The sequence below is a fragment of the Poecilia reticulata genome, chromosome 16, assembly GCF_904066995.2.
Source record: "Poecilia reticulata chromosome 16, P_reticulata-male-v2, whole genome shotgun sequence".
NCBI classification, from domain to species: Eukaryota; Metazoa; Chordata; class Actinopteri; order Cyprinodontiformes; family Poeciliidae; genus Poecilia; species Poecilia reticulata.
In genome coordinates, this window is record NC_088845.1 from 8,882,108 (window position 1) to 9,026,286 (window position 144,179).

Genomic DNA, 144,179 nt, shown 5'->3' on the forward strand with positions numbered 1-144,179 from the left:
ATAGAAAAAGATGAGGCGCACATGAAAGAGGGATAATCAAAGCCTTTTGAGGAGGATGAAAGGAAAACCCTTTCAAAAATTGTGGAGAATCACAAAGCGTGTTCCACGTGCTTCAAGAAGCACCTCAAACAGATGAAATCAATACATGGGCAAAAGTATTTTGCACCTTTCCACAATGCCTTATGTACCGATATCTAGTTAAACGGCCATAATCTCGCTTGATTTGCCCACAAAATGACTTTACCCAAAACCCACAGAGAATGAAGTATTCAACAGGAAGATGAGAGACAGCAGAGCCAACAATGCCGACGAACTGAAGGTCACCATTAAAAACCTCAGCACAGCCAGTTTGATGATTTACCACACTGTTGCGGTAATTCATGCAGACGAAGCCCAGACTTGGCATTGAGTGTGCAGTAACAACATCAACGTATTTTACAGTAGGCTGACAATTCTGTATTTAGAAAAATCATTTGCAACCTTATGTAATATTCTAACTGACCTTAGGGGTTTTAGTCGCCATAAACTGCAACGGAAACACTTGAAATGTATCACTCCATGTGTAATGTTTGACTTTTTGAATTAAATTACTGAAATAAATTGCCTCGCTGATGGTTTTTTTTTTTCCACATCCTCGTCTCTGAAGGTACGGTGATCATGGGGCCTTCTACAAGTTCACCTCCAGCACAGGGAAGAGTCTTCCTCTCTTCTACATCTATGACTCCTATCTGACTCCACCAGAGTCCTGGTCTGAATTTTTGACTCCCACCGGCTCCCACAGTGTGCGCGGCTCCCCGTACGACTCCATGTTCATCGCTCTGATTGTCGAGGAGCGTCACAAGCATGACATCCTGGCAGGTGGCTTCGACGGCATGTACACTTTCTTCGCCTCCAACGGCTTCTCCTTCGGCTCCTCCCACCAGAACTGGAAGGCCATTAAGGCCTTCTGTGACGGGAACAACCTCCTCTTCATCCCCAGCGTCGGACCCGGTTACATCGACACCAGCATTCGACCGTGGAACAACCACAACACTCGCAACAGGGTGAACGGCCGCTACTACGAGACGGCTCTGCAGGCGGCACTCAACGTGAGGCCGGAGATCGTCACCATCACGTCTTTTAACGAATGGCACGAAGGGACGCAGATAGAGAGGGCCATGCCTAAGAAAACCGTGACTCGTGTGTACTTGGACTATCAGCCGCACGGACCTGAACATTATCTGGAACTGACCCGCCGCTGGGCCGAGCAGTTCAATAAAGAGAAGCAGCAGTGGCTGATGTGAGCTTTAAACAGAATAATGCTCCACAGTATCAGAGTGATCAAAGTGGCAACAAGTGTTAATTTTTGCAACTAAAACACAGTGTTCCGGGTCTTTTGGGAAAACGCCGAGAGACATTTTTTGCTGAATACTCAATAGTCCAGGACTCTGAAATGGGCCTGTCTTATTTGTTCTCGTGCCTCTTAACCAAAAGCAAAATGTGAAGTCTATCTCTACGGTATACAGTTTTTCTCTCATCACTAAAAGGATTTTAAATGAGTTGACTGAGATTGTTTTTTTGTTTGTGCATGACTTGATTTGTATCAATTCTCTTAGACTAAGGTGTGGAGTTGAACATTTACTTGAAAATTATATAGAAAACAAATCACATTTATATAATAAGCTGGTAAAAAAATCTAAATTAAGAGCATTCTTAGCCTTTATGTGGAGTAACCATACAATATAAAACTTTAATAATAAAAAAAAAGACAAAAATCATATTCACAAGCTTTGGTTTATGTCAATCCACAAAGGATCAAATGCACCCTTACAGATATTGTCCCATAGCATCTCCATTATGTGCTTCGTGGAGTCTTCAGGAAGGTTACTTAACCTGTGGCAGAAATTATTTAAATTGGTTGGTTTCCTGACACTGATCTGGCTATTGAGCCTAGTCCAAGTGAGCAAAAATGTGGCCTGAAAAATTATGTGCTGCTCTGAACTGCAGCGACACAGCACAGTTGATTAAAGTGGATTGGCATTAAAAAAAAAAAAAAAAAGTTTTAGGAGCAGATTTTCACTGATAAATAGAAATCTTCTTTAAATTGAGAATGTTGAGTACAATACAAATTATTTATATTTGATCAAAAACTTGATAGTATTTCTCATTAGAAATATATAATTTATGGCTCACATGAGTCAATATGAGACTATGGCTAACATTTGAACACTGTACAGTGTTGAGGGGTGACATCATCATGGTGTGGGTTTTACTTCCAGACGCATAGAAAAGTGAAAAAGGACTTCTTTCAAATTCTTGAATTTCACCTCAGCTTAACAGATAGAAGACTGAAACTTGGACATAATGGGGTATCCCAACAGGGTAAATGATCCTGAACACATAAAAAACCTGTATTGGGAGGCACAAAGCAGATCAGGGAGTAGCCATTTCAACAAGGACCTCAGTATTGTTAAAAAAACGATGTGTTGACTTTGTGCCAGGAAACCAATCACATTAAATAAACCCTAATTCTGCCAAGAAAAGTGGTGAAACACTCCACTACAGTTATGCCAAGAGAATGTCGATGGCTACTAAACATAGCTGGACGGACAGTTTTTCTAATATTAGTGTGCATGTAAGAAAGAAATGTTTTAATTATTGGAGATCATCTCTGCCACCACTCATGTATGACGACTGAGAGGTAATTCACCTCGATTCCACATCACTTCTGGTTTTTCTTCATGTTAGCAGAGAGACCTGCTGCCCTGCATTTACCTGATGGTTTTCTTTTCCACCAAAACAGATAAATAGGTGAATTGATCAGCAGTTTCTGCTGAATGCAGACAGCGACACTAATCAACCTGGATTGGAGGTGACATAACACAAGAATATCATCATCAGTTCAATTCAAATTCAAAAACACTTCATTCATCACCGAGGGTAATTTAATTGTTCCTCGGGTAAGTAAAGCTCAGTTAAAGTGTGATTTCACCAAAACATCTATAAATATTTTTATCTTCTATTCAAGAAAAGAAAAAGATGCACAAGACTAACAGTGCCTTTTACTTAGCAAAAGGAAATTTAGTAGCTTATCAGTGTTAAAGGGTTTTTTGCAAAAGAAAAAAAAAATTGGCCAAGGACTTTGTTATCTGTTAAAGGGAATCTTTCTGAATCAGCTGTTTGGGCCAACTTTAGTTTGGCTCTTTAGTGTATTGTTGACTGATTTTCCACAAGGACATCATCATCTACACCTGATGTATGTAACACCTTCTTGTGAACTTTTAAAGTAATCATGAGTAATGTACCTCCAGATTGTCTAAAGGCCTTTCATACTTTTAGTTTACATGTTTTTAACTCATACACTCCAGAAGGTTTGGCTGTTTACGGTTGAAACACTAAACTCTGTCCTAAAAATCCCTCTGGAATAAAATTCCTCTTAACACATTAACCACATTACCGTCAATTTATGAAATGGTAAATTTTTAAATACCGGTTTTCAAGCAATTTATTAGTCATCAATAAAAAGATAATTGGCAAATACTTGGCATACAGCAAATTATTGGCTCTCAAACATTTTATAACAGGAAAAATATCATTAAATGCCAGGATGAACACGGATACTTTGAAACAATAGAACAACAGTAGCTGGATTTTTGTGTTATGTCACACACAAAGTATCCAAGGATACCAGGTGATTGCTTGAAGAACATGGTATAGGTATGTGTTCTGTTTTAACTCAAGCTTTAGGTTGGGTAAGCTGGTATGAACTAAGACTACATTCAAGCAAAATGCAACAAATTTTATGAAAAAATATATGCACAAAATATAATTAGATGGAAAATTCAGAACTGGAATATGAACAAATTTATAACAATTAAAAGTTAGAAAGACGATCATAGTCATCACTGTTCAAGTCAGGTTCACGTCAGGTTCACCGTCTGTCGTAGGAGTTTAACTTTGGCACAGAATACTTTAACCTTTCGGAAATCAAAATGAATAATCCTGCTTGTTTCTTTTGATGCTAAAAAAATGTAAACAACGCTGGAAAAAAATATATATATGTTTTTTGTGAAACCCTGCAGTGGAAATCCATGCGTCATAGGATTTTATTGTCCGTGAACATTGGTCGAGAAATATGTACTTGATCTTTAAAATGTTTGCAAAAATCATTTTAAAGGCTTATAAAGTTTGTAATACACAGTTGAAAGATAAATAAAGCTTTTATTATAGCAATATATTAAACAGATTATGAAATTATGATACAAAAAAAGCCCAGGTCCATTATAGGATGAAAGTAGATAAATGGAAAAAGAGAAATTGGAACAGCATCTAATAGATGATTAAAATTAATAACAATAGAGCAAATTTGAAACTGTCAGGTGTAAAATACCTGTGGCTGAGTTAAAATGAAACAGCTTATTAAAGTCTAATCCTTTCACTGTGCTACAAAGGATAATTTAGGCACACAGTAAAAACTTTCATAACATGAAGAGATTTAAAGAGAAAAACATTAAAGAAGATTCAGCTTACTTAATTTATTGAATTCCTGAATAAACTAAACGGAGACATGTTGAACCTCTACACCACATCATGATCAGTGGTTAAGCAAAAAACAAAAAAAAAATAAAATGCAAAAAGAAAAAGCAACTCTCAGTTTGAGAAGACAGCCACCATCCGCAATGACAGACTTGGGGTTTTCCTACATGTTTTGTTTTCCATGGGAATGTCCAGCTCTCATATTCTTACTTTCCTGAGTTTCTTCGGGTCAGAACCGGTTGTGCGTCTTAGCGTGCGTTTGGAGTGCGTAGGGTTTAAAGGTCATTCCTCCTTTGAGTTCTCTGACAGTCCGTATTTGTGCTCCAACACGTCAAGCGTGGCAGAAAGGGCACTGAAAACAGAATTAGGGTCATTTGTCATTTAACACACCAAGTCCACTTCAGAGGGAGCGTGGGAGGTTTTAGGAGAGGGGGACGGCGATGGAGCTCAGAGTCAGAGAGGCAAAAATAAACACAATGTGACGAGCTGACTCTGTGGTATTTAATCCAAGCTGGCAGGCATTTGTGGGGAGCCTGTAGTAAGCTGAGGTTGTGTTTTATCAGACTAATTAATGTCAAACAGCTGATTAAAGTATGTACTTAACTTTAATTGAAATTCATATTTGCAGCAGGTTTTTACCGAGTACATTATAACAATGTTGTAGTGAATTTTTATGAGAAAATGATATGAGCTCCTTTGTAAAATCCACTCATCTGAAGCCAGTTTGCTTAGTTTAAAACTTTTAGAGCATTGGACCACACTCCATCAATCTGAATTAATCTGCATAAATAAAAAAGGGTGATGTGTTTGGAAATCCAGAAATTATTACTGCAGCTATTACCTAAAATAATATCGCAGAATTCCCACTTATTTCTAGTACTACTAATTATTGCTCAAGACATTTATTGGTACCCCTAGGAAAAATGCATAGAGAGTCTTAAATTCAAGAGTAGCATCTTCTCACACTGGTGAAATGGTAAAATAATAATAATAATAATTTGAGTATATTCATTCACAGAAAATAAATAAATAAATAAATAAATTGTCATCAACAGTGACATTGTTATTAATATTATCCTTGCTGTCAATATTAAACTTTCAACATTGAAGTTGACCATTTCGCTTCATTCAATCTCTGCAGATCATCTCTTCTGCTTCCCTGACTTCTGACTGTATATGTGTTAGGTCTGCGATGGGCTAAATGTTAGCAGAGTGGGGAGCACTTGGTAAAAAGAAGCAAATATTAAGGGTGCTAATCAATGTGACAACCCTATCCCTCTACAGAAAAATCTAAACTTTGAGTAGAGAATGTGGTAGTAGTGAACAAAACTTCTAACATCAATACCTTATTAAAAAAAAAAAAAAAAAGTAAAAACAAAAACTTACCAGCCTGGTCTGATGACTCTGTATTTACCAAGTACCGACAGATCAATCACAGTTGACCCCTGCCGGGTCTCGTCTCCTATTGGTCCTCCATCCACCACCACAGCTAGTTTTGACCAGAGCTCCTGAAACTCCTTTAACAGGGAAACAGCCGTATTCAGCTTACCAAATGCTGCACATGCTTCAAAAAAAAAAAAAAAAAAGAAGGAAAAATAGTTTCTTAGACTTACATGTACTTCCACTGTGCTGGTCGTCGAGCTGATGTTGGCACTCGTCAGCGCCAGTGGTTCCCCACACATCTGGCAGAGGCGCCTCATGAAGGCATGATCAGGAATACGGACGCCTACAAGCTAAGGGACAAAACAATAACAGCTGACGGCCTACATGGACACATCACTTGGGATTCTGTTTAAATGCTTGTCCAACTAAAGAAGGAGACTTACTGAAGTAAAAGGATTGAGATTTGTATTCAGCCTTTCAGATCTTTCAAACACAAGAGTGACGGGACCAGGCAGTAAATCGCCTAGAAGACCCTCTTTCACCTTCACCTTACAGTACCTGCTCAGGAAACAAGATGTCAGTGGTCCCCTACTTCATTAATAACTAAACAGAACATGCAGTGATTTCATGAGTCCAAAAGAGAGAATCAAAGGACTCTCCTGAGTCAGAGTCCAATCAGAACTGAGATCAGCACACTCACTGATAGATATCCCGAATTTCTCCAACACAGATCGCCAGCGGCTTCTGTCCGTTCCGTTCTTTCACTTCGTAGATTTTTTTGACAGCCTCAGAGTTTTGGGCCAAACACGCCAGACCGTAGATGGTGTCTGTCGGCACGGCAACAATGTGACCGTCTTTCAGAGCCTTCACTGTGCAGCTCAGGACTTCGGAGTCATCTGAGGGGAAACAAAACCGTAAGCAGATCTAATCAATAGCCAGATCTACAGCTCTGGTGAAAAGTTTACTTTTGCTTGTCACTGGCATGAATAAATACATTTTTGGGCCTTTATGGGTGCATTGATTCATCTTTTCTTCAGCAAAAGATGGATCATTATATTAACTGTCATTGAAAAATATATACAGAACCACCCCATCGGTTTTTGATTAGTTATCCTATAGCAAGTTGCACCTACACTTTTTATAGCCATTCCCTACTGCTTTCAGTTTGGCCTGAATGGGAATCAGAACCAGTTTCAGACGCTCACAGCATACAGACATTAAAGATAAATATATAACATCAAGATGAAAACAAACAATTTCATACATATATGGGTATGTACACTGGACAACTGCTGGAGCCACGAGTTTCTTCAAATCAGAGTTGCCTTTGATTGTAGATTCATTTTAGTTTTTCTTACAATATTCTATGATGATGATTTTTTTTTATGTCAACATTTAAGAAAATGTAAAGTTTCTTGTTTTATGCTTTCATCCTGTAAAGCATCTTGAACTGCCTGTTACTGAAATGTACTAAAAGCAGATGGGTGACAGCAGTCGATCACATTGTGTAAAATTCACACAGACTCAACAAAATTAGACAAAAGCTGATTGGAAAAACATAGACTCCTCTGATGATCAAATAATAGTCAAAGTTTGCTGTAACAACAACATGAAACCCCAAATCCAGCCTGCCTTGTGTCCATGGTTCATGCTGGTGGTAGCATAATGCTGTGGGGGGGATTTTTCTTGGAACAATGGGTTTAAAGTAGGGCTGTTGTAAACGATTATTTTAGTAATCGAGTAATCTATAGATTTTTCTTACGATTAATCGAGTAATCGGATAAAAACAATTATGAAATAAAATATTGGTAAATCTTCCATAACACCAGTGTTACTATCGGATGTCAACATCAGTCTATTTTTTCCACATTTGAGCTTCCCTACCAGTTACTTTTTTGTAGACCGGGGGAGCAATACGGGATATTTACGGCTCCTCCGTTCAGAAACTCATCTACCAGCCATGTTCCGCCTCCCGTTTGTTCAGACCGGGATGATATAAGTTTATTGTGCGGTTCGTCCGTAAAGCTGCTCTTACCCTGTAAGCATCAACCCTCAGCCGCCCGCCGTGTTCAGTCTCTCCGCTCACCTGTATAAATCCTCCTCAGCTTCTTCCCGCCGTTCAACCAGCAGCTCCGGAGCAGAAAGGCTGCCGAACTCCCGGCATCGCGCCGGTGTTATGCCCAGAAAAGCCCCCCTGCCCAAATTTGCATCCCCTGTCGCGGGAGCGCGCATCGCTCTAAGCTCTCGCATATTGACGAGGAAACGGATAAAAATATGACCGAAGAGGAAATTTTTAAGATATTTGTAACATTATCACGTTTCCTAACCGTGTAATCCCTAATACGGTGGGTTTTATTTCGCAAATTATTTGAAATAAATACGGTTTTTACACTTTTATTGACACATATGAGTCGAACTTTTTTTCAGTCCGTGTCTGTTGTAAACGTTCTCCGCAAATGGTTTGAAATTCTCTGCTTTGTCTTTTGATACCATAACAGTTCAAAAGCATTACAACAGAGACCCATTATGTAGAACATTTTATATCATGCTTCACTTCTAGTCTGTTAATGTAGGAGGAAATGCAACTTAATTTATGAGCCTGAAAATATTGGCATCCGTCTTGTTGATATGAAACGTATAGCATTAGCTCAGAGAACAAGTGTAATTACGTAGAAGAGATTAAATCATTTCAACTCTTTATTTCCCCCAATTAGCACAGGGATGCATGTTTTGGCAATATAGATTTTGAGCCTGCCACAATATGCATCCCTTCTTTATTCCCCACAAATATTATCCTATCGATATAAAACATGTACCAGCAGTTCTTGGAACTACTCAGATTATGTAGAAAAAAATATTTCACTATTAACTCTTGAATTCTTTAAATTAGCACAGGGATGCATTTTTGGACAATATGGATTTCCAGCCTGCCAAAATATGCACCCCTCTCTATTCCCTTCAAATATTATCCTATTGATTTAAAACTTATACCAGCATTTCTTGGAGCTACTCTCATTATGTAGAAATAGTTATTTCATTCTTAACTCTTTATTTCTCAAAGTTAGCACAGGGATGCATTTTTGGGCAAATTTCCAGCCTGCCAAAATATGCACCCCTCTCTATTCCCTTCAAATATTATCCTATTGATTTAAAACTTATACCAGCATTTCTTGGAGCTACTCTCATTATGTAGAAATAGTTATTTCATTCTTAACTCTTTATTTCTCAAAGTTAGCACAGGGATGCATTTTTGGGCAATATGGATTTCCAGCCTGCCAAAATATGCACCCCTCTCTATTCCCTTCAAATATTATCCAATTGATTTAAAACTTATAACAGCATTTCTTGGAGCTACTCTCATTATGTAGAAATAGTTATTTTACTTTTAACTCTTTATTTCTCAAAGTTAGCACAGGGATGCATTTTTGGGCAATATGGATCCCAGTGCTAATTTGAAGAATTGAAGAGTTAAGAGTGAAATAACTTTCTACATAACGAGAGTAGCTCCAAGAACTGCTCTTATAAGTTTTAAATCAATTGGATAATATTTGAGGGGAATAGAGAGGGGTGCATATTTTGGCAGGCTGGAAATCCATATTGCCCAAAAATGCATCCCTGTGCTAACTTTGAGAAATAAAGAGTTAAGAATGAAATAACTATTTCTACATAATGAGAGTAGCTCCAAGAAATGCTGGTATAAGTTTTAAATCAATAGGATAATATTTGAAGGGAATAGAGAGGGGTGCATATTTTGGCAGGCTGGAAATCCATATTGTCCAAAAATGCATCCCTGTGCTAATTTAAAGAATTCAAGAGTTAATAGTGAAATATTTTTTTCTACATAATCTGAGTAGTTCCAAGAACTGCTGGTACGTGTTTTATATCGATAGGATAATATTTGAGGGGAATAGAGAAGGGATGCATATTGTGGCAGGCTCAAAATCTATATTGCCAAAACATGCATCCCTGTGCTAATTGGGGGAAATAAAGAGTTGAAATGATTTAATCTCTTCTACGTAATTACACTTGTTCTCTGAGCTAATGCTATACGTTTCATATCAACAAGACGGATGCCAATATTTTCAGGCTCATAAATTAAGTTGCATTTCCTCCTACATTAACAGACTAGAAGTGAAGCATGATATAAAATGTTCTACATAATGGGTCTCTGTTGTAATGCTTTTGAGCTGTTATGGTATCAAAAGACAAAGCAGAGAATTTCAAACCATTTGCGGAGAACGTTTACAACAGACACGGACTGAAAAAAAGTTCGACTCATTGTGTCAATAAAAGTGTAAAAACCGTATTTATTTCAAATAATTTGCGAAATAAAACCCACCGTATTAGGGATTACACGGTTAGGAAACGTGATAATGTTACAAATATCTTAAAAATTTCCTCTTCGGTCATATTTTTATCCGTTTCCTCGTCAATATGCGAGAGCTTAGAGCGATGCGCGCTCCCGCGACAGGGGATGCAAATTTGGGCAGGGGGGCTTTTCTGGGCATAACACCGGTCATTTTAAGGATGTTTATTGGTCCCACAAAAACGATGAAAACCCGGAATTATCACCAATCAGTAAAATCCCCGCGGGCCGAACTTGAAGATTGGACGTTATGCCGCTAACACGTAGCTTCCGTCAACAACTCAGAGGCGGAAGTCAGAGCTCCGCTCAACGCAAATAATGTTCCGGCTGAAACACGGTGCGCTAAATGATAAAACATAAATTAACGAAGCTTCGAGGCAGGTCAATTTTCCTCGAGGAATTTTAATAATCGAGGTACTCGAATCACTCGAGGAATCGTTTCAGCCCTAGTTTAAAGAACATTAATATCCTTTAAACTACATTATGTATTCTATTTGAGTATTTCTGCTCACCATCTCCATCCCTATATTAGTCACAAAGCTCAAATCATAGCAAACTGGTTTCTTGAACGTGACAATGGGCTCCCAGTGTTCTGTAATAGCTGTGCTGCATATATATGCACAACAGCAACAGAATGGTGATACCATACTAACATGTAACTAAGTAACCACTGAGTATGTATTTTTGTGAATATTCTGATGCCGTGAAACCGTAGCAATATGGTCATCGTGAGAATGGCATATTATTCAAACTAAACACGGAAACAACAGACTGCACGTAATAAAGAAGACAAAGTTATTTCTTAAAAAGTTTATTTCCATTATCCTGTATTATGGTAAGACAAAGGACTACAGTTCATCCTTCATTCATTTTGCCTTCGCAATGCTTGACTGAAAAGGGTACTTTAGGTAAAGAAAAAAACAACAACAAAAATCAAAGTTAGCAACTCTTTCAGAAAGCTAACGTGTTTTTTGGTCAAAAGTATGTGTGTTAGTTAAACTATTCCCCTTCTAGCTACATCTACAACTATCTGTTTATATGAACTGACTGGGATACACTTTTATTCTGAGTGACACGCTGACACAGGTACCTGTTTGGGTCTCTTGATGAACCGTCGGCCCGTTGGAGGTTGGCGGGTACAAGCGGAGCAGTTTAGTCTTCGGTTCTTTACACATTTCGGTTCCGAGTCGAACAGCGACCGCTGAACAGTGAGATCCTCTATATTTGATCAATCCAGCAGCGACAAATCCAAAGGAACGCATAAAATCAAGCTAAGCTGAAACACAAGCGTGATATTCCACTAACCAGGAGCATGTTGATGCCTGATGCAATGACAGAGATTTTCCGGGTTACTCCTCTAAATTATGACGTCACTTTTTTTAAAGGCACAACTGCCTATTTGACTAGAAACAAACTTGATAATTCAGACAAGTTATTTTATTACACTATTATTTTGTTCATATTTTTTAACAACACAAAAAGAACAAAATGAAAAAGAACATAGAAGTATTTTTCAAAGTCAGATAACTATTTAATTATTTATTACCCTAAAATTCACTTATTAAATCCAAGCCAAGATGTCTGCAGAACTGGAGAAGCAAAATTTGATAAGATTAAATTATTTATATCCAGGCCCAAATCTACATTTTTTTCTTCTCCTCCTTGTCCCCTTACGGGCTCCGAACAAAAGAGCTAGAACCCACAAAATAAATAATTCCCCCCCAAATATTTTACATATACGATTTTTCCAATATTGGAAATGAATAATAATAATAATAATAAATAATAATAATAATAATAATAATAATAATAATAAATTATATTATGAGTGTGTCGGTAAGTTACTAAAATAGTGAACTAAATGTGGAAACTTTACATGGAAAAAAAAACATTATAGTTGTAAAAATATAATAGCATTTATTTAAATATATTCCTCCGTTTTTCTTTCTTAAAACAGATCCTAACATTAACCTGCGCGTAGTAGATTGACTGATCATGTACTACTGATGAAATATAATTAATTAAAGTAATTACATTGAATTATATCTAATTTATTGGATTGTTGCATTTAGGCATTGCGTCATCACGCGGTAGACCAATTAGGAAAATGTAAAGCACCTGTAACTGCTTTAATAAATACTGACGGACTAGGCCAGTGAATTATATGTACGGCCATGGCTTCGGACGCAGGTAAAATCAGTTTTCTTCGATAACCAAAATTAAAAGCAGTAAGTGATTTGTCATCGTAATTACGTTTACTTTAGCAGGCGTCGTAGAGGATACTGCTGATATCCTGGACTTGGTGCACCAGGTCAGTTCCAACATTAAGAGATGTCTGTCCAAACTGTTTCAGCAGTACAGGTGAAGGTAAATAAATGGCTGTAATTTTAAAACGACCGTACTGGAGTCCAAGTGTTTAATTATGATTAAAGCTTGCAGGTACTTTAAAACCCAAAATGATGCTATTCATGCCCACAAACAAAATCTCAATGCTGCAGGAAGTCGGTGAAATTTCTACCAGGATGGCTGCCCTGACCGACAAAATAAATATGTGTACCGCTGTCTTGGATGACTTGAAAGCACTGAAGGTCTTAGTGGTGAGTATTTTTTTTCTTGCCCCCAATTCCTTTCTTGCATAACGTCTACTAATGCTGCTTTTTCTGCAGGACAAATCTCTACCGGATGTATACTTGAAGTCACAGCCAGAACCTGGAGAGCCACTCCCCAAAACGTCCCCATGAAATGTAACTGAATAAAAGCTGTCAATCCTGTTGAGTGGCACGCAAAAGTCAAAGCACACTGAATACTTGATGTGACATAAGGTTTTATTAGTACTATATTGCTCTCAAGTCATAGGTATTCATCACTTTGTACGAAACAAGCAAAAGCAAACATTTTCACATTATACATTCTTTAAAAAATACATATCCGTAAGTTCTCTCTTTGGGTGTACGACATTCCTTTGGAAGCATATGGTTTCCTATGTTAAACTGGTCATTTGTGGGGGAACGAAGTGAAACATTTTACATCATTATGCTTCCAAATGTCAACATATAAACTAATTTCTCATGTAGATGTTAAACAAACCTGGGCTGTGAAACTATCGCTAATGTAAATATTGGCAGCAGTAAGCTTCAGTTTTTAGGATAAAAGTTGACAAATTATGTAGTTGAAAGGATATGTTGACAAAATTCAACACCGAGGACCGAAGAAGAGAAAGCTGTGACTAATTCTTAAAACAGAATTCTTCTCTGAAGACCTCTTAAAATAAATCAATTTATTTAATAAATCAGACAGCTGCAAAATATATGGGCACCGTACCTGAAAGACACTCTAAAGTCCATATTCACACACTTCATTTCAATATGCACAAGTCTGCAGAAAACTCACTTTTTGCCTAAGAACTGTATATGCAAATCATGTAGAAGGCAAAAAGTAGTCTTGAGTCAGTATTTAAATTCCAAATGCCACCTTAAATTGCATAGTTTTGTACTGTAAATTGATTATATGTAAAAATGGAAAGTAATGGGTGCTTGGCTTTCTTGCAGTAGTTTTTAGTGTCCAACTCAGGTTTTTTATCAGACATTTTCCAATACAGGGAGTGATTTCAAGAACTATGTGAGTGGGATTCTGAACACTGCAGTACAATATTAAAAATTGTAAGCCACACATTTTTTGTATATTGCTTTAAAATGGTTTACTTCTGTTCAGGCTTTAAAGAAGTCTTTAAAATTCTGGGGAAAAATGTTGCTTTGGGTTTGAGCCAGCTACACTTAATATGCTTAAGGTAGAATACAAGTTGCAGATTCTTATTCAGCGCTCGACTAAAGTATAGTTTGTGAAAGTAGGCACCTTTTAATGAACCGATACAAGGGGACAAAGTTGCTTGAAAGCCAAAACATTTTCATTTTTAAAAATTACTTCCAAAGAGCTTTGAGCCAATACAGCTTCTTTACACACCTGTTATAATTTAACAATTTTGACAACTATGTTGGATCTGTGATTCAATTTTCAAGCAGTTCTGGTCACCAAAATAATTAGGCACTAGGACCAGCCTGAAAACAATGAAAAGGCAACTTTTGAAAAACCTTTGCTTGAGTCTTTAAGCATGGTTACAAGAATGTGTTCTGCTTTTATCAAAATACAAAGAAGGGGCGGCTTAACTTTCAGTACTACATTTAAATTTTAAGTGAGCCCAGCATGGAGTTTACAGACTCAAGACAACATGTCCTGATTATTGTGCCTCTCTCTCAAAGATGCTCTTAATTGATGTGAAAAGGCCAAAAACGGCCAGATTTTCAAATTTTAACTATGGCCATAAATTAAAAGTCAGCTTTCTGTTCCATCATATAGCAATTCATTACATTCTTCCAAACATCCGTTCTAGAAAACAAAAACTAGACGTTGTGAAGAAACGTTTACCGTTTTGGCCAAAGAGATCCATGTAAGAGATGAAAATCAATATCTTGACATGTGAAGGAGAGATGATCAAGGCAAAGAGGCTTGTAGAATGGTTTGTTAGGCCAAGGAGCTTCCATATCAAAACCTGCTAGAAATAATGCCTTAGTTCTGTCTTCATTGCATTGTGTCCCATGTGAAACAATACTTATTAAATTATACTCTTACCAACAGGCTATAAGTTACATTTTTTTTATACAAATGGTGACTGTACAGAAGCCCAGTTGGTCATAGAACAATTCAACTAAACACAGCAAAAACTCAAAACTGCTCTAAATAAATGTAATTGGGGTGGGGAATGTAAAGATGCAGGATAGATTAGGTTCAAACTCTGAGCTCAAAATTCTATACAAAAATACAAATCCTGAAATCTACAAGGTTCTCAAAGATGCTTACACTAAAATGTACTCTATCTACAGTCTCCAGACACCAGCTTTTAAATGCTACTTTACAGCAGTTGTATACAAAAAAAGTCTGTAGTGGTGTCGCCTCTCAGCTAGCAAGCTGTGAAATTATTCTTTTTACAAGAAAGTGTGCAAAAAACAGGGAAGAGTGCAGCAAAACATAGGGCTACTGCAAGTGTGAGTCTTCTGGGAAAAAGAAACACGCCTAACGAACTCAGGGAACAGGGATCAGTTATGACTTGATGCATCCCTGAGAGGGTCACGACCCTGAAAACATGGGATGGTGACAGTAGTTGCAAACTTAAGTGTGGTCATATCTTGGAGATCCTTGACAACAGTTTGCTTTACTGTGCATTAAACTAGAGGTTAATCTTTTCACAAACTTGCTTTCAGCAAAACTTGTTAAGCATGTCAGTAACCAAATAAGGAAAAAAATAAAATAAAATAAAATTCAACTTAAAAGCACACCTGATTGAAATAAATTAGATTAATTTTCTACTCTAATAAAGTAGAATTTTACCTGTATAATAAAAGAATCAAGCATTTAAATAAATTAACATAGAAAAAGTTAAGTTAGTTTAAGTTAGAGGCAACTTACCAATTGACTTAATGCCGTTTAAAGACGGGCAAAGCTAATCTTAGGTTCTTCTCAATTAGTAATCACATTTTTCTGATTACATAAATGTTCCAATAAGAATACTAAGGAAACCACTTCATACGAGCTAAATGATGCTTTAAATCAAACATGATTAAAGTAAGAGCAAATTCCTCCAATATACAGTGCATTCTGGTCAGTTGCATACCAGTTTGAAGCGTTTGATAGAGCCTACGGTACAGTACGAAGATATACAGATATTTCTTTTTTTCCTTTCTGCTCAGTTACGCAACCTTTTTATATTATCAGTGCTTTGACAACATTTCATCAGTTCATGAGTAGATATCAATAGGGTTAATATATACAGGCAATGTTTCCCACAAAGGATCAACTGCTTCTTGTCAGAATTGATTTGCCTAAAGGCTGCTAAATCTCTGTGAGCAAACTAACTGCAACTTCTGCAGAAATCGAAAACGTACTCCTAGTTTGTACAGGTTTGTATATATGCCACACAGTGCCATACAGAACAGAATGCACTGCACAGACAGAGGGGTTGTACATGCACAAACTATACAGGGCGAAAGATGAGGCATCTGTTTGAAGAATTATTGGAGCTGTGGGTGGAAAAGTAAAACACGGTGGAAATTCTCTTAGGGACCGCTGTCAGTGGTCATGCTGAAGTCATCCGCAACCAGCAGCAGAGCTTCGATGTTGGCGGCCGTCTCGGGACTCTGCATGGACAGGAAGTCTGAGACGTCCATATTGGCTAGCCCGTCTGATGTGGGTGGGTGGGTGGCAGTGTTGCTCGCTATCGGGGAGAAACTCTGAGCTGCAGTGGAGGAGGAGGAGGAAGAGGAAGAGGTGGGGGCTTCTGGTCTTGGCTCACCCACCTTGGAGGAAGACTTGGGGAGGCAGCAAGACGAAGATGAAGTGGTTGAGTGTGGTGGAGGCTCAGATGACAGCTGGGGAGTGGGCTCTACAGTTTGCTGCGGTGAAGGGGCTGAAATGATGGAGGAGGCACTCTTTGCAGTCTTGTCTTTCACAGAGTCCCTGCAGGCACACTGGCACTGGCAGGACTCCTCCTGTTTGATGATGATGACAGGCAGGCTGAGGCCAATCTGCTGGACAGAGTTACCTGAAAAAGAAACGGCTCCAACTCAGGCTGCTAATATAAGCAAACGATTTACAAACTCAGTACTTTAGAGTATCATTGAAAAGTCCATTTTGGTAACTCGATTAAAAAGTAAAACTCTAAATCAGCCTTTTTAATTTGCATCAAAAAATTGCTATCTTACTGTCACCAATGTATCCTAACTTTGTAAGATCAATACATAAATTTCAGATTCCCTCTTGAAATATTTTTACATTTGAATTGTAGTTTCTCAACTCTAACATAAAAAAGATTTTGGTTAAAATTTTTGCACTTCATTTAGAAAACAATGCATACAAATGTATTTTGTTTTTATATCTGTTTGTCATATACATATGTTATTAAAGTACTTTGTGGACACCTATAAACAGAAAATGCCTGAAGGTCAGAAGTTTGATATGTAAATAGTAAGTATCAATATTTGTATCAATAACAGCAATACTGACCCTGTTTTTACATTCGCTACTGGATCACAAAACACATTCTTGATTTACTATTATTTTTAGCAGATACGCAAAAATATAGAGAACACATAAAAAGGCTTACCAGCATTTCCTCCAACCGGTATGGCTGTAGTAAAGAAGACCTTTTCCACTTTTGGAGCTCCTTGGTGAGACTGTAAAACATCAAAACAGGGATTTGCTCCTTTGATTTAGACAATGTTTGTCCTGAACTAAAGGACTGTAGGAAGTATGGCTGATAAATAAATTGATTTTTATAGATACATAAATGTTTTGGTTTTTCAAGATTACATTTTTTGATTTTTTTTTTTTTTCCAACATGCACTATTTGTGTTTCTATTTGTGTTTCTAAGAGTGATGCCATCTTGCAGTAGGGCTGCCATCTGGTTTAAAAAGTGAGTTTTACAACTTCTATTTATTTGGGCTTTGAATTCAGGTAAACTCTACGACATATTATTAGGGCCAGGCTAAAAATGTATTCATTTATTTTTTAAATTATGAGAGTAAAGTCATATTACAACAACAGGCTCATGGGACATTGTCAAAATAATATGAGAATAAGGTTGTAATATTAGGAGAAAAAAATAGCAATTTTATGAAAACATTAAAATGAAGAATGTTGAGCATCTTGTAAAATTATAATTTGGCATTGGTTGTGAATATGTGTTATTTAAATGTTAACACATCAGCATCAAATTATTACCAGCAGCAGAACTTTGAAACAATTGTGCAAACTGAGTCTATTTTGAAGAAAAAAAAAACACATTATCTAGGCTAGATCTCAGTAACTATAAGCTTTATTCTGCTTTAAAATGACTTTTTTTGTAAGTTTAAGACTTCTGCTAAAAATTCACTTGTTCTGTTAATTGTATAACTATATCTTCATAATAAACACAAAAAAGCTGTATCCTGACCCAAATACTCTGTCGTACAACTTTCAGAGGCAATGATAAAAGCCACTTTTCAAAAATATTTTCTGTCATTTGTAATTTCTCTATATGATAAGAAAGCGATTAAAAAGAAAATTAAATAAAAAATCGGGTCCGGTATAAAAAAAAAAAAGAAAACTGATTTTATTTTTAATCCATATCACCCAGCCCTAGTAGGAGGTCATAATAAAAATCCCCAAAGACTTAGAGATGCTGAGCAGGCAACGTCTCTGTGGAGGCTAATCCTCAATGACTGCTACATTACTCTAAAAAAAAGTGACATTTGTTATGTTAACTCTGGGTGTGTGCAGCACTCACTGCTTGCTCAGGGTTCTGCTGGCTGTTTGCAGCGCTGCTCAGGATCCACTGGAAGTTCTGGTCGGACATGACGATGCTGGGCTGGAGCACGTTTGGCGTCGACGCTACGGTGATGGTGGCAGGAGTCGTAGCCTGGCCGGGGCCGGTGTTGGTGACAGCGCTGTTGGCCAAAGGCACAGGTTGAGGTGCAGCTGAAAGCCCATCAGCTGTGACAGCTGCAGAAGCTGGAGCTGCGGAGGTCAGAGCTGGAGCAGAGACGGGCTGCGGTAGAGGAGAAGTCTGAGTAGCACTTTCCGACTGGAGGAATGTAGGTGGCAGTGCCACATAGTGTTGAGAGGTGACATGGTTTGGCGCTTGGACAGGAGCCGGAGGCACATCTGAAATCTGCTGAGCCCCACTTAGCTGCATGAAAGGGGGGTTCTGTGTGGAGCTGACGCTGGCAGTCACAGGGACAGGAGTGTGTGCCTGAGGGGAGGAGTTTTGAATGTGTTGGGAAGAGGCCTCCAGGACAGCAGCGTTGTTGGAGCAGGATGATGAGGAGGTAGGATTGACAGAGAATGAGATTACAGACGAAACATCAGTCACGCCTGGTTGGGTAGAGGTCTCTATGCAGAAGGTTTCACCTAAATTCTCTAAGGAAGAAAAAAACAAAACAAAAAACAAAACAAAACTCAGCCATGACATCTATGTTTGTTACACTTTAAACACACATTTTTGATTCCGAGATCTTACTGGTGGGATGTGGGTCATCTTGGCTGATGCTATTTTCAGGACTCTGGAACATGAGTTCAAAGATTTTTATAGGAGTCACGTTGTTCAGGTCCAAGTTTTGAGCCTGTAAAACAGATCCAGAAGCATCTCAACAAATTAGAAGATCACTCAAAAGTGTTTTTTTCTCATAGTAGTCAAATAAAAAAAATAAAAAATCACTCTTATCACACAGAGTGATATATTAGAAGTCTTCATTCTTGCTCATTGTAATATTTATCATTTACAGCTAATGAAAACCCAATATTTGGCTTCTCAGAAAATTTGAAGATTTTAAGAGCAATAAACTCCATTGAAATAAAAATTAAATTTTCATCAAAGGTTCTGTACAGCGTATGATTTAAATATTTAGCATCAGACAGACCTTGATATCTAAATGAAACTAAATTTACTTTCATCTGAACAGATGACTTTGGACCACTCAGCATCAATAATTTGTCAGCATAAGATGCTGACGAGGTCTCTGGTTCAGGAGCAAGCAAACGTAGCTCTGAGAAGAGACAGCTTCTTTAGCAATGACCTTTTTATTGAATTGAATATTATAAGTAATATTCAAATTACTTAAACTGGATTTTTAGATTTCTTTACCTGTAAGCTAAATATTCAAAATAAAACTATAAAAGTTTATAATTCAGATAGTGAAATAAAACCATTGTAGTTCGAGATGCACCTACATGTACATATAATATCAATCGATAAATAAATCAGTAATTAATAAGAGAAAATCTAAGGTATCCAATTATTTGGCTCTGTAAAATAGCCACTAATCGTAGATTAATCCTCCACATTAATCCGAACTGCATTCAACAAAGATGAGACAACAGTTCCACTTACGTTATTGATGTTCTCTCGTAACTCTGAGTCAGTAGAGATGAGACTCAAGTCACTGAGGCACAGCGAGTGATTTGCATCCTATAATTAAGGGTCAATGAAAAGATAAAATCTGTTTTAAACCTTATACTCCATTACATGATAATGTCAAAATTTACATTTCACACCAGAAAACATTTTTGAGAGACAAAAACTCAATTAGAATGGTGTTGCAATAACAGTGGGACTTTTAAGTACGATGCATCATTCATAAATCTGGGTCTTCTTATTCACTTCTTTTCTTTTTTCAAAATCAGCCACCGCCTCGACAAGATTATTTTCCCCTTGCTATCAGACATATGAACAAACATTTCTTATAAAAAATATGAATCTTAATAAGCGCTGGGTGACTGAGGACTTTGAGGGGACTGCATTGTGTAAGTAACTTTATTATAAGTGTGGTGCACCAGCTGGAAGTAATAAATCAAATAAAAAGTGGTATAATGAAAACATTTATGATTCAAAAAAAGGTTTTATTTAACCCCTAAAATACATCCCATTAAGTAATAAACCTTCACTTGTGAAAATCCTAATATATGAAAATAAATTAACTCCATGTTCACAGCTCATAAACACACACACAATCATTTCAGACACAGCTAGATTCACACTTTCCCTGCACAACAAACTGCAAACGAGTGTTTCATATTCCAAGATGCTGCCGTGGAATGACTCACTTCAGAGTGTGGGCGTGTGAGGGTGACAGTGAACGGCTGTCCTTTGTCGTGGCCCCGGATGTGACTCTTCAGACTGTACTGAGTGCTAAACGTCTTTTCACAGCCGTCACTGGGACAGTTGAAAGGCTTCTCGCCTAAAAAGAAAAACGTTTGAACAAGACAAAGGGTCTAATTATGTGCTCAGTAGGTTGTGAAGAACACACAGTGCCTCACAAAATAATCCCTATGCTTTAAACCTTTTTTTCATTTATTCCATTGCAGATCTGACTGAATATTTAAGATTTCAGGTGAAACCTCTAACAGTTTCTTTTCTTTTTTCCAGGATTGTCCTTTATTTAGTTCCAGTTGTCTTGAACAACTTCCCTGTCTCTGCTATTTAAAACAATTTCCATAATATAATGTTGGTACCACCATGTTTCACTGTGGGGATGATGTGTTCAGGTTTATATATTCCACCACGGACTGTCTTGTCTTGTTACATTTACAATCACAGTTTACTCTTTCAGTTTCCACTTGATGGAGACATTGGAGCTTCCTGATACGTCCATAGTTTGGAAAAAATACATACCTGTGTGTGTTCGTACGTGTGTTTTGAGATGATGACTTGCAGCAAAGGCTTTCCCACATCCATCATGATCACACCTGTAAGGAATAACAGGAAATGACTCAGCACCTTACAATAAACTATTGATTACTCATCCAGAATGGACCCAAGCCCATGCTGCCCATGTGTCAACATCAAAAACATTAATTAAAAACAGTTTGTGAACACCAGCCAACAGTGATGCATCCCGTCTCCACTGTCTTTGGGAGTCTATTAAAGCTTCAGTTCCCAAAGTTGTAGAGAGAAAAGAAATAAAACTGTGGTTTTAATGGAAATTCTCACCGAAATGGCTTCTCCCCAGTGTGAGTGCGAATGTGCTTCCTCAGGTCACTGAGTGTGGTAAAGTACTTTGTGCATCCCTCCGATTCGCAGTTGAATGTCTTGCCTGTGTGAAGTCTCTGGTGAGCTTTTAGCCTGCGAAAACAATCAAGTTTGCTTTATTACCTCTTTAATGGCAGACCTAAAGAAAATAAACTAGGCACACAAAAAAAACATGAGTTTTATCCAGTATTTGTTTTTTTTTTTTACCCAAAAACAGTTATTTTGACATATTTAAAAACATTTTACAATAGTTCAAATTTGGCAAATAAGAAAAGCAACAGAGCAAAGTCCACACCCACTGACTGCAGTGATACAGCATCTGGGTGGCAATAAGACAAGACAGAGGAAATGAATGTGGTTAAGGAGAGAATCCATCCGAGTGTTGCATTCGATGGCTCCCCAGGGTAACAGCCTCTGACACATAAGAGATGCTGACGACACAGTGGCATCAAGAACAAGGCATTTATCCTACAGCATCTGGAGAAGCCAGGCGGCTGTGGTGTGGGCTGAGATGTACAACTATTGGAATACTGTGGAAAAATAGCTCTTTATTGTTTTCCAATCATTTCAGAAACTCACATCTTACATAGTCATTACACGGAGTGAAATATTTCAAGCCTATTTTTCTAATAACTTTGATGATTATGGCTTACAAATTACCTTACCTTACAAATTTATTTAATTAATTTGTAATGAATTAAAACACACGGGTGGCTGTTTATTAAATAGACAACTCCTGATGGCAGTAAGTAAGGCTGCGTATCAGAGTAAGGGGGGGGGGACAAATATGTTCTTTTCAGATTTTTACTTGGAAAAAAAAGAAACAAGTATAATGTTCCACTTCACAATTATCAGCCACTTTGTGCATTTATTCAAGAAAATTTCAATAAAAGTTATTAAAGTTTCTTATTGTTACATAAGAAAAACGTGGTAAAGTTCAAAGGGTGTGACCATTTTTTCAAGACACTGCAGACACATTTAACCTATGATACATTTATTAAATCTTGGATATCATATCATATTTCTCAAACCTTTACATTTATTTAAAAGGAAATTTTAAAAAATGTATGTAATTCTGGATTAGGGATGTATACAAAAACAGTGCAGTTATTCTTACACGATGACTGGTTCGGCCTTTAATGTGACTCAATGTAATTAGTTGCAAACAAAAAAGCCCTGAACAAACAGCAACAGGAAGAAGAACTAAACTTGGCACTATAAAGACGGGTGGAAGCTCACCTGTACAGCGTGTTGAAGGCCTTTTCACAGCCCTGCACGTCACACTCGAAAGGTTTCTCCTTCGTGTGAACGCGGACGTGGATTTTGAGACTGTAAGAGGTGAGAAAGGCCTTTCCGCAGCCCTGCTGATTGCACACAAACGTGTACTCGCCCCGGTGTGTTTTCTGGTGTGTCCGCAGGTTTCCTGCTGTGCTGTAGGTCCGAGTGCAGCCTTCAAATGTGCACTGATAGCGTTTTACCTGAAGCAAAAAATAGGAAAAAAAAAAAGGTGCAATATTCAAGTCTACTGAAATAATTGCCCAAAAAAAAAAGAGTCTGTAACTCATTTTTAAACTTCACTAAACAAAAAAAAAAAGAAAGAAAGAAAAAAACTGTAAACAGTTTGTTGACTCAGCTCAAAAATACCAGACCATGATATAGGAAGTGACAATCTGTGACAGTGCGACCTTTCAGAGGGGACTTGAGCTGAATGATTCAGCCACATGTCAGTGTTCAAAGTGGATGAGCGGAAAAGACAGCAAAGATGACTAGCCTCCCATGCAACGCATCCATTCAATATTGTTTCACAGCACCAATGTCCAGTGCAGCGCGGCAGCCTCATACAACTACCCCAGGGCTGCGTGAATAATAGCACTCTGTTCACCGTTCAGAAAAACAAAACTACCGTGTTGTGAACACAAAGCCAGGAGAAGAACGTTTACAGATGGCCTCCCTGACAGAAAACTGACATCATCTGGTTTCATGTTTGTTCTCAATCTTATTTAAAGAGACAAAACGTAACTGCAGAACAATTACCACAAAAGCAGGACAAGAGAGGTTACTAAATGTGTAATGTGTCAAGCGAGAAACTCAATGTCGGGGCAACTTGTCCAGAACACAGAGTTATAGTGAAAAGAAAGTACACCCTTTGTTAGTTCTCAGGTTATAAAGTTAAATAATCAGACAGATAAACTGATTTTATAATATTGTTTCAATCTAGCCTAAGGTGCACAAAACCACACATCACAGACTCCACCATATTAAGGCTTCAACTACAGATTATTTTACTAATTGATTATTCAGACGATTACTCAGAAAAAGAAAAAAAACAAAAATACAACTGGCACATTGTCCAGATTTTTCATGGAATCGTTTAAGCCTTTTTATACAATATTAGAAATACATTCAAAATACAAAAACAATTTCTTTTGTAATTAAGAAAATAAACATTTTGTTGCCTAAAATGCAATAACAGCATTCCTTGGACATTGTAGCAAAAGATCTGCATCTGCAGCTAAAAAAAATTATACATGTAGCATCAACATGTGAAAAGCTCAGCCTTTCTAGTCAACTTAACATCAACACATCATTACAGATCTGTTGATTATTTATTAAGCAATTAATAAATAGACAGCAAAAAGGTGATTTCTATTTAAGAGAATCTGAACAAGGTGAAGTGAAAACTAAGCCACTTGACTTCCTGGTTGCTCATTTACTCTGTAAATTTGGATATGGGTAAATACGGGGAGAACATATCTAGAAAGTTTTATTTTTTTACCTTAAATGTAAAATGTATATATTTTTTCTACAGTTTGGGTTTTTGAGCTAAACTCTTCATCTTTACATGATTCACTAAAAAGTTTTCTTGCTTCAAACTCCCCGATCTTTCTGCTGTGTTCCTTGGTTTTCACCACGCCGTTTGTTCGTGAATATTCTCTAACAAACTTCTTAACTTAACAGTACATAAAACACAGGTGCAATAATGATTAATTTAGGCGATAGCTGAAAAAAAATGGTCACAATAAGACTACAAATAACTGAGATTTCATATTCTACCTGCTTGGATGATTAATTGGTGAGACTACAATTAAGATCTCCTTAATTTTGCTTTCAACCAAATCCAGACCTAAAATGTATGAGGATCTTATCTGGACTTAATAAATACCTGAGAGGATGAGGACAGTGCATTGTTAGACAGAGAATTCCCACTACAAGCATTGCAGCTTGTAGTTTGTTAATTAGTCTTATATAATGTTTTTATGTCTCCGAGTCATTTCCTTTGAGATGCGTGCCAAAACCATGGGGAGATTTACAGAGTAAATGAGCAACCAGGTTAGTTTCTGTCTTCCTGTTTGCTTCAAACCCTTCTTCGAGAAATTTCATTACAAACTCCAGGAGAACAAAAACAGCCTCGTATGTACTCATCCCACCTGCTATGTCAGACATATAATAAAATTAAGCGGGAAACACTCCCAGTTCCCAACATGCATTTTTTTTGTTTGGAAGAGAATTAAACCTCTCAGAAAAATCTTTAAAGCTTCCTAGTTGAGCAATTAGCTGCAACTGCTGACAGATCTCATGCAAACAAAGAAAAACCATTACTTCAGCAAAAACCAACAAAAGCCACGTCCTACTTTAACAATAATCGATGAGAGGCCTTACCCTAGCAAACATATCACACACAGGTTTGTCTGGAAACAACAGCGATACGTCCTTTACATTACAGAACATACATGTGCTATCATCTTACCTCTCTCTGCTTGGTCTCTGGGCACTCGGAGTGCAAGGTGAGCGTAGCGCCCTCTATGTTGCGAGGCATCCGCGTGGAGCCTGGGTTTATGGTGAACTGGATCTGATCAGGAGAAATCGTGTGGTGCACGTAACCCTGAGACATCCCGTCGGGGTCGGCCATGAAGGCCAGAGATCCCTCCTCCTCGTCCGCATCGCCCTCCCCCTCAGTTAAAAAGGTGACTCCGTCTTCATCGCCTCCACAGTGCCCCTCCTCTTCGCCTTCCTCGTCGAGGCGGATGGGGTCTCGCTCGATGAGCACGGTGGTGCGGTCGTAGACGCGCCCAGACGAGGATGACGGCTCGGCGATCAGGTCGTCGTCTTTGTCATAGTGGATCTTGCCGTCCTCTTCTTCGTCTTCCCGCTCCAGCTGGTCCACCTCCACCTCGAAGTACATTGGCGCCTCTGTTCGAGGGCCATTCTCGCTCATGGTCCCTGTCGCCTTACCTTCCTTTGCAAGAAGGGCCGTACACTGGTTGAATGCGTTACCTGAAAAATGAGAGATAGTTACATCTGGCCTTGGTCTTGATAAGATGATAAAGTTGCTTTAAAGAAAGGCGAGAACTTAACATCAAGTCTGCAGGTGGCATTGACTGAGTATGCTACTTGTGTGCCAATGTCTAGAAAATACTCTATGTGTGCTATTTTAGGAGTTTTCAATGAAAATGCAATGATACCAAGAACACATACAACAACATAGTCAGAGATGACTGTTCGTTTCTGACAGGACTATCAAACAGTGTTTGATTTGCACAAAGATGAGTACAACTATTTAAAATCAGCCAAATAATCTGTTAATTGATGGTGTCGCCTATAGAGCAAACATCAAGGAAGTTGATACATAAACATGAGCTTAAGTTAGTCCACAAAAGATTTGGTTTCTTTAAAAAATTGCAAAGAAATAATAGTTTCATGACTTTCCTGTAACATTTTGTTTGGAATACAAATGCAAGCTGAAAATCTGTTAGCTTGACCACATAACATTCTCCATTCCATGTTAAAGAACCTTTAAAAGAAAATTACAAATATAATATTTATTCTGTCCAGGAAAAGTGTTTGATCATTTATTTAATGCTGCTAACCATTTCATTGCAATATATTAAAAAGATTTAGATGTTTTTTGTGATTGTGCAGCCCAATAATTGATAGGTTTCAAGTTAAAATGAGGAACAGAAATTACACAATATTTTTGCCACTTGGTAAAGTTTTGTATTTTTTTTACCCATCTTAACCTCAACCAAGAAACCTGAGCTCAGCATTTTTAAGATATCCTTTAAAAGTTCTTTCAGATGGAATCTTTGTTTTTAAAAATACAATATCTGAAACATATCTAATAAAACATAGTTCAACTCATTAAAAAAAAAAAAAAATTGGGTGGACCTCATGTTTCAGGAAGATAATTCTGGTACTGAGAACATCCTTTGATACAAAATCTGTTCATCACATCCAGATTTGCAGATACAATTCTTGCCAAGTCAACCTGCCAAAGTAAAGTCTCAGCCTGAACAGATGAAGCATTTTTCACATCCAAGTTCACAGAAAGCGCTGTTGTCATCTTACTGAACAAAGCTCCACAATATGTGTTCTGTCTAAGAAAGAGGATGCAACTTTAAGGATGCTATCTAGTGTTCTGTTCTTCCTGTAGTCCTGTTCTGAAATTTTGTTATAATATTTTGCACCACTTGTACAAAATACAATTAGATCCTATTGAAGGAGGAACTTGATCAAAATCTGGCAAAGAAAGATGGGAAAAAAAAAAAAAAACATATTCAAAATTTATATGAAAAAATTACATTTTATGAAAGAAAAAAAATCCTGAAGAGCATTAACAGAACTTGAAATAACACCAGAATCATTAAAACCTGACATTTTCATTACTAAAAACAGTGACAGAGAACATTTGGCCTTGAAACAAAAATACATTTTCATCTTTACCATTGGAAATACTTGAAACCTGAAACAGTAAACATAAAAGCTGTTTTGGAGGAGACAGAGGAGCAGATAAAATAATTGCAATTCAAGTAGCAGCAGGCAGAAGTTCGCTGGTGGAAACACTGGGCTGTGAAAAAGTTTGTGTCCTTGTAGATTTTTTTTTTTTGCTTTAGTTTGTAGTAAAACATCAAATGTTTTGGATTATATAGAAAATGTCTAAAAAATCAGACATTTACCACAGCATTTGCCTGTAAAAAATAGGGCAAAAATAGCCCAGTTTTTGCCCAATATGTAAATATTTGCAAAAATATATACCCATTAACCTAGTAATTGTCTGTTATTAAGTGTTTGCAATAACTGGATATATTAGAAATTGTACATTTTGGCACACTCTTCCCTACAGAATTTCTTAATTAGGCCAATTTTTAAAACATGTTTACCCAAAACAATATCATGCCACAGCAGTTTAGATCAATTTCGTCAAGAATTACTGTCATTCTTATATTTATTATTATTTGAGCCATCCAGAAGTTAACTTGTTGCTGTGCCTCGGATTGTTGTTCAACAGCATCAAAAAAAATGCTGGAGCGTAAGGTCAGAAAGTGATAGATAGAGATTCTCCATCTGCTGAAAAGTAGAATTCATTCTTTCAATAATTGCAATTCCGCCACCACGCATAGTGGACTATGCACAGCTCAAATGTTGCAGCCCAACCTTTTAGCCGCAGATTATAATGAATGGCATTTCAGTTAGTAGTAGAAACAAAACAGCCAAATGCAACTCTACACAACTGAGTTTTTAGACTTGATTAAAGGAACTCGGAGTTCTGGCATTTTTTTTTTTTTTTTTTTTTTGCAGATTTCTAGAAGTTTGTTCCAGATTACTGGAGAATAAAAACTGAATGCTGCTTTTCCGTGTTTGGTTCTGTTTTATTCAATAGTTTATAAACAAACTACAGCATTTTGAAATCTTTTCTCTGAGCTACATTGAGTTTTAGACTCAATGTCAACAAGTTTAGACATTGGGTCTAAAACTTGTTGATGTTCTCCGTTTTTCTAGTTTTAGTGAGAGCGTGAGCAGCAAGGCTGAGGATCAGCTGCAGCTTGTCTGATTTTTTTTAGGCAGTCTTGTGAAGACACTGTAGCTGTAATCAATTTACTAAAGATAAACACGTGCATGAGTTTCTCAATATATTATTGGGGCATTTGTCTTTTAATCCTTGAAGTTTTCTCCAGCTGAGGTTGACTTTGTATATGGGTCAATCAAAGTTCAGGTCTGAGTCCATCACAACACCTACATTTGGAGCTGATCTGTAGTTTCTAGCTGTAATACCCGAAGCTCTGTGCACTCTCTTGATATTGTTGTGTAATAATACAATTTCCTTTAAGAAATGAAACTTTGGAGAAACAGGAGAAATCTGTAAGAAGGCAAATGGATTTTTTTTTTCAACCACAGCATCTCTAGAGTGAGTTTAGTTGATTTTACAGAAACGTGTCAAAGTCTAGAACTTTCTAGAGCCAGTTGGGTAACAAATCAAACAGGGACTGGACACAACTAAAAATGATTTACAGTGCACTAAACTTCATTACAATCCCCAAAATGCAATTACTTTGAACCTTCGTGTCGATGTCCATTTCTCATGACAACCAGAATCAACTACTTTCGCAAGCAAACGACTAAAATGTTAGCTAAACATAAACATTTGGAAATCTCATCAGCAGCCACAACTGTTCAAAAGTTTGACAATGCAATTACCTTGATTTCTCCAAATGTCAGAACTAAGGTTGTTAGCCAAACACCGTTAGTTAGCAAACTCTATAAGTAGCTAAGACAAACCTGATATCTCAATTTATTTACAACGTTCCTCCGTTTTATCACCCAATTTAGCGCATTCGTGCGTTTTCCACGTTTAATTACTCCATTATAAACAAACAAGAGTCTAATTTTCTCGATAACAAGCGAGTTAAAAGTCATTTAATAGATGCTAGTATGTTAGCATTGCGCAAGCTGTGTCAACTACATATTTCACATCAGACATAGATGTGCTAGGAAGCAACTCTTTAGCTCACGGCTAAGCTAAAGTATTAGCTAGCATCGCTAATGTCGACAGTTGACATCTCGTACCGACCGTGCTGTGCAGATAAATGGTTAAATGATGTTAAAACAACAAGACGACATACCAATGGCAAAGTTTAGCTGACACAAGGAAATGACAACAACATACATATTTACCTTTCAAAACGTGAGCCCTGTCCCTAAGATCAGGATGGCAAGCACTTTCTTCCTATCTCCTCCCAACACGGGGATGCCAAACAACGTCACAGATCATAGCCATTTGTGATGAATTATGGGAAACTACATATATAACTCGATCATAAAATAATTTCCAAAAACAAAATAAAAAGTTATATCCTTCCCACACAGGACATGCCAGCAGACATTAGCTTTCACTATTAATATGGCAAAAAATAACATATTTTATGTAAGTGAAACAAACCCCTGCAGTGTAGATTTTATTAAATCAAATCATCTTTACATGTCCTACACAAAAATACCTTATTAATCGTAGGACATAAAAAGTAACTCGATGTTCTCCAGTGAGGTGTAGATGCTGATGGCTGTGGGCAGTAGGCTTCTCCTGTAGCAGTCTGTATTACAGCGACTCCAGTGAAGACTGAAGAGACAGTTTCTGGGGTTTTTTTCCATTACATTTTTTCTACTATTCATTTGACCCATAAATAATTATATACTGTATATTACTCTGCAATTTATGCATATTCCCATTTATTAACTTCAATTTTGATAAAAGTACATTCACCATCTACACCATAATCAGTGTTTTTCCTTGTATGCCAAATGCTTATAGTCGCACTGTGTTGTCAACAAAGTACCCGGCTTTTGGGTAGTTTGTGCGTCTTTAAAATTCATTTCAATGGCTGTCAAATTATGTTGCTATGCTGTTAAAAATGAGGGGCATACTTGTAGACGGTGTAAAGCTGAAAATGAATATTTCTTTTTTTTTAAGTTGTGTATAATGTACTTCTTTTCTAAAAGCATAAATAAAATGCAATGTAAAGAGAAAAATAAAAGCAGACCACACATTTTTAAAGTTTTATATGCAAAGACATTAAAATACAAGCTTTTCTTTAAATAAAATATACATTTAAAACTTTTAGACTTCTACAGATCTACAATAATCAGTGATAACTGGATCACAAAACATACTAAAATTACAATCATAATTTCTTTAATGTAAATACACTACTTTACTGTACATAAATGTGGTAAAATAAATTCCTAGTTTCAAATACTGTACTGTTTTTAGTGTTCCACTTCAGCAAAATAGACGTTTTGTGCCTAAGAGGAATGTTGGGTTAGGAAATGCTGAAAGAACTCCTGTGTTTTCCTCTTTTCTGCAAGATCCTGCTTCTTAGTCGATCTCAGGAGCAAGGAGGCAAAGATAGTGGCTGTGAACAAAGAGAATTCATTATTTATAGCGCACAGAAGAGTGATTCCAGTTGAAGGTAAAAAAGAACGAAAATGTATTCATTTCCTTACCCAAAATGGCAACTTCTAATCGATTGTTTGCTGAATTCTTTAAGAGCTCACGGAGAAAGGCTGCTAAATAGTTGAACACATTTTTATGGAACTGAGGTAGCATGGAAATAATCTGAACACAAGGAAAGGAAAGTCGGTGTCAACAGAGCATTTAGGTTTTTATTCCCCAACATCAGAAAATAAAGATTGCTGTGATGTTTTTCCCTTACTTTCTCACACTGGCCTGCACTGGAGCTGCATTCAAGGCACTGCTGGTAAAAAGAAAAGGGAATCACAGGCTCTGGGAGGGCATCTAGGAAGAGAAGAAGGGCTTCTGCCACTGAATGGTTGCTACCCGCTGCAGGTTGATAAAGTCAAGGGAACATTTCTTGTGTGAAATATACCAAAGACTTAAGTATTTTTGTATCACAGCAACAATTCTGTGGTGTAGGGTAACTCCAATTAAAAAAACAAACAAAAACGATGTGGTGACAGCTTCATGCGGTAGTTTTAAAGAGTTTTATTTCACTCTGGAATAAATGTAATCAAAATTCAACGCAGATATGGAGCATTTACATTTATAAGTCTTTAGTAACAGCAACAAAAATATGCAAAGACCATTACAAAGCTTTTTCAAATATTTCAGTGTTTCACTTTTTTTTTTTAACTAATCAATAATTTTTTTGAAAGGATACGAAGAGAATCTGGCATCCCGGAATCAAGACAATCTCTTATTTCAGCAAATTCAGTCCGAAGTCCAGGTTGCTGAAATATGTCTTCCTGTAAATAGAAAGACCACATTTGGTTTCCCTTAGGAGCACATACATAAATGATTTATTGAGCCTGACCTAAATAAAAAAAGTTTCTGAATGAAGGCTTAAAAATGAAATATAGATGTAACTCCTTACTTAAATCTACTCCGACTTCCTACAAGCTGCAGGGCACAATTACTTAATCATATTAGCCTCTGTGTAGCCTTAGGATAAATCTAAAACTTAAACCTTTATCTTAATCTAAGGAAGGCCATTTAATTTTAGAACATATTCTAAACAATACATATATACTTTAAGATATAAACTGTAATCTAATGAAATAATTTGAAACTAAACCCACTAATAAGCAAGAATAATAAAACCAAAAACAAGTAAAATCCACTCCAATATGGGTCAATAGGAAATCATCTCTTTACAAGCGCCTTATTTTTTTACCCAATGAACTTATATTTTTTTTTACAACTTTAATGCAAAAAAACTAAGAAAATATTTTTTATGTTAGGAAATTTTAAATGTGCAAAAACCTTCTATATTTTGCCACTCAGGAGCAATGCTGAAAGCATGCACTTTATTCCCCGAGTCCTTACCTTTGCAGATGCCTGCAGCTTGGATACACAAATGGCAAATCTAACAGCAAACTTTTGTAAATCCAAATCTTTTCTCACCTGATTGACAGCATTGCGAAATAAGTGATCCACCATCATCCAGAGTTCTTTAGGAATGTCAAGAGGCTTTTCATCGGTTGCTGTATCATCGTTTGGAGACTTTTCCGCCTGATGTTCAAAAGAAAAAGACACGTTTGTTCGAAACTTTAAAAAAGATGACAAGAAATGAAAGAAGAAATTTCAAACGTTGCTAACCAGCTCAAGAAGGGTCTCTTTCGGCATGTCTTGAATGGGTTCTTTCATGTGACACAGTGAATAGATAGAAGTACCGTAGCAGCTTGGCAAATAGTTCCCTGTTACGGAGATGAAGTAGTCCTTGCCTCGCTCCAAATGAAGTACCAGAATATCTTCAATCTCCTGCTTGCCGCAGTTTAGATCTGGTGCCATTGAGCGGTTTACAAAGACCTCCAGGTCAACGTCCATAGAAGCGCCTAGAAAATTAGAGATGGACATACAACATTATGTACATCTCTAAGCCATGATGCAACGTTTGAGGCTCCAAGTTAAGTTTCAGGGTTCAGGATTCTCACCTTGTGCAATGAAGCCTTTGGGTGGGTTGGCTGTGAGCCAGGGCTTGGAGTACGTGGATTCATTCGGCTTCTGGATGAATTCAAACTGACATGGGACCTGCCCGTCATTGAAAAGGTTCAGGGTCTCGGCGTGGTGTTGCATGAACTTCACATCCTTGAAGTGGAACTGAAGGAAAACAAATTCAGAGTCAAAATATGACATCATTCTACGTCGTTTACACAACGTTAATAGAGTTAAATAGACTGTGTCAAAAAGCAACGGCCTATTTAACTCTGAAAATGTATATAAATAAACTGATTTCTATTGAGCTACAAATTACAGGATAGGACATTTTACCTCTCGCTTGGACAAGCTTAAAGATGGAATACATTCATTCTCCATTTTGTCTATATTGCGCACAATCTCTTCAAAGGTCTTCTTATAAGCTTCGGGATTTACTCTCTTGATCTGATGAAGAGGGAAGGGAGTCAAAGCAGAAGTTAAAAAAAATGTAAAAAAATTTAAATATGTGGGATAGTAGCATTAAACGGCAGCCTTAGTAATTAAAAAAAATAAATAAATAAAGATTAAAGAGTATAATAAGCAATCCAAGCAGGTCAGTACTTTTGAAATTTTTATTACCCGACTCTCCCTAAAATGCAATTGCAATATCTGCATTTGTGCGTCATAGGATTTATGAACCGCTGCCTCTTAACCTCAACTCTCAACTCTATTTCTCATCTTACGAAATAAACTGAATTCAAACATAAGAGTCTGAAGGACAAGGCAAAATCTTGAAGTCATTTTACATGTCTAACATGCTTGTCAAATATTGAGGTTAATGCATCTTGTCCAAACCAAAGACAATGAATTAAACATGAAATTTGTTAGAAGACTGAAGCATTTACCCCGATGACGAGCAAAGAGCTGACAGGCTTGTGGTCACTGGTCCTTACATCCATATGGCTCTTGTAATGCTCTTGCTGAATGTTCTTCCCTTTCCACAAGATGCGGTCACACCATGCAGGGATGCGGCATTTTTCACTGAAACCAGAGGAATAAAGTGGACAATATTTGCAAATTGGTCCATCTGTGGTAAAACACAGTAATCGGGAATTTCATTTCACGATTTATTATTGTTAAATAAGCACTGAAATGCTAGTGTTACTTAGTGTTAGTGATACTTAGTGATGCCTAGTGGTCAAGGCACATTTATAGACATTGTTTATAAACACTGTAATCTGGGAGGTCAAATGAATATAACAAAGACATCAGAGCAAATTGGACTTTACCGGTTTTCTGATTAAATAATAATGCTGAACAAACAATGGATCAACAAGTGGATCTCTTTTTGTGCACACTCACAACCACCTGCATAAACTAGGATGATATAAGAAGCCTCTAAAGACAAAAAAAATTCAAAGAATCGAATGAAATGTAGGCGACATATTTCCAGGATAAATTGAATAGTTTGTGTTCAACTAATCTCTCTGCAAGTCTTCAATCTTTTACTGCAAACACTAAACTATTGAAAATATAGATTCATAAAGAAAAAAAAAAGTTGCAGTCAGAAATACCTCGTATCCCATTTGTCAGAGCCGGTGTCATATTTGTAGGTGGGCTGGAAATCAATTTCTCCTTCCTCAAAGCCGACAAACACAGCCTGCACATCGATCTGCCTCTTGAGCTGAGGGGTCGCATGAAGCAAATGAATATCTCCACTCATAAACACAAATGATAAATCAGGAACATTAAGGCAATAGATTGTAATTACCTGATCATAAGAGTGAAGAGTCTCAAAATCATTCTTGGCGATTAGATCTTTCACACCGTCGATGTCCAGATCGCTGAGTCTGTAGTTGAGGTCCCCGATCCACAAAACAACACTGATCCAAGAAGCACAGACGTATTTATAACAAAGACGTGATCACACATAAAACTATCATTCCATATTCATAATGATAAACCTGTTTGATGCAGTGTAACAATGTAGAATCATTGAGGAAGTACACACTTGTGCTTCAAGATGGTGAGTGGAGGGTGCGTAGGATCGAGCTGCCGAAACTGGAGACGACTGCAAATGTCCTTGAAGTCCTGATTACGTCTGTCGTACTCTTCCACGTGCGCAGCCAGGTGAGAGTTGACTACGCAGATGTCAGAGTTGTGGAAGCGAAAACGGATCGCAACAGCGCCTTTGTTTCCCTGTGGAGGACGAAAGATTAATGCAAGGAAAGAATATTTATTCGGCCGTCTAAAATAAAATGAGAAAAATCTTTTTGATGAGAACGATCTGAACTACTGCTTCATTTACCATGTTGACTACATGATTTGTAGTGATTAGAAGAAGACTATTTGGGTAAGTTCCTCATTCTTCAGTTTGGCCACACTTAGTTTGATGACATCACATGAAATTGCTTTCAACAGGAAATTTAGTTCCTTAACTTGTCAAACCATCTGACAAACATTTGACATCTAAAAACACAACACAGTTGACCGCAGCAGCATATTTTTTGTTATCATTATGTTTTAAAGTCTCTTACCACCTCACATCCAATACATAGAATGCAGTAGATAGATATACAAGCATCAGAACGATAATGAATCATTCTGATGCTTATATGTAATTATCAGTATTGTCAAAATAAAAACAACTTTAAAAACTGCAGCAGTACAGCCATCAGTGCTTATGTAGTTTGTAGCTTACATAACACTTGAGTCAGGAATGAAACTAAATGTTTAAGTAAAAGTTCTGGATCAGTACCAATAACAGCAGATTTTTAAATTTAGATACAGCGATTAGACTGAAACCCTTGCATGTTCTTGTCCCTTGTGAATAAGGGACAAGAATAACAACAATCTAGAGATAGTGCACTCCAAATGAGTGAGAGAAATGAGTGAGAGAAGACTAATTTAACAGACTAGTTTTTTTTTTTTAACCTGCAGTAACAAGTGCTATTTTAAAGCCCTGTTTTTCTGAGCAGAGCACTGCAGAAGCCATCCTTACCATCCTTCCCATTATGCCTGTGCCCACAGTCTCTGCCTCCACATCAGAGATGAATTCTGCATGCTCCTTCTTCACGTAGAAGATCAGCATGATGCCCACCAAACGGATCAACTTCACCTGAAGCAACAAATTATATGTTAACATATTCAATTAAATGTTTATGATTAAACCAAAATACAAAAGCATTAAGCTTTAAGCCATTTAGTTCCATCAGCATCTTATTTGAAGAAAACTTTAAGCAGACTTGTTTATTGGAGCACGTGAGGTAGAAGTGCACAAAAAGAAGCACACAAACTCCCACTGAGTCCAGGATTAAACACAAATCAAAAATATGTTTATTTTATAGCTGAATTTAACTGTCTGGAGCAGATCAGCCAAGTGTGCAGGGAGAAATGACACCTCACTATAATGTCTCTTCAGCTCTGATGAATAAGCTAGTGGTGCAAACAAATGAGGAAGCTAACAAGACAGAGTCAGCACTCTGAGAAAGGGGAAATGAGGAAATAATAACTAAAATGAACTAAAACTTATAAGTGGGCTGACTTGGCAAATAAAACCAAAAAAGGATAGATGCAGAGAAACTGGCTCCAACTTGTAAACAGAGCTAAAACCTTCTGAATCCACGATGATATAAAAACCAGCTCTGTAAATAAAAACCTACTTACCAAGGCATAATTAGCTTCTTCATGCAAAGCCTCAAACACGGCCTTCATCCACTCCAGCTCCTTGGGGGTGTCACTAAAGAAGAAAGCCTCTTTGCTGAGATCTAGCTCCTGAAAGCTACAAAAAAAGAGAGAGAAAAAAAAAGTTTCAAAGCTGCTCGTGTTCAGCAAACTTTTTCACTCCTTCACAGCAAAGCAGTAAATAGAAACGTAGGCAGGATCAGCGAGCATTCATGGCTGAAATCTGTGGGTGGGAATGCGGTTTACTTAAACAGGTTCAATAGTTGCAAGCATCTGTCAGAGGATTGAGCAGGAAACGTCTGTCTTTGTAACGGGATTAAGCAGAGCTCTTCTCCAGCAGGATGAATATGACTTACCCCAAGCAGTAAATGTCAGGAGGCTCGGGAGTGCAGCTCAGCCACGGACGGAGGCTCTCCTTCGGTGTCTGACCGTTCACATTGTATGTGCCAAGAAAGAATCTGTAAGAGAAAAAATAATAATCATCATAACTTAATCTGATCAATCTGACTGGAACTTTTTACGTCTACGGGAAAAACTAGTGGCTTTTTTGAGCCTGATTTCCAGATGAGGAAGCTAAAATGGTGAAACAAAATTCATTACATATTAACCAGAGCATATTACGTTTTGATGCAATATACTGGTTCATGATGAAAAACTTTGAAATTCTTTCTAACCAACTATAGGACGCATAAGAGAAACTGTCATAACATTTTGCTTTTAAAAAGTTGCCATTTCTAAATTTCCAAAATGTTCCATCATACCATTTCTGTGGCTTAATTAAAGCCCATTAATTGAGAGCCGAGAGAAATAAAAGTGTCTGCATAGGTTCTCTACAACTGTGTGGATCAGAAAACTGCAGCACTGCCTGTCAGCTGGCTGAAAGAAGACCCCCCCATCTATGCTTTTTGATCACAAGAAAGAAACAGTTTGAAAATATTCTCTGATTAAGAAAAATAAAACAGAACCAAAAAGATTAGACACAAATTAGGCAGTTTAAAAACTAGATGGAAAAAAATAATATATATTATATATGACATTGATTTACTTGTTATATGCTATTTTAGCAGCAGTAAGGATTCTTGTTGAAATTACATACTAATTTCACCATAAAGCTGTGGTATTTTTAATCAAGTTTTCATATTGTCACAGCTTCATTTTCGCCAATCCCAACATGACTATCGACATTATAGCATCCCATACAAGCTAATATCAGTGGACTATCAATAAAAAGAGCAAGTGTTTGGGCAACTCAGTTACAACAACACTAATTGTACATGCAAACAGCACTATTTTCATTTTCTCAAAACTTCTAAAACATCCAACTGAAAACCTAAATATAAAACCAGAAACTTACGACTTTAGTGGAAGCAAAACAAAAACCTCCAAAGTGGAGAAAAAATACATCTGGTTACAAAACAACACAGAGGACACCAACAATGTCTGCCGACATCTCCACTGGAGAGACACTGCACACTGAAGGACACCTTGATTGTGACACACGCAGTACCAGAGCCTTTCCATTTAGATCTCCACTGAGATTTGCTGTTCAGGTCCAGATTTAAGATTGGTTTCCGTCTATTCAACAGCCCAGATTGACCCTCAGAGGTCATTTCCACATGCAGTTGCACAGGATGGAAACAGAAACCCTGTTTTGTGCCAGTTAAAAATGTTCCATCCTGATAGCCTGGGTCTTTGTTACACAGAAAGATAAACTCATGTTTTATACAAAATATAGTATTCTGCCAGGCTTGAATATTGAGTTCATTTACAGCCAGTAACATTTCTAAATATCCAGACTAAAACTGAAAGCCAAAGAAGCACAAAATCATCCATACGACACGCATCATTGACAAGAAAGTAATCATTAAACATTTCAGGATAAAAATACAGGGGCATCTTGATAAACTGGTATGTAAATCAAAAGTTAATTTGACTAATAACTCAGTTGAACAGTTATGCATTTCAAGCATTCATTTTAAGTTTGCTTTATTTTTAGTTTATGGCTTACATCAAATGAAAACTCAAAATTATGTTTTGTTCTCAGAAATAAACTCTTAATAGGTATATTTTAAAATATCACAAAAACAAAATCCTCCTAAGTCTTGAAAGCAACACAAAGCTTAAAGAGCTCTAAGATTTCCTGGTAAACAGCTGCACTGCAGATAAAACACAGTGAACCAACTTCTAGTAATGAGTTATTTTATAATTAAGAAAATGAATTTACTTTTTGAGTAATGTGCACTTGTACGGCTACAAATTCTCATTTGGTGGTTGAATGATAAAACATCCCTAAAATGTCAAAATAACAGTCAACAATCCTCCTAGCAGATCACTTGTGTCTAAAATAAGTTAGACATGTCTACCACTAGGTGGCAGTATGGTAATTGTACAAATCAATTATTTTTATAGCTTCTAAATATTGAAATCCCACACACAACACTGTTAGAAACAAAGTATAAATGTAGATGTAAAAACTGCAATCAGCTACATATTTAGCTTTCTTAATATTAAAATTCAAAATCCTTTCACCTGGAAAAGCCGAAATGCAGGACGTGACTGAGACGAGGATCATACCTGAAATTCTCCAGATAGGTGTACGAGTCCTCACTTTTCAGCAGCTCACACCTGATGAGATTGTCGCGCAGGCCGAACTGCGGCATGGCCAGAATCTGAGCTTTGTTGGAGGCGGTGTGGCTGGAGGAGCGCACCAGATCATCCCGCTCCTCTCGACTAGAAATGCTCTGGCTGCACCACAAAGGTTTAAAAACAGACGGTCAGGGGCAACAGGGCAGATGTGTTTTCACAGATGAATGGCTAGTCTGACCAGAAAATGCACAGTTGCATTTAAAACATTTGTTTAGCAGCAAGCAAAGCCCGTGGTCAGGCTGCAACAGGAACAACTCGTTTTTTAACAAAGACATTGTATTTTACATTTTAAAAAAACAAAAACAGATCATTTATAAGTACTATTTCATTGTACTATGTGTGTGTGTGTGTGTGTGTGTGTAGTAATTAATGCTGATGAGAGAAAAAGAAACACATTACATCATAACTGCGTGATTTTTCCAGGAATTTATTGTAACCAAACTCTACCTTCATGGAAAGTAGGGTTTCCAGGTATAACAACAAAGTCAGCAGTACTATTGAACACCTTGTTAGATCACATTAACTGATACAGTAACAAGCAGTAAAATTATAAAAAACCTAAGAGCTAAACTATAAACTTGAACTCACATTTGCATTTTAAAAAGCTGCAAACAAATGTGAACTGCTGCTGAAAAGTGTGCTATTGTAAAAGTGTATTGCCCTTTGATCCGTTTTGTGCAGCACTGGCTTTTAATAACAGGGCAGTGGCACACCTGTGCAGCTGCACAGAAAAGGTTGCTCTAATTTAAAACATACAACAAAGCTTTTTTGGTTTCTCTCTCATAAACAAACAGAAACAGAACATGTAGGTTTCAAGTTGATTTATTTCAGTGACTCAGTCCAAAAAGGGGAAAATGTATGGTTATATTGCACTGTTAACTTAGTTCATTATGGCTTACTGCTAATCAGAACCAACAATATTGTTCTTCACAAAGTTTTAATACAACAGAAGAAAAACAACAAGGGCAAGATTTGAGTAAAAACACTTTTTGTACGCAAACGTTAGCTTTCTGCAACGTATATATGTATGCATTCTGTGTACGGTGAATTGGTATATGTTTCACTTTGCAGTATTCCAATTTATTAAAATATACTTAACATTCGCTGCAGGAGGGAATTTGTTTTCAAACTTCAGCCATCACTTTCCAAGAAACGCATAATATTAAAAATAATAATTAAAAACCCAACTTACTTATCTTGGCTGGAATTCCCTTTGGACTTTTGTGAGATACTGTTAGAACTTTTCACCTTTTCTAACGATCCCTTTTTGTCCGACACTTTCTCTGCGGGTAAAGAAGACGAAACAGAACAACATTAAATTTAATGCAGAATTACAGCCTGTTGTAGAACAATGCTTTAAACAACCGCCACAATAAAAACTAGATTTACAAGCTGTTCACATGTTAGTAGTGGGAAGAGTGTGTTTCAGTTGCAAGATTTTTTTCACCTCCATCTACATTTTAGCTTATTAACTAAAACTAAGCTTGGGGTGATTGGATTTGTAGTAACGGAACAATTAAACCCAATCTCTATATTTTAAAGACAGGGCCTAGCTGAGGGCTTCAGATGCCTGTGGCCATCTTTTGCAGTCAGTTACAGTTACTGCATTCTAAGTAGCTGGATTTAATGGCTGAGTGTGAAGTATGAGACAGCATGGGCCCTGTCTCCTGCTGCTTGGCAGAGAAGGCAGCCAGCTCCCCTGAGAGAGAAAGCCAAGCACTTTGAGGAGGAACTTAAACTTTTAAGACATATCCAGAATGCATTAGGAACGCATTGGACTGACAGCGTAGCATAATAATCTGAAGGATAACATTAAATATGATTTTGAGGTGGACAATGTAACCATATCAAGTCGTGTCAAATAGGAATAATCTAAAGTGAGGATGTAATGGTATGACATTCATGGGTAGCTATAATAGTCTTATGCAAATAGTTGAATGAATATACTTTTAGTCTCACTAAACTATATCTGATATGTATAACCTTCTAATCTACTGCCATCTTACATTTTTTAGGAAGTTATTAAATTATACTAGTCATATGTTGTAGGCATCCAATTGTTTATTAGCTGCAACTATGTGTGATTACAAAGTAAATGTCAAAATCAGAAATGTTACTACTAAAGCTGGGATTGCAGTTTTACAGCTCCATTAAGAAAATGTGCTTACTGCACTAGTTTTATTAGGGAAATGTGTGGTGACATATGACCCAGAGTTCTCAAGAATCTCAGTGTGCTCCATATGGTCAAGTGACTTTTAAAACTTTAAAAAAGAAAACTATGCCACTACTGTTTTTCTTCACCTCTCCGAAAAACAAATGCAATAGTGCAAATATATTCCTGGTCATAAAGATATGACAAAGATATGTCATTAAGATATGGAACTCACTGTGTTAAAAATGGAGGATCACTACTCACTCCTATTAAGACAACATGGTTAACAAATTGCAGTTGGCAACTATTAGCAATATATTTGAATATGAACTGCAGGACCTACCTGAAAAGACACCAAACTACTTAACTAGCTATTAAGTTTGTTATGTTGCATATTGCTAAAATAAAGGCAAACATAGGATAAAATGTGGCACAAAGGTTAAGCCCTTAAAACCAAAATGTACCAAACATTTTAATGTTCTTGGTAAATCACAGTATCTGTAAGGAATGTTTGATTTTGCATTGCAATTGAGCCTCCTCTTATAAATACAAACAATTAAGTAAACCATTCTCTGTTTTTGCTAAAATACAGTGTTTCACAAAAAGATTTTAAGCTGTAGTTTTTATGAGTACCATAGTTAAATGCAATACTTTTTATCATTTGTCTCTTTAATGAATAATATTGAGTACAATAAGATGCTATTAGTTTGTTATTTGGTTGAGATATCTGCTCAGGAAGACAGTTGGCAGTGGCTGGCTTATCAGATATGTTGTTCGGACAGCACGCTTTTCGCAACAGCAAAACGCATCTTATCTGCAAGCGAGGAAAACATGTAGCTTTCTTAATTCAGTTAGCTCACGGGCAGAGCACAGCAAAAGAAGATTGAGGGGCAACAATGCATTTGCTGTATCCACCGAACTCATGAAAAGTGCAATATCTCCTGCACTTTTTAAGGCCTCTGAATGAAAGAACTTTTGAGGTAGTAACTTTTAAAAATCTGGTTATTAATGACATTTAGATGACAAGTTATTGGTACTTAAAAGACAAATAACATGCAAAGATATTGCAACAGCAACTGTGATAAAATAATTCATGCAGGTATATTAATCATTAGTTGGACAAAAGCAATGGTAAAGCAAATAATAACAGCTCAACTGCTTGTGAATTATGCTACACCTGCTATTAAAACAAACTGCAAAATGCATTCCAGCAATAGTTATCAAAAATTATCTATTAAAGCCAACATATTTCTGAATTAGGTTTGTAACAATAATTCACATTATTAGTAGCTCTTAAATTATAATATATTTTTTTAAAATAACCTCTAGCGTTTCTAGGAAGAGCTTACACTTCCAGATATGGAGATAAGAAACTGAACACGCTCATGTGCCTTTATCAGCGGGTCAATCTTTACTCAAGCATACATGTCAGCTCGTTTTATCAGCCTTCATTCTCTTCCGTATTAAAACATTAACGCCTTTTTGTCACTACAACTGCACAAAGTTCAAAATTACATAACTTCCCCATCATCCCTTGCTGTATCAACAACGAGAATTCACCTAAACGTGGGTTAAGCAAGGTTTTTTTTATGCAATATATTTTCAGCTTCAGGTATGACTGACATGTTTTAAAACTGCTTAAAGTCAGGTTAAGTAAGGTTTTTGCCTAGAGCTTAACTATTATTTTTAAAGCAGAATTTCTAAAGGGAAAGGCACTCTGACCTCAACAAATTCTCGGCTTTAAACTAAAAGACAGAGCACGAAAAAACCAAATGAAGAGTGGACAGACAGTGAAAAGCCAGGAAATGTAACAGGCTGACAGCAATTCAAACGTGTGAAAGGGCACGAATATTCAACCACTTAAACACGTTGAGCAACATCAGCCACAACAGGTGCCCCACCATCGACATCATTTAAATCCTGCTGCTAGCGTTAGCCGCGACGTTTTAATATCCACGTTTTCAAGTCAACAACAGAGGACAAGTTACCAACATTAGCGTTACTAAAGGGACATAAAATAAGCGATACATTTCCGCATGACTCCCGCAAAATATTGAAACTAACTAGCAATACTAATCCTGTTCGAATTACTGTTTGTTAGCATTAGCTAGAAAAAGTTAGCCAATCTCAGCTCCCTGACTGCTCCTTCTGTGTTTTCTCTCGCCTCCTCAGAATCAACAATCAATGCTTTGGGAATGATTTTCATACCAGAGTCTCTCGTCATCCCAGACATGTCCTTGTGTCGCTCCCACGCATTCTGTGCAGAGGATCAATGTACATTGTGTTTCAGACCTGCCCATGCTAACGTTGTAGTAGGAGGAGGGGTTTTTGCATTTCCTTGCTGCAGTGAAAAGACAGAACACGCAGAACAAGCTGCAAAAATGCAACTGGGAATTACTTCATGCCCTAAGTGTTTGGCTGGGAATTCAACGCTCGGGAAAAGATTTTTTTGTTTGTTTGTTTTGGACCAACACCAACATGGTCAGAAATGTTTCATTCAACTTGCAGAGATCTCCGTGTGTGTTAGTGTTTGTGCATTTGATTTTTGTTTTGCATGCGTGTCTACAGGAGCACACAAAACACAGATGTAACATTGTACACAAATAAATAGCAACTCACAAGCTTTTCTGCTTACATGAAGAATAACAAGTACATTTTATCTTAGGGTACCAACACTGCCCTACTGAGACGATTTGAGATTGCTGCCTTTCCAACACTTTTCAGTATTTGATGTCATAATGTACATTTTTGCTATTCATGGATGGTTGTGTTTCCTAACCCCGAGAATACCAGTTTCAATTGGTGTGTATGTGTGAGTGTGCAATACTCATATTGCGAAGGACTGTTGGGGTACAATAATTAGACTCCAAACTTCTCTGAACTTGCATTATTCAAGCTAAACCTCTAAATTTGTGGTGTGAGCTGAAGAAGTCAAGAGAGCTACTTAACATGGCCCCTAGCCTCACTAAGTAAATGCCGTCAAATCAAATGAGATTTTTTTTCCCCCTATTTTTTTTCAGTGAGCAATTATGCTACAGCATTAAAATATTAATTTATTTTCAAACTTTTTGCATATCTTTACCAGGTGTGCCACCAAATCTGTCTGCCGCAGAAATTCTCACGTTATTCATGGTGTTGTTTCACCAGTGAAAAGGTCATGTAATAAACCCTTTGAAGGATGACAGAGTTTCATCCGAAGGAAGTGGTCTTTTTTGAAATCGCTATGACGCAATCCTCCAAAGCATAAAATTGTCGACCAAAGACACAGAAACAAGCGTCTGCTTCATCCCTCTCTGCTCTGACGCTGTCAGGAGTTCAATAGGTTTCACAGACCCCAGCTTTTTATAAATGAAACAGAGATGACAAACCGATTTTCTGGTGCTGATTATTTTTAGTGGGTAAAACCTCCAGCGGTGCAATGGCTTGCTTCATAGCTTCCTGTCTTTTGATAGATTTCTTGTACTTCTTGATCCACTCGAACTTGGGTATTTGTGTGGGCAACCTGCACACATCTAAGGGATGACGGACAGAGACAGCAAGAATAATAGATTAAGAGAAAACAATGTGATATCTTTCACAGCAAAGCATTAACAGCTCTACTTTGAGAACAACAAAAAGAAAAGGGACATTCATGACATAGCGCCCGTAATGCGTCGTTCATGTGATGCTTCCACTGTGAAAGTAGTGAGCTTGTGGTGAATGTGACCGTCCCTAGCAACAGACTTCCTTCTAACAAAAGGCTTGTCTAATTTCGATGTCATTGTTCAGACATGATGACATAAAGTTCAGTCCATTTACCGTTTACGTATGTTTTTGCAATACATCTGTGCTACGTTTCTAATAAACACATTATAGAATTTGATTATATTTTGCTCCTTAAAATGTTCAAAAGCTTTGGAAGATTTTGCCAAATGCTGGCTGTTGTGTGAAACAGACCACAAACAGTTCACCCTACCACTCCATGCCTTGTTGACTTCACAGAGAAAGAGGCGAGAGTGGGACCCAAACGGAAGCCTGAGCTCTAATTCTTCATTCTTGTAGCTCATTCTCACTCTGGTGTCTGCACCTACAATAAGATAAAAAGTGTGGCAGGGGAGAAAACATTGCAAGATTCATTTTCTGTACGGTAGATCAGTTATGCAAGATAATGATGTCTGAGACTTTAGATAAACGAGGGCAACTTACCCACAACCACAAGCTGCTCTGGAGAAGAAACTAGAGAAAGCAACATTAGAAATATGTCAGGGTGCTTCATACTGTACTTTATTTGCTTTTCAGTTTAGAGGCAATAAGAATTTTATTAAAAAGTGCCAGCAAATACAGGTCTTGCAAAAGTATTCATACCTGCTGAACCCACCGATTGCGAGACAGACTCCTACCACCATTCTCCCGTGGTTTTCAAAGTTTTTGTTACAAAAAATCTGAAAAGTGTGATGTGCATTTCATTCAGCCCCTTTTACTCTCATATTTCCAATAAAATCCAGTGAAACCAACTCCCTTCAGCAGTCAACTAATTAGTAAATAGTCTATCTACGTTTAATGTATTATATGAGGTTAGTTAGAGGAACATAGTGATCAAACAGCATCAGACACACATCCAACAGACTAGAGATAAAGCTGTGAATACATCTAAAACAGAATCACAAGCTTCTACAACTTCACTTAGTGCTGTTAAAGCCACTGTTTGGCAAAAAGAGCAATAATCAGTGGTTGATCTGCATATGGACGAGCTGAAAAGATCCAGTTAATATCGGACATTCTGTTGATGGTCACGGAAAAACTATTAGTTGTGCACTCCCCAAATATAACCTTTATGAAAAGGTGGCAGTAATAAATCAACTATTGAAAGAAAATAAATCCAGCTTAATGTTTGCCACACAGCAAGTATGTGGAAGAAGGTGTGCTGGTCAAATGACACCAAGTCTGAAACATTTTTGCATTATATGCAAACTCATTTGTGGAGCGAAACTAACAACACACAACACACATCACGAATTTATCAACCCAACAGTGACACATGTTGGTGGCAACATCATGATGTGAGGATGCTTTGGCTGACAAGGTAAAAGTTAAAGGGAAGATTGACAGAGCTAAATAGAATACTTTTGTAAGACACTGTATAATTAATATCAGAAGAAAATTACCTTCAACAACAGCAAAGTCGAGGGTGATGGGTATAATGTCTTCAAGTGACACATCATCAGCCGTAATGGCCATTCTCCGATGGGTATAAATAAAGATTCTGCAAATAATTGTACATAAATGCAACAAGTATTAGACAAATACCAATGACAGAGTCAGTTTTAGTTAAGTTTGTGATTCAGAAGGAAATAAAGATTGAAAAATCAAAAGGCGGGACGAGGTTTTTGTCCCCACCTTTTCTTATTCATTTTTACTGCACAAATATAACAAACAATATGAAGGTTAAAAGCCATGTAAAGCTTCCTTAATTTGTTTGAACTTACGCGTGCTCTTTTGCACACTCTACCAGTCCGAGAAGTCTGCTTTCTGAGCAATCATCAAGCAGGATATCACATTGTACAGCATGTTTGCAGTTTAGTTAAGGAAAGTGTAATTTAAATTTAACTATTCAGCCAAAAACAGAAAAATATGTAGTAAAAACATTTGAAACATTTGCGTAGACATTTCAAGACCTGTATCCTTAATTCAAATCTATATTCTGTATGCAAATTACTGCATGTTCACATGCTATCTAACCTCCTTAACCACTCCCAATAAGAAGAAATCATGAGCTGTTGTTACGATGTCGCCATCTTGTGGATGACATGCGCAACTGCAGTTCTATGGAAAAGGCTATTTTGGGCAACTAATTGCAGACCAAACCCGTTTATCCTGCTCAAAACTGCGCGAACTGTTCAAGCTGACCCTGGTTCGAAATCACAAGCCAAATGACTCAGTTAAGTGATTAAAAACCCGATCAACTCCTACAGCTTAATCTTACAGGCCTCAACCTGGGTTGTATCTCCAGAATCTGTCGGTCCAGTTTGTGAGTTAGAAGCAGTCGGTCCTTATTTTGAATCTCCGATCACTTAGAAACCATGCGCGGCTCAAAGGATACTACAATGCAGTTTTCTTCTTTTCCCAAAGTTTCCTGAATTGCAACGGACTGATCCATGGTGAAGAGCTGAGACAACTTCGGCAGCGCGTTTTTTTTTTCTTTTTTCTTTCTCCAATGTGAATCCGCGGAGGAGTTTCGAGTGACCCAGTTATTCCTCCTCCATGAGGGGATCACCGACCGAACGGGCAGCTGAAGGAGACACGGCCCAGCAGCAGCAGTAGCAGCTCAGCGCGGTTCGACATCCTTTTTTCACTCCTTTACGATCCAGATGTTTTCTCCGCTACTGGTTCAGCCCGAACCCCAGCACGCGCACGCACTCACGGTGCCACGCACTCGTCAGGATCGGTCTTGACGTCACTTAAGGGCTGTCATCAGCACAATCAGAAAGGGTGGAAGGATTTTGGGATCGGTTTGAATTAAGCTTCAAGTCAGTGACCCAAATGGGACTTGGAGCCTTCGAGAAGAGGAGAGCGGAACTTACGAAATGTTCATGACGGAAAATGTGATTTCAAAATGTAAGGGAAGGAAATTGAAGAATAGATGAAACTGTAACCCTCACACTCAAATAACAAGTGAGACACCAAGTGATTTAATAAGACATTTATTTTACAGGGATCTCAATATAATAATAATAATAATAATAATAATAATAATAATAATAATAATAATAATAATAATAATAATAATAATAAAGAACAATATAAGATTTTTAATTCTGATGATTATGGTATACAGCTAATTAAGTCCCTCCAAACACAGGAAACGTACTAAACACATTTGATATGTGGCTCAAAAGCACTGAAAAAAAAGCCATGAGAAAGAAAAATCACCATCAAGTGTTTTTAAGACTTCATGCATACTGTCTTTTATGTAATGATATATTTTACTAAATAGTTTTTATCAAGAGTTAGAAATTATTGTACTATCAAGTCAGATACCCAGAAGTTGAATCCAATGGAAATTGTGCGTGTGAATATGTACGCATAGGCGTTAATCCCGGGGTGGCCAGACCCCCCCAATATAGGAAAAGTCTAGAATTGTCCCCTCCTCCCCCCCAAAAAAAATAATTGAAGAAACATTTGCATTTAAATAATATCAACATGAAAAGACAAAAGAAACAAAGACCGAACTAAATTTGCCATTTATCTCAGAAAAAAAAATAATTAATTTGTAGGTCCCCCCCTACCGTTATTAGAACAATGGTTCAGTCCAAAGTGTAGGAGGAGCAACAGCTGCGCTGCCGAACGACATAAGCTCGTCAGAGCCACTGAAGTGAGGAGCTAGCTGTTAGCTGCGGCTCTGCGTCACAAACATAAAACCCTCCAGTAAGTAAATACTTAAAACCAAAGACATGTAAACATTTTATTTACCTTCACTGCTCAATAAGAAGAAACACATCAACAATAAAGAGCAGACTGCACTTCGTTAATTTCTTACTTTGGCTAAATCATGATGAGTTACCTCATTAGCAAAACTGCTACACTGCTTTCATAGACCTGAGCTTTTTTGTCAAAGGTAGCAAACATCTCATTCATATTTAACTCTTTAACTTTTAGTTAATTAGAAGAGTTTGAAACGGGAGGGAGGGGCTGAGCAAGTTGACCAGCTCTGTGTGTGGGAGCCGAGAACAGAAGACAGAACAGATGTTATGTTGTGTTACTTTTATGTTAGTTATAAGTTGCAAATCCTCAAAAAAACTGTTTTATGTGTCCTGTCAGACAACAAAATCTTGGGTATCAAAAAAATTCCTTTAGCCAAATGTGAAACATGTCTTTGTGTTTGAGTTATTTTTAAATCAGCAATTGTTTTTATTTTAAAACTCACCTGTTGATGCCATTTTTGCCTCTTGTCATTAATACAGTTGAATCATGAACACAAACGTTATCCAAGGCAGCTTTTCAGACTAACAGATGACTTTGTGTATTGTCTGTTAAAGTTCTTTATTTTGAGACATGATGCTTTTTTTGCATACTTCAAGATACTGTTTAAACAGGCTCTGTTTAAGTAGTATCTTGATTTTATGGATTTAGGATTAATCAGTAATAGGATAGCTAATAAAATTTTAGCAAATGTTAGCAATTTAATAGTGTGGAAAATGTCAAACGATTTAGACTTTTGAGATATATAGCTTGCATTTATTTCATTTTAAGCACAATCAAAATTATTCTGTACACAAAGCTAAAAGAAATGGACACATTTCTGATTTCATTTAGCATTTACATGTCACCATTTGAAAATAAAATATATCATTGCATATATTTAAGTCAAAAATCAGAAAACTATAAGACAAAACTTGCTGCATATTAAATTGCACACTTCAAGAAGGATATATGTAAAAGAATTGCCTTAATTTCCTGTAACAGCCCAACTTTTGAGTTTCATAAAGTGCAAATAAAGTTAAAGCTGCATTTTTTCAAAAATAACTTTTTATATCATAAATCATCTGCGCTGTACCTATTTTTGGGTCACTCACTGACCAAAATATATTTCCCCTTTAAACAGTTGAAGTGTGGCAGTGCAAATAGATCAATTCCAATCAATGGACAATGTACAAATGACAGACTATGGGTTATTTAACAACTAAAAGTCATTACTGATCATTTACTCAAATTTGTCTTTATTATATAATTTATATTCATATATATGAGATTGAAATGTGAGGATTAGAATTAGGCTGATAGCATGTTCCCCCTGGTTGATGCTCTCAATTAAGCTCAAAGCCACGCTTAGACAGAAAGGAACATGAACTGGAAGTGCAAAACACAGGACACAAAATCAACATTGAAACTGAGACTTTTTCATAGTTTCATATTCATACAATTACAGATGAACTCCAACGAGATACGCATATAGAAACGTGAGGACAGCAAATGCACGCTCGTTCACTCACAGAAGCAGAGTGATTGCAAGCAGGCAAACCAAGGAAGCGATCAACTCAATATGAAGATAGGGACCTCTTGTGGCGAAAGACGGGACATTCATTGTGCCGTTCAACATCAGGCAGGAGGTTGTGGTGGCAGTGCAGCACTCCAGGTTACATGGGGAGGTTGTGGTTCCAGTACAGGCAGCATATCCAGTGCAATTGGTGCACCCCGCTGTCCAAACAACGCCGGAGGTAGAGGTCTCTTTTTTCAACTGAAAAAGACAATATATATATATATATATATATATATATATATATATATATATATATATATATATATATATATATATATATATATATATATATATATATATATATATATATAAAGAATTAAAATAAAAAATTAGGTGCTTGAACTTCAACAAGTTTTTAACTCTTTATATGTGAATCCCAGTAAATAAAATTATGCTAAACAACATAAAGTTAGCCTATTTTCATTTATATTTTAGAAATAAAAAAGGAGAAAAAAAAGAAGAAAGATTTAAAAAGGTTAAACAATCTTATTGCAACCTTTCAATATTCTTGGCATTTTTTTTTTTGTTATACATCTATCATTTTATCTTTTTATTTAAATTCTCATATAGCACTGGATACTTTGCAGACCTCTTCACATTTATTCACACTCCATAAAAGATATGCAAAAAAAATCCTTGTAATAAATGCATATTTTATCCCAGTAGCCTAATCTCATGTAGAAAAATTTAGAAAAAAATAAAAACACCATTTAATGTGATCTAACAAATATATACTTTAATAAATTAATGAAAAATAAATTATTGCTGTTCTTAATGATAATAATAATAATAATAATAATAATAATAATAATAATAATAAATAACAAAATTCTTCATACTTTAAGATATTCTGTCTGAAAGCATGAACAAATTTATCCTGTTTTACACAAGTGAAACTGAAAAGTTTCTCTTGCCACAACATACAGTGCAATTTAAGTAGGTACAAGAACATCTATAAATCTCAATCTTATTAAAGAAAATATTTTTTTTTTCGGATGAGGTAATTATATTGCAAACAGAAAAAAATACTGCAGTTATTTTAGACTTTCATTTCGACTTTTTTACTTTACACCTACTGTTCAGCGCTGGATTTATGTCACATACACAAATGAAAGAAAAGCTATAAAAAAAATCCTTTCACAGATCATACCTGACAATGTGGGTTTGTAGAAGAGCAAGTTTCAAGATCCTTGAAAGTTTTATAACAGTTTTCTCCAGTACAGCTACCCTTATGACATTTGTTTCCCTGAAAAAAAAAAAAAAACACAACACAGAAAACAGGGTGATTATGTCAGAACATTTACGTTCTGATAGTTAATTGAAAGTCTTAATCACAAAGCAAATAATATACATATAAATATTAATAAGTAAGGAGAAAAGAAATGCTAATCTCATTCACAGATTTTGGCCTTTACTTTGTTTGCTGTTGTTGAGGTTGTTCTTGTTGTTGGCGGAGCGTTTGTTGTCGTGGTTGCAGCTGCTACAATTATGTAAGAAAAGCATACGGTATGTAAGAGTGCAAGATCACACACATAAACAAGCACTTTTAAATATACCTGTAAAGAGAAAGACAAGCATGAAATATGCAAATGCAAGTTCTCTATTTTACCTGTGGTTGTCATCATCATCATGGGTTCAAAAATGTCTTGAATGCACCCAGTGGAATTACAGCAGTTCACAGAACAGTTGGACTGAGAGGTGTTGTTGCAATCTTCCACACAAGAGGCACTGCAGCTCACGTTGTACCACATGTCCATTGATTTCAGCACCTGATCCATTGCAAAATTACACAAACATACTTTAGTAAATGTTTATTTGTTCACAGTCCTTCTACATTAATAATCTAATTATTTAATCGACTTGATCAGCAGAGTATAAAAGAATTATTTACTCCCTTACCTGACACGTTTCTCCAGTAGAACAATAAGAGTCATTCTGACTGTTGTACTTTGAGTAGCAATGAGAGTAATGGCAGGAGAAGGAAGGGCAATTTATCTGTTTTAGACAGATTGATTGACACATAATTAACATCAATATAGTACAAATAAAAAACATGGTGACAATATTATTTTTTAAATAAGATTGACTTGCCATTTCCATTGAAGAATTTGATGTGGTGTTTTTATTTCCCTCAGTCATATTACCTAAAATAGAGAAATTATGTCATGTTTGGGAAATTTCAAAGCAGGTATATCGCAGTTGTTTACAATCAGTATATCCTCAGAAATCACTAAAAACTATCAGGTTATCCAGACATCTTCAACAAGTTTTGAAGAACTGCAAAAGACACGACCTTTCTCTAATTTAAACCTTGGACTCTCCTTTTGCTTTCTTGGTAATCGTATCTCTCCACCTCATCTTTAAGAACTTGTGGTTCCATGTATTCCCAACAGGATGCTCTCTGCTGAGACTCCAAGCTTGCATATGGTTCCAAGTAGAGATGCCCTCATCATAGTTTTGTGAAAACCATTCTTAGACCTTTGGTGCAACATGTGCAGGCCTTCTTGAAAGGTCAGTGCACTCCTTTGCCAATTTGATGAAAGATTCCCAAAGTAGATACCAGTTGACATCCTGTGACATATGGATAATTTTCAAACCCCAAAACATCAGGTACAAAACAACCAAAACTGTAAGAGAGCTGAATGATAGGAGTGAAATAACTAGCACCCGTCCAAAGTGTGTTGTAACAGACTGGCCGAACAGCCGACATGCCATCCTAGAAAAAGAAGGTCTTTGCATTTAAAAGACCTTCTTACAGCTATTGAACTTTCTCTGACAACATTTTGAAACACCTTAGTATTACTAAAATTACTAATATAACTTTGAGCCTATATACACTCATAGACTGTATATAGGCTATGAGTGTTAAGGGAATCAAGTGGATTCCCTTAACCTCCAATTTGTCAGTGCATCTGAAAAACTTACATCCTTCACAAAAAGATTATAGTCAGAATCTTCCCAAGTTTTATTTCACAAGTCTTTGCTATCAAAAGAAGGACTACTTGTGTACTTCATAGAAGTATAAGTTGAGAAAGCAAAGTTAGTATTCTGGTTGTCTACCTGCATTTACCCTGTCTTACAAGACGTGAGGCATTTGAGAGCAGCTAAATACCGTGCCTTCTGAGGTGGTTGAAATTGAATGGGTGATGGATGATGAGGAACCTCCAGAGGTGCTTGAGGCAGAGTGGGTACTGTGTGATGCTGAGCCTCCAGAGGTGCTTGAGGCAGAGTGGGTACTGTGTGATGTTGAGCCTCCAGAGGTGGTTGAAGGAGAGTGGGTACTGGATGATGAAGAACCTCCAGAGGTGCTTGAGGCAGAGTGGGTGCTGTTTGATGCTGAACCTCCAGAGGTGGTTGAAGGAGAGTGGGTACTGGATGATGAGGAACCTCCAGAGGTGCTTGAGGCAGAGTGGGTGCTGTGTGATGCTGAACCTCCAGAGGTGGTTGAAGGAGAGTGGGTACTGGATGATGAGGAACCTCCAGAGGTGCTTGAGGCAGAGTGGGTGCTGTGTGATGCTGAACCTCCAGAGGTGGTTGAAGGAGAGTGGGTACTGGATGATGAGGAACCTCCAGAGGTGCTTGAGGCAGAGTGGGTGCTGTGTGATGCTGAACCTCCAGAGGTGGTTGAAGGAGAGTGGGTACTGGATGATGAGGAACCTCCAGAGGTGCTTGAGGCAGAGTGGGTGCTGTGTGATGCTGAACCTCCAGAGGTGGTTGAAGGAGAGTGGGTACTGGATGATGAGGAACCTCCAGAGGTGCTTGAGGCAGAGTGGGTGCTGTGTGATGCTGAACCTCCAGAGGTGGTTGAAGGAGAGTGGGTACTGGATGATGAGGAACCTCCAGAGGTGCTTGAGGCAGAGTGGGTGCTGTGTGATGCTGAACCTCCAGAGGTGGTTGAAGGAGAGTGGGTACTGGATGATGAGGAACCTCCAGAGGTGCTTGAGGCAGAGTGGGTGCTGTGTGATGCTGAACCTCCAGAGGTGGTTGAAGGAGAGTGGGTACTGGATGATGAGGAACCTCCAGAGGTGCTTGAGGCAGAGTGGGTGCTTACTGATGTTGGGCCTCCAGAGGTGGTTGGTGTAGAGAGGGTGTTTTGGGATACTGAATCTGAGTTAGTTGTGAGAGACTGGATGGCAGTAGACATTACAGTACCTCCATAAGTGGTGGACATGGTGCTCTGAGTAGGGGTAGCTGCTGAACTGCTACTAGTCATATTAGCAGTCTGGTTGGTGGTTGAGGCTGCTGTCTCCATGATCATGGTGAGGTTTGCTGCAGAGGTGGTGGTATTCATGGTGGAGGCAGTCGTCATTGTTGCTTGCCCAGACACAAATACTGAAGGCAGCAGAAGTCCTGATATGAGGAGGCATACAATACCTGCACAAACAGACATTATGGGAAAGATACCAGATATAAAGTTTACCACCCAGGTTTGAGTTACAAATATATGTCTTGGAAGATCGAACAGCCCAGCCAGCAGGGCTTTGCAATAAAAGTATAGTGCATTTTGCAGGACGTTATTCATTGTGGTTTTAGAACTTTATACTGACTGTTTGCAAGGGTTCAGTAATTACCTCCAAAGGTACTGTATTGTATGACCTCATCTTATTAAGGAAACTGCTGGTAAAGGTGATTTAAAAACAGCTCTTGCAAGAATGTACATCAGAGTCCATCGAATGATTAACGATTAAATCTAATTTATTATTTTAATCTCCAAATTCAAAAAGTGGCTTGAATTTGGAGCCATTGTGTTATCCAATTAGCATTATGCTAATTGGATGAAAAAATGTCAGGAGAAAAAAATGATTGCTTTTTACTTATTTGAAAGTTAACTAAAATGATAATAGAATGTCTTTTTCCAGCTAGCAAACTCTGTCTAGGCAAGAGCTACTGTTATAAAGTCTTCCCCTTCATCAGAGTTTAACATCAGCAGAGATGCTGACATTAAGTGTAAATCAATTTAATTTGACTTGTCTGACTTTTACTTTGAATTTCACATGTAGTATTTTGTAAAATATCTTTTTTTTACTTGCATTTAACTTTTGTGCTCACATTTATGCTGCCTGCAGGAATGGCTTTAATAATTAATAATAATTTAATAAATAATGCAGTAATAACTTGGAAAGAGTTACTTGTTTATATCTCCATGATGTTAAAATTTTATGTTTTTTCTATGATTGTATGTCATCTAAAACTACAGAACAAACAAACCAGTAAGATTAGATGTACTTTTGCCTGACTGCTAATTTGATAACACTGTTTAATGTGTTTGCCATCTATTTGCCAAATAGAGACTTTAATAACATAACAAAGTTCTAAATGTTAACACAGTTATTCATATAACTTTTCATCCACATGAAAAAGCAATTTTTTTTATTTGCACTTTGGGGTTTCTGTTCATGACATTTTCTTTTAACATTTTAACAAACAGAATCTATTTTAAAATGTCAGATGGATTCAGAGTCAAATTCAGAGTGAGCATTTAATTTTCCAGGTATTTTTTTTACTTCACACTAGGGGTCAGAAGACAATTATGAAGGGCTGTCAAAGAGCAAAGAATCACTCTTGTAAAGTTTTCAAAACACCTGGATGCATCAGGTGCAGCTTTTCCACAAAGACATTTGCGAATGAAGTCAACTGCCAGGGCCTTCATGTGAACTCAGCGATTAAAGCTTCATCACTGAAGAAAAAGATTGTTGAAGCAAAGATTACTACATGGAAAATCTAAGGAAATGCTTAAAAGAAATAGAATGGTCAGATAAGATGTCAGAAGAAGTGACACTGCATGGGCTCGAAAAACACTGACAGTCAAGTTCAGAGAAATGGACAGGATACATTTTTAGGATTTGGTGCGCAGCTTTTTTTCTTACTCATAATCCACAATATAATTCTCTAAATTATTTTAATACCTTTTTCTGTTTTTCTGTTTGTCTTTTTCTGTCTTTAAAATAAGAATTCAATTTGTTTGACCCTGTTCTGTGCTTACCCTATACTTTTCAGGATTTAGAAATTAGCAAGTGATTTGAACCACAAGGATTACCATGTTTATAAATCTCAACAGGAGTTTTAAACTCACAGAAATTTACCCATACCTGTGTCCTTTTTAAAAGCGACTGAAGCCATTATGCTACTGGAAGAAACGGAGGTAGCTCTGTGACCAACCTAGAAAAACAAAAATAAAATAGAATAGAAATAACCTTTATTGTCCCACAGAGAGGAAATTCAGATGTAGCATGTAATATATAAAACTGAACTTCCATAATAAAACCAAAGTAATTTGTTTGTTCTGCATTGAAAGTCAACAAACTTCATGACAAACGATGCCCGTCTGGCAGCAAAATAAACTAAGCTGTAATGAACAGACAAAAGTCTGTGTGACAGACAGTGATGCGATTTCAATTTAGACTGTTTACCAATGATAATAGGTTTCTGAATAACAGCCATGCTCATTCATTGTAACCCACCTGCCCAGTTCTTTTGATGTGAGATCTTCTCATTTTACAATCCTCTCACTGTTCTGAGGAAAAGTGAGCTCATAATTGTTTGGTGGAGCCGGTCACACAGCAAGAAACTTCTACTTTTAAATCTGAAATTGTTACTTTTTAAAAATATTTTTAAAGTTTGTTTTAGTTATTGCCGTCTGTCTACATCATCCACAGTGATGTGTACTGCTCTCTTTTTTTTGGCCAGATCACCTTGTCACCTTGTCACCTTTGTCTCAATGTCTTTTGTGATTCTACTAAATAAAGATTTAGTAGAAGAAAAAAAAAAGACTCACTGATGTCTTTTTAAAGATTAATTAAAAATGAAGTCCATAGAGAAATATCTGCGAGGCCCCCACTCCTCCTAAAAACACAATACAAACTCAAAATGCAGTGAATGCTTTAAGTGCTGTAAAATATCAACCTGCTCCCTCTATGAAGTAACTTCTGCAAAAATTAATTCAGCATTGGGTCACACAATTACATCTCAAGTGTCTTGGTTTGCGGCAATTTATCACTGAGCACAATTAAAATGTGTTTGTTCCCTGATCAGTCCCATTGGGAGTGCTGCTATCATGGCATGACTTGTTTTGTTCCTTTCTTCCCTGGATCCCAGCTTGAGCTCCTGTGGGTGCTACACCCTGGAAACTGATGACAACATCGGTCACTTCAGCTGAACAATCGGACAACAATGGGACAACAAGGAATCCCAAAATGTTGTATTTGTAAGGAGAATTCAACCTTGACTTTTTTTTAAACTGTTGCGAAAGTGGCCATTTTCCAATAAAAGTTGGAGTTTATATTAAATTTTAAAGAAGACTCTTGTGTAACCTGCTGAGAATGTTACAGAGGTTTGAGAAACACTAGTTTCATTTTTTAGCGAAGCAGCCTCAAAGCTAGGGGTGGTTGAGTTCAAGGTAAAATGTACAACATCCAATTCTGACATTTGGACATGTTGGCTATCAGAATCCTAGAAATTACATCATTTTAAAGATTGTAATTGTTTTAAAGGAAAGACGACATACATTTTTGAAGGCAGATCATAGTTTGGGATATCTTAAAAATAAAGAATGTTTGATATGAAAGACAAAAGCACTGATATGTTTACACATAAGAAACCTATTATTACTAAAATGTTTACTTGAAAAAAAAAATGTAGAAGACAACATCTGAACTCCAAATAATTAATTTTCCGGTTACATGATCTTGTTTTTCCCAACCTGCACTTTACTGTTTTCGTTTTTTCCTCGACTTCGGAGCCTTGGCTAGCCGAAAACAAATGAATAAAATCCACTTACCTGTGATGCACTCTGCATGCCTTTATCTCAACTTTGGCTGAAGTAAGTAAGCTTGTTCTCTCTCTGGAGTTCCCTTTCTTTGTTGCTCTCTGTTACCTCCTCCTCCCCCAGTTTGCTTCCTCCTGACTCCACCGCAGCATAACAAGTGGAAACTCTCACCTGCACCATGTTGGAGGAGGAGACTGAGGGGTGGGTCTTAAAATGATGTGGTAATGAGTGCAGGTAAACACTTTCTGGGGGGAGAAGGTGGGGATTTCCAAAGCACCCAGAGCTGTAGATGAAAACTCTTTAATGTCTGATTGTAGTTCTGATTAAGCCCCAAATGTGGTCAAGCTTGGGGATGACTTTAGATGCCTCTTTTAGGCACTAAAAGTCAGAGAAAAGGCAACAAATAAATTCTTTACAAAGCAAAAATTTAATTCCATCTCTTCTCAAAATGTCAAAAAATTTTGTGAGCATAATCCCCAGAAAAGAAGATAGCATTACAGTTGTTTGAAGTGTTAGGTTCCTATCATAAGTGTACTCTAGAGTCGACTACCTAGCAATTAAAGTTTTATTTAAAAAAAGAAAGAAATCTGTGAATAAGGCCTTCGAAAGGTGCATAAGAGTAAAGATGAGATTTCAGAGCCCTGCAGTGTGATTGTATAGGGAGTCTTCTGGTTTCTGCTGAACACAATGTGAAATCAGATCCCCTCTTTCTCTGCAAACCATAAAGCACCTCCGCACAACAAATACCTCTTTGTGGCCTAAAGAACATAGAATTCTTGGGCACAACACTAAAAGAGCTTCTCCACTCCAGATGACAGAACTGTTTCCACCTTTCATCAAAACTTTGCACTTCATGATAGGGAAACTGTCCCATAAAAACATCAAGGGGTTTGTGGATTGTTTATTTAATGTGAAATTTGAACCCTGTCAGAATTTTTATTATAGTTTTTCAAGCTTTTGTGGCACTTTGATGCTTTTATCATTTGCATCAAAATTTAGTTTTGTTTATTGGTTTTATTTAATTCGAACATATTCACATTAACATTCAAACACCACGCGATACATATTTACATTTGTTTGAAAAGGAGGTAGGCAGAAGTACAAATGCTTTTGATCCTGTCCCCTTCTTATGTATCTTACTTTACATTATTTCTAATTTAAAGGAAGACAATACTAATAAGAAAAAAATAATGAAAATCGACAGAACACTATTTCTTTCACAAGAGATATAACATACCCAAACACAATTTCTGTCAATCACTTTTAAATTGACTGGATGCATATTTGAGCCTTAACCTTAAGATGAAATTCAAACATAAACACACAAATCGTGTCTGTGAAGTTCACTGGTGTTATTTTTCACTTCCATCTTTCTACAAGTCATAATTACATACTTACTCAAAATTACACTCTTAAAAGTTTTGAGTCATTTCCTTTTACTAAAATTCAGATTTTATGCTTTTGGAATAAAATTTCCAAAAGCATAAAATTATTATGCTTTTGGAAGCATAATAAAAGCATAATAAATTATGCTTCCAATAATTTTATTGGAAGCATATAAGGTATAAGGTTGTTTTATAACAAAACAACCTTTTGCCACTGGAATTATTTATGTTATTATTTATGACATATAATAATGTTAATGACTTTAGTTCATACTAACAAACACTAGCACTAACAATCACTTAAGGCTTGTGTTACACAAGCCTTTCATCTTTTAAGTACAAACTGCAAGCTGTGTTAAATATATCCATAGAATTAGTCTTAAAGTAAATAAATAGAGGGAACATTTCATATAGTGTAACAGTTAATCCCAAAATTATTTATTATTTAGCAGATTTAGTTTTAAATTAATCCTTTAAGTGTTTTAACAACATATTGACAAATATGTTGGAGTAGCATAACATTTTGGAGGGATCCAGTTAGATTGCCAACTTTAATTTGATATGCGATTTGCATAGATACAGTTTGTCTGAGATTATTCTGTCAAAAGACAGAAGCAGTTCACTCACATTCATAGTGTCTGCGATAAGCCGATTAAAACCCATTATTGTCTGCTTTCAAAACCACAAAAGGAGCTTTGCTGTTTGCGTGTTGCCTATATGTTCAGTTTGTGTGACTGAGTATGCATGAGGACATGACCCACAATTTGAGATGAGTGCTTTTCTTTGTCTCTGAATGAATACCTAAATTGAATAAGACTTAAAATTATACACCTATTCTTCATCTCCAACAATTACCATGCATAGATGGCCAGTTGACTCACATTTCACCTCAATGCCAAGCTTTTAGCAGCAGACCTGCATTGTCAAAGATGGAAAAAAACATTTCCTGTTTTATTTACAGAGAATGAGCTCTGTGGCACCGTACTTTAGACTGAACAAACATACATAAATGACCCTACTTATATTTCTACAGGAAAATAATTAAATATAAAAATGTATCTAGTAAATGTGTTGTATAAACAAATAATGAATGATAAACAAAAAAGTCTGAGGCTTAGTCTGAGCTGTAGAATATTGTATACCATAGATACAGGTGTTTCTTCACACAATTAAATGTTGTTGAAAGATTACTTCAGAATTTCCACTGAAAAGTGACAGTTTTCTCTGGTAAATAATGGGTTTATTGTCGAGAGCATCATATATTTTGACCATTTCTTTATGCTAACTAAGATAGCTAAGGCTTACAGCTAGTAAAACACCACATTTCTAAGACAACTTAATTATACAAGATCAAAAAGTGCAAATGCAACGTGTAATCATAACAAAGATTGCTAACTTAACAGCTGACCAACATATGGTCATTGGCGCTCTTCATATGTTGGATAAAGTACAAAAAATCTCTGATAAAGAAACTAATTGTTCACAGAGTGATGTATTTCATGAAAAGTTGAGTGGAAGAACAAAGTTTGGTAGGATTACACCAGTCCACAAATTACTGCACTGACTCTCTGCTTATTGATACTCTAACAACTAACAACATTTTGCTCGTACACTTCTAAAATATCAATTCACTTCCAGAAGTTAGCAACATAACTTACTTGATTATATATAGACTAATTAGCACTGTTTAGTTATTCTATAACTAGTACAGAGTTATCATATCAAAATGACTGACACAGAGAATTGTCATTATCTCTGATTTGATGTTGTTTACCCTCCTTTCCCATTTCAGTTATGAAAGTATGTTGTGGTTTTATTGTTTCCTGTCAATATAGAATAGTTATGCTCCATCCATCCATCCATCCATCCATCCATCCATCCATCCATCCATCCATCCATCCATCCATCCATCCATCCATCCATCCATCCATCCATCCATCCATCCATCCATCCATCCATCCATCCATCCATCCATTTTCTTCCTCTTATCCGGGGTCGGGTCGCGGTGGCAGCAGCTTCAGAAGGGAGGCCCAGACTTCCCTCTCCCCAGCCACTTCTTCCAGCTCCTGCGGAGGAACCCCAAGGCGTTCCCAGGCCAGCCGAGAGACATAGTCCCTCCAGCGTGTCCTGGGTCTTCCCCAAGACCTCCTCCCGGTGGGACGTGCCCGGAACACCTCACCAGGGAGGCGTCCAGGAGGCATCCTTAACAGATGCCCGAGCCACCTCAACTGGCTCCTCTCGACGTGGAGGAGCAGCGGCTCTACTTTGAGTCCCTCCCGGATGTCCGAGCTTCTCACCCTATCTCTAAGGGAGAGCCCAGCCACCCTGAGGAGGAATCCCATTTCGGCCGCTTGTATCCGTGATCTCGTTCTTTCGGTCATGACCCAAAGCTCATGACCATAGATGAGGGTGGGAACGTAGATCGACCAGTAAATCGAGAGCTTCGCTTTTTGACTCAGCTCTCTTTTCACCACGACGGACTGGTACAACGCCCGCTTCACGGCAGACGCTGCCCCAATCCGCCTGTCGATCTCCAATCTCCAACATTTATGCTAACTAAGTTAACTAAGATAACTCAGTTTGGAGCTAATCTAGTAAATGAGAAGCCTTCAAAATTTGAGAATATACTAGTCAATAATGTGTCAATATTTGTAGAGTAGACTTCACATTGCTTAATGTTGCAGCTCTGAAAATCTCCTTCACAAAAGCAGCCTGTGCATTGAGTTGCTCAATATGCCAAAGAACAGAACGGATGTACATGGACACTGGTTGCACCGGAGGGATTCCTCTCACTGTTTATATTCACTATTAGGCTCAGCAGACCAAATTAGGAAACCAGGCTGCAACCGGACTGTGTAATTGCGTGACTAAGAAGATTAGGTGAGATTTACCTACCCAGCAGTCGTCAAGTGCTGTTCATGCAAAGCTGGCGCATAGCAACAGGTCAGTGAGCCTCATGCACCACATTAATGTTTACCAGAGACCTGCAATAGAAGCTAAGTGGAAGATATTATCTACATGTGACCTCACTTTGGATTCTCTTTTCAACATACCACTGAAAAAGGTGAGTGTTGTGTACATTTTAAAATGGCAAATTTGTGAGCACTGCAGAGTAGGTCCCCACCATAGCATGCTACGACAGATGAACTAACCTGGTTTGGTATAATCATGTACAAAATTCTTAAACAGGGTGCACTTTATTCCCCTAGGAGTTTTGTTTGATAAACAAAATAAATACAAACAGTTGATTTGTTTGGTTATTCCCCTCTTTCTCTGCAAACCATTAGAGCAGAATGATGTGAGTGGAAAAAAATGACAGCGTACATCCTACAGACGTTCTTTACATGGACATACAAGGGGATACTCTGCACATGCCGGTTTCTATGGGTGAGTTATAGATCTATTGGTAGTTTACAATGACGTCTTTCGACAGTGCTTGTATAATGCATGGCACTCATTTGCTCTGCAGATCTGTCCATACAATGCAATCAAATTCCTACCAAGGGAAGCACACATCATAGAGGAGAAAAGCAGACAGGTGACACAACATGTGGGTAAGGATTTGATGAGGTAAAACACTTTCAACCAACACGCAATGTTATTTTATTTGATAATGCCACCAGAGTTTGAATTCCTTGTCAAAAGCTGTCTATTAAAAAAAAAGAAGCAAGGTAATATTAAGATCCCAATAAGTTACTGCAAAATAGTGTTTGATCTGTAGATCATCTTTTCATCTGTCAGACTCATGGAGCTATGTTTTTATTATATGTTGTCATATAACAGCTTATGAAAGCAAGATGACCGCAGCCATCCCAGGAAGCCCCGACCGCGTTAACGCACTCCACAAACGAGTGATCAAAACCGAGAGAGAGATCCTGTCCATCAAGACCAGAATCGCCTGCGACAGAGCATCATGGGAGAAGAGATTTTCAGAGCTGCAAAGGCAGCAGGAGGAACTGCGCAATCAGGTGTGTTTGCTAAAATGTTTGCAGGGGTTTGTTAAGTTTGTGGCGATTATTCTGATGATGGTTTTCCTCAGGTTTTCTCTGAGGCTGAGATACTGCTGAAGGTGGGAACTTGTGAGGAGCAGAGAGACAATGGAGATGATTTGGACGAGCAGTCAAGTAAATCAGAGCAATCACATTAAAGCAACTGAGACAACTGAGACAACCGTTAGTAGGAAATGACACCAACAGCTATCTCTGATGAGCAGGTGGTTTCTGCCAACGCAGAAGATCCAAAGTGTCATCAAGAAGTGGCAGCCATTCATGCAGTTTACCAGGGAGCCAGGGATCCTTGTCAACCCCACAGAGCTCAAGATCTTCTTCTTCTTTATCTTCGGCCTCAAGGTACAGTCATTAATTCAGGCCAGCATGTCAGTAAAAGAAAAACCTTTATGACTGAGATGCCTATGTGACAAATACTGAGAGACATTAACCTATTTCACTTCCACTTGATCATAGATTCTGAAACTTTTTAGATGTAGTTGTTCTACTGGGGTTCCTTCTGCCTCAAGTCTTCACACCAACTTCTGGGAAAAAAAACAGACTGATTGATGGAGTCAATTGAACTTTTGGATTGTTTGTTGTAATAAGACACAAAATAAGATAAGATGAGTTTTGTAGATTTTTGTGTTAAAATATTGTGGCAGAAGTAGCAGCAAGCATCATTTGAGCTAACTGATGATCACTGATTAGGAAGGTTAGAAAACATATTAAGAAATGGAAGTTTCAGTTTAGCCTACCTCCATTTTGTTGGATAAACAGCACTGGCAAATCAACAAAAGTTTGTAATGGAAATAATGACTTTGTTAAATTTCCAGGTGCTCTAGTAACACCTAATATTACTAGGCATTTTTAAACAAGAAGACAAAAAATGTGGACCTTTTCAGTTTTTCTGACTAAAATTAGGCTCTTATCCTTGACCCAGCACGTCTATCTGGGGAATGTGGTTAAATTGTAGTTTTCATGTCTACTCAGCTGTAATTGCCACATTTCAAGCTGGATAAATTGGCAGAAAGATCAACTAGAGTAAAAATTTAAATGGGAAAACTCGAAGGCTGTTTCACAAGACATTTCTGTCACAAACTTGGGAAGATGAGTCGCCTCAGAGCTCCTTCTACCAGTTCATAAGTCACAAGTGGGAACCTCATTATCCAGCACAGCTGTACATTTACAAAAAAGACCACAAAGGCAGTACGGGACAACGGGGGGTGTGGTGCAGTAGCAACATCAGAAGTATGCAATAAAAATCTGCTTTGGGAATTTCTCCAAACTATTCCTTTCAAAACAGTAATAGTGGAGAAACTCAGTGTAGCAACCCTGTTGTTGGCTGAGCAAATGCTGCAATTTTTAATTATACATCTTATCTTCTTACTCTTCTACTTGTTAATCATTTTGTAATAAATTTGAGTTTTGTTTGTCCTTGTAAATCTGGTTATACTTGATGGTCTACCAATCCACATGTCAATCTTATATCCCTCACTAAACCTGAATATCCTGCTTACCCTTTTACAAGTCAGATTTGGGTTGTTTGCATTGACCTTTAGAATCCTCTGGGAGAGGTGCAATCTACAATTTTAGCTCCAAATCAGCCTCCTTGTCCTCAGGATACGTTTTGCACTTTTCCCACTTCAGCATGATGCTGCCTTTGAACATCAGGCCAACACACCTCAGAGTAGCTTAGTGAAATTCCTTGACATTGACTAATACATTTCATAGCGACACTTGATTGACCAGTATCAATCAATGATGATGTCATATTTGACAGAATGTAGACATTTCAAAATAAATAAACTAATAAAATGAGAGCAAGAACATGATGTTTTAATACAATTAACAAGTTTGGGCTGTTCTGCCATACAATGACAAACAATTTGATAGAATTTTTATATGAATACTTTCAAAAAGTCTGCCAAATGTTGTGAAAAGTTCCCCAAATGTTAACAACCCACCCAAAGTTGTTTTTTCCAGCCCAAAAGAAGCAGCTTGGAGGTTACCCACCCCATCTGGCAACACTGATTGGGACAACTGAACTCTGTTTAAACACCACTGCTGACCCGAGTACTGTTTTTGACCATATCCATTCCCATTCAGTGTCTTCTTCAGTTAGGACAATTATTAGAATGTCAATTACACACGGAAAATACCATGTTGAATTATTTCATATATTACCAAACTTTCCTCTTCAAGTCACTTAATGCGACAAAATAAATGAAAATATATGTTTTTGTTTTTAAATCAAAGCATTGTTTTTATCTACACAAAAACCAAAAAATTATGCAGACATCAGACTGCAAATTTAATGAGAAAAAAACAAATGAACCTCAGATTTTGCTATAGAACTAACTTATTTTTTTTCCCTTTTGAAGTGTGCGGTCCTGGAAAACGTCTCACGGCCCACATCGGGTTTTTGTCCCCCACTCACCCATGGACTTGCACCTGGGCCATCGGGTTAGGATCATGCTGCCATCTGGCCGGATCAGCACAGGAACAGTTCGTTTCTTGGGGAACCTGCAGGGGGAGCCAGAGCTCTACCTTGGCGTGGAGCTGCAGAGCCATGACGCATCACTGTGTGACGGCAGTCATAATGGACATACCTACTTTGAATGGTAACTAATATCAGTTTCCCCATAAATACAATAAATACAATATTGTGGATATATTTTGTGTGTTTTATCTGAAGAATTTAAGTGCTACACTGCAAATCTGTTTTGCCAACTACCAGGTTCTCAGCTGTGCTTTATAACATGATCATATCGCAACTTTTTTGAAAGTAAACCCACCACTTTTAAACGAATATGCTTTGGTTTATTTGACGGTTAGTGTTCTATTGTTTCCTAATACTAAAACAAAAATAGTTAAACAGTACCTACACACACCTTCAATTTCCCTAACTTACTGACCTCAGTTAGCAGTCTTAAAGCCTGCTGAGCAGGTTCAGACTATAGCGTTTAAAAGGTGAGGCATGAGAATGTCTGATTTGAGTGACAAAGAAAGGGTATTTCTCAAAGTATTTTCTCCATGACTACTCAGATAATTTAAACAGAAGTAGCTCAATACATGTGCAGAAGGTTAATCATGTGTGCGAGAGGCTGTCATGTGTTTTTGGTTGTGAAACTAGTACATTTCCAGTCATGTATCTAAATGTAATTTCATTTTCTTGGCAGCAAACCGGGACATGGTGCCTTTGTGCCATTCCACAAGTTGTTGATGGCCTGGGAATAAAAGAATCCTGTGGATCAGGCAGAACATTAGACACAATAGTAAACCTGCTATATGAAGAAAATTCATGTCATAAATATCTCTCTCAAATTACCAAGTATGACTTATACCCCATGTATGACAGCTAACGTGTGACTTTTTGTGTATTATCAAAGGACAGACATGAAATCAATGATTTTTTCATGTAAAGCAACTTTTTTTTTTTTTTAAGAAATAAGGTTTCAAGGCAATATGTACAGTGTCCCCTCAGGTACAAGGGGGAATTTGAAAGGTTGAGATGAAAATAAAATATCTATACAACAAGTCATTTTTATTTTTCTACAGATTACTATGTCTTAGAGATTAGCTGCAAAGCAAGGAACAAAATAAAAACAACTTTACCAAAAGGAGTCTGTAATGTCATGCTTAGAGTTTCTTAATGACCGAGGCCACTCTAAACCTACAGACACATAACGGCGTATCTTTTAAACCAATTTGTATCTGAAAATATTCTTTGTTGTGAATATTTGTCCAGGTAAAAGCAAAACGAGAAAACATTTATTTGAACAAGACAATCACTGTATTTCTAAATGACCAAGTACTGCTTATTTATTCAGATTCACTATATTATGTTAGAAACTGACACATATTGAAAAGTGTTAAAAAATTAAGTCTCTTTGCAAGTGCTGCTGGCAAACTGCTGTATATTTTATGACAGCTCAGAATATCTTATTGTTGATAATTGAATATCTAGCTCACATTTTCTTTCTTCACGTCTTGCTTTGACTCTAAATAAAGTACGTAAGAAAAGCATTGGTTGCAAAGAATACTTATAAAAATTGCAGTACTACGTTATCTACATTTGGTCAATGTTGTATGCTGGTAAGGTTATAATTGCACTGATAATACACACTCCTTGACTACCTATGGGTGGTGCATGTTTCAAATCTCTGAAACAGTCAAAATAGATATGAAATGACAATTAAAGATTTTGACATGATATAAACTCGGGAAACGTGACTCAAATATCAAACAGGAATTATTTGCTTACAGAAAACAGATATGTATTTGGTTTTTGAAATGTTTCTTCGCAATTTTCTGTTTGTGTTCATAGACCTTTTGGCTTAAATACAGCAAAGCTTTAGTAATATTGTGGTTCTCTGCCACCAGCGAAGATGAAATCCACCAGGTAGCCTGTCAGATTGGCATGAAGATGGCCTGGTCTGTTTTGGCCAAACAAATTAAAAACAAAAATAGAAAAGCTCGACGATTTAATTAAAGTGCCTGTTCAGATTTCTTGAAGTGGTGTTGTACTAAGTGATATAATTAGTAAATACCTTGGATGCAGTAGAAGCCGTAATCTTCCTTAGTTTCTTTTAGAGCCAGAGGTAAAGCGCTTCAGGACAAAAATATAGCTCTTCTTACAAACCTCCCATATCTCATGCTTTGCAAACTGTAGGTGTTAGGTATTTTGATAGAGTAACTATCTTTTACAAATGTAGTGTGCAGTGAAATGGACAGTAAAAACATTTTGTCGGAACAATATAAAGTTGTTTCCTTGGTTTTCACATTCTTTCATTTGCATCAGATACTTCCTCTGACTGGATAACATTTCGAGTTTAAAGCTTATAAAGATATTAGTGTCTCTTGTAATGGTCTGCTGTGTCAATACATGAGCTAAAACTAGTGTGCATTTTTTAAAGTTGAAGAAGTCAAGAACATTTCCTCTAATCAACTAACCAATCAAGAGAACGCCACGTTAAGAAAATCTGATCGATGCCTTTAATTCTGATCTAGCATGGGCTATGCATCAATCAACTCATGGTAAAAATCTAAGTAGTTAGAATAATTTATCCACTGCTAAAATAGAAGGTTGAAGTCCTGACTCCAGACTGAATCACATTAATGATTCCAATTCTGCTTAATAAAAGACAGCCCCAGGTTTAACACGTTAAATACTATTAAAAGTTAATTATCATAGATTAATTAATTTGATTATTAATTCCGATGAATTTCTATATTCATCGGAATTTAGCATAACATTTTAAAAGTCTCTAAAGCATTTATATTTTGAAAATCCAGGGCATTGCTGGTATGAGATATGAGACCACTGCGGCTCAATCAAGGAACTTTGTGAAAGTAGTCAAATGTAGTTGAAAGGTAAGATTTGTTTCAGCTTGTTTGCCTTACTCTTTTCTCCAAGACAATCACAATCACTAATTCAAATATATGTTGGAGAGGACTCATTTACCATTTTTATTTCTATCTTTATTAAAATATTCACTTAAAAACATGCATAAATTACATTTTTGCCAGTACGTGTTTCATGGAAATAATGCACATTTACAGGAAAGGGAAAAGCACACTTGGTAAATTCCTTTTAATTCAGGTGAAGTGGTTTTAAAAGTCACCTCTGTTTAGCTTCCTTGTGAGATCAGCCAGATCAAAGATAATACTGGAAGAGCAGGCTGTTGCAGAGAACTACAGCGAAAGCAAAAGCATAAAACCTTTAATACAGCACGAGAACTTAAAATAATACCTGACACAATATGCATCAACAGTCAAAACTCCTGAAGTCATCTTTGGTCTAGAGGCACATTCCATCCAAAAATGGAATGGTACAGTTACATTTGACAACAATGTCATACATATAACACAGCAAGAGCTCAATTTTCATAAATATTTCAGTAGCATAATAGAAAGCAGATAGAATGAAACATCGCTACAATATATTTTATATTAGTTCCCTGAAAAACACATTTTTTAATACTCTCTGACTGACATACGGCTGCAACTACTGATTATTTTGGTACGAGATTAATGTGTTAACGGTTTCTCTATTTCAGTTAATTAACTTAATCTATCTCTGTGGGCGTTCATCAGTTCTCAGTACATGTGTCCATCTATCTAGAGGTTCAAATCAATCAACGTGTGTTTGTGTTTAACCCCAACACACCTCAATGTGATGGTTTTAGTGTGCAAGAACTAACACACCTGTAATGCATTGTCGCTGTAAAAAACATTGATGTGGATCTACGTGGACACGATAACACCATCATATTCAGATCTTTTTTTTTTCCTGTTAACTTTGTTGCATTGAAACTTGTCTTAAATATTTCGATATTCCAGATCAAAGAGAGCAGAACCATGATCAGAATATCATCCCCTGAGCTTTCATGTTCAGTATCTCTGCAGCCAAAACTTCAGCATCCATCAGGTGCGGGAACATCTCCATGACACTATCCACTTGGTTTGGGTTGAAGATGGCGTGCAGTTTCTTGCGCATTTCTGACCTATTTTGCTTGAATGCAGCAGGAGTCGACGGCAGCGACGGTTGCTGCTTTTGCTGGCCCCAGGTTTGGTACTGGTGATTCTCATAGGAGCAACAGGAGCTGTGGCAGTGTGAAGGGTAGGGCAAGGAGGGGGCGGGGCATGAGGACCTGGCTGGCGGCGCACCCTGAAAGGGATCTGACCAGTAATTATGATGGAGTTGGGGGGTTGCAGTTTTATGGAAATGGGCAGGCAGGCTCCGTTGCTGATGTACACCGTGTGGGAACATATTTGGATTGTAGGTGTCATAGATGGGTTGACTGCAGCAGTCGATGTTGCCGTGATGCCGCTGATGCGGGTAGGAACAGCATTTGCCACAATGACTGGTATTACAGTTCTCCATGTGAACTGGGGAACGTTGGAGCCCAGGGAGGGTGCTTTGATGCTGAGAACCAAGTCTGTGGGTGCTGCTGAGGGATGGCGGCAAGTCAGAGTAGTAGCTCTCACTCGAACCAAAACCAGAATCAAAATATTCCCGAGACATATTGGGATAGTAACGATTCGGCATATAGTGTGATGCGGAATAGTCTTCTTGACACTTTCCTCCGTTTGCTGAAGACGGCATCTGGTTGGGGCTTTTTCTGAAGTTTTCCCAGATAAGTAGTTTATTTTCACTAATGTGACCAGGAACTGAGGAAATCTGCTGATCCCAAGGGAGATGTGTGTGTCGAGGATGAGAAGGCTCGGGTTCAGATTGAGGATAGTTGACTGATGATTTTGCCTTTCTCTCTTCTTTTCCAAAAGAAATTTGTGCTTTCTCTCTCAGTTCATCAGCCAAGGACAGGTAGGAGTGGTTTGCCCTCTCAGGATGGTAGTACTTGCACTTCATGCCATAAGTGCACTTTTTATCTGAAAGACAATGAATATAAACGCACAATCTAATTATCACCATATTCTTCTGTCATAAAGTGGAAACTGCAGAAATAGCACAGACTATATTTGAAGCTATCAGCATAATTTACAACTTATAGATTGTTGTTGTTTTGCCAATTTATTCTAAAAAACATATATGGGATTTATGTATCTTATTCATAAAAATTGTACTTTTATGAATAAAATGAATAAGGTGCTTCTTCATCAACGCACTTTATAAATTTGAAACCCCTGCCTAATTATTCAGTTGTGTTTTCATTGTTTGTCTAAATTTGAGAGCGAAAACACTAGCCAAGGGATTCCTTTATGAAATAAAATGAAGCAGTAATTCCTTACCATATGGACAGGGCAGTTTTTTCTGCTCAACAGGCTGGGGCTTTTTCCGGAGAAAGTTGTCCAGGTTAGGCCCATGTCGACCTAGAGGGTCATCTGGAGGCATGAACCTGTAAAAAGAGACAGGAATAAAGACAATGCCACTTCAAAGAAGGTCCTTCACAAAATTTCAATAAGCTAGAAGGTGTGCCTCTAAGGCAGCAGCAGCCCTTTATTAAACAGTGGCACTGTATAAAAAGAAGTGGGACGTTCTCCTTACTTGTCATTCACAAATGAGTACATGAGGAGCCTCTCCTCAATGCATTTCTTCCACTCAGGTTTTTCTCCTTGAAGGTCACGGTAGGTGTCGTTGGACACAATTATGCCATTTGAATCATGCGCAAGTTTGACAATGAAGCGGTCGTCATAGCAAACCACTCGCTTGCCACCAACCCGGCGGGAAGGGGTGAAGGCCACTATTTTCCGTTTTTCAAGCTCCAACAGAATGTGTTGATCTGAAAAGAGGAAAGGTAACAAGTCAGTCAAATGTGTTTTACAATATTGTTTTTACAATATTGGTCAGAATTGTACATTTTACATTTCTTTAGACAGATTTTAAAACATGAATTAGGTTTGTATGTATTGTGTTTACTGATCCACAGTGTCTAAATTACACAAATAGACTCAGATACAGAAACTGCAGCTAATATTACTTTCAGTGTATTACTACTCTTTAAGTTATGTCTTAAAGTCGAGGTATCAAACCAACTAATGTAAATGAATTCAACCATTTTTTGAAATGCGGTGAAATATAAAGATGCCACAGAAGTAATGGATACATACTTCATGTGTTCAGTCTCTCTGGAACTTGCTAAGAGCGATTAAACCTAATATTGGAAAGGTGAATGTATAGATTTGAGCCCATTTGTATTTTTGACCTAGTGCTGAATAAACACAAATACACATTTGTCTAATTCAAACTTCTGTACCTTGTTATTGTTTTCAAAATCCATGGAAGAGGAGGCTGCCACAAAACCACACGGCTTTAAAAATGCAATAAGCATTCGACAAATGTGCAGTAGTTTACAGAAACCGAATGCTACCGAGAAAAGTAGATTTCATAACCAAAACTAATATAGTTCCCACAATTCCCATAATATATTGTATTATTAACTCCTACGGTAGGAAAATTAAACATTAGTACAACCACTGAAACTGATTAAACAAGTTAGAAAGTCAAGTGAAATGACCTGTGAACCTAACCAACGAACCAGGAAACTGGTTGAGTAATGTTTAGCCATCTGACACTTTGTCATGCAGGTGTTTTTCTAGGTCCAGGTGACTGTTTTTACTTGACCTAGTGCTGTGGATGGTTGTTGACACTCTATAAACAAACTACAGTGGGTGTGGAGGAAAAAGAAAACACAAAGTTCCTGATGGGACTTTCCCAGGGGTGGCTGTGGGCTTATTTTTACTTCCTTATTCTGAGACTGAAATAGAATCTTTGGATTGCTCCACCCCAGATGAGCAGATACCAAAATCACAAGAGCCTTAAAGTGAAGCAATATCATCAAGAAGCTCGCTCAGTTTCATGGAATAAAAGATCAAGCTATAGATTATGTCACAAATCTGTATTTGTGACATAAAAGCTTTGTGAGTCAACAATTAGATTTTATATGTAATGTAAAACAAATTATCCTAAAGAGTAAGCAACGTTGGTTTTACCAAATCTATTTTCTTTAGCTTATTATTACAAATGACAGTCTTGTCTCATCACATGAGAGAGGGGAAACTGTACCTCCTGCATACCGATAAAGAATGATGCAATGCCTATAGCTACAATAAAGGAACAGACTGAAGTGGAAGTCACATTCAAATAGCTAGGTAAAAACAACCCCATTTTACCACACCTCCTATTTCCTTCCCATTAGTTTTTGTTGCCTTATGCAGCAGCTCTGTGCTTTGCTTGTCAGGGATAATTTTTTTTTTCTTCTAAAACTGACGACTGAAGACAATGACCTAAGTGTTTCTTTTTTTCTCTCTCCGCACACATCTCACACAATCCCACTGAGCAAAAAAAGCTTGTTAAAACATGTTGAGGCCCAAACTCTAAGGCTAACGTGAAAACATCTTAAACTGAAACACACAGAAAAAAGATGTACTTTGATTACATTTTTTGCAATCTTTCAAGTTATTTTTGTTTTTATTGTAGTAGAAAATGCAATTTTACCCGTGGATGGACAATTTAGATTATATGTCTTCCTTGCTTTGCTAAGACATACTGACTAATAGCTGCTGAAGAATGTCTCAAATGTTAAAAATGTAACCAATGTAATTGCTAACAGCTATAGGCTTTAGCAGTTCCTAGGTGTTAGAGAAGGGTTAACTAACTCTGGTCTTCCAGACGGGAACCAGCTGCCTGTCCTCACCTGTTATAGGGGCATCAGCTCGGGGCAACTCTTTGCGCCAAGAGGGAACAAACACAGTGATGTTATTATGACCTCTGTCCAGGAAGAAATCCACTGCCAACTCTATGCCCCTGCATGAGAACACTTCCTTGTTGCCGTGACTGTAAAAGAAAATAACAGAAAGGGTGTGTGGGGAGGAGGGAGAGAGGATCAGTTAAAGCGTTTGCAGTGGAAAGAATCTTGAAGGAAGTAGTTAAGATTCAGTTGATTCGTGTCAAAACAGCATGCCTTTGAATGATCTCACTGAAGGAGCTTGTGTGCTATCCCTTCCCTATTCATTCAGGACAATATGCATTATGTTTCACATTGGTGAAGGGGCAGGGCTCCCGAATTTGCATGTTGTATAAGTGACTTTTTGTCAACGCAAGCTCAGGCAGTGTGGCTAACACCCATTAAAATATCAAGTATCATAAGAACTCGTGAAAAAGTCAGAGTATGAATGATTAATAGAAACAACTGATAAATATTTACATTTAGTTATTTCAAGTGTGATGTACAGTCCTCAGATGTAAAAGGTAAAGTATTGTCTTTGCAATGGCTATTATTTATGTAATGGTCTAAACTCATCAGTCACTTCATCAGCCAATCTCATATCATTAACTTTATGTATTCCTAACCCAGATATATTAAACAATTCCATTTTGCTGTGACACCAGTTGATTATGTTCTGTGTTTTTGTCATTGTCTTAAATGCATCCGTTTTAATTTGTATTTTTTATTTTTTTTTTGTCTGTCGTTTGTTCTCTTTGCTTTTCTACATGGTTATTTTGTAGAGCAGTACCTCTGTTTGGTAGTCTGTACTGTTGTTGAAGTTCAAACCAAGCATCATAATTAAAAAAGGGTTTTAATTGGACTTTAATGTAGCATCATTGTTGGGGTCAGATGCCTTGGTCTGAGTATTTTCAGACACTGACAAACTGGGATTTTCGCTTGACAATCTCTAAGATCAAGAAGAAGAAAATACCACTGACAACTGTGTGACCAATAACGCCCCGCATTTCAATGGGGAGACTCGCTGAAGCTTGAAGTAGACGGGCTACAGCAGCAGAAGCTCACTGGGTGACTTACTGTAGAGTGAATGAAACTGAGGCTACACTTTCTACATGTTCACCAGAATTAACGATCGGTAGGCCTGATGAGTCTTGATTTTTCTCACCACACTTTGGGGGCCAAGGTACAGAGGAACATTTAAGTGTCAAAGCCAACCTTAGTATTGCTTATCTCTATGTTTATCTCTTTATGAATATAGAGTACCTATCTTCTGATAGCTACTTTCATCAGGTAATTTACATTATCACAAAGCTCAAATAATGTCAAATTGGTTTCTTGAAAATGAAAATTATTCTAATATACTTCAATGGTTTTCCAATACAAGGCCTAAATCCAACAGAGATTGGGACAGGCCTACAAATCTCCATCAACTATGTGATGCCAAAATATCAGGAGTGTTTAAGACACCTTGTTGGATCTATACAATAAAAACTTTGATAGCTCCAAAAGCAAAAGTGAAAACAACTTGATACTGGCAATAAAACCTTCTCAACGTAATCAGTGTGTGTTTAATCTAGATAAAATTAAGATTTTTATTACCTCATAGCAACATTGCTGCCGTCAATAACAATAGGTCTCAGCTCCGAGTCTACACTGTTTTGTTGTGGCATGATTCTGCAGGTTCCAACGTCCCAACTGGGAGGCAGCAGCAGCTCTTTCAGATCTGTGCTCCTCTCATCGCTGTCAGAAACACCGGGTGACGTGTTGGTGGTTCTGTTCCTCACAAGCTCCCCGAGCATTGCGTTGGTGTCAGTGCTTAGGCCCAGCTTTCTCAGAGCGGCTTTCACCTCTGCTGTGGAGTACCCCAGTTTTCTGAAGAAGTCCACTTTAAGCCGGAGTTCCTCACTTTCTGTCCCCAGCAGATCTGAGTCAAAAACATCACTGGGAAGTACCGGGTCCATCCTGAAGGCCCCTGAACTCCGTTTTAGCAATGTGTGAGGCAAGGCGCTGCTCCTTCCCTGTGATGTTCTTCAACTGGCTGATGGAAAAAGATACATTTTATTAGCACTACGCATAAAGATTAACACAATAAGCTAAATATTCAGAAAGTCTGGAGTGATTTGTTTCAGTTGTTTACTAAGGCATGACTGCATCCACACCAAAACGCCACAAAATCAAAAAGTATACATTTTCACTACAGTATTATAAACTCTTAAGATAGAAGCTAATTAAATCATGTTAAATACGCATTGAATCTACTTTAAATAACCTGTGCAAACCTGTGCTACTCAGGTTTGCACAAACTGAGTAGCACAGGTTTAGAAGACATTTCCTTTACAAAATTACATGTTTATAAAAGCATAAAAGTTTTACATAGCGTAGACGACTGATGTCAGGTTCTGAAAGAGATTAAACCTTTGATTAAACCTGCACAATGTCTCAACTTGTCTTTTTTCTTGCAATCTTTTGCAAAACAGCATACGCTAATGAGTACGTCAATGCTGTTTTTGAGAGAATATATATTTCTGTTGTCTTTCACTGATGCTTAAATAATAGTAAAAAAAGTATTTTGTAAAACAGCTACTTAAGCACTGAGTAACTGATTAATATTCATCATACCATATAATTAAACACTTTAAAATGATGTCATTAGATAAAAAAAAAAGTTTTATAAGATCAAAAAAGCAAAACAAGGAAACAAACAAAAAAAAGATAACATAATTACAAAACAATAAATGTAGGCAGAAGAAACACTTTTTTCCAAACCTTTATTAAATATAAAACTTATGAAACTAGGTAATCAAGATAAAGTACTTCTATTGACAGTAGGTGTTAACTGTATCTTCTTGATTTACACGTGACAAATCAGATTCAACAGACAGAAAACGACATTAAAAGAACAGCGTTTTTGTACAAAAATAAATAAATAAATAAATAAATAAATAAATAAATAAATAAATAAATAAATAAAAATCTCACTTGACTATTAACTACGTTTGTGTCTAGTGGACTTTTAAATAAGACGTGTTTCTTCCAGTGAAGTTTCTCGGAGTGGGTATGTAGAGTATATAGAAAGTGTAACTAGGTTACAGTCGTGATAATTTAGAATAATAATACTTAAGTAAAAGTAAAAAGTACGTGTACAATTTTTTTTTCTTTAAAAAGCTACTCAAGTAAATTTGATTGAGTAAATACAGTTAAGCGGCAGTGTATTTTCTGTTACTGGTGATATTTGCCTTCTGAGTTGATAAACGGGATCATATACAAAACAGTAGATAATCCTGTGGTTCCTCTGGCGCAACGTATGTGGCATATGAACATTCTACCCTGTTTGAATGAAAAGCTAATATTTGAAGCCAGGTACTTGAATTTGTGCAACAAAGGCCCCTTTTCAAAGGCTCTTATTGGGCGTGTGTACCTTTACCAAACACAGGTGAGAACACGGGACGTTTTCAGCCGTTAATACACATACAGGTGAAGTATTACTGGTAGTGACGACGAAAAACAGCCTCTTACCTGCTTTGGTTGTTTCTGTGTGTCTTCGTACTCCATTTACGAACAGATTAAAAGTAAATCCTGTTGCTAGTCGGAGTACAGTGAAGTTTAACACTTTTTTATGGCACCGCCCACTTCGTTTTTTTTTTTTTTTCTCTCCACTTCTAAACTGAGGCATGCAAAGGCAGGAAGTATTTGCATATTAGACAGAAAAGAAGACTTCCCCTTTCCTCCCACCTTCCAGTTACACTTGGATTATTTTCCAGGAGGTTTTTTGTCATGATGTTTCCCCCCCAGGTAGTTCATTAACCAGGTCTACAGGAAAATAGACCTTTGCTTCTGCAAATTCATTTAGGTTAGCACAAAACAACATACTCCGATTGAAGAACAATCTAGTTGGAAAATGTTCAACAATAATAATAATAATAATAATAATAATAATAATAATAATAATAATAATAATAATAATAATAATAATAATGTTATTCTTTGAACACCTTATCCTGTCAGAAACAGATCGAACTATTATGAATTTTATGGATGAACGGTGTCACCTAGCGGTTGAAACTCGCCACAACAAGGACTGTAAAAGTAACAGGTCAGCTCCTGCAGGAAATACACTGCTCAAAAAAAAAAAATAAAGGGAACACTTAAACAACACAATATAACTCCAAGTAAATCAAACTTCTGTGAAATCAAACTGTCCACTTAGGAAGCAACACTGATTGACAACGGGGACCCTCGTTGGGTCAATCAGTGTTGCTTCCTAAGTGGACAGTTTGATTTCACAGAAGTTTGATTTACTTGGAGTTATATTGTGTTGTTTAAGTGTTCCCTTTATTTTTTTGAGCAGTATATTTCGAAATACACACACTGCTCTAAAGTAAATGAAGTATAAAATATATTAATGTGCAACTCTATATCTTTTCATTATTTGTATTTGGCTATAATTGTCTTCGAGACATAGTCATTTTATCTCTAAGAATTTATAAAATACAGTGTATATATACGCCTCACTCTGGTAAAAGCTATATGTTGTAATGTATTTTGAATTTGCATATTTACAAACTAATAATAATCACTCATTTTAAAAATTGATGTGCATGACCACATTTTGCATTGCATAATATATTACTCTTTACAATTTGTTCAAAAATAAAAAAAATACTTTGGTTCATTAGAATTTGATTTTGCGTTTTGATCAATGGGTTTTATAGATCAATAATTCATTTCAACTCCCATTGAGGTAAAAATAACAGCATCAATAAAAGACACAACACTGTTACAATTTAAAATGACAAATTTGAAAATAGAAATAAGGATTAATTAGATAAAGTCTAAAGAAGAAGGCAATTTTCTCGTATTAATTATTGCAGCAGCAGTAGTTGCTGTTACTGCATTACACTTTAACAGCTCATAATCTTCTATTATATTAATTGCCCAGTAGATGCCAGCTTTGCTTCATGGCGTCGCACAACAATCCTCTATGCTCTTACTTTGAAAACAACAAGCAGTGCCTGCCTGCAAGCAGCTCAGTATCTCAAACACCGACAGATAAAATTGTGAAGTGTTCTGCACTGTGTGTGTGTGTGTGTGTGTGTGTGTGAGTGTGTGTTCTGTAAACCACCCTTTGTGTGCAGGGTTAATGGCATGGTTGAGTTGGACTCGCACTGCGTGGAGCTGGTTAATGGCACACACTGAGTTGAGTTCCGGAGAGTGGAGAAAGTAATCAGGGCCAGTTGCCAGGCTGTTGCCTTCTCTGAGGCCTCAAACTGCTGGTCCCAGGTGTCTGCGAGGCCTGATATTTCCACGGGGCAATGAGCTGCAGACAGCAGCCATGAATTGGAGCTTGCACAGATGCACGCTCAAACAGATGTGTTTCCATCACCTCAAGAGGAAAAACAACACTGACTTACATTCTTTACCTGAAGGCTTAACCTAATCATAACCCTTCAGAGCCTAATCTGAACCTTAAACTAATTTACACAACAATGCAGCCGAGGGTGAGTAAAATAATATAAATAGATAAATGCTCTACTGTCAGGAAATTGTGATCGCATATGGCCATACATGTGGGAGACCTTCCAACAGCATTACAGTATGAAGAAGCATCTGCTCTGTGACATTTGGCGGGAAGGACACTTGTTTACCGTTTTATTGAATTCAATCTCTAAAAGCATTGCGTAGATGTGGTTGAGTGCATTGTTTCGTAATTTATGTCTACATTACATTGGGAAGCATTATTGGCATCAGGAAAACTATTGTCCAGAAATGCAAATCTTGAACCTTGCTCAGAATCCAAGAGCCCAAATTTGGATGAGCTTTGCACAGACAGGGCTTTGTGAACATTAAACACTTTTTTCCCCCCCCATAACATCTTGAGGGACGCAATGCCCTGCTCAAATGCATATCTTTTCCTCCCAGGCAGGTGTTGTTTGGCAAGGCTTGTTAAACCTGAGACCGTTGATCAAATATTCAGCCAGACTCATTGTGCTGCTGAGAGCTTTTGGATGCGGCTGGGATAACGCCATGGAGATAACAAAAAAAAAAAAGCAGCTTTGTAGTTCCTCAGAGCTGGAGTCCCTTTGCTTTTCCTTTTAAAGCCTGCCCAGGTCAGCCGTCTGTCAGAAAAATTAATTTTTGTATGATTTCTTTAAAAAGATCTAAAGTAAAGAAAGCCAGCCTTTAACTGAAGTAATCCATCTTGCACCAATAGTGTCAGAGTGATTCACGGTTTCCAATTTAGCCGCAGTTTGAATCTAAAGTAAATCAGGCAGGACGGCTCTACCCTTTGTGCTGCCGGACGACAAACTCTCAGTGACAAGAGCTTTCAAATGAACACATCCCCCACATTCATCTTACTCATTTATTACCAAAGACAGCTGGTTACTTGTCCTACATAGAACTGCGAGTAAAGACCTCCTGTCTTTGTGTGTGAGTGTAGAAAAAGTGAGGCTTTTCCTCTGACTAGGAGGCTACAGTGCTGAAGGAAAATTTGAAAAAAGAGCAATAGATCTGAGAGGGCCGAGGCTTTGACTCTAGGATTAATTAGATTTGCTTTGATTAGTGACAACTAAATTCCCAGAGCACCATGGGAGCAGACAATTGTAGAGAAGAAGTTGCTTAATGGACAACTGCCAAGAGGAGGATGGAAAGAATTAGATTAATTTCAAGTTCATAAATTAGTTGAAGTTTTCTTTTTAAAAGTTTGTTAACCATGTAGCTGGTTAATAATTAATCATTCTTTTAAACTATCTTTCTACAAATTCGGTCTCAGACTTCACAAAGAAGATTTGTTGAGTTTATTTAGTTAAATTTTATACAGCTGGTGGCTATCATGTCAGCTCAAATCCATTTTTATCACTTTACAGGAAAAACACAGAAATAAGACGTAATATTTTAACATGCAATGGACATACTCTGGCCAGTCTACAAGACAAAGTAGCAACAATTACATAAAATAACACTTTATTTTACTGCAGATGAATGCTGTTAGGAATCACAATTAAAAAATAGAATCATGCCTCCAAAATTTGCAAATGAAGACGACGCATTATAAAGTTGTTTTTATCCCCCCAGGGATATTATATTGAAATCCCACTTGCGGTGCATAGAAAAACAATATTGACATTCTTTAAACCTTAAATGTAACGGACTGTAACCTAGTATAAAACACAATGTGTGACAGAAAGCTAACACTGCCTACAACTCTAAAACGTACAAGTCCTATGGCATAACACGGTGGTGACAGCATCATGGTGTGTGTGGACAACTTTTTTGCTAGTGACACAGACATTGGAAAGAGTAAATGGGAAAATGGAAGAACTTTTAGAGGTAGCAAAATACTTCTGGCAGGTACAGGAGTTCACCCTTCACCAGGATGATGACGACTGACACACAGTAATATTGATAATCGAAGAGTTTATATCAAAGTATGTTCATTTGTTAGAATGACGCAGTCAAAGTATTTCTTGAAAATGTTATGAAAACAATATGAAAAATAAATAAAAGGGTGTGTGTATATTTCCCCCAGAAAATTAAGTGAATCAGATTATGGCTGAAAAAGTCATTTTCCGTTTGAATCTTATTTCTAAGATATTTTCTTAGCCAACAAAAATTACATTGTTTGGTCAGATGAGAACTTCTAAACTTCTAAACAGATTGATAAGTTGTTGCCTTCAAGATGTTAGTTAGTATCTTTTTTTTTTTACGTGTATCATCTGCCTCCTAGTGGTATAAATCAGTTATGGCAGGTTATTAATGAAATTAACCCAAGTTTCTTTTCATTAATTTCCTGTCTTATCAGAAAATTACACACAGAAAAGCACAGACTTTGTTATGGAGATAGCTATGGCAATTTGCACAAATAAATGAAGGGAATTTTAGCAGGTTTCCCCAGAGAAAATATGTGTTTTATAGCAAACCCCTAAAAGCCATGCAAATGCACATTTCTCCACTTGAGATAAATATGCTCCAGGCAGCCATAGATCATTTAAAGATAATTTTGGATATGTGTTCCCGATCCCCGTGCAACAGAGGCCTGTGCAGGTGTAACCTCAGCATGAAACCTCATCCAGGAGCACCGGCAAATGTTCTGATTAATTGTTCCTGTCAGTTCGGGTCATTTAGTCCTGTGTGATGCTCTGCGTATTACTCATATCTGGTCCAACAAAATGCATGAGCTCTCGCTGATGCACGTGGTTGCACAAGCAAACAAAGGTGCAGAAGTCCAGCACACAAAGGTACACAAGCCAAAAAATAAAAAATAAAATAAAAAAATACCCTTTTCAGTGTTCTAGCAATTCATGCTCAGGCAGTCAGGCAACGCTCCAAGGTATTCATTACTATTGATGTCAGAATCCACAACAAGAAGTGATGGCTGAACCTCCTGCAGTCTGTACTGCTTAAAGTCGAGCTCCTCTCCCCCAGCTGTTGCTCTCTGTCTTCACTTAGGAGGGTGAGACTGTGATGATTAATGCACTCTCTGCTGGGATGCAAGAAAAAAAAAAAAAAAAACAAGTTGAGTTTCTGCTGAAGTGCTCCACTCATGTTGCGGTGAATCAAAAATCCTCACTATTGAGCAATGCTGAAAAATAACTGCATCAAAATTGAAAATCGTAACGGTCTCGCACTTTTCCACGGGTGTGCCACTGTTGCTGCTGAAGATGGATTAACCCGATGCCTTTTTGCTCTCAGCGTTGTCGGGGTATGCAGTGCTGCTTCTCCAGTCCCAGCTTTTGACTTCAACCAGTCTTTATCAATCAAATAGGCTGTGGCCTGTGGGAGAAGAGACAACACACTGCATCACGATGTTTGCTTTATCACTGTGGCAGAGGCAAAATAAACAGCAGCGGAGCATGTAAGGGTTTTATTTATGAGAATTTCTCTCTTTGTGTTGAATAAAAATGGTAACGCAGTTACATGGTGTGACAGCTACTCTCTATTCTTGCATTCTCTGAGTGATTGCTTTGATGTTTGTTCACCTCGGGGCTCCCTGTTCTTGCTGACAATGCTCAGAATTGTGGTATGAGCTGTGTACTGGTAACATTAACTTGATTTGCCTCGGTGGAGGTGCTGAACGCTGGAGATAGTGCTGAGCTTAGTGAGTGGAGCTCTGCGGTATTTCATTGTACTGTCTGTTTACCTCTAAACAATCTGCAGGACGTACTGGGGGAATTTGTAGCTGTGTTATTAAAATGAAGAGGCCCTAACAGATTGAAACAGATATAACATTTGTATTGTGTTGTGGAATTTGACACGAGTTCTGGCTTTTGAGCATTTTTTAAAAAGGAAAAAAAAAAAAAAAAACCCGCAGATAGTTGTGCTTCACATAAAGGAGTGGCAAAGATTTCTTTACAATTATATTTGAATAAATCAAACATGCTGGGATTTTGTGAATTTACTTCCTAAACTGTATTTTAATTCAACACTGCATGTTATTGTAAAAGTCTGAGACAGCATCCTTCCTTCTCTCTTGGTAGAGATGTCAAACTAAGAAATCCACAATTTTTTTTTTTGTTTATCTTGCTAACAAACAAATAAACTGGAGTAGTCACATATTCCCCTTAAAGGAGGAATGATGTAACCAGCAGCCTGATTTCATGCGATGGAGCCTGGTAGAAAATGTCACAGTTTTCCCAATCCTAAGCGAGAATCTGACGCAGTCGAAAACAACATTGTGGTTATTTTCTCACACTTTTCTGCAGAGCCACAAAAAGACCGTACAGCTGCATTTAAAAGCTGCATTGTGCTCCACAAGAGGGTTCACACAATGCCTTGCAAAACCACTTTCACATTTTGTTACATTATTGCATGTAAATTTTTAAGAGAAGGGCTGACGCAAGTGAACCATTGTGAGTTGGAAGGGAAGGATACACGGCTTTCTAAAATTTTCACAGAAAAAAAAAAAAAAAACTCTTTTCAAACTGAATTCAGGTCCTGTGAGTCAATGTGTCAGCATCACCTTTCAGTGCAATTACGGCTGCAAGTCTTTTGCCATAACTAGCTGCCATCTTTGCATGTCTACAAATTGACTTCCTCGTGAGTGCTTCTGCACAATTTTTTTAAAATTATAAAACACATGAAGAAACAATGTGATGAGGCTTCATCAAATGGGAATGTTTTCCATGTTCTAGCTTGAATAAATTTCGTCAACATTTAAGAGCCTTTAGCTGTTAAAGGCAGAGAATAAAACAGAAGGAGATTTTTGTTTGAGATTGTTTGGAGCAAGCTGATATTTCTCATGCAATTTGTAATGTTTTTCAGTGGACTGAATTTTCAGAATAGTGACATCCAAATAGAGGAAGAGACACGGGTTGGTCTAGACTAGTCAGATTAATCAAGTTGAATTAGAGAGAAGAATGCTCATCTATCCTTGTGTTTATGTGTTTTTTATGTGATTTTAATGTGTTTTTAATGTTCAAAGAGTGTTTATTACTTTATGGATTGACTGAAGTGGCAAAACTGGAGAATTTATCCCACATGTTTTTGTTCATCAGTGACAACGAGTTAAATCTCATTTAAAATAATTTTTTCAATAATGATCAGAAATGATCAAAAATAATATTTATTTTTGCTTCATGCTTAACTCTGAAGCATCTTTTTTCGGTTATCGCAGGTCATAACCCATTTCATCCATTTTTGAGGTATTGAAAAGAATACAGTCACTTCCTATAATGAAGTATGATATTTACTTTATTTTTGAAACAAAATTTCACAATATTGAGTAGCTTTGAGTTTATGGTACAAATTACTATACAAAACAGAAAATCTGTTTATGGTAACCTTAAGTAAAAATGGCTGACGGGGGTGTTTATGTGAATATATTGTTGGGTAGATACATTTTCTAAGAACTGTTTTAATAAGTTAAGCTTTCATGTTACTAATCAGTTTTATGTTTCTTTTTCATTGTAGTTATTTTTTTGCCATTGTTTTTTTTTTTAAACATCTGACTTGCAGTGTCTCTGCTGATCTGTCTCACGTTTAAATGTAAAAATTCTCCCTGATATTTACCGACAGCACTACAACAAAACATACTTCTTTCTTGCATACAGATTGTGCTCTATACAATCACAGATGCAACTTAGGATTTTGATTGCTGCAGGACAAACACTGAAGATGTCAGTTCACTCATGCTGGTAAAGGCAAAAGTGCTTTAAGGGGTGTTGAAGAAAGAAATAGCACTGTTGTGGGGGTTTTCGCTCTCTTTTTGGCCACTTAAACCCATAGGGTCATTAGGAGGGTGCTGACAGCGTTTGTGCTACACTCTGTATGTGTGGGCATTAGTTTTGCTGTCACTAACAACAGAAGGGAACAGAACTGTTGCCATTAGCTGTTAGGTTTTCTGATTTGCACTCAGTGGGAGTAGGTTCTGAGGAGCCAAGCTGCCAACCGGTAGAGATAACAGACAGTAGAGGCCTTGTGCCCCTGTTTTGTCTTCCATGACTGAGCTCAGTTTTTTGAAGCATTCAGTAAAGATTATGTTTGTGTTAATAATTTTGCTGGCTTCCAGTAAAATTATTGGAAGCCAGTAAGCTTTAATATGAAAGAAGACAAGAAAACAAGAAGGCCAAACAACATCACAATGGATATCTGTAATACATTTCTATTTTTTTCCTTTATAATTTTGCTGAAATGCAGAATTTAACAAAATAGCTGGTCAGAGATTATCCACCACATAATTTATTTCTGCATGTGTCCAGACATGGGGACACAAAAAGCACTATGAGTCAGTGAAACAAGAAACAACATAAAAACAAGCAGGATGACATAAATAAAAAATAGGTAATTTTTTATTTTTGGCAGTTTTGTTATTTTTATGCCATATTTCCTACTTTCGACAAAGACTACAAACTAAGGCACTTTGCTGTCTTTCAAAAGTTTTGTAAAGATAAAGTTCTCTCTGACTTTTTCCACATTTAATCGCACTATAACCACAAATATCAGTGTTGACTATTGATATATTTGGTTATAGACAAAGTTGTGTGTAATTCTGTAGAAAAAAAAAAAACAGGACAGATTTTTTTTTTAATTTAACATAAAATAAAGATCTGTATTCAGGCCCTTCAATCAATCGTTCCTATGATGCACTTGCTGCAGTAAGCTACTTATGTTTTCACAAGATAAATCTGAAAACTCTGAAACCTGTTTTATTTTTTTGGCTCAAAAATGCGATATTATTGTGTGGATCATGAATAAAAAAAACAACATATCTGTAGTTGCAACGATAAAACAAAATTAATATTTAAAGAATAAATAAATAATTTTCTGTTTGCTGTACAATTCTGTGCCTGAACCATATGGCTTCTCTATGATTTACTTCCATCTTTCCAATTAAAAAACAACAACAAATATAAACATAAAGAAATTCTTTGGCACTGAGTCAGATTTAGATTGGTGGATGGACAGATGGGAAAACATAATGGAGATGAACATACAGCATTTTACTATACAGAAAGGGGACTGTGGAGGTATTCTTATAAATAAGCATTGCCCCACTTGTTATGATGAATGAATATGACACTAAGCTCTGTAATAGCTCCATTCAGGGTTCCCCCCAAAAGACTAATACCACCTTACACCCTCCCTTGCACACTACAATCATGTTTCTTCCAGTATCTGTGCTTTGGGGGCCATAGAGTGTGATTCTGATGAAGTCTAAATCACTTACATCATCCTCTGAGGACAAGGTTTAAACCATTTAGAGAGAATGATACTTCATTTTTTTCCCCCCTGCGCTGAGTTGCTTTCCAACAGTTTACAGAGCTTTTAAACCCACACCAGGCTTTGTTTTCCTCTCTTCAGTGGCGTGTAAAAATGTAATTCTTCCTTATCATGACCCAAACATGCAGCTGTTCATCCAGAAGCTGCCAGTTTTTATTTGCTCGGCTTCAGTCTGCTTGCCTGCCACATGACGAGAATAGCTGAAACAGAATCTTTTGAGTGCTTAGGCACAGGTAGTAATTCAATGTTTTTTTTAATTTTTTTATCCTCCAATAAATGTTATTAGCATACAATAGTATTCACGTTATGTTGTGTTTTCACTCTGGGGCTTAATAGGGTAATCATTTCTTGTCATTTCATTGCCAAGAACTTTAATGGAATTTCTGTATAATTGCAAAAATGCTAACGGGAATCGGGGCTTTTGGAATGTAAAATTGCTGAAAACAAATATTATGAGGGGAGATAAATTACTGAAAGCGATAGAATTACTAATATAAATGATACGAATAAAAAGGGAGCTGCAAGATAATGGGCTACCTTCAACCAAAGAGGAATGTGTCACGCAAAGAGCTTTTTGCAAAAGTATAAATACTCCTTGTACTTTTCACATATTTGCCACATTGAAACCTCAAAATGTAACATACTTTAGAGGGATTTTTTAAATTACAGACAACAAAAAGTAATGATTAATTGTGAATGACTAAGTACAAATCTGAAAGGTGTGGCTCAACCCCTTTTACTAATTTATTCCTACATATAATAAATATAACCCAGTTAAACCAATCACATGGACAGTATACAAAATAAAACTGAATCTTTTGGCCTGCATGCAAAATGTTATGTGCTGCAAAAAACTGTAACTTTCCGAATAACACAATGTCTCCTGTGACAAAATGGTGTTGGCAGCATCATGATGTGAGGTGTTTCTGGTGATGCTGGTCAAAGTTGAGTAAACCTGGAAGAAATTTAAATCCTGGAATGGACATTTTGATAGGTCTAACAAATTGATGTTCAAAGACGCTCTTTGTCCGACTTGGCTTAAGCTGTTTTGGGTAAAATGTCAATATGTGCAAAGCAGGTAAAGACATACGCCATAACACTTACAGCTACAAATCTGCCACTGTTTCACAATGAATTCATAAACCGTAAAGAACTTTTCTTCCCTTCTCAAAAGACATTGCTGACGTTTGTGGTGACAAAATAAAAAACGTTCAAGGGGTCTTCACACATTTTGTGAGACACTCAGTCAAAACATCATTAGAAGCAAAAGCTTGTAAACTGACGTGATGATTTAATGTTGAGCGTCAACTATAAGCAACTTCACGGTTAGATGGGATTTGTTGCACGTAAGTCGTCTCAATCTTCTTATACAGCAGAAAATGGAGCAGGAACTGGAGACTGTTTCAATTACAGAATACATGGAAGGGACATTTCTGCAGCAGGATTGATATGTCATTTTAACAATGTCCAATTAAAAAGGGAGAATGCTTCTATTATACCTTTATTAGAATACTGTGCCTGAAACTGCACAGAAAGACATGCACCTCCTGGTTAAAGGTGAGACTCCATCAGGCGTGAAATGAGAACAGCACGCATAAAATAAGTCATTTCCCAATGGCTACCATAATTTGGTCGTTCAATTATGCTGGATGTGTATTTCTGTTCCAGTGCCAACGAAACAAGCAAAATAATAGGTTTATGGAAGTCAGATACTTCTTTAATGTGATTTATTATTTCTTAACCTTTGCAAACATTTCTAAATTGGTTTTAAAAATTAAGCTTTAGGCTTTATGAGCAAGACCGCCAAGAAAAATACATGTGCAATAGCAGTCATTTTTTGGGATTAGAAAATGTTGTCAGGAAAATCAATCCACTGGAGAGATATAGCATACAACATTTATTTTAAGACATTAAAAATGGATCAATAAAAACAATTATGTCTTGTCTCAAAACATATGTAGTAATTTGAAGTTTGAGATGTTTTCAACGCTCCAAACTTCAAACAGATATCTTTACATTTCTTCTTATTTTCTTTATTGAGCGGTGCAAATCGGAGCCATTAGTCATAGAATCTATTTCAATAAAATTCAAAACAAAAGTACAGTAAGATGCACTTTTCTTTATCAAGCATTTCATCATCTAATCAGATAATAAACAGGTGATTTATAGAAAAACACATGTTCATAGATCCAAACCATACGGAGAAAGACATCAGCTTGAACTAGTTTATTCTAAACTTTTTTTCTGGTTATCTATAAACGTTTGTCAGATTCTAGAGCCGATGTCCATTAATTTATCTAGCAGTTGTTCTTGTCATGAGCAAAAACTGAAACTACGAAAGAAAATTTTGAAATACAGCAACACCAAACCAGAGTATAAAAACAATTTGATAATCTACCAAGAAAAGCACAAAGAAAATCAAGCAGAAATACAAGATTTTTAAAAAACAGATTGTTACCTTTGACCTGAACTTCCATCTACTTTAGAACCACTCGCTATTCTAACCTTAAGGAAATGAAGATTCAGATACTCAAACACATTGTCATCTGAACAGATTGTCAGCAAAGTATAGACCCACACAAGACATGAGTTGTTCAGTTTCATGTCAATACCATATAAAAAATACAGTAGCACTAACCCAAAGACTAATATTGCTAACAATATTGATCAACAGAAAATTATATTATATTTAAATTAGAAATAAAAATAAAAACTAAATGATATTAAATGAACCACACTCAATGTACTCCCTAAAACATAAAAAAAAAAAACGTAAAAAATGTAGGTGCCAAAATCCAATGAGATAAAGTTTAAATACAGAATTAAAAACTGCCAAACACTCATTTCACTTCATATGTCAGATCTGTTTCTTGCATGTTTGCAAATAGCTGCTGCGACTATTGCAGTATACTCTTTCTAAGCGGAAAGAAAATGGAGTACTAGTTAACAAGTTTACATAAAAATGAACTGTGTTGCCTATCTTGCCATGTAACTGGCATGACATAAAAGGAATACTTATGCAAAAAGAAATGGCCTGCAGGTTCTCAGCCCTGACCCAGTTCAGACTTTGCGGGAGGCGAGAAAGCTCTTCATAGCCTCTCTGCTTCTCGAGTACAGTAGAATTGATGGAATACATTACTGCCTATATGGACTATGACCTGACACATAAATCAGTGGCAATGAATATGTGCCTGACAAATCTAGAAGAGATGGGTAAAAAATGCTGTTAGTTCCCAAGTGACAAAGCTGCTTAAAAGCTCAAGTGCTTAACAATACGGTAAAATATACAGGCTGATTGAATCTGCACACTCCCACTCCACCAGCTTCCTCCTCCAGTGACTACAGTGGACCTAATTATCTCATGTAAGCAGCAGCCGGTGGATCAGCTGCATGTGAATGCTCGAATCTGCCCGTTATTATTCACAATTCAGACCTGAGCAGCTCCCGCAACAACCCCCACCCCCTTGCATCAAGTCCCTCTTCCGTTTTTCAAAGAGTATAATTGTCTTGACATGCTCATCATGCACAGAATGAAATGTTGATTCCACCTTAATTACCTTCCCCAGGGGTCATCACTTTGACTTCTGCAGAAATAAATAAAGGATCAGCTGCATTTGCACGAATGAGCGTCACAACGTGAGTCACCTGCTGCGCTATTTTAGGTCAGGGCCCAAATGAAAGCCTCGTCCACCATAATTAAACAAGCCACTCTGACAGATTTCACCAATTAGCGTTCAAAATGCTCAGATCTCACTGAATCAAAATCTCATTGTGTTGGTTGAAAGTCATTCTCGGAGCCAGGGTCATCCCGGTTAAATGAAATGTGGAATAAATGAAGTGAGGTAATTGAGAATGTTAAAAGGGCCAGTTTGTAACCAGAGATATTGTCTGAGCGGAACCTGATTAGTTTCTGGGCAGTTATGTTACTTTCAGTTTTAATGAGAATTCATAGAAATTACAGTGCGATCCCCTCAGTACAAAGACAAAAAAGAGCAGGGACATCTAGTTCTTGTCTCCTGCCCCATTCTTGTCATTGTTTCATTTGCCTCTACACCAAAAGATCAATGTTACCTTTATGCTTTATTTTAATATTGAAGAGTTAAATTGCTATTTTCTTTTTTTTTCTTTTTTTTTTGCATAAATCCAATTTACTACCAATCAGATTAAATTTGAAGTCAAACCGTGAAAATTGTTTTGTGCTTGGACCCGGTTACGCCTCACTTACTGCAGTCAAGTTCACTGTACCGCACGTTTCAAAGGCAATCTCTGGTGTTTGTATCAAAGCCTCCATGCTTTACTGAATTTAGGACGAGTCGCTTCTCTGTGTTTTGACTTCCAAGAACAACAGCGGCGACAAACACGATTATATCGACTTTCCCTGGAATCTGGTGGATGTCGGAATGGCTGAGTGACTTTGAATGAAATTAAAGCAAACTGTTGTTTGTAGGGATAACCCACTAGCAAGAAATATCCACGTTCATGTGAGAATATAGATCTTAAGAAATGTCTCTGAGATTGAAAATTAGTTTGTGTGTGTACTTTTAATACTGTCAGGGAAAAACTCTGTCAGTTTTACGGGTCTTAATATTTAGATATAGTAGAACGATCTGGGCCTGTATGCACAAAGATTCCCAGAGCTCAGCGAGCTCCTATTTTAGCCTGAAAGTTTCTACCGACGAGTCCTAGTTTAAAAGTGATTCAGCCAGCTGCTGAGAGCCAGTCTGAAAGAGGAGTCGACATAAATTTCTATCTGGTTGACACCGTTGCTAGTTGTGACGCTGTCCACTAAGGTCTGTGATTGGTTCTTCATCGGTGGTCCCACCTGGTAATGATCAAGTGATGAAACACAAAACCCTTGTAACAACTGCTTTTTTATTTTTTATTTTTTTACTTTATCACTTATATCTTATGGAAGCAGCAAATGCACATCATTTTTCATACACCTCTTATCCAGTTTGTGTTTTTGTTTTTGCTTGTTAAACAATTGCAGTGTGAAATTAGTGATGCACTTTTATACACCTGAGGTCATAAATATTTTACAACTTGTAAAGAAAAAGATATATTTATGTCCTAATTCATAAAACCTTGGAACTGAAAACAGTTCAAAGGTTTTTTTTTTGTTTTGTTTTTTTGTGACTGCAAATGAAAGGTACTGAACTTTAGTGGAGAAGTGTATAGATTGTAGAAAAACACAACTGCAATGTTTACTTTAAATTATTCAGATCTCTGCTCAAACAAGCCACTTGCGGATGTTCTGGACAAAAATAAGTCCAATCAATGGGTGGTCCACCTTCAAAGGTAGACAGTGAACCTCATGGCATAATTCAAGCTGCTAAAGTTTTTGAAATTTAGGTGTAAAAGCATCCCTGGAAAGAAACAGCCCACAAGCGCTTAAAAAAAACCCAACAACACATTCATCAGTATTTAGGTGAAATTTGGACTCACTTCAGGCTTGGAAGTTTAACACACTTTTAACATGAATAGTTTTTTAACCACTTTAAATTGTAGTTAATATGCCAACCCCTTTGCACAGTGGCACAATTGTTATTACTATTGCCTGGCAGCAAAAAAGCTATTTGTTCAAATTATGGCCTGGGGTTTTTCTGTATGGGGTTTGCATACTGTCCCTGAGCAACCAATGAACAACACTAGGTACTCCATCGTACTCCCACAGTCCTAAAACATGATTTTTAAGTTAATGGTTCTCTAAATATTTCCCCTAGGTAAGAGTGTATAAATGTCGAGTTGTCTGGCCTCCGTGCTTCTGCCCACCTCATTGCCTAATGTTGAAATCCTTCCATTTTCTCTGGTGTAATAGTATTTTGTAAAATTGGTGTTAGCATCTTTGTTTTTGTCTTTGTGGATATTACTCCCCCCCCCCCCACCCCTTGATTAAAGTATTATGAAGTAATGTGATTAACACTAGATACCTTTCCCGATTACATTTGATTAATTTAGGGATAAGAAATAAAACTTAATCTAATAAAATAGAAAGCACTCTCTCGCTAGTTGGAATTGTTCCCTGGCAAAGAATATGTTTTTCAGGAAATTTTTGTTTTATATTTTAATAAATTAATGAGACTAATTAAGTGTATTGTTATGAAATAACACAGCATAGCATATCAGTTCATTACATATTTAATTTACTGCATATTATAAGAGGAATCTGTGCATAAAATAAATATATATTTATATTTTTAAGTACCATTATGCACAGTTTTGAAAATGTTTTTCCCCTTTTAAAGATTTATTCAGTTTTTTTTTGCTTGTTCATTACATCATAACTGATGGAGATCAACATCAGCAGAATTGTTTCCGTTTTGTCACGTAGGAGGATATTTTGAGGACAGCATGTTCAAATTTATGACCCAGAATCTTACAGTGTTTCTCACATCACTATTAACGTTTGCATAGCAGCCAGTGAAATTCTCAAAACAAATAGTAGAAACTGCAAAACCTAGTTGATTAACTACTAATCTGTGTCACTTGCTCAAAATGGATAGTTTGTTCCTCAAAAGAAAGTATTATCAGTGAAAATGTCATCAAAATGAAAAGTGCTATCACAATGTTCATGAACAAGACAGTCAACTGGTTTTGTCGTGCTTCCATAGTGAACATGTTTGTTGCCTATGGAAGTGGATTTGCTTGTATGATTCGGGTCAGTGTACTGTTGTTTGACCCACATGCACTCACAGCATGAGTTTAACTCCATGCACTGATGGCTGGACATTCTCCTTCAGGATTTGTTGCTACAGAACAGAATTCATGTTTCCATCAATTACAGCAAGTCATTCAGGTCCTGAAACAATCAAACTGCCACACTTTCACTGTCATGTTTGACCCTAGGTATAATCTTTTTCTGAAATTCTGTGTTGGTTTTATGACAGAATTAAATTATGACACACCTTCCAAAAAGTATTATTTCTCTCTTGTTCCCCTCACACTATATTTTCCCAAATGTCTTGGAGATCATAAAGATGTTTTTGACAAATGTGAGACCGGCCCTTGTATTCCTTTGGTCAGCAGTAGTTTTGCTTTTAGAACTCCCATTGAGGCCATTTCTGCCAAGTCTCTTTCTTATTGTTGAATCATATACACTGACCTTAACTGAGGCGAGTGAGGCCTGCAGTGCTTCATATGCTCTTTGTTTTTTTTCTGATCTATGCGTTATCGATGCACTTTAGGGTGGCAGGTGGGCGATTACTTTTTCATATACATGCAGGTTGTTTTGAATTCATTTTTACCATAATAAATTAAATCCTACTTTTAAAATTTGATTTTTTTTTTCTTCACAGCATTGAGACTATGTTAGGTTCAAAAGTATCAACACAATATGTATTAAAAATTGTGTGGATACAAATGGTGTAAGACAATTTAAATGACGTAGAAAAGTTATTATTTCAAAACATTTCCAACCATTTTTCCCTCCAAACAATGATTTACGAAGACATACTGCGTGCCACCTACATGATCTTGACCTTTTTAACAACTCCGTCAGATGTGGAGCATTTTTTTTTTTTTTTAAGAAAAGAAGAAACACTACTGAGACATATGAAGCAAAGAGACCAACCCCACCTGCTGACTGGTGCTGCTTCCAAAGTGAAGACAGAGAGCAGGGGGCGAATATGGCCCCAAGACTAAGGGTCTGTCACCGAGTAGCCAATGCCAGACTGATTTCACGCTTGATGTCCCCAAGAGAGAAGAAAGATGTGTTATTATTGCCTGCAGGTGCATTCCCCACCAACAGGGGTCACTCTGACTTAAGCACAAAAACACAAGCACGTGACGGGGGGTGGGAAAAATGATGGCATTAGGGTGAAAAGGGTAATCACGATGCAGCGTGGATGAAGGTGATTTTGTAGGAAAAATTACACTTGGTGTTCAAACATGGTGGGAACGGCTGGGGAGAGGAGCGCTGACATTTGGGGCAGAGTGGATCAATCCCCACAAATTAACTGAGCAATAATCAGGAGGACGGATACACGGGGAGATAAAAGAACACTGACAATTGGACAGCAGGACAAATCTACACCGTGGTCCAGATTGTTAAAAAAAAAAAAACACAAAGAGAATAAAACAGGGAATGAGATGCAGGGACTCCAGAGGGGGATGAAAGCCGGTCAGTTAATAGACTTAAAAGTTCCCAAAACCAGATCCCTCACTTATCGTTATAGCGATCTGATCTACGGGGAGTGAAAATAGTTGCATTAATCCATTTTTATTACTTGGTGAATGCTCCCCAACAGCTCTGACTTCTCATCAATCATTCACACTATACTTCTACTCCCCAGTAAGCTGCCCCTGTGTTCCCTTATTTTCCTCCTTCCAAATTCTCTCTTTCCCTGTCACATTCTTCTTCTATTCTGTCTGTTCTCCAATGTCAGTCCTCAGGGGCTTCGGAGCACAAGTTGAGAGATACATTAAAGATGAATGGCCATGGATCTTCCCATAGGATGCTCTCTTAATTCTTTAGGGGGAGTAAAGCCTGTTCTATTATCTGTTTGCTTGAGTTTTCTTTGGCTAATTAGCAAGAGCTGAACATGTATCCTGGTTAAAGATTTCATCAGTAAGTTATCAGTCAGGGAAACTCAATATTTTAGCTTGTGAATCTCTTCACTTCTTAGACTTGCTACATTTTTACTCAAACTGAATAAAGTCCATACTTTAGAGTGAAGACAAAGCTTTTTCAGTGCACAGTTAGCTGAAGAGCAGCTGCTTTACACATGAACTTGGAAAATATTCAAACCTGACTTTTTCTCAGTAGTTAGTAGTCATCATGCATGGCTTTTCCTTTCTCTGAAGCAAATGATTAATAAGAAACTTGCTATTATAAAAATAATAGGTTGTGATTTTTTAATCATCTCCTGCAGCTTAAAGGCAGGCTGCCCTGTGGACACAACCACTGTTCCTCCTTCCACATTATTTCTAGCTTGTTAAAAAAAGAATTTGTTTTTTAACTTTAGTATAAAGGAGATGATTTTTGCATGCAAAATCATTGCACTTTCTCTCATCTCTAACAGATGTTTGAGTGTCTGCGTTGTATTTTGGGTGATTAACCCCAGATTTTGTTTGACTAAATTTGGATGCTCCAGATTCTTGTTTGCACTGATGTAGAATGTGGGCGCTGGCATGCCGAACGGAGATGGCTCTTCATCTATTTTTTATGTCTGCCAACCTCAAGAAAAGATATTCAAGAAAAAACAGTTATGAGGAACAGTAAGTTATCACAATGAAATGTGTAACAGGGTATTATTTAATGCTGTAAGAGTCAATTTACCTCATTTTTACTGTGCTTCCTTTTTGGAACACATGTTTCATATTATATTTATGATTCCTCCAGAGGTCTTTTACTACAAAGTTTGGGTAAGGTTGTCCAAAGTTAACCAAAGAAATTATACTTTTTATAAACTTTTTTCCCATTGTTGCAGGAAGTAGTTATTTCCTGATTCTATAGAATAAAAGTTTTTCAATTGCTTTCAATGGTTTTACAACTAAGACTTCAAAACCGGCATTTAGCCTGCATACTCTGAGCCAGATTCAAGAATTACATTTTTTTTAATTAATTATTACTGGCTTACTGATACTTTATCAGATGTGTTTGAATTGACTGGTGGCTTTTATAATCCACACCCATATTGGTGAAATTATTACATTTTTAGTCTAATGTCCTAATGTACAGTGATAACCCAGTGTCAGAACAAAGCCGTATATATTTGAAATGTCGCTTAATCAGCATAAGAACTCCTTTTATTAAATGAACTATTTTATTAAAATAGTTCATTTTAATAACTATTTAATAACTATGAACGATTTTATTAATAGTTCATTAATAAAATGAACTATTTTATTAAAATAGTTCATTGTTTAAATCACGTTGATTTGTTTTCTTTTAAATCAGCTGGCTGAGGGTTTGGAGTGGTAACTATCTTCCAATCAGATTCACTGAATAGTCTATGCCAAATTATTAGCCATAATTGCTAATTTCATTAGACAAGGTTTTTTTTCTAATTGTTAATTAAAATCAATTATTTCTGACTTTATTATAATTAAATGATGAAAATGAATCTGAATAAGTCAGATTCATTTAGATGAGATTGTATTTAAACTAAGGAGATGGAATCAAGTGAACTTTGGACTCAATTATTCTATATTTGCATATAAATTGGACCTGTTTGTCCTACACAATGCCTTGAGATGACAATTATGCTACATAAATAAGCTGAATTGAAATCTTTTAGAAAAAAAATCATATCAAATCGTAAAGAATGTCAGAGTCATAAAAGTGACATAAAGCATACGGAGCCTTCAAACCCAAGTGTTTCCCTCTGTGTGTTTATGTGGTTCACTGGATTGGCTACAGCTCCCCTGTGCAAAGTTAAGCTGCTGCTAGAGCTCCCTATGTCAATATTGGTGTTTACATACGTGCTCATTGACTCTCTTTGGTGCTTTTTTGGATGAGTGGATGGATATATATAATCTGGACTTATTTGGGTCACTCCCAACATCCGAAGCATCTGTTTTGATGCTTCGGATGAGGATATTTTTGTGGGATTTGACTTGCAGTTAACACTCAAAACAAGTTTTCTAAAGTGAACTGACCACCGACAGCAACTTGCTTGTCAATGATTTATTTTTTAATTTGTTAAAAATCAGAAATTAGAGTCTTCTAGTCTGTTCTGCTCTAGTCTGAGATAAAGTGTCCTTCAGAAGTTTACATGCATAATTTTATTCAACAGAAATATATCTCAAATACGTTATGTTACATGTCTTGGGGATGTTTGCTAATATGAAAAGGGACATAATTTGCATGGGCTTGGAAAAAATATGTTAAGTACATTGATGTCCCTTAACAAATTACGGAGAAATGCTTCCCTGAAAAGTTTCTGGCAGAATTCTGTTTCCATATTTGATCATTGTTCTTATTGATTGGTTTCCTGATAATGACTTGGATTATCCTGTAAAATTAATGAAAGTTGGGTTCTGCATCATTATTTGTAAATGAAAATAAAAAGCATAATTGAAAGCACAAAAAAAAACAAATAAACCCCAATAATGACAATTGTTAAGTGAGCTGCACTGTGTCTGTATAAGTATTATATTACTGATGTAATAATCAAATACTGGATTTGCCCTTTCCAAAAGTAAACATTTAATTCATAAAGCAAAATTTGGTGTCCAAACTGCTTCTTTTGCCCTACAGCCTGTTGCTTGTTGTGAAAGGCTGTGAGTTTTGCAGACGAATGCTGCACGTGACTTTCTGCTCTGATGTTTGATACAGTTGACTATTGAGATCAGTCAAGATGGAGCACATGCCACATCAACGCAGACTGAGATGCAGATGGACGTTGTGTTCCTTCATTACACATGCACTAAACCTCTTGGCTGGGATCTCAGTCGCTCCTGGTGAAGGCATCCGTGGCCACTTAACCAGCTGTAGCGTGAGCCCGTTGTGACAAATAGCCAAGCACTTTTATTTCTCAAATCGCTAGAACATCATGAGTAAATGCTCCTTTCAGAAGATCACTTGAAGTGTCAGAAAATTCACCCACACCCCCCCACCTCCCGCCTTGTTTCACATCTGCTCACATTTATGTCTTTATTTCTCCATTTGCGTGTCTCATTCTCATTCTTGCTCTGCCTTACACACTTTAATACACACACAGGCACAAGTTCATGTGTAAGGTTGGGATCTGGGTGCCATGACAACAGGGCACATCAAAATCCAATTAAATGGAACTTCCTCCCACTTCACCAGACCGACAAATAACTTCCTCCTGCCCCCCTTTTTCCCCTATGCATAAAAATAACTTCTGAATGTTTAACATATCTACACTCTTGTAAAGACGATAAAATTATTACATCAAATTAAACTCCAAGTTCTGTCATAATGAACAAGAAGCGACCTATAGCACGATTGATGTTTCTCTGGACATAGTGCTGCCATATGTGAAATGAATACAGAGTGAATTTCAACCAACAGCTACTTACTGTGAATGTTCATGTTCTTAAAGTGCCTGTGCATTTTAAACACAGTACTGTGTTTGGAAAATGGATCAAAACATTATGCCTTTTGGTAATTCAGCTGAAAATATGAAGCTCATACATTTTTTAATAAAGTTTACATAGAGTGATATATTCATAGCATTATCTTTTGTTAATTTTGAAGTTAAACCCAACCAAACCAACTTTATTTATAAAGCACTTTAAAACAACCACAGCTGATACAAAGTGCTGTGCATTAAAACACAACACAATAAATAAAAAAACAATAAAAACTGACAGTTTAAAAACAAAAACATACAATTTAAAACTAGATCCCGCTGGTGTTGAAAGCCAAGTAAAATAAATGGGTTTTAAGATGAACTCAGTGAAGGGGCCTCTCTGACCTGCAACGGCAAGTCATTCCATAACTTAGGGCCAATGACAGAGAAAGCCCCGTCCCCTCTGAGCTTCCTTCTGGATCTTGGTACCTCCAAGAGCAGCTGATCTGCTCACCTGAGAGACCGATAGGGTACGTAGGGGTGAAGAAGCTCAGAGAGGTAAGCCTTATAGTTAAGGATTATAGCTGATGAAAACCCAAAGTTCTGTTGCTCTGAACATTTTAATATTACACCAAAGTGAAAAACAGATACAGAAAACAGGCGTTTCAGCCTAGTGAAAGGGAAATCCAGGGACTGGACACCATATACACTCAATACCAAGTGAGGGCCTCCATAAGGCAGTGGCTCTGCTGCATGGTATTAAGGGTACAGGATGGTTCAATAGTGGCCTTCAGCTCATCTGCATTATTTGAGCTCTTGACATCATTCCACAGAATCTCTTTTTGAGCAAAGTCAGACATGTTGACTGGCTTGTCAAGCAACAATTGCAATTAAACAAGGTATTATTTAGCAGTAGGCAGGTGTTAAGTTCTGCTGGAAAATAAAATCTGAATCAAGTTTTTCTGTCTACATTTCTCAGTAGACAGTTCTGATGGCTTTGGATCATAATATGTAATGTGTATATTAGTATGGTACTATGTATCGTAGATTGTTAAACCATATTTCAGTGGATTTAGAAAAATAATAAACATTTTCGATGATTTTCTTAGCTACTAAAACACATCTGTACAGCCACTGTTAGTCATCACATTGACATACAATGTCCAACTTATATATATATTTTTTAATTCTTAAGATCTGGATATACAGAACTTTGCAGAACCATACATCCGTGAAGACATCTGGTGCTATATTTCCATACTGTGTTAAAGACAGTGGGTGTCATCAATCACTGCCACCCCTACGTTGACACTGCCAAGCCCACAGAGAGATGCAGAGAACTGGGCAAGGCAGAAAGCAGGGCTCCCTCCCCCCACAGAGAGGCAGCTTACATGTTACGCCTTCAAGAGGTGGGACTGGTAATGTCCCTCAAGGGCTGCCTTCCTGCTGTGCTTGTTGGCTAATGGGAGGTTTAGAGGGGACAGAATGCCACTGCAAGACAAAGCGCATGAGTTTCAATATCACATTAGCCCCATTACAAGCCTTAAGAGGCCTGCCACTGCAGATTGAGAGGCCAGGTCCACCACCACAATTAGAAAGAAAATAATTAACAATTAGCCTGCTCATTAGAAATAACCAAGAGGTAGCGCAGAGGAAACTTTTCCGCTGCTGTGGACCCATTTGTGTAATGGGGGGAGAGCGCAGATATTCCTTTCAAAATAGCGAACAGCTCTCCATGTGCTGATGAGTGTTCATAGCCCACGGGGCTCAGCAGGGTTTGTGCTTCCTACACCATGCTGCCCAAACCCACGCACTCTCGTCTGAGCAGCGAGAGGAGAGAGAGAGAGAGAGAGAGAGAGAGAGAGAGAGAGAGAGAGGTCATCCGTTTCTGTTTAAACATCCTGTTTGCTTGTTGCACCACTCATGCTCCGCAGCTCTGGACAGACACAGAATTTTAACCACTTCTTACATTTAAACATTTTAAAAAGCATCCTCCTGCTGTTCACAGGACAACTGTTCGACTCCTCGATTGTGCTTAAGCTTGCTGTTCATTGGTTGTCGAATGCTGACTCAGAGCGACTTTTACAAATTGTAAAATAAATCAGAAGACACCGGAGAAAACACACTTGATAAAATCCTCTGACAATTGAATGATAAATTCACTGGCCCATACCTGAGTGTTCTTCGAATTGCCTAGGGGTTATTGCTGTGTACTTTATCCACGGCTGGTCATTCATCACCTGAGCGCGGCATCGGCCACGGTCTCTCATTCACACGCGGAAAGGAAACAGCAGAAAAAGCATGCAGGCAGATATTTTTGCAGTGCAAGGAAAAGTGTATCCAACAATCTAAAGTAAACTGCTTCTTTATATATTTTGATATATGTTGGTATAAAAATCCATGTTTTCTGGGTTTGAAAGCTCAAATATTTAGCATATTTTGTGGAACATCACTTCTTATCATCTGGCTGAGGTTATGTGTGTAGAGTTCGTAGTGTACTACCATTAGGACAGTGTATGTTACTTTTCCACATTTGAATAAAATTGAAATATTAATTTGTTTCAGGGATTCAGTTTGAAACATGTAACTCAATTAAAATTTATCATACTCAGAATGATAGATTTCATAGGTTTATTTTAATTACCGTATTCCAGCCTACAAATAGTGAGAACCCAAAATTTATTTTGTCAGGAAATGTAATTACTTGGTAACAGTAAGTAATAACAGCCCTTAGCGCCTCATGATATTCCATTTATATTGTTTTTTCGCATCAATGTTTGTGTAACGTTTTCATCCTTCACACAGTTTTCTGAGTGTTTTGACTATCTACAGTTTGTGACTAAAAGTCTTATCTCAATTATTTAATTGTTTCAGAGTCTTGTTGATATTTAGGTTCAGGTTTTTACTTTGTTTTATGTTTGTCTTTAGAAAAAGACCTTTTATTTGGCCACAGTAGCTAAGTAAGTCGATTATGTTAATCAATCCTATAAAATAAGTGTGATCAATCATTACCTTTTGCTCTAAAGTATTACAGCAGCTCGAAAAGCGTTGCATAGAAGTTGAAAAGAAATTTAGAAAATACTTGTTATGAACCTTTGACCTTAGATTAGAATCTTTAGACATGATCTATAGTCTAAAGTAAGAAGATACAGCTGTGTGACTTAAATAAGTAGCACATTAGTAAAGGAGGTTAATCGCTTATGCTTCACAAGACTTTTTGTTAAATTAAACTGTTTCGTATTATCAGAAGGTTACACTGTGTTTATTATTAAATTCCAATCTAACCGTGATCAAGTTTTCTTTCTTTTAAATAAATTTGAATAACAAAATCTTCAATTTAATTAAACACAGCCTGCACACTAACCTACAGCACACATAATATGGTGATTGTTGACACAGGACTACAGATCTGTTGTGAGTGTTTTAATCCTAGGTGTGAGTTTCCACCTCGCAGTGTGACCACCCACTTCTTCTGGCACAGAAAAAGGGTGTGAACGTGCATGCAGAATCACAGACAATGCGCTTTTGTTGTTTTTCTTCTTGTGCTCCTGAGAACAACTTCGAGAATGTCTCTCTGTCACTTACCTCAGTGCAGCAACGTTGAGATCCATCACACCCTTTTCTTGGAAAACTTCCCAAACACTGGGAAGTCTCTAAGATAAGAAAAAAAAAATCATGCATATTCATAAACCTGGCTGGATGAGACTCCATGAAAGCTTATTACACATTCATGAGCAGAGACTTTCTTATGTGCACAAGTTAAAGTTCCTGTTAGCCTTGTAGTATGAAAAGACATTGAATTTTAATAGATCAGACAAAGTAAAATTAACTATTTTAATAGTTTGTAATTCACAATAAAAATAACTAAATACAATTCAATGATTTAGTTTTTTCTTTTTAACGTCTTGCAATTTTGAAGGAGTCCCACATTAATATAAGTTTTACAAATGTGGCTCTCGCGTGGACAATAGAAAAAGTGTGACGCTAATGCTGGCCCACGCAACAGTGCAGCGACTCTACATGGCAGCAAAAGTAAAGCAAAAGAGACACAAAAGTTGCAGTCTAAACATGACTAATGGATACTAGAGTAAGAACAAAGCGACAGACCCTGAGCTGTCATTTAAAAACAGTGGACATCTTGCCAAATGTCTCACTTCTGCTTATTGGGAATGTGTTTTCCTCTGAGCCACTGTTGTTTATTTCTCATCCATCTGTCAGGAGAGAGCTGCAGCGTGCTCACCGCCTTTGTCTTGTAAATTCAACTTCTGACATCCGCAAGACTGTAGAGGGTTGTCGTTTGACAGAAATAGACTTTTTGTTTTTGTTTTCTGGTCTTTTTTTTTTTTCTCCTTGTTTCCTAACAACAAAGCACTTCTGTATCAAAACCGCAATGGGTGTACCTTGAAGTGAGAGCCATATATAGAAATCATGTAAATCAGGCATGAATTGGCACTGAGGTGGCTGCAAGCTTAGAACATTTCAAACACCTTCAGAGAAACAATGCCGATAGAGTAAAAGGATTTGTTTTAAAAGAGTGAAGCAATCCAAGAATGCCCTTTGTGCTAATGGTGCACATGTATTGCTTCGGATAAATTAATGAAAACAATTTCATTTTCTGTATGAGCATAGCAATTAATACCCCAGTGAGTTTAATATTGCCTTGAGCTGAAAATGACACCCCGTCAAACTAACTTGTATGTATTTTGAAGGGGGGGAAAAATGCAAAAGTTTTTATAGATCAATACATAATAGCCTGAGATTTAAAAATACTGTGCCGGTACACTGCACAGTGTGATGTGAGATCAATAGAGAAACGCATCTGGTTCACAGCAGGAGAGGAGAAAAGGAGATCAATAATAAGCAAATTTCCAGAAATTGCAAGAGGTATTGGCTTTTTAATTACCCATTTTTCTCCAAAGGTGTATCAACGAGTCATGATAAAGAAATGCTAATAATGTTTTGTGAAAAACCCAGACTTCAACAGAAAAGAGAAAATGTTGCACAAAGTATAATGCTCTTGTATAAAAACAAATATATTTATAATACAAGTTTTTCTCACCAACATATTTCAGCCAGGCAGTTCAGTTTCACCTCTTCCCATTCAAAGTGCTAAAATGTTATTTTTGTACGGAGGTGCAAATTCACAATGTCCTAAATATGTGCAAAACTGAGTTTACAAAGAGGCAGATGTTCATTAAGAAAGGCCTCACTGAGCAAAGGACAACTCTCTCTCTGCACATTTAAATGACACATTACACATGCATATAGGGGGATTATATAGATATTTATTAAGAGCAAAAAGCAATATATTCTCAGAGACTTTTGTTTCATTGCAGTCTGTTTTAAGCTAATTTTAAGATTTATGTTATGTATGATATTTTACCCTCCTATGCTGTTTACTGTCTTTTAAACAGTTTTAAATTGTTGAAGGCCCATCTGGGGACGTGTATTGAAAAGTATTTAAGGCTATAGAAGTCATAGTGTTCAGTGTTAACGCACGTAATTAATGCTTGTCCCCATGCAGATAAACAATGAAATAAACAAATAAACCTTATGACGTTGCAACGTTCCAGCAGAAGCTTCACATGCAAAGGTTGTTAAACAAAATGCAAATACAATTATAAAGAAAAGTTATTTGCATCATGGTGCAAAGATAAATTTTCCTCTGCTCTGTTATGAGATGGAGAAAGCACAAAGCTAGTAGCTCACAGACTAAAGTTAATTCTTTCATTTATTAAGTGAAATTAAAAGGCAGTCATTGCACACAAAAGTTACTTTTTTAATTGGATACAATTAGAAACTAGTACATTTGTAGTTTATTTTTTTATGTACTGTGTAAATGATTTAAAATGTTATGCATTTTAACTTTGATCAATGCTTTGGTTTGTCAGGGTGAGACACTCAGTAGGTTGCACTGGTCTGTTACAATTTTGACCATCATATTAATGAAATAGAAATACCACTTCTATAAGATTCCTCCAGTCAGAGCCTGTTCTTAAAGTATGCAATTTCTAATTTAAAATTTTCAAAGTGGAAGTTTTGAAGCAATGCTGAGTTGAAAGATTATTAGTAGGCAATATCTTACCTGCTTTAGACATTTCTGTTAGCATTTTTCACTTCTGATGGTGGCAGCATCAGAGCCAAGAACATAAAAAGGTTAAAATGCATGATGTTTTAGTCTTTCCTAATTTTTACATTTCAGAGAACAAAAACAGAAATTAGGACATTCCAACTTATTTCAGTGCAGCTACCATTACAGACAAAGAGAGAGTGAAAGAGATTTGATGTGGTTTTGTTGAGAACATATAGAGCCTGTACTTATAAAGATGAACCTGGTTTCAGTTTCAACAGCCTCTATACTTCTTCTCTTTTTTTTATATATGTTCCTTAACATTGTCCTTGTTTTTGGTGTTCTCACTTTCTCATACTGCTTATGCACTTCCCACCTGGCTCAGGGCATTGCATCAGCTTGCTCACCTGCCAAGCATCAGTTAACGACATTTCAGTGCATCTCCCCCAGGTTTCCATCTGGTCTTTGCCAATTTTTTTTTTTTTCAAGCCTGCCACTGCGGTGTGCACACTGTTGTGGCTGGTGAAGTCTGGTGTCTCGTGTTTCCTAATGTTCATTGACACTGTTACTTCTGCTTGCTTCCTCCACCTGGTAGCTGCCAAACACACTGTTGCAACACCTACAAGATAGGCATTGTACAAATATTGGTCATGGTGATCTTGGTAAGACAGGAAAGAAAAGTATAAAGTTCGCACAAGGATTGTGATATTTCTGTGGAACAAGAATCTTTGGGGCTGATTTGTGGAAATTTCAAAATTTGTATAATTGCACTGAAACACTAAAGGGGTAAAACTAAAAACACGGACCTATTAAACATCATCACTACCTTAAGGTTTGCTATAGTTCAGTTTTAGTGTTTTGCATGTAATTTTGTAGCATTGGTACTTACAGTCTCTTGCAAAAAGTATTGTTAAATCACAATATCACACAAAACTATGTGTTTTGCAAGATTTCATGTGACAGTGCTATACCCTGCACTTGTGTTCAACCACTTTTAGTTTAATACCCCTAAATCCAGTGAAAAAAAAAAACTTTCCAAATTCAGTTATTTAATAAATAGAGCCCATCTGTATGTTATGCGAGTTTGTTTTAAGTTTTCTATTTTCTATTTTCCCAAGATTTTATTATAGAAGTTTAGTAAACACACAGTCATGTTGGAACATGTATTATAAGAAGATCTTTTAGTTAAAACAGACAGAAAAAAAAAAGTTTCTGGCATGCATACTAAAAGCATTTTCTTTTTTTTATTTTACATAGGGCAGCTGAACATGAATGTACATACATCACACTTCTCAAATTTTTATTTGTAAAATCTATGTATCCACAGTTCCACAGTTCCAATATGTGGATTTGTGTAACTGAATGTAAAAAAGTTTTGCCATTGGAATACTTTTGCGATGCTGACTAACTCAGGCCTTACATTCAATCAGAATAGACTGAATGTAAACATTTGATCATAACAAATATAGGTCATCCACAGAAAAAAGAAAACCTTCCCACCCCCAACAAAAAAATAAAAGCACAAAGAAAATGACAACCAAAACAAAATCAAGCTATAGATGTCAGCTAAAATGTATTAAATGTTTTTTTCCCAAATTCCTTCCCTCTATGAAACTCTTCTATCTTTTCATTCCTCCAAGCAAAGTAAATATTCATTCAAGAGGTTTTAGCACATACAAACACCGAGAGTTGATAAAGAGACTAAAATGGCTGAATGCTAATGCCTGTGGATCTACCTTTACTGGATAGCTTTCGACTAGCACATCAGTCATAAAAGAATAGAGGGAAAAACATGGAAAGAAAATGTGATGAATGCCTTTGTGAGGCAAAAGGGAAGAAAGATGCTTACACATGGGACTGAGAGACGCTTATGGGCATTCGAGGTTTTTCTTGTGATGACTCCACTCATGATTTATGTAGGTATAGGCGTCTCCTCTGACCTTGAGAGCTGCCTCACTTTGTGCTGATGTTTCGGGTTAACTAGGGATTGTGGGAGTTGGAACTCCCAAAGAGGGTACTTCTTTTTTTTTTTCTTGACCTCACTCAGATTTTTTTTTCTTTCTGCGTATACAGCCTGCATCATGATCAATATCCACCTGAGTTCATGTGGGTTTTTCAGAGATATTACGTACTGATGGTGCACTGAGGTTTGAATATGGCTTTGAACCCACTATCCCTGAAAAATTCATATTTGATATTTTGCCAGGCTGCGGAATAGTTTTATAACATCAACTTATTTAAAAAAAATAAAAAATATTATGTAAAAGTGAACTATTTTTTAAAATAACCGCTATGAAAGTTTTATCTACTGTTGGTCCCACAGCATCTGTCACAGTTTTCATGTAGGTTAGATTACTAAAAGTTAATAAACATGTCATTTTTATTAACATTTTTAATCCTTTTTCTTCAAGGACTAATCATAGACTTTTAAAAATTTGAATTATGCATACCGAGTTGCCTGTTTGAACCATATAAAACAGTTTATCCATCTAAACATTATAAATAATAAAATGCCTCTCTGAGGGACTGACACAATAAAAGCTTATTTACTGGGCCCAAGAAAACACACCTTACATCTTAATACACTGACAGTGTGGGAAAATGAATTGCGTGGTTACATCTGTATCATGTTCACAGCAGATCAATCTGTCACTCTGCTGCAGTTGCTTATTCAATATCGTCCTTGGCCTCAAACTCAGCAAGTGAGATTTATGCTCTCAGCTTGAGTGCTGGGAAGCACAAAATCAGGTCTCAAAGTAAAGCAGATGCATTGGATTTTTACTTTTTAATGTTTTGAATTTGTCATTTTGCTGATAGAAATTACACAAAACTTTAACTTCTCAAAAACCGCTCACGAGAAATTTCACAATGGTTGGCTCAGTGTGCCACTGAAAGAAGATCATGGCATCACAACAAAATATGTAAATCCCCTGTGCTGACTGTCACAGTGCTGCAGACAGTTCAATAAATCTGCAAAAGATTAATCAAACCGACAACAGTTTCTCTCTGAGAAAATTCACATCTTGTCAAAGAGAAAATATAACTTCCTAAGAGACAAAACAAGAAACAGGAGCACAAATGACTCTACTGCCAATTCCTGCAATATGTTTAGTATAACATGATATTTTGCAAAAGGTGCTTATCGTCTCATCTTTATGAACTAAACAAAACATTTTTAATATGTTGAATGAGATCCATCTATCCGTCTGCTTGTACACGATCAGAACACTGTCTTCCACTTATTTTCTATGCCTCTATATTGATCTGGGCTTCTTTCTTTTGGATTAATTTTAGCAGTGTCTCTTTTTGCAGCTCTTCTGTGAAGGTCATATTTGTGGCATGCATTTCGAATAGTTTACAAGATTTTACCACTTGAGCATTAGTACTCTGCATCTCCTCTAGAGTTCCCACAAGCTTTTTAGCTGCAGTGTTGGTCTTTCCTGGCCTGCCGGTTTAGCTGGATGGCCAAGTTTTGGTGTGTTTGCAGCAGTGGCATAATTCAATTGAACTCACCTCAGTTTATTTATACAGTGCCAATTTACAACAAATTTTGTTTCAAGACAATTCCTAAAAGAATATAAAATTTCTATACAGAAGTATGCAGTGCGTTCAACCCGATCACGCAAACAGACTCAAAGTCAATTGCATACTGTGTATTCCAGTTTGATTCTAGTTATAAAAGTTCTAGAAGAACACAATCAAACTCTAATCAAATGATGGGTTCAACAGAGCTCTGCTCAAGGATTTGGATCCAGCTTTAGAACCCAGTCCCACTTTAAACCTCTCCACAACATTAACTGCTGATTCATGCCCTTTAAAGGCAATCTGTATGTTTACTTTGACTTATCCGCCTGGCGGAGTTTCCTCACTCCATGGTATCACTACTTGTGATTTCCCCTCTATATGGTCCTGCAAGAAAATCAATCCCTGGTAAACAGACATATTTTTTCCCTCAACAGTTACTTCGCCAAGTAAACTTTGCTGAGGTCAGAGTCTCTCAGTAGGATCTCCTGGAAAACAACCTCTGTTGGGTAATCCTTTACTTCCTGTTTACACATTACTTCCTGTTTGTACTCCAAGTTACTCGCTCTCCTGTCTGTTTTGTAGAGTTTGATCTGAAAGTTGTACCCCAGAATAAACATTGATCATCTTGGTTGTTCGAATTGTTGTCGGTAAAACCCGGTTAACCTTTCGTTGGTCGTGAGTTCGGGGTCTGAACTGTACTCAATCCATCACAACTTTAGAGATCACAAGCAAACCAATAACAATAGCAAACAGACAACGCCAAGCTCAGACTTATATTACTAAATCAGATGTGTTATGAAGCTGAAAGCTGTATGCAGGTGTAGCAACAAGCTGGCTTTCATTAACCGCTTCTGCTGTGTGGCAGTAATTCAACACCTCCGCCTACACTCACATTATTTCAGTTGCTGGAGTGGCTAAATAATTAATCAGCAAACCTTTTGTGTTTTTAAGTGTATTTAATTGAGCAAATACATCCCCCGAAGGCAAAAGGTTTAGGTAAATTCAGTACCATACACTTTATGAGTAGCTTTGATAAATTAAGTCCACTGATTGTGTGGTTAGCTGTTTAGGCTGAGTACCGTCAGACATCAGATGCTAATGGATGACGTAAAGTGGTGAAAGCTCCTTTGTAAATCAAGCCAGGGTGGACTCTAACCTCTGAGCCGATTGTCTCTGCATGTTTGGGCGGGAGAGATTTACAGATGCACATATGTCAACCTGCTTCCCACATACATTTTTATCTGCTGCGGATGGCTGGGGCAAAGGGGTTCAGGCGGTGGGTCGTGGTGCAGGTGAAAGGTGAGCCAAAGAGAAAGCTGGATGTTCATTAAGTTCTTATTTGAAATCAGTAGCAAGCATTCCCCAGCTCGACTCCCACCGTTACTCGAGCGGCTCAGTCTTAATCAGAGCCTGTCTCCTCTTTAAGTGGGTGGCAGTAATACTCCTGACCTCACAAATTTCCGTTCACCTTAAATGATATTTTTATCGCATCAAACAAATCCCTTGCTGCTTCTAATTAAGCAGATCTAACATCATCAAATTCTTGTTAATGTTGTTCATGCAGGATGCATTAAAGCAGCACAGCTCCTGGGTTCTGCCAGTGCTAAATCAGACACAAACATAAATTAAAAACATTTGCTAATGCATTTTGGATATAATTACGGCATAAACACTATGAAGACTCTGCCCCCAAATCCCAGATTAGTTATTGAAATAACACGAGCTGAGGTCTAATTGATTGGGGTTCAAGTGATTAAAGGAGCCCAAATCCTGAGAAGCATCTGAAAATAAATATAGTGTCTGCTGTGGTTCTTGTGCATCTCCCTCGCCACGGCCAAGGCCAAACAATTTTTTTTCCTCAGATGACTGGTAGTCTGTTCGGTATTTGGCAAGCAAATTCACATTTTAGATTTACTGAGCTGTAATATGACATAATCAAGTTATAATTCATCAATTAGAATAATTAGAAGGCGGATCCAATCTAATTAAAGCGGTGAAAAGACTCAGAGGAAGCCATCCGCATATAATTGAGGCCCCTGGTTGAGTTTTCAGATGCTCTGGTGGATTAGCTGTCATTCTTTTTTTCATTCGTCTACCTAATAGGTTCTTGGTGTGAAGGAAGTAAGCACGTAGTTTTGTAATCGCATCTCCTTGCAGACAAAACCTGGAGAAAAAGAAAGCTTCTGTGGGGGGAAAAATGTAATGCTTTGTGGCATGGGAGTTTGGCCCTGCGTCAGTGGACACTAATGAATTGGCACTGTCAGCAGTGTGAACTCTAGACCCAACAGCGCGATGTGCTTAGCGGTTGTGCTGAAGCATGTCAGCAAGACGGGTCCAGCGAGCTTGTAAGACAGAAATGAGAAAGTGAGAAGGACAGGATGGAGCATGAAGAGAGAGACGGAGGCAGAGAGAGCGAGAGGGGAAACTACTAAGAGAAAACTGGCTCTGTCTGCCCTATTTTAAAAATCACTTGGCTCTGATTTTAAGTATGTAAGACTTCTCTCCATCTGTCCAAGTTACCAGTGTGTCACATGCCCACAGCTGCCACAATGCCTCGCAAAACTACTCATACACCTTGAACATTTGCACACGACAGTGCAACCACAGATCTCAGTGTGTTTTATTGTGATTTTATGTAATAAACTAATTCAAACTGGAAAATATATATGCATTCCTTCCCCCCACATACTTGTGTCGCAGTCATCTAACAAGTGGATGCTTTTTGTTTGTTATTCAAGGAATAAAGGCAGCTGTTCTGTAAAGGTCTTATGTTTGTAAGTGATATTTGCACACAGTGTTGTGTAAACTAGCAAACAGCACACACTGGGATAACATTATGGCAAAGTTTATAGCAGAGAAAGGTTATAAAATAATATCCTAAATGTTAACTGTCTTATAGCATGGCATTGAACCCATTAAACAAAAACTGAAGTAGAATGGTGTGATTGCAAATCTAACAAGACATGGCAGCCAAACTAGACAAGAGATCTGCAACAGCGGATTAGCAGTGTTTTATGTTTTTTTTAAATCTATTTATCCTTTTTTTGTATGGCATAAATTCTGCATTAAATTTCAACAACAGAATGACGGAACATTGAAGTATCAATGATATTTATTACGTTTTTCTCATCACTGTGTTTGAAACGAAGTTGTTTTTGTTTAGATTATTTTCCACTAACAGCATCCCATAGAACAAAATGTGTAAATCTGATTTTTGTAAATGTTTTATGATTTTTAAACCTAAAACCATAAATAAAATTGTGGATCTTCAAATATGATAACAAATTTCCTGTAGTATGAAATCATTATGAAATGCCATGTAACATTTGTGGCACTAAAGTTTTATTTAGCTAGACTGACGGTAAAAACTGCTCTTTGTTTTCTAAAGAGCAGCTTTAAACGCCACCTATTAATATGTTATTTTACATTAGGCCTCTCTTAAGCTATCAGAAAAAAATGTAACATTTCTTCCTCCTCCTTTGTACAAGTCTACCATTTGTTGTAGTCTGCCATTTTGTCTCTTCTAGCCCCATTTCTTTTAAGCTCTTCTTCTCCCCCCGTGTGTCATCATTCTCCCTTCCTCCTTCTTTAGCTATTTGTTCCTTTAGCCTGACACACAAGGACAACCAGCGCACAAATGCAACTACATGCCTTCCTCAGTGACGAAGCATCATTTAAAAAGGCCAACCTGTCAGGCAAGCAGCATGTCAGATGGCACTGCAGATACTGATGAGAGAAACATGTACTTGTGGTAAAGCAGACAAATGATTATGGTGTGATGATGAAGGGGGAGGAGATAATGACTCTCTCAAAGGACAGAGGCTGTAAGGTTCTGGCTTTCCAACCCATAGAGGTCCCTCGCTGTATTTTCCATTTTCTTTTAATCTGTGTTTTTCTGACTTCCAGCACAGCGAGAAAAACCAGCATGTATCCAACTTTACAGCTCATGGAAACATATCAAATTTCGCATTCCAGTCATTTAAAGTGTTTATCTAAGCTGATAGATAAACAAGTTATTAATTTAGTTAGTAAGTCAGTCAATCATGCAGTCATGTGAGGGATCCCATTAGACAACAAAGCCTGGGTTTTATCTGGCAGGCAGTAACACAGAAATATTTAGCACACATCTCATACGCATAGGAGTATTTCGACTGGCAACCTTATTCAGAATAAGCCAATATTCAGATACTGTTTGCATGGGATGCACATTGAATCTTCAATTTGTAATCCTTAATAAAGTCTTAAACCCACATTAAATCCTCTTATGCTAGATTTTGCTCCTTTTTAAACCTTTAATCACATCCACATCCCTCAAAAAACAGCATTTTTATGGTTTCTCTTGCACCCAAGAATGTGTATTCTTATATGAAGCTTTTTTTTCTGCACTCAAATTCCTAGAGCCTGGGGGATGTGACATAAAGCAGCAGTGTCTGTTGCAATATGCCCAAAAAACCTGCAAGACATCATATTGTGATTAACTGTGCAAATATATAAGGAGAGCACTCAAGACTGACATGCTTCTATTTGGTCTTCTGGATAGGGTGATCTAAATTCAGTTTGTATCTTAGGACCTTCTTCAGCGTAAGGTCCAAGAAAGATTAATATCAGATTATTACTGAGATGTAAACATGTCCTTTAAAAGTCAGTCACTAGAAGAAACTGTAAAGTGTGCAAATGTCTTTCCACCTTTAAATTTCTCATCAGTAATTTAATGATCTCCGTCTCTGTTAATGTCAACCTTTGATGAAGACTTTTCAGGGCAAGAAATATTTGCAACTGTTGCTGAGAGATCCTTTTTTCAGATCACTGGGATCTGAAACCAGAGATGGAAAAATACATTATTTGGTAACTAAAATTGCACAATTTTAAACTTTTTTAAGCCTTTTCCGGTGACCAGGTCAGAAGATGAAAAACATATTTTTCCATTGGGAAAACAACGTATCTAAGCACTACATTATTGTACATGCAACACTGTTCAGTTAGGAAGTGGGTTTAAATCTTAATGTTCTATGAGTGCACCTGAAGGGTAATATAACTAAGAGCAGAATTAATGAGAAAATGTTTCATCAATGGCATCAGTTTTAGTTTAACACATCAAGCATGGAAAGGTAAGTGCATTTTCAACAGTGCTGTTATGTGCAGCATAACATTAGATAATATCATGGCTGCAACACCTGACTTCAACGTTTTCCATAGCAGCTGTGCAAATGCGTGGTGTTTACATTATACGATAGCCTTCAGAGGTATAGTAGTTTAAAGCAGTTTTCTTATTTTACTCATCCAAAATATCCCTTGTTGCAGCCAGACTTGTAGAGTAGTAAGGCAGAGGCAGAGCATTATTATTTTATGAGATTTTGTCTTCATATGCAATTGAAACAAAAGGCAAATACTCAATAGTGTGATGGGTGTATAATAAAGTTTCTTCTTCTGCCTTCAGCAGTCCAAGACCCTTCATAAAGTTCTATTGCTTGTCAAATGTCCAATAAATTGGAAGTACCAGTGCTCTTAAACTGCAAAGCACTGCAGCTTTTAGTCTGAACAAAATAGCTACAATAATTATTTGCATAGTTTATTTGCAGTTACAGTTAAACTATCTTATGTGATGTCACAGTCCACAGTCTAGTGGCTAAGAGCTTGAGTGCAACACTGAAATCAGCCTTCTTTTGCAATAAAAAAAAACTGTTTTAGTAGCTTAGACCCCATTGCATGTTATAAAAACCCCTTTTAAATTCTGGTCCATGTAGACATGATTGCATCACATAATTTCTGTGCTTCACCAGCTGCACATCCATGCTGCAAATCCCTCATTCCGCCAAGTCCCGAAAGTGTTCAGATGTTAGTGACTGGGGAGACATGTGAAATTCACACGATACACAGCATTTGTTTTTCTGTCATTTTACATAGTTGTTCCAGGGGGTTGCAAACAGAGATGGGTAGCTGTGGCCAAAGAAGAACGAACATGGTCTGTGACAATACAGAGACAACATCTGACTGATGTCACCCACACTGTGACAAAAAAAATAATCATCCACACTGTTACGCAATCAGTCTGGACTGGTGACATAAGGCAAGTTTTAGAAATAGTTACAGCATTCTGGCTGGCACCAACAATTCTACCACAGTCCTTCTGATGTTTGATATAAACACTGACTGATGCATATATGCATCATGTAATGTGATGACTGAATACACAATGGCAAAAACAAACAAAGAGAATAAGATTATGGAAGATTTCTGATTCTCCATCTACACAGGTTCCTGTTCTGAGGCTGGACAACAAACAAAGTACACACAATGAATTATAGAGCAATTCTTATATCCAGCAGTTTGTCAGATGTGTGATGAAATTTGTACTAGCTTTACCTTGATATTCTCTTTGCTCAGAGGTCATTTCTGATTCAGTGTTTTTTTAAATTTATTTTCTTCTTCCGAACTTCAGGGCCGAGTTGGAAGAGCTGGAAAATATGACGGTGATATTTAAACAGTTAATGTGATGCGGATGCAACACACTGTTTAACGAGGTAACTTTTGTTCTTTTGCAGTTCTTCTGTGCTTAGCCCAGGTTTTTTTTTGGACAAAGCCAATTGTTTTTGTTTTTCTTGTTGCCATCAACAAAGAGACAAAGAAAGTACTTATGGCGCCATTCTTCTGCAGTTAGTTGTATTTCTTTCCTAGATAAAAAGCATTGGTTGAGCTGTTGCTGCCATTAGCTATGTTTAACGTTCTTATTTTTGTTTTTTTCTGTGCTCCTAAGTTCAATTGTGTTTTTCCTGGTTGAAGCTATTGGTGCCTTTGCTGCCATTCACTTTAACTTCTTTCTCCATCGGAAGTCCTGATGACTTACTTTCTTCTACATTCAACTTTTTCTCCATCGTGGACCAACCTATTGATGGAACTATTGTTGACATTCACTTTGTTTGTTTTTTGGGTTTTTCCCCCCATAGATAGTTTGCCTGCATCAGTGTTTCTGTGATTAGCTTTGGCTCTTTCCTTGACACATGATTATCAGAGATATTGTTGTCAAAAACTCATTTTTCAGAAAAGGACTTTTTTCCCCTTAATAAATGATAAATATTTTTTTGTGTGTGTTCTGAGTTCTCAACCCTTAGCCCATCACAGCAGATGTTTGTTGATGCTGAATGTAGTTTTGCTCATTGTTTCGAGGGAGTGGTTCCTCTCCACTCTCACTACACGCAAAAAGATTGCTGCAAAATGAACTCGATGTAGTCACTCATCATCTGTCTAGTTGATTTTAATTTCACTATAGAACCGGGGTGGACTGAGTGGACTTCAATTTCACATTTATAAATGTGAATACACTGCACTTTCAAAAAAAGCTGTAGAGATTAGTGTAAAGTATTTTGCGTTGAGAACTTTCAAAGTGCGAAGATTGGTGTGTTTAGAGAATTGAGTTGCTTTCTGCCTTTAGAGTATTCTCTAAAGAGACCTGAAATCCTCAAAACCAGGTAGTTTGGAATAAAATTACCATGAATGATGTCTGTATTTCTGCTCTCATTTCATGCTGATGTGCAACTTTTCTTTTTAAGACCACCAGAGATTTTTTCCCACCTCTATCTGTTGCTCAGTTTCAGACTCAAGCAAACTGCAAGTGCAAAAACATGAACAAAAACAACTTCTGACTTTAAATATCCCCTTTTTCTACACCGAACTAACAAAGTTTAGCTTTTTCTGAACTTTTAAGTTTATTATAAACAGCAAAATTTTTCCTCAATTCAGAAACAGAGCCTGCTGTAGTGGAGGGAGGAGACCTCCACACTGCACCCAAGTCACACAATGCATGTGGGGCTTCACTATATGAATTCAGTTTTCATTATCCCGCTGTAATAAATGCGGTGTGGATCCTGGGAGGCCATGACAGCAAAAAATAAATCTGATACATGAATAAACGATGTCCCCCGGGAAGGAAGACTCCTCCTTTGTGAGGAAGATTGACTTCTCCAAGATGGGACACATCAGCCACAAGCAACGGAAACAGAAATAGAAATTGCAGACAGAAAGGCGTTAGCTCAGACTTTTTCTTCAGCTGTGCGGCCGGTCTCAGAGCTGCATATAATAATGTTACATATTCTATGCAGTGTGACTGCAAGCCATCAAATTCTCCAACAGGTCAGCAGTTTTATAATTTTCACACTGAGAATGCAATTAAACTTTGACACAAACCTTAGTCACTGTTCTGAACCTCACTTTTCCCCGGGTAGTGTTCGGCGTAACAAAATCAGTTGTGATTCCAGTGCTACATAATGTCAGCATTCACACCTCTCTGACTTGAAATGTGCAACTGAATTACGGTTTCATACCACTTTTACTGAAACACTGTGACTGCAGCATTGTGCAGGGTGTGTTTGGCACTTACAACAAGCTTAAAAAATAGATTTGCCTACTTGCATGTTTATTTTCACTTCACAATTCTAACAGAGAGTGTGGAAATGAACTTGTTCCGATCAATATGACAGATTTTCTATCTAATTTAAAGGTGACAATTTCAAATAAACTATTTGGCGGATATATTATAGTTACTGCTTGCAATGTTGGGAATTTACTATACATCTGTGATAACATATCTGTTTTACAGTTTGTGGTTATAAACCACAACATCCATTTCTGACAAACAGGTCAATGGTTTAATATTAAAAGAACACTAAAGGCCAAATATCTTCTGAGCATTTTCTCATTGTTTTTTTTCCTCCATATGACTCTTTTTAGTACAACTAATCCTAAATTAAACATCGCCAGACAGCTCATTTAATCCAGTATTGATGTCTATCAAAACCCAAACATAAAAAAAACTTGTGAAACTAATGTAACATGTTTTTTAGAGACCTTTAAATCAAAAGCAAATTTTCATCACAATTATACTCGTTCTCTGTTCATATCATTGGCAAGTGTTAGGAGATTTTTCTTTTACTTTTTTCCATAACCTGGTTGCACGAGTAGCAACACTCCAACACATTTTCATTTAACTTACTTACTTACTGCACATTCTGCACAGTAAGTATCTTATCTTTATGTTTATTTGTAATCTTTTTGTGTGTGTGCATATTTTCATTTGCTTGTCATTTTGGTGCTGGTTCATCTGAATTTCCTCTCTGAGAGACAATAATGGATAAATCAATGCATTTCTAATATAATGCATTTTGATTCATGCTTAAGCATTTAGACTTGTTTGGTTCCAATCTTTCAGCCTTCCTCAGAACTTTTGCAAGGTACACTGCCTTTCAAAAGTCCTACAAATCTCTTGGATTGTAAAGGCTCTCTTGTCCTCTTTAGGTGACCCCATATATGTTCTATCTAATTTAATGTTGGACTTTATTTACCTGTAATGAAACAGTATAATCTCCCTTCATCGTTAACTTTCTGGGAGTTACCTGAAATGTTTAGGTCTGCACTTACCGGCCTTTGTAAGTGCTGACATTTCCATTCATCTCAACAAGAATGTGAGGTTCATGCAACCAGCACAACATTCATCTGTGGTTTCATCAGACCATAACACATTCTCCCAGAAGGTTTAAGATGATTTTAGCCAGCCCATTTTCTATAAAATAAAAGGCATCTGTTTTACTGCTGCAGATACTTCAGTATTGCTGTCTGCATCTTGGCAGACAGCAAACATTTTCTCTCTTTTCATCTGTTTTAGAAAAACCTGGAGGCATGGTAATGTCACCGTTGTCTTTATTTTGATAGCCTCTGTAAATGCTCTGGAAATTATGATTTGAGCAAATATAGGCAAAATTATAAATATGCAGAACCTACTTGGCAATGTGAACTTTAATTCTGTTTATCCAGATTCACCTAATTACTGATGGACCTGTAGAATCAAGAAAACACTTAAATGACAATGAAAAAGGCAAATAAATCTCAAAATCAAATAAAAAAACGACGTAATTGACCTGCACCGGTCAATTTCTGAAATTCATATGTCTTGCAGTCATCATGCATAAATGGAGAAACATTGCAACCATATGTCTATAGAGCTATCATCCACCAATAAAATAAACATGGAACGACTGTAAACCTTCCCATGAATTGCCTTATATGGAGCTTTTTGGATTTGTATCAGATCTTCAGGACCTATGGTAGAAACCATACTTTCTACCAAAGTATGGTTCAATGAAGGACAAAGTCTGGTTAGCTTTTTTCCCCCCTAATAAATTAGTTAATAAATTAACTAAGGCTGTCTTTGTGTGATATAAAATGTTATTTGATAATCTGAAGTAATAATTTGTGTCAAAATAGCAAAAACTGAAAAAATCTGTCAGGGAGAAATACTTATAAGTTGTTGAAAGGAGAGGTGATAACTTAAGTTGCACCTAACTTTTATTTCCATGTTTTATATTCATTTTATTGTGGAATAGGAATGTAAAAAAAATAATTAAGACAATTAACACAGCATTTGTGTTAATGAGTGTCACCTTCTGTCCACTTGCTGCTTTCAACAGTAAAATGCAGGAGGTCTACCAGCGATTTATCTTCGGGGATGCTGGTACGTTGCTGCCTAGAAACGAGACAAACTGGTAATTTTCCACATCTGGGATGAAAAGGAATATTACACCCTGACACTGTCATGCTTCTACCTATAATGTTAAGAGACAGGATGATAACACACTATAATTACACAAAAAAAAATAGTGCTATAGTAAGACTCACTGAGTAGTTTGGAAGGAAAAAAAATCATTAAGCCCCAAATCCGTCAGGGGAGAGAAAAAAACATTTACTGTACAAATCTGTTTATGCCACTGAGGTGGATCTCGCTGAAAGCTATTAGCTCGACCACTGAAATCAACCTTCTGCAACCCCCCAATCTGGCGTTACAGCAGATGGGTGGAGGTCTGTGATCTGTTGAGGCAATTTTGTGCATGGCTGCCATGGCCTGTCCTGGTGTGACATCTCCTGCTGCTAGCCGTGCTGTACCCTGACCTTCACACTGGGCTGGCATGCAGCTGTCTGGCTGAGAAATGCAAACACACACTCACACCCCAGGCTTTAACACCGACATACACAAAACACACTTGCCATCCTTAGGGAAGAGCAAAAAGTTTAGTTTTAGCTTGCAGATAGGGTTGAGTGGAATGTGCTATTGTGCTGGCCAGCAACAGCAGTGATCTAGCTGGCAGACAAATGACCAGTGTGCTCAGTTGAACAAAAATGTCAAATGTCCAAAATTTGAGCTTAGTTGGTTACAGATGAGTGACAGGGAATGGAAAATAGTCAAAGTCCTGTGCCACATTTAAGTGTGACAACAATTTTTTTTGCTCCCTTACTTCTTGTTTTTTTTTCTATTTTGTCACACTTAAATGTGGCAGATTATCACACACAATGGAGCATCAGACAAAGACAACCTCAAAAATTAGTTTTTTGTCATGATGTGTGTTTGTTGATGGACCCAAATGCAGCAGGCTTGAGATGTCGAGAAGTGTTGAAGATTTAATGAAAAAAAAAGAGCAAAAAATGTACAAAAACCACAAGAAACCAATGAAGTCAGAGAAGAGCAAAACTATGAATCCAAGGGAACAGTACATCAGGGAACTGATGGGGAAAACAACTGCATGTAACAAGAAGAACCCGTGTATAAGTACCTGGGTAGAGAATACTGGAATAATGGACCTGGGCTGATTTAGCTAACTGTTTGCAGGTGTGAGGGGAGGCAGCGAAGAGAGGGAGAGAAAGAGAGAAAGTGGCACATGGGGCAAGGGAAGTACACAAGGGATGAGGAAATTAATCTAACAGTAAAGCAAATCTAAACATTGGAAACAAACTAAAGTAACAAATTTTTTCAGAAGTTGCAAACCTTCAAAATTTACTGCAAGAAGACATCAATGACCAATCAAAGATGACACAAAAGAATCCAGAACAACCTCTAAGTAGCTGCAGTCAACACTGGGTTGTTGACGTCCATGAAGTGTCTATGATTCAACAATATGAACAAGAGAGGGCAAAAATGGCATTTGTGTGAGAGCTGTAAGGCCAAAACCATTACTGACTCACATTGGCTAAAGAAAACATCTCCATGATAACTATAAATTATGATTCAGAATTTGATTGTTTATGAAGATGGGCATCCTGTTTCATTTGGTGTAAAAATAACATGGCATTTCATAAAAAGAACATGGTGATGGTAGTGTGGCTGTCTGGAGCTGCTTTGCTGCTTTAGGATGTTGATAATTTACCGCAATTGATGCAACCATAAATTGCTAAAAAGAACATCCTGTCAATGCAACAGAAAATGTTCTAAAAAGCACCACAAAGTCCGCCACCGAATGGGCAGAAAAACAGAAGGATTTAAATGGTCTTGTTAAACTCTGGACCTAATTGCCATAGAAATGATGAGACAAGACCTGAAACAGGCATTTCAGTGACCCAGCTCAATTGAAATAGTTTTTTTTTTTTTTTACATTGCTTCGTAAAATCATCATTTGAATAATCATCATTCCAAAACTGCCTTTTTGTATTTCCTTGTGTTATCTTGGTGTAACATTAAAATGTATTTTATGACCTGAATATTTTAAGTGTGACCAGAAAGCAAACTTTGAAGAAATTTTGAAGAGGACAAATGCTTTTTCACACGACTGTAAATGTTTGTGAAAGTGTAGTCTCAAGAAAAAAAAAAAAAAAAGAAAGTCAAACGTGAGTAAAAATGACACATTAAAATGTTCCAGTACTGAAACCTTCACCACACCAGTGTGGTCAAACGCACACTGTCCCCTTCCACTTCCAATTTGTCGGGTTAGAGCAAGAGGACACACAACATAAACCCAAAGAGACACTTTCTCCGTAGGGAGAGATCTTCTCTCATTATGGGCAGGATTGACACTAGGCCTGGCCTGTCCAGAGGGAGGTCCAAGCCAATATGAGAGTAATTGAAAGAGGCGCTTGACTTCCCGTCTGTAACAGCTTACAGACCAGGGCTGATGTGCCTCAAGGAGCATGGTGTTTAGACAACAGATGGGCAGAGACAAACAACATGAAAGCTGACTCAGGATTGCAGAGAAAACGTCAAATACTGGAAGCTTTTTTTATTTTCCTCCTCCTGTACCACGATCAGACGCATCTCCAGACATCAGAACGTGAAACCTTATCCCACCTACTGTGGCTGATTCCCTGAGCAGATACTTGATTGCTATCTTCTCACATTCGTCTCGTAAAATTTTTTGACAGAAGTGACTGAGTCGCACGAAGCTCAAAAAAACATACCGCGAAAATATACCATAAGAGAGAAGGTTTTTGTTGGTTTCCAACATCCCCCAAGCAGCTGCGGTCCTGAGTGTCACTGCTTACGCCAGAGAGTTTGAGGCTGCGCCACAGCACTGTGTCTCATGGAGGTGTGTGTTGAGTCCCAGCGGCTAGACTTGTTACAGAGATGACAGCATGTTATGTTTCACTACACAGCCCTCGCACTGACAGTCTGAAAGCCTAGAGCCAAACAAACAGAGGTATCAACGATGCCAGGTATCTCAAAATCTCTCTCTCACACACTTTCACAATCACACACAAACACGCAATTACACAAACACATACACTGTACATATGAGCTATGCAGAAGATATGCCCAAAGCACACAGAAAAAAAAAATAGACACATGCACATAACTGAACCAACACGTTTTGCTGTACAAAACATCTGCATCACTGCAGTACTTTCCCTGACAGAGGCTGAAAACAGAGCAATTCTCTCTCACTTTGCAACAAAAGAAATATATATTGCCTTGTTATATAATCAAAAGGATCAACTAAAAAATTCAGAGATGAGCTGAAGTAAATAAAATCTACTTGAGGTGCACATCACTTTCTAAATACAGGCTTAGGTTGCATAGATCCAGGTTATGCATCATTTAGCATACACTATGCACCTGTGGGCCATCAATATTTCATCTTGTGCTTGAACCCCAGGTGTAAGAACACCTCCAAATGTTCTTGGAGGAACTGCTGTACATCTCTGATTGATGCAGCATTCAGTGTGATCAAGAGAGTCACCTGGCAGAATGAATATGATTTAGAACAACAAAATCTCATTCGAAGACTTGCTTTTCAGTAAGCTCAGAACACGGAGGTGGAGAGACCTATAAAAGGGCAGGTGTTCAAAGTTTTAAAGGGTATTTATGAACCTAAGCTCTAAAAGAAAGCACACACCTCACCTTGTTCAATTAAAATGACCCATGTTCAAACATAAAATAAGCATAAAACGTTAGAGCAGGCTTTCTTTATGCGCCTGACTCTTACTCAAGGAAAATAGTGAATGAGGTGCCCAGTGTCCTAATGTTGGAGAAATGACCTACCGTTCTAGAAAAACTGCCTACCCACTGTCATCGGTGGCCATGTTGACTACCCTGAGCATTCATGGCAGGCTCTGCTGTGGAGAACCAGCTGTGGAGAGAGCAAGGGGGAGGCTGTGAACAGCTTGCGATGTGATTGACAGCGCTAAGACCTTCTTCCTAGCTCTGATTGGCTGTTTCTGCCCGGGAGCGGTGCATTTCTGCAAATGGCTGATTGGACCCCAAGAAGAAGACAAAGTAACTTGTTCTCTTCACAGATCATCTGTCTCATGCCATACTGACATGGCATAGTGGCAGTTTTAACAAATAAGCAAAAGTTTCATACTTAAGCTTCGGTGAAAGTAAATATCTGATCCTGTGGCTTCTCAGTAAAACTGAAGGTAATAAAGAAGAATGTGTTATTAGGAAACTCATGCATCATTTTGAAAGTGACCTAACGAGAATAGTGCAAATGTATTTGGCTCCTAGAATTACTATTGTTCAAAAATACAACATTTTTAATATTACCATCACTTCCCTCCTCTCTGACTACCAAGAATGAAACACATCTAGATTAAAGTAGGTTTAGGTAATAATAGTACAGCTTTGGCAAATATTTCCTATTAAGATAGATTTGATCCAAACAAAGAAATAAAGTTGCACAAAGCAAAGGATTTTCATCTTGTTGTTTCATAAGGCCAACTCAATTAAACACAAAGCAGAGGAAATTTGTTGAGTTACTAAGCCTAATAGACACAGAAGGTTGTACTCTTGCCATCCTAGAACTTTGTCGTTTATAATTTAAATTATGGATCCATGGGTCATAGATGCAAAATTTAGAGATAAACAATGAAAGCTAATGATCTGTTTATTGAGAGTGTTTTTGCTGGTGTTAGAAGAAGACAGCTAAAGTTCACTGGAGAGTTAAAACAATGGGTGGGGCCTTATTTAGCAACTTCTATTTTCATATTCACATTGGAAACAAAGGGCAGAACAAAAGAAAAGCACCCCTCGAATTACTGGGGGAGCTGGCACACTTGTTTTTTTGTGTGCTCTGTGTTGAAATAAAAGATTTGTCTGAGAATAATTTATTCCAGCACTTCCGTTGCCATTTCCCTCTCCTTCTCTCAGTAATACACCGAGGGTTTTTGAGGTAGAATACCGAATGATAAATACTGCACATTTATAAAAAGTTGAGCAAGTGTATTTAGAGCACAGAAAAAAATGGCGCACAGGCATTTTTTATTTTTTTTTTCATTATTCACTTCCCAGTGAGAGCTGAAATACCCAAGAATATGTTATGAAAACCAGTCAAAGCCATGTTAGTTCAGTGATTATAAATTTATATTTTCCTCATCAATGAACAACAGGTATTAAATTGTAATACAAGACATTTGGAGCTATGCTCCTCCAAAATAAAGGTACTTCTATGGAACCAGAGAGCATGCCTTCCTGTAGGTGTAAGCAGAAAATGTATACTTTTTTTAATGGTTTAAATTGTCATTACTGGCTAAAATTAGTGAGCACTTTTCATTTCTCCAAAACATTTTCTACAAAAGAAATCAAATTACTTGACCCAGCAGAAGCAGCATTTTTCTGTGCAAAATACTCCCCAAGAATATGTAATTGTAGCAGCCTTGGTTTCAGAGAAAGGTTTAGCTATAAGGACACAGTTCAAACTGTGGTCACCAAAGATAAGTGTTGTCTGTAAGGAGAAAGTTTCTCCAGTCAAAAAATGTCTTCTTCTAGCTCTGTTTTCTGTTATATAAATTCATAATTACTACAAATTGCCCGCAGATTACTTTGTAAAGTTATATCAGTACCCTCTCCAACTGTTTCTGCCATATATCATATAAACAAAGGTAAATTGAACTGCAAATGTAGTCTGATTGGATATTAGTATTTTAATTTTCCTTCCGACCATCCTAGAGGATTAAAGGTTAAAGTAACTTACTGTGTCCTCGGAAAACTTTTAACAACAAAAATGTTGTTAAACTCTCAAGTAAAACACCGTGTCATGAATATTACATTTTCTGTTACCTTAGAGCAGAGATACAATAAGACCTGGTGTGTGAAGGTCAAAAGCAGTTCATTGAATAGAAAAAAGTGGGATGTTTTAGAACGTAATGTAGATATGGATCTGAGGTAAATAATTTTATTGGTAGCTGTAATTTAAGGAGGAAGCCCTGAAGATCACAGGGAGGCTGAGTTGAGTATTTTATATTATAGGTGCAGATTTTGTCCTGGTGGAAGATTGGGAAAAGGTGCAGAAAGGCAATTTTAAGACACAAAAAGTAAACTTTCATAGGGGCAGGACCTCAACTCTTTCCTTTATTTTATAAATATTAGGATAACTTAGACATAGTTGTCACCATGATTGTCTAAAGAAGTGCTGACACACACTCAGTGTAACACTGTTGGACAAAGAGCTAGCAGAAGACAATATTTTCTGCTTAAATGCTGCCGTGGTTATTTTGTATTACATTTTTGTCTCCTTCACCACTGTGGTGAATTACAAAAAGACAATAAATGACTTTTAACTCTTTGGGATGCGTTCCGATCTTTTATGTCTTCAAACAACTGCTTTATGCTGACTTTCTTATCCTCACAAGACAAATCACTACATAAATCTTTCCTTTCACCATTTTCAACTTCAGTGCAGGTTGAGCTATGCATTGATAAATTTGTCACTTTCCACGATCTGTTGGCTGCATTCTCAGATGCTTTGCGTATGCTGTTTTTTTTTTTAAACAAATTGCTTGAATTTTGGCATGCAAATGAAAATAATTATTGTAAGATGCAAGGTCAAACAGAAGTAAAAAAAAGTAACATTTTAACACTGATGAAAATATATGCCATTATATTGGATGCTTTCAGCCAGTCTGGTGGGACCAAGAAACAAACATGAAGAAAGGATTGAACAAATTAGATTTTGAAGCCCAGTTAAAAATTGGCCAGTTATTCTATCCTTGTTTTACCAGTCTTGCTATTTTGAAGAGCAATATTGGGTTAGATAATGCTTGTGGGAATGGACTTGTCACCAACGGGGCTGCTGCAGAAATGATGCATGTGGGTGTACATTTGGTGCGCCGCTGTCTTTGCCTGAAGCAAGAGATGAGAATATCAGAGTAAAAGACACTGATACACTCACCACCTGCAGAAGAAATAAAACCTCCGCAAGCAGAAAATCAAAACATACTTCACATTTACACATAACCGCATTCTGGTTTCAGTAGGATCATATTTTTTATGTTTTTGTGCACATTGTACTAGACCAGTCTCAAGCCCCTTACAACCAGTTTGAATCAAGTAGTACTTTAAGAGTGTAGATCTATAAAAAAAAAGAAAAAAAAAGAAAAGAAATCCGTATACTCAACTTAAATGACTCATTGGGGGCCTTATGAGGCGTCTGACACCCTTAGCCATACCAAACAAAGCATCCAACTGAGATGAAAAGCCACTCAATGAAATACAGGAGGGTCTGTGCTTTGGAAGTCACAAAAGCTAAAAAAAATATAACAGTCTGTTAAGCCAGGAGTGAAAATAAATGAAGGGAGGAAAGTGTTAGATTAGCTGTCAGGCATTGCCAATAGAGATTTGTGTGATGATGTGTGTGACTTCATTGTCCTCCAGTGAAATATGCAGTAGAGACATGACGATCAATTTATGAGTGGAGAGTGAGGAGTGAAAACACAGTTTTTCACATCAACGCTTGAACCCTTAAAACTGTTACATCATGATGTAAAGTGGCTGCAGATTTTAGTTTGTTTTGGTTGAAACAATTGAGCGTTTGCCAATGTCTGTATTGTTCTGCATACTGTTGTAAGACAGGCTCTTGGGTCATTCAGCAACTGCCTCACAAGTGCTCTTGATATTGAAAGCACCAATCATCAAAGAATCAGAGGATTGCTTCAGCTATGTTATTTCAGCAGTAAAAACCGAAGGACCAGGCAGGTAAGTAAGCTGAATATGTGACTCATTTGACCTATTTGGTGCTGTAAATATTAAAATAGGTCAATCATTTAGGTAACCTGACATCAAGAAAACTGGACTCTTGACCTGATGATGGTGCTTTTCTAAGGTACATAAGATCCTTCAAAATCTTTAAATTTGTTGTTGCCATGTGAAATTGTATTCCCATTTAATTCTAGGGTTTTTCTGTTCAACAGACAACAATCCACAAGTAAATAAAAAAAAACTGCATGTCTTTATCTATTGTCTTATTAGGTACCTCAGAATAAAGATAATTTCATGAAATAAATTCAAAAGTGATTTTTGGCTGTTCACTAGTGTCGACACCATTAGGCCTAAGTTCAGTAAAGCTAAATTGGTTTTATCTCCCTTGTTCATGACCTAAATTATCTAAGTAAATTCTCAGTTCCCCAAACTAGCCCTCTTTGACATTTTGATAACTACACTGCCTGCCATGACCTTTGAGCATCTGTTTTACAGCTTGGATAAATCAAAACTTTTGTTCTTAAAAACTGTATTTTAATGTGAGTGAATCCTCAAAAAACTGTCCTCGTTCACATATTTTCATGTTTTAGCTGACAGTTAATTTTGAGCACCAGAATTTTTAATGAGGCCACCCTTGAAGCATGTTGAGGTTGATGTTCCTGTGATGAAATCCCAATTCTGATTAAACATGAATATTACGTCAATTTCTTCTGACTTTTGCGGAAAACCAAAGCAAAATATAACATTATGCAATTAAAAAGACCTCACCAGTTAACCGTGGCTCTCTTAATGAAAACATAGAAAAGACACAACATGAATTAAATTCAGATTAATTTATGATTACGGTTCTGTATTTCTATAGCACCTTAATGCACATTTTGTACATACATAAATACATTGCTATTAGCTTGTGCTGCTGATAGCAGCATGTAAATATTGAAAGGATATTTACATATAGTCAGGACAGTTTTTTTTAAGTGTCTCTTTTAAATCTGTAAAAATAATTTTCTCATTAATGGAATTAATAAGACTGCGTTACAGTCTTTACTGTAACACATCCTTGCTTCTCTGGCCGCCCCAACTAAATATTGACAAATGATAATAAGGAATTACATTGTAGATTCCTGTAAATAGACTTTCTTATCTTCCTGGAGCCTGGCCTTCATAACTAAGGAGGTTTTATTGAATGGCTTCTTCCAACTTGCATAAAGTTCCACCACCAGTACCTTTCTTGAATTGCCACAAAACAGTGATGAATTCCATTTTGACATAAAAATTATGTTTTATCATATATTTTTCATTCTTGCAAAAGTATTCTTCTTAAAACAAGGTATTCACATTCTCAGGGCCACATCTTGCTGTTCAGAATGCTCCCAAATAAATAATGGAGATCCCTGAGGCAGCAACTTTGCCTTGAATAATGGCTGCAGGTGAAGAAGTAAGTCTAACAGGGTCTTATCCTAAATGGAAAAAAAGAAAGCCAGATGTTGTGCAGATGAGACAACAGCAAGGTGTCAAATGGTAATTTTTTTAACCTTGCAAAGTAAAAGGTGCGAGCTCAGTTTTACATAACAGGAAGTTAATTATTTTGGGACAGAAGTAATGTTTAAAAGATCCCAATAAAAAGTTCACATAAATAAATAATGTCTGCTCAAAAACAAACAAGAGCAAACTGCTACTTTTCTGCTTTCCATCTTGACACTTTTAGTCTATATGCAATATATTTCTTTTGTTTTTTAAATTACAGGCAGATCTAAAAACACTACAGGTGGATAATAAATGTATGAAAAATCAAATTGGCATGTGTATTTAATTCTGAAATTAGACACAAAGGCAGATCTACTCTCTAAAAGGCACATTTCTCTCTCTAAACTCCTCAGAGAGTTCGAAGTAAAGCTTCTTTGCCTCCAAGAGTTAGTTGAAGTTTCTTGGTCATCTGATGCTTCCTGGGTTCCTGCCTTTCATGGTTTTTGTTCCACTGGGAGGAGACCCAGGAGTAGCCTAGAATATTCTGGAAGAACTGTTTTCCCTGCTGGCCTGGAAACTCCTTGAGATCACTAAGATGACATAGTGAAAATAATTTTTTCAAAAGAGGGTTCTCTTTGTTTACCAGCTGAAGCAACTTGACTTCCAGTAAGCAATAGTTTATGAATTGGATGAATAGATGGATGGACTAACTTCACTGCACACCTTTCCATTATTTATGAAGTTTTACATTAGATTGTTACATAGCAAATTTGGAAGTGTTAATTCAACTCCTAGATAGTTGAATTAACACTTTGAAAGTGTCTATATTGGGCCACTCTTGATTGTGTTAAAGTAACACTTTTGAAAGTGTTATTTGGGATAGAGTTGAATCAACATTCTCAGTAGTTGAAAAAAAAAAAAATAATAAAATAAATAAATATATATATATATATATATATATATAAAATTCCCTTCTCACCCTCCGTGGGTGGTCTGTTTCATCCTCTGAGCTCGGGTCCTGGGAGCTTGAGGGTTCTGCGCAGTATCTTGGCTGTGCCTAGAACTGCACATTTCTGGACTGAGATGTCTGATGTTGTTCCTGGGATCTGTTTGAGCCACTGCTCCCGAGGGCCCCGATGACCACAGGCACCACTGTGGTCTTCACCTTCCAGGTCTTTTCGAGTTCCTCCCTGAGGCCCTGGTATTTCTCCAATTTCTCATGCTCCTTTTTCCTGATGTTGTAGTCACTTGGTATTGCTACATCCACCACAACGGCTTTCCTCTGTTCTTTATCCACCACCACAATGTCCGGTTGGTTCGCCATCACCATCTTGTCTGTCTGGATCTGGAAGTCCCACAGGATTTCCAGATCCAGACAGACATATATATATAAGGCAGAGTTGTCTAAATGTAACTCTCTGGAATAACACCAACTCTTTTTTAAAGGGAAATGTAACAAGGCGGCCGTTTTTGCGGTTGGATTTTACGATGAAGAAGATTTCAGGAGGCAGATTCAGGTGGTAACAGCAGTGGGTTTATTCTCCTCACAGCATCAATACACAGACAATAATTATTCTTCACAGGTGAAAACTGAAGGCTTAAATAGTCTCAGCTGTGTTGGACTCAACCACTTCCACTTCACAGTGGGATCTCCCTTAACAAATCTCCACCTATTTAAATAAAATACACTTTAATAAATATAAACATTTAAATTTACTTTTTATAAATATTTCATATTTTATCCTACACCAAATGAAACACCACAAAAACCCATAAACGATCATCTCCCCACACTTTTCAATGGCCTCTCCCAGAACCTATAAATGGTGTCTGGACCCCCGGGGTAGTATTTGCCCAAACACCCTGGAGAGGACACAGAAAAGACAGGTGAGTCACTCAATATCAGCACTCCACACTTTACAGATTATGCACACACATTTGTTCAGTTTTACCCACCAGTAGCTCATTGCTCTGAGTAACAATTATCCTCCCTCCACAGGCAACCAGCTCACTCTCCAATGACGAGCAGCTGTGCAGAGCCCAGAACAAAAGGCTACATGCTAATTACTAAAAATACTCAATAAATACCATTAAAACGTCTCGTGTGCAAATTGCTATTTATGTGCAAATCTCTGCTTAAAGTGCAGTGCTAAATAAAGTGCTTGTTCATAAAGTGCAAAAAGTGCATTTAAAGTGCTATACAGTGATTTAAGTAAAAGTAGACCCAGTAATGAAGCTCTCTTCATTACAGGAAACTAACACTCCTATCGTTGTATCAGACTAAGCAGGTATTGAATTAACACTGTATTTTTAACATACAACATCAACACTTTTGAATTTGCTGTGTAGGACCAGTAGTTCTTACTTTATTTAGGATGTTCATTATGTTGGGAGAAACTGGCATAGTTTACTGCTATTTAAAAATATTTCTGCTGATTTTGTTTTCCACTCCTAAGTGAAAGTTTTTGTATGTTGGAATTCAATCAGTGTTTCTATTCTTCCCAGTGTTATTGTGCTTTAGGACTTTCACCCCGACAATTGTAATCTAGTCTATTGTATTGTGCAAATTTGCTGTTGCTGTTGATGCTTCATCAGCTAAGTGCTGTGCCAATTGTCATAAAGGTGAGCATATCATTTGGATTCTTTGTGAGCAATATTCACCCTTTAATGGGAAGAGTGAATGTGGCATTTTGTTTTAATGTGTCACACATGTTCACCTTGTAAACATTTAAACTGTGAGCAATTATTTTGTCTGACTGTTGGGAAGGAAAAGTAGTACTGTTGAGTAATACTTTGGTGTACTTTGGTCTTCATCTCCATGAACTGCAAACAAAGAATTGATCAAATGTGTTGAGTTGTGTAGGTTTCAGTAAACCTCTGCTTTATCACATTTGCTTGCACTGACACACCATATAAATTATTTATGTTTTCTCCACTTCCTGAATGATGAGAGCTTCTTTACTGTTGGTATCCATTTTACAGGTGGGTTCCCCTACATTCAAGTCTATGTTTGTTTTATATGAACTCACCACCATCCTTCTGACCACAAATCATTTTGAAAGAGGAGAGAGACGCTGGAATAAACTGCTATCGTGGGAAGGGAAAGTACCTTTTAAGATCCGTCAAAGCCTTTGCTAATAGGGGTGATCCATCCAGGGCTTTCAAAATGTCACTTCCCTGCCTTGTTCATTTGCATAACCTCTAAAGCTTCCAAGAGAGCGTGTGATGCATTGATTTAGCTGGTGACTTGGGAGATGCTTTCCTTGTTGATGCAAACGTTTAAGTGAGTGTGACTGTGGTATTCCTTAATCCACTAAACAGCATAGCTGATAAATACTCTGCCACAATTTTACAACATCATCCACATACTTAAGCATCATAATCTGCCAACTGCACTTGGGTAAATATCACTGTTTGATCTTTGGAAAATCATGAGTATTTCCAGTGGTGGCCACCTCAGTTTCTTTTTGGATCCACAGACTGGAACTGCTGTCCTTGGCTTCAAAAGTAATTACCTAAACACATTATTAAATATAAAATTATACCACACATTTTTTATCATATTGCCAGGCTGGTTTTGGGGCGGACTTCCTGTTTGACTCAGGCAATCTGAATGCAACAGGCAGTGGTTTGGTCGGAATGGCTGAGTCCTGTTCTACTATTCTTCAGGTCAGTACATGGTGAAAACACACCAACGCTCTGTAAGATGTTTTCTTCATTTAATCATTAAATAGCACTATGATACGGTTTTTGTGCACTTTCTGCTAACAGTTGTAAGTTTTATCAGCCGAGGTTTAGATTGGCAGGATGCCAACGCAGGTGAAGTCTTGCTGGATTTGGTGATTAAAAGATCGTGATATCTTTTTAACTCCAGGTTTTAGGAGTTTTATTTTGCTTTTGTTTGAATAATATTCAGTGCATGTTGCTTGGCGACTCATATATCATGAGAGTAAAGTGAGTTTAGTTGACGTTAAAGGTAGAGAAACTATTTTTTGTTCATGAAGCGTGGGAATTCAGAGGTTAAAGTTGGAATAATACCATGTTCTAAATTTTTTTTGTATGTCTTGTAATTCTATTTTTGATCATTATTAAGTTTGGTTTCCCGTTTGAGGTTTGACTGACAAACCAGCCCACCAGGTCATGTCTGCAAGTTTGCAGCTAACAATTTTCACCCCACTGCAGGGCTTAAAGAGCTCCGGTGGGGGTCGGATTTCTGGCTTTTCAAGCAAAGCGAGCATTGGACCAAACGGCCCGCCTCAACTAAACTGTGGATAATAGACAAATATTCTGCCAATCAGAATTCTAGCTCCCGTGGTCTTGACCAATGACTGTAAAACGGTTTGTAGAAAAGAAGCGCGTGCGTTCGGTTTGGCAATTAAATCAAATGCGATATGAAAGAAGATGGAGTTTGTCTCACCCGGTAAAGAAACATGTTTACTTGAGAAAGGAATTAAAAACAAGTGGCACTGGGCATGGCTAGAGGAAAGGGGACAGGAAGTTGACGGAAACTTTTACAAAGGGGGGCGCTGGGATTCCTTTGGGGGGCGTTTGGTCGAAGGTAAACTTTACACCGTACAATCACAACAGTACCAGTTTAGACTTTGAGCAACTTCCAAAAACAGTATTGTGTAACATTAAATTATGCTTGGCTGCAACTGGCAGCTCTTCTTCTATTCAGTTTTTGTAGCTTTTGGCGCAGCTCTGCTCCTGCTAGCACCAGAAACCGACAGAAACACTGAAGAGAAGAAGAGCTATGATTAATGTAGTTACAGTTCTATCCATGTTTTAATGTTGCAGAGCTCAGTCGTTTTGCAAATAGTTCAAAGTTTAAACTGGCATGTTGAACATCTTTTATCTGCTCATTTTGTGGAATATTTAACAACTAGAAAATGGCAAAGAATAAGAATATTTTTCCACTGATTGGCTGCTTTTAGCCCTAACGATTTTAACTTGAATGTTCATAAAATTTTTCATAGACACCTGTGAAAATAATTTCTATTTCCATGGCTTTTTTGTTCTCTGGGAAATTATTTTTTGATGATAAATACAGAAAGGAGCATAAAAATCAAAACATCTACAATAGGGATAGTAATATTAATAATAAAATAATAGCCAGTGCAAAGTAACCTACAAATTCTCTGGTGGGGGGCGGTGAGGGACCTGGATAAAGGCTGGGGGGTGCTGGCCCAAAAACGGTTGAGAAACTGATTTAGTTGGTAATGTTGCATGTTCTAAATTACTTGCTAAAACATTGAGTGAAAGGACTCTTATTTAATGTTGAGGGATTTTTGCCTGTAAGGCAGACATTTTACATTTTGTTTTGAGTTGAAATGTACTGAAGTCTTATTTAAGTTTGAGTGTTTAGCTTGTTAATTGTATCATTGGAAGCAATTGTTTGCGCTATTCAAAGACACGTTTTATTAAACTGTGGCAATAGCAATTGTATAGTTTTTCAATTTAATGTAATTTCTATCACCACTATAAATTTCAGGCTCAGGATTTTTTTTACTTTAAGCCCTGTCACTGTTGCCAACTCAGCAACTTTTCTGCTATAGTTAGCGACATTTCAGACAAAAAAATGGTAACTGCCAAAATCGGAATCAGCAGGTCAGGCTTTTCGAACATCGGCAATCAGAAAACTGCAATTGGTGCAACCCCATTTGCATCTCCCCTCCATGTATGTGCCCCAATGACTAGTACAATCAAGATGACATGTAAAGTTAACAGCATTTTTGTCCAAATCTGTTCATGTCAGTTCTTAAAACAAGAAATGGTAATACACCCAACTTAGCCAAATTCTAAAGGTAAAGGTCATTTGATTTATACAGCACATTTTCAGCAACAAGGGAATACAAAGTGCTTTACAGGAATTAAAAGGAAATACAAACAAAATAACAATCCAAAGGAAACAAAAATAATCTATTGTTGAGTATGTAAATTAGATACTCCTGTTCTGGGTTGCTAGATAAGTATAAGTATAAGTACGTATCCTCTGGACTTTCTAAGTATGCTCTAAATTTGTAAAAGTAATGAGTACTCCACAGTTTCTAAGTAATAATAAAAACTAAATGTTCCTGTTCTGGAAGATCTTTTTCTGGATTCTAAGTTCGTTCTAATTCCTTTTCTGGGTTGCAGTAATAGGAGTCTCTCTGCATAATAATCTAAACATAAATCCAAGAAGAATAATATTTATCTAGATACTGAGGACTTTACAGTTTCTAAAGAAACAAGCTAAAGAGTGACTAATCTAATTCCTTTTCTGGGTAAAAAGTGAGCACTCCACAGTTTCTAAATAATAAAATAAAAGCGTTAAATTGCCTTTGCAATAGGATTCATGATTAGCTGTTGTCAGTGTGACTATTAGACCCAGACAATAATGTATTTCTCTCTTGCATTTAAACTCTAAAGGCAATTTAACACAACTAAAGATGCATATACTATTTGACTGTCTAAATGAAACAAACTGTCAGAACTTAAAATTAACAATTTACCCTTGCAGCTTTTACAATGTTTTGACTGCCGTTGTTAATCCCAAGGTCAAAGGTTGGAAACACCCGAGTTTCCAAATATGATTTTAAATTGTTTTCCAGTGAATAATTTTAAACCTGGAAACTGCCTTGTTTTAATTTGATTACAGGGAATGTAATTTGAATGTTATTGTGGAATAGTGGTTTAATCTGAAAAGTCTTGTCCTAATGCAATGCAAAATTTTAATTAGTGAAAAAAGTAAAATATTGGTGTCTATCGTAGCATTAAATCTAAGAAACACTTCACATCTGCTTAAACAGAAGGACAAAAACATTTTAATGAAACAAAAAACAATTCCCACACAGTTAAATTTGTTGTGAACATTTATTATTTGAACACTTTTTTCCTTGTGAATTTTCTCTAGAATCAAAGCTTTTAAAAAAGCAGCTGAATTCTAAGTTATTATTTAAAAATGTGTATTTACTTCGCTTCTGAAGGCAATTTGGTCACCGGATTTAATTTTTTTTAATAGCTCTTGCCATAATTCATTTCTAACATATATGACACTTTATTTCACTGTTCAGACCTGTGGAATGTAAAATCAGAAAGTTGTCTAGACTTTGAGGGAAAAAACCAAGAACAGGTAAGACAAAGCAATAAAAAAACAGAGAAAACAACATAGCTGAAACTATAAGGACGTGGATAAGATGCCGTTAACATTTTGTCACCTACAAACTGGGTACATGTAGATTCTAATGTCGGCACATGGATTATATAAATGTTTTGGGTGAGACACAGACACTGTGGTAAATGTTATTTACAGTTTTAAGCCTCTTACCTCTCCAGCTGCTAAAAAGAAAAAAAAAAAAATCACAGTAAATCTTGACATGTATATTTTGGCTTTTCTGCATTCTTAATTATCTCTGCATTGTTTCTGACAGAGAGACTCGCTTTGCTGAAACTCATAAAGCATTGCATTTGTTCTGAATCATTACTTCATATCATCACATCAAAATTCTTCCCTCTTCAGCGCTTCAAAGCATCAATAGCAATCATTTTTGGTTTATTCTCGGCTGTCTGTGAACTCCGACAGGAAAAGAAAAAATCCAGTTCATCTCGATTGTTGGTGGGTCAGTAGTCAGCATGATAAACTGTCCAGAATACATGCTGTTTTTAAATATGTATTCTCTCTCTCTTTACGCAAACATCATACACACTGGAGGTAATGCTAAGGCAAGAAGGAAGCTGAGTGTAATAAACTAATTTTGTCAGCGATGTAACGGCTTGTGAAATGAAGTTAATTTGTACAGATTGAGAAGACGTCAAGAGATCAGTTGTTGTCATGTAGCCATCCAAGTTTTTACCACATAGATTACTAACACTAGTTTCTAGTATGAGAACATTTACCACTGTTTAAATAGTAAAAATGGCAGTTTATCACTTTATTGATCTAAATAATACCACATATCAATATTAACAGAATCAGATACCAGAAATTGTGTAGCTCCTTCAATAGTTTTGTCCAGAGCAGAACAATGTGAAGACAAGGCAAGTATTATCTGAAGGAAGTCGTACATGGCAATGTTCTTCAGTCATTTTGTATTTGTGGAGTAAAACATAAAATCTCAACAAAGTTCAGGTATTTCTGCAAATTTTTATCAGCTGTCAGTGCTATTAGCACATATGATATTGATTTCTGTAACAACAGATTCCTGGCATATTTTTCTTTAGATTGTAAATTATCCATCTTGTGTCTTTAAATGGGCTAGTAATATTTCCAAATCATTAGTGCTTCACAAAACTATATCATTTTAAAGGAGTTCTACCATTTTTAAAAAACTACTTCAGAAACCAATTTATTTCTAATGGACTGTCTCTTTAACGTGGAAAGGGAGTAAATAATGGTTTTATGTATTTACTTTGAATCATTTGTATAATTTCGATCCCCAGATTCATATTGAAATATTGATACTTTAGATACGAGAAAGTTCACTTCAAACTTGTGCATCCATTTTCTGTTTTTAGAAATCACTGATCTTCTTTTTATGGGGATTATATTCCTTTTATCTAATCTTTGATAGATTTACCTTCAATGGAAAGTCATTAGACCTTTAGAAAAATTTCTCGTTTTACTTTGATTTTCAATTATTCAATCAATCAATCAAATTTTTATTTGTATAATTCTTAACTAATCTAAGACAGATACTTGTACAACCCACTGTCTTCAAAAAAGTACTAGAGGTTAATGGTACACACATTATACTGTGCCTTCTTAATTAAACTGCTAATAAACACTGTTAGCTAGTTCAAGTGCAATTAATAGTTTTGACAACAACACAGTTGCACATTGTATTTTGTCCAATCTCAGTCTAAAAAACAATGAACCATTTACATGCATGAATGTGATGTATTACAGTGAAAATAAAATAACGCCATACCTCATATGCTTGAGGCTCTGAATCGATTGGTAGTTGCAACATGAGCTGAAGAGTACTGGTGCATGAATATGTGAGTCTGCGTGTGTATGTGTGTGTTGAGGAGAGAAGAGAGAATGATTCATTGTGAGAATGGCTGGGGGGGGAGGTTTAGGGCTGATGATGAAAATCGATAAAGAATAATAAATGAGAAACAACTGAGCAGATTATAGAGGTTATGAGGATGTGGAAAAAAGACTGACTTTGTCCTTTTAGTTCACACTTGAGTACAGCAGGAGACAAAGACGTGGAAAACACCTTGAGTTGTGGGAATGTGGATTATGCCGCAATAAAGGATGTCCCCTGCATTTTTTTTTTTTCAGGGGGTGGTCGAAGCTTCAAGGTTGGAAAAGGCAGGATTATAAACAGAAGGTCACAGGACTGAATGTTTCTAAGTGTAGGAGGGAGGTAAACAATCTACTGCCCCAAACTAATTAGATGCCCTTGAGAGAACTGTTCAATCCCCAGTGCTTCTATGTATCTGGTGAACAGTGCACTGCACAGACCATTTCCCAGGTGTAAGTGTTTGATCTGTAAATAGAAGCGCTCATTCTTTTCCTAATAAACACATACAAACACAAAACTAAAGCTGCAATGCAACGGGGTTTGTGTGTGGCCCAGCAGATTTCAAAAGTTCCAAGACTACACACAGAGCTGGTCGAAAACACAATCATCTGCAAAAAACAATTGGTGAAAATTAAAAAGCACACCTCCCCTGCCTTTGCCTTGCGTTATCTTTAAGAAAACATGCAGACACTGTCGGCAGATTAATTAAAATCCGTATAACGCACTGATTAGAATGTGCCTGTAGAAGACTACTTACAAATAAATAGACAGCTGGTCCTTTTTAAGAAAATTCTCACGCTTTGACAAAAACAAACTGAGTTATTTTAACAGACAGGTGAAAACAGAGATAACTAAAAGGAGAGAGTTAATCTTCATGGAACAGCAATAAGAGGATGTGTGGGCAGGGATACAGCAGTTTTTAAAGGATGTGTCTGGAATCGTAATCTTTCCATTGACAACATTGTCAGCAAATAAAAATATACTTGAGCTCATTAAGGTTTTGAGACATATTTCCAAAATAATTTCTTGTACAAATTATGTGGCTTGAGATACTATTACTGCAAAGTGAAAAATTCATAATTAAAATTTGTAATTATAGTAATAAATTTGGAACTATATATTCAAGTCACATTTAGACGTATAATGCCTGTGTTATTTGGAATTAGGCAAAAACAAAACTTTTTTTTTTACCAGCTGTGTAAACATTAATGATGAATTCATCCTTAAATATGACAAATATAATAAACATACATGTTGGGAAATATATTAGTTATATATACAATAAAATCTTGATCTAGCATTTTTCAAGACATTTTAACTTAGAGATTTATCACAGTTCTGACAGGATATCAGATGTGTTTAAAATGTCATATTGGTGTTGGTTAAAATCAAAATAACACAAAGATTTCTCCCCTCCCCCCCAAAAAAAACAAAAATGTCATAGAGCTTGTTACACAGTATCCAACATACTGTTGGAAAATCCTCCTGGGTTGGAAAATCTATAAAATGTGTTGGCATAATGCAACATACTATTCTTGCATTCTTACAAACAGAAAAAAACATTCTTTAGTTTATGTCAGAAACTATTTCTCTCTGCTAAACCAAATACTTGTGATATATTTACTAATGTGGCATATTAATTACTTGCCTAATATTGCAATTCTTATACTAGGCTATATAATGAGTCTTTTTTTAAATTGAAATTACTTAGTTATAATGCTGAAAAACATTTTAAAAATGAAGTTGCAAGAGTAAATGTTTATTTTGACATTTTTGCAACATCTTAACATGGGAAACACACTACTGTAATTTGTATTTTGAGCATGTTTTTGGGGACTTGAATGCATAGAATGGAAGTTGTCTTATCAGCTTTTACTGATCCTAATTGGTAGCATCACAATAATTACGTTCCACTGACTTCTACCCTGATAATGCTAAACTCAGGTGTGGAGTTATTCCTACATCCTAAACTGAATCATTCACCACAAATAATGCTTCTTATTGTTCTTTCTCTTTCTGTAGCTATAGTTATAAAACAATATTGATTAGTTCACCTTTAGATATTTTCATGTCAATTCCTAAGTTTGCATTTTTGATAGAACTTAAAAATGTAATGCAAACTTCAACAAAGTTAAAGCAAAAATCAAGTAGAGCGAATACAATTCTCTGCCAAGAAAAACTCATAAAATTACAAAAAGTCTTGTTTAATTTAGCATATTGGAGCATCTGTAGAAATTGGCATTGTGTAGTTAGCTAGCCCACATTAATTCACATTTCTCAATGATCCACTCTCTTTTGATTGCCACTTACTGTATTACCCACATCATGCATTGACTCCATATTGTATTATGAGGTCTTGAATTTCAAGAAACCCAAGGGATGATGGCCTTTGGCCTTATTTTAAAGGAGCGACCAGATGGTTAGATGAAATTGCACAGGCCCTATGCAGCTGGCTATGATGGATGTTATGAATGGACTGGTCAGAGAGGTGAGTGAGCTGGGGGTGTAGATGTTGGCATGGCCTTACCGTTGAAGCAGGAATAGTCCAGGCATAAAGCACACCTCAGAGAGATCCATCTGTTTTTTTTTGTTTTTTCATTAAGTCCTGATGAACATTAATCACAGAGCCAAGTTCTCACTGGCTGTCTTCCTTCTTGGAAATGCACATTAACATATACACATAGACACTGTAAAATACACAAACAAGCTCCTGATTTAATTGAAAACTCTCCTGAGAATCTGTGAATCTAAGAAACTGCTTTCTCGTATTCCATGCTTCCGTTCACCTTCACCTTAAGATTTTAGAGCCAGCCGTGTGCTGGCACCAACATTCAGCATTTCAGCAGGGCGGAGAATCACTGTAGTTTTTTTAATGCAGCTTCATCAGGGTGCTCAGGGCTAATTCACCCACACAAAGAAAGCCGAAACTATTCAAAGATGACATGTAAAATTCTGTTTCCATCACTTTTGGAAGGAACATCATAACAGGCTCATCTTCAGAGGCCGGGGGGATTTATCTTGGAGAAGTGCCTCTGCTGTGGGTTTAAAATAACTTGGCAGCAGAGTTGCTCCCTAGATGAGATCTCAAATGTCATTAGGATGACACTAGTTACATCTTTTGCAAATTTGAAAGAAGGCAGAATATTGGTTTAATAAAAAGTTTACATTGTCTTGTAAACATCCTCCTCTTGTAAACATCCTCCTCTGACCCGGCAAGAATTACAACTCAGGTGGAGGAAACTGTCAACATGAAAACTATCAGTCATGCACTCCATAAATCTGGCCGCTGCAGTTCAAATTGTGCATGCAAATCTAATTGGGAGCTTTATATTGCACTTACTGTAGTTGTTGAGTCTCTCTGCAATGTTGTCTGTGTGTGTCTGTGATTTTATCCTGAAAAGAACTGGCAGCCTGTTGAAGGTGTACCATAACACATACCCATCAAATAAGTAGAAACAACGGTGGATGTTTATGTCTTTTTCAGAATTGAATTTATTTTTACCAAATACAGATCAAGTGCAGAACAGAGTAGCACATTTGCTTTTGAAGCTAAATGATGAAGTATACGTTGTGATCTTGCTTGTCAATCAGTGAAATCTTTCTGCAGGTTTGATCTCTTGATCTCTAAAACAAATTGTGAGTGGGTGCAATGCTTTGTTTTTGAAGCTGTATGTGCGAAATATGAGAACACATGGTGCTGTTTCAAAGTGTCATTCTAACAAGCTCCAAAGACAATGAGAGCTTTGAGGACAGAGGAACTTTTTCTGTTCTTGACTGCTTCTGTTAATCTATTGTTCTGCAAGAGGAAAACCCATGTTAGAAAGAGTAGGAATCATTCTCGTCATATAATGTGACTGATAAGTAAAACAGATTTTGTATAACTAAAATATTTTTCCACAACACTGTGATGGTGATGCAAGTGAAAACCAGTGGTGTGCATTATTATTTGGAGACAGAATGATATTCCAGAAATGATCACATTGTTTTAAAATACAAAAACATAATGGTTTAAAGGGGCTTGTAAAGATTGATGAAAAAGGGTTTTTTTGAAACATTTTCTCTTTTATTTCTTTATTAAATTTCTTGGAGTTGAAGTCACTTCAAAATGTCATGTTTTATGGCATATAATAGACCTTAACATAAACCAACAAACAGATATATATTTATATAAAATTCTAAATAAGGCCTTTTAATTTCTAAATTCAATTTAGAAGTGATATTCTTATAATTGCTAAAAAGAATTAAGTACGTTGAGAGCTGAAGTCAATAATGGCCTTTATAGAATTACTGGAAATCTATGGCATCATTATTAGTAGCATAATAAACCATTTGCTATTTGCTTCCTTTTTTTAACTTGTGATATATTCTGTCATTTACTATACATTTGTCCAGGCTCATTTTTGTACATTTTGCACGTCTTTTACACTGGAACTGATGTTCACTATGTGAGATCATCTGGTTGATGGGCATTAAACATAATGCAGAATACAGATTAAGCATTTCCCAGAGCATTGCACCATGGGTTTCTAGAGTTCTCTGCAACATTTTCATTGAGTTTTTAATGTTACCTCTCAGCATCCAAGCATCCTGTATTCCAGTAACAATAGAACAGGAACCTTCACTCTGAGTCTGATCAATCCATGATGCACTGTTGGGTTTTTTTTTCTGATTTTGCTGCCACAACTGTCTTTTCTGCTTAAGACTAGAAAGTGCTTCCATCTTCTAGTGCTAACCAAAATTCCTTCTACAATGTAGTCAGGTGGTTTCTGATATTTTCTGCTATTCATGTGTGCAGTTTTCTGCAGAGGCAGATTGCTGGCCCATAGTTAGATGAAATTGTCCCTCTCAATGGTCCAGCCATGGGTAAATAGCTTTGGATGGGTTATATCAATTTGTAAAGGGGTTCATTAGTTTTTGGCATTTGTGGAGAACAATTGTACGGCTTTTTTTTTGCCAGTAGGTGTAAAACATGCTTGAACATATTGCATTCAAACTCATTATCCTTGGGTGTCTGCAAATAAAATGGCCTTTGCTTGGTGATTCAGAGGGTTTCTATGGTTGTATTTTAATTCCTCTCGCTACGAAATGTGGTTATATATTATGCTATCTAATAGTTATATTGTTGGATCATTCATTTTTTGTCTTACTACACAATAAACAAGCTAATGTATAAGAATATTATGTTTAAATAAAGAAAATCGAGTTAAATGTACACTTTTTTTTCCACTTGGAAAGAAAAATGTAGAGTGTGTCAGCGAGAAAAAATACACGGAAAAAGAAATCCACAGGCCATGAGTCCACCGTCTCAGTTTAATGGGCACATGCTGTATATTACAGGCCACTGGGTGAGAGGTCTTTAATGTGGCTGCCTGAGAAAATCAGAGGCTGTAAAGAATTAATAAAGGCAGTGATCCACCCTTTTAACCATTTTGTAATTCACAGATTCAAATCTCATTTGTAAGCTGTAATAGCAAGGATATCCTTTCATAACACCAGTGTGACAGGGAACTGCCTGCCTCAGTTGGACCAACTCATGCTTGATAGTGCATTATCATTAACAGGGAGCTGCAGATTAATATTTCATTAGGATTGTGGCTTTGAAGGGGCTTCCAGGCATACCAAGTGATATGTTATTCCCTGTTTCACACCAATCTCTCTCTCAGGGCCACAGATGGAATTGAGGGTTCTTATTATAATGGACAGAAAGGTGACGCAAGGTGGCCAGAAAAAAGTAATATCCCTATTCAAAGGTGACTAAGTCCGGTGAGCCTAAAACGTGCTTAAAACATTTAGCGTAATCAACCAGTGTTGTACTTCTGGCTCCCTGGGAGGGTCAGTAGTGACGGGCCTCTTGTGGTGTTAGCTAATCCATATCCCGCATCTCTCCAAATGAATAGTGTTTGGGGGAGGATCCGAGCGTCTGACCAAAGTCCTCCTGACCCCAGCAAAAAACTCCTTACTGCCTGCACACATTTTCCAGCAGAGCTTCTATATGAGAGCCCAAAGAACTGGGAGGTACTGGGTCTGTTGGATGAGATTTTGAAACAAAATCTAACAAAAAAATTTAAAGAATAAATGACATGTCAAGCTTTTGGTTATTTATTTAGCTTTTTCAATTTTAAGAGGAAGCATGTCATTTCAATTAATGTTTAATGGAAAAATAAATCTCACCTTGGCTACAATTCTGCAAAGCTGCTCAAGGAGAACTCAAGATTTTAAAATGTTTTCTGAAAAGAAAAAAAAAACAAACATTCCAGTCTTTGTTTTTAAAGTGCAATAATTGGGCCCTGTAGTGTTTTTTGTTCATAAAATTAGAAACATTTGGCTAGTTTCTCTAATACTGAAAACCCTCCATCATTTCCGTCCTTTATTGTTTTTTGGAGTTGGTTTAGAAGAATAAGTAGTGAAATGTGGGAGAATTTTACAGTCATAGTTTTTTAAGAGTTTTTTTCAGTGTTCTATAGAACCACTGAAAATACTAAGACAGCTGTCTCTTGAGTGAGCATGCTGTGGACTTGCAGCTGTAAATAATCCAACATGTTGTCCAATGAAGGACAAATAAAAAAGCTAATACACAATTGTAGCTTGTTTTCTTCCAGTCTGCTCTTATCTGTTGACAGTTTTTCTGCCAAACTGCTTGTGGCTTCGCAATCAACACAACCCCAATGGATGACTTGCAGCAAATACTGGTTGAAAAATGGGTTATCATCCCATAGCAGTTGTGACTGCCCTGGTGACCATTGGTGACAATTGAGGAATCTTGGTCTACCAAAATAATGTGCATTTCTGCAATGCTCCCATTGTCGCATTTTAAATATTAGTTTTACCTATAGTTTAGCCACAGACAACAGAATGATCAAAAATGATATACATATACAGGTATGCAGTTTATTTTCATTTGCTCAAGGGGGTTGCTTAATTGCTTGACGTGTTTATCCACAGATTCGGAAGGGAGACCAATATTTCCAATTGAGGGATAGAGGAAGAGGGATTGCAGACTGAAGCAGAGGTTGAGTCTCATGATGAACCAAAGTGAGGACAAACAGAGGGAATTGAAGAGAACCTGGAACCAGGAGTACCACGCAAAGGGGTAAGGGCATTCCTGGTACAGGATCCTGGAAACACGAAGGCCATAGGCCACAAAGAGACACACACAAGTAAAAAGTCTTTTCAGGCCTGAGGTTGATCTGCCAAATAGTAACTAACGTTCCAGCAATGAGGTCTGATCTGCCTCAGCCTAATATACCCCTAGTGGCAATTTGATGGGATAGAAGCCAGCTTGGGGAAAATCAGATTCCAGTCTACTCATCGGGAATCTGCACAACCCAGGCATCAGCCC

The 144,179-nt window shown here is 37.1% G+C and overlaps 7 protein-coding genes and 1 long non-coding RNA gene across 13 annotated transcripts in view; 3 read left to right on the forward strand and 5 right to left on the reverse strand.

The window, feature by feature from the left end:
• LOC103477822 (glycoprotein endo-alpha-1,2-mannosidase-like protein) overlaps positions 1-1,538 on the forward strand; it is an 11,023-nt gene extending 9,485 nt beyond the window's left edge. Inside the window, exon 4 of the mRNA XM_008431126.2 lies at positions 647-1,538. Within this exon, the coding sequence (XP_008429348.1) occupies positions 647-1,283 (637 nt within the window). The 3' untranslated portion in view covers positions 1,284-1,538. The remainder of the gene's footprint in view (positions 1-646) is intronic.
• Positions 1,539-4,180: 2,642 nt separating this feature from the next.
• Positions 4,181-11,634, reverse strand: yrdc (yrdC N(6)-threonylcarbamoyltransferase domain containing). Its single transcript, XM_008431125.3, has 6 exons — positions 11,355-11,634; positions 6,599-6,794; positions 6,342-6,456; positions 6,129-6,248; positions 5,902-6,032; positions 4,181-4,867 (listed from the first exon to the last, which is right to left on the reverse strand). The coding sequence occupies exons 1-6, from the start codon at positions 11,524-11,526 to the stop codon at positions 4,798-4,800; spliced, it is 804 nt and encodes a 267-aa protein (XP_008429347.1). The 5' UTR covers positions 11,527-11,634; the 3' UTR covers positions 4,181-4,797.
• On the forward strand, positions 11,034-13,058 carry LOC145555254 (uncharacterized). Of its 3 annotated transcripts, none has more exons than XR_014091361.1 (5): positions 11,034-11,099; positions 12,337-12,454; positions 12,532-12,575; positions 12,763-12,861; positions 12,931-13,058. It is a non-coding gene; the product is annotated as an uncharacterized LOC145555254 (long non-coding RNA). The 3 variants fall into 3 exon arrangements; XR_014091360.1 differs by having other exon boundaries at positions 11,035-11,099; positions 12,529-12,575; XR_014091362.1 differs by lacking the exon at positions 12,337-12,454 and having other exon boundaries at positions 11,079-11,099; positions 12,529-12,575.
• Positions 13,059-13,071: 13 nt separating this feature from the next.
• mtf1 (metal-regulatory transcription factor 1) lies at positions 13,072-29,948 on the reverse strand. The gene is made up of 11 exons (XM_008431124.2): positions 29,770-29,948; positions 25,568-26,094; positions 23,059-23,297; positions 21,781-21,912; positions 21,463-21,536; positions 20,895-21,028; positions 20,182-20,259; positions 19,312-19,414; positions 18,580-19,211; positions 17,418-17,487; positions 13,072-16,856 (listed from the first exon to the last, which is right to left on the reverse strand). Exons 2-11 carry the CDS (start codon positions 26,033-26,035, stop codon positions 16,372-16,374), a joined length of 2,415 nt encoding a protein of 804 aa, XP_008429346.1. The 5' UTR covers positions 26,036-26,094; positions 29,770-29,948; the 3' UTR covers positions 13,072-16,371.
• Positions 29,949-30,636: 688 nt separating this feature from the next.
• On the reverse strand, positions 30,637-48,023 carry inpp5b (inositol polyphosphate-5-phosphatase B). The gene is made up of 23 exons (XM_081616750.1): positions 47,586-48,023; positions 46,973-47,051; positions 46,652-46,749; positions 45,693-45,722; positions 45,463-45,573; positions 44,876-45,019; positions 40,548-40,638; positions 39,284-39,454; positions 37,066-37,167; positions 36,692-36,806; positions 36,027-36,143; positions 35,037-35,224; positions 34,797-34,908; positions 34,600-34,709; positions 33,931-34,066; positions 33,380-33,490; positions 33,043-33,208; positions 32,708-32,943; positions 32,513-32,620; positions 31,770-31,854; positions 31,305-31,432; positions 31,096-31,207; positions 30,637-31,004 (listed from the first exon to the last, which is right to left on the reverse strand). Exons 1-23 carry the CDS (start codon positions 47,641-47,643, stop codon positions 30,895-30,897), a joined length of 2,718 nt encoding a protein of 905 aa, XP_081472876.1. The 5' UTR covers positions 47,644-48,023; the 3' UTR covers positions 30,637-30,894.
• A 2,354-nt stretch (positions 48,024-50,377) lies between these two features.
• LOC103477818 (uncharacterized) lies at positions 50,378-58,487 on the reverse strand. Of its 3 annotated transcripts, XM_008431123.3 has the most exons (9): positions 58,301-58,457; positions 56,613-56,682; positions 54,676-54,897; positions 52,615-52,667; positions 52,423-52,518; positions 52,133-52,292; positions 51,939-52,003; positions 51,674-51,769; positions 50,378-50,721 (listed from the first exon to the last, which is right to left on the reverse strand). In XM_008431123.3, exons 1-9 carry the CDS (start codon positions 58,316-58,318, stop codon positions 50,473-50,475), a joined length of 1,029 nt encoding a protein of 342 aa, XP_008429345.1. In that variant the 5' UTR covers positions 58,319-58,457; the 3' UTR covers positions 50,378-50,472. The 3 variants fall into 3 exon arrangements, with proteins under 3 accessions (XP_008429345.1, XP_081472878.1, XP_081472877.1); XM_081616752.1 differs by lacking the exons at positions 50,378-50,721; positions 51,674-51,769; positions 51,939-52,003; ... (1 more) ...; positions 52,423-52,518; positions 52,615-52,667 and adding an exon at positions 52,674-54,405 and having other exon boundaries at positions 54,451-54,897; positions 58,301-58,487; XM_081616751.1 differs by lacking the exons at positions 50,378-50,721; positions 51,674-51,769; positions 51,939-52,003; ... (1 more) ...; positions 52,423-52,518; positions 52,615-52,667 and having other exon boundaries at positions 52,674-54,897; positions 58,301-58,484.
• A 3,745-nt stretch (positions 58,488-62,232) lies between these two features.
• LOC103477817 (uncharacterized) lies at positions 62,233-67,096 on the forward strand. Of its 2 annotated transcripts, XM_008431121.2 has the most exons (8): positions 62,233-62,737; positions 62,961-63,060; positions 63,143-63,227; positions 63,457-63,641; positions 63,713-63,797; positions 63,887-64,022; positions 66,044-66,283; positions 66,842-67,096. In XM_008431121.2, the coding sequence occupies exons 2-8, from the start codon at positions 62,986-62,988 to the stop codon at positions 66,897-66,899; spliced, it is 864 nt and encodes a 287-aa protein (XP_008429343.1). In that variant the 5' UTR covers positions 62,233-62,737; positions 62,961-62,985; the 3' UTR covers positions 66,900-67,096. The 2 variants fall into 2 exon arrangements, with proteins under 2 accessions (XP_008429343.1, XP_008429344.1); XM_008431122.3 differs by lacking the exons at positions 62,233-62,737; positions 62,961-63,060 and having other exon boundaries at positions 63,148-63,243.
• Positions 67,097-69,105: 2,009 nt separating this feature from the next.
• On the reverse strand, positions 69,106-77,585 carry zc3h12aa (zinc finger CCCH-type containing 12Aa). The gene is made up of 6 exons (XM_008431120.2): positions 77,366-77,585; positions 75,449-75,887; positions 73,820-73,959; positions 71,671-71,905; positions 71,415-71,521; positions 69,106-71,054 (listed from the first exon to the last, which is right to left on the reverse strand). Exons 2-6 carry the CDS (start codon positions 75,808-75,810, stop codon positions 70,027-70,029), a joined length of 1,872 nt encoding a protein of 623 aa, XP_008429342.1. The 5' UTR covers positions 75,811-75,887; positions 77,366-77,585; the 3' UTR covers positions 69,106-70,026.
• Between the last annotated feature and the right edge of the window lie 66,594 nt (positions 77,586-144,179).

Excerpts from the sequence above, each read along its gene's own strand:
- zc3h12aa (XM_008431120.2), bottom strand. The coding sequence starts at position 75,810 with ATGGACCCGGTACTTCCCAGTGATGTTTTTGACTCAGATCTGCTGGGG. Across the intron at positions 71,906-73,819 it reads AGCTGATGCCCCTATAACAG|ATCAACACATTCTGTTGGAG; the intron begins GTGAGGACAGGC and ends TCCTCTTTTCAG. Across the intron at positions 71,055-71,414 it reads AAAACTGCCCTGTCCATATG|ATAAAAAGTGCACTTATGGC; the intron begins GTAAGGAATTAC and ends ATTGTCTTTCAG.
- yrdc (XM_008431125.3), bottom strand. The coding sequence starts at position 11,526 with ATGCGTTCCTTTGGATTTGTCGCTGCTGGATTGATCAAATATAGAGGA. Across the intron at positions 6,457-6,598 it reads GAAATTCGGGATATCTATCA|GTACTGTAAGGTGAAGGTGA; the intron begins GTGAGTGTGCTG and ends TTTCCTGAGCAG. Across the intron at positions 4,868-5,901 it reads AGAGTCATCAGACCAGGCTG|TGCCCTTTCTGCCACGCTTG; the intron begins GTAAGTTTTTGT and ends TTCTGTTTTCAG.
- inpp5b (XM_081616750.1), bottom strand. The coding sequence starts at position 47,643 with ATGGATCAGTCCGTTGCAATTCAGGAAACTTTGGGAAAAGAAGAAAAC. Across the intron at positions 47,052-47,585 it reads AGAAGAAAACTGCATTGTAG|CTGTACAATGTGATATCCTG; the intron begins TATCCTTTGAGC and ends ACTGCAAACATG. Across the intron at positions 34,909-35,036 it reads CTCACCATCTTGAAGCACAA|TGTTGTTTTGTGGATCGGGG; the intron begins GTGTGTACTTCC and ends TTCTTGGATCAG.
- mtf1 (XM_008431124.2), bottom strand. The coding sequence starts at position 26,035 with ATGAGCGAGAATGGCCCTCGAACAGAGGCGCCAATGTACTTCGAGGTG. Across the intron at positions 21,913-23,058 it reads GCCTTCAACACGCTGTACAG|GCTAAAAGCTCACCAGAGAC; the intron begins GTGAGCTTCCAC and ends TTGTTTTCGCAG. Across the intron at positions 17,488-18,579 it reads AGCAGAACCCTGAGCAAGCA|TCTCACCAAGGAGCTCCAAA; the intron begins GTGAGTGCTGCA and ends GATGTTTTACAG.
- LOC103477817 (XM_008431121.2), top strand. The coding sequence starts at position 62,986 with ATGACAGCGTACATCCTACAGACGTTCTTTACATGGACATACAAGGGG. Across the intron at positions 63,228-63,456 it reads ACAGGTGACACAACATGTGG|CTTATGAAAGCAAGATGACC; the intron begins GTAAGGATTTGA and ends GTCATATAACAG. Across the intron at positions 66,284-66,841 it reads GGACATACCTACTTTGAATG|CAAACCGGGACATGGTGCCT; the intron begins GTAACTAATATC and ends TTTTCTTGGCAG.
- LOC103477818 (XM_081616751.1), bottom strand. Across the intron at positions 54,898-56,612 it reads CGCTTTTAAAAAGGACACAG|GTATTGTATGCCTCCTCATA; the intron begins GTATGGGTAAAT and ends CTGTTTGTGCAG.